Raw genomic sequence first — 144179 nt, 5'->3', positions numbered from 1 at the left:
ATTCATCTTTCAAATATCAAAATGGAAAGACTCTTGTGAGTTGCCTCAAGAAAGTGGCCTTAATGTAAGGCTCATAGTGCTGCCAATCAACCTTCTATTTCTTGTGCCACTATTCTCCAACATTTGGTATGCCGGTTACTAATGAGACAGTTTCAGGTGTCAGTGTGAAGGTGACACCGACCAAGATAGAGTGATCTCCATGTAGGTGAAGCACAAAAAGACGGGCCAACTCATGATGAACTCGAACATTAGCCACTCTTTGAAAAAAGTCAAAACATGATAGATGCTGGAAACATGACATAGCAAGAGGGCATGCCTGCAATTCTGTTAGGGTGGTTGGATCATCCCTAACATGTTTTCCACTTTTATGATGTCTGCAGGGATCTTGTTCTTCTGAGGATGAATCACTTTGAGTTTCCACCTCGTACTCCGATGAATTCTCAGATGCCATGACTGCTGTATATGGACTGTACTTACACTTCCCTTTGATGATCGTAGTGAAACTATGTGTTGTTATGAACTCTGCCACCAAGGGGAACAATGCAAAAAGGGAATGTTAGGAAGGGGATTAATATGATGCGATTAGGGATTATGGGGAGAAGTTTTGTTTTAGGGACATGTAGGAGGGTTTTGGGATTTTATAAGGAAGGGTTTTGGGGTTTTATATTGACAAATGAGTGGAGGGATAGGGAATATGGATTTAGTAATGTTTTAGGGTAGGGAAAATAGGGAAAAATGGGATAGGGGGAAGGGAACAATGGAAAGGAGTGAAAAAATGAGAGGTGAAAGAGGAATCTTGGCATCAACACAACAAGTCTTCAACCCTAGAGCAATAGCTTTGGTGATTCCAAGTGGTAGGGTTTAGGTGTTTTTTTTTTATTGCAATTATAAATGGCCATAACCATCATCCTATCCACAAAATTGGATGAGCAAGCCAAGAGATAGACCCTACCTGGCAATTGGAAGGAATTCCAAAAGATTTGATGCAATTGGGAACAATTTCGGGCCTCTGTGGGTGTGCACCGCGTAGCAAACCCAGTGTGCTGCGCTCAGTATATGCGTCGTGCCCTTGTTAACTTTAAACTCCAGGGTCGCGCTCTATGCACCATGCTCTTTATACGCGTCGCGCCCCTCTGTGTGTGCACCGCGCTCCTGAAAACGACTCCAAACTCACTCCAAATGCGTGCTTGCACTATCACACTCACTTTGCAATGTTTCTCTCTTCCTTGGTGTTCACAATGACTTTGTTTCTTGTGGGAATCCTTTATAAAGGCATTGGGAGTCATGGGTTTTATTTTTTTCTCTTCAAAACCCATTTTGCTAATGTTTTGTTTTGACACTTTTCACTGTTTAAAGCAACACTGAATTTCACTTTTCCCTTTGAATTTTTAGCTAAAATGATGAAATTTTTTGGCACTTTTGCAGGGGTTGTTGACATGGCATTTGGCCAAGGAAACCATGACTGCACCTGAAGAAATCAACTGGAGACTTTTTTGAAAATTATCACAAATGACACACTATTTGACTTTTCTTCAAAACAAAGTTTTGAAGAACAGTCGTAATCTGTCAACATGACGATGAAAATCTCTGAATCATAAATTTTTAAGGGCCTCCCTCTGGCCTGCATGGCTTTATTGGACATGTTTGAAGACCAATTTATCTGATCCCTAGACCTAATGAGTGAAAATGACTCTCGTCCATTAAAAGATCAAACATTGACTGTCATGGACTTTAGTGAACATTGATGAAAAAGATCTAAGCCAACAGGTGCCAGACATGACCTTTACGACAGATTATGGCTTGCCCCTAGCGAAATGCAGCTGAGTGAATGGAGCAAGACACCTAAAAATGAAATGCAGAAAGAGTTTTGATCTCTGACGGAGGACTGACAAGAGCGACTCTAACAGATGGAATTAGAAGCACATTGGGGTGTGCCCTGGAACAGTGAGCTGGTAGCTGTTCACTAAAGGAACATGTAGCATAGGATTGTAATGCTAGACATTGAATGTAGGTTTGACTTTGGTTGTGGATTCTGGACTTCCTGGGAAGGAGGTGAATCCGAGTACTTCTTTTGAGGGTGGAGGTGTGAGCCTCTAGATTCCCTTGTTGATGATTCAACAACCATATCCTTTCATTTTTTGGTTAGAGAAAATGTGCATATGTGTATATATCTACATTATTGTAAATATTGTATCCAGATGTGTTTATAAAGCTCCATAGGTAATATGGTTATTTTCTGGTTGAACCAAATGTGCATGAGTGTATATGTGGTTGTTATTGTAAATAATGTAATGAGTTGTGTTATAAAGATCTAGTAAGGTGTATGTTTGTCATGTTTTCAGCAGGATGTCATTGTAAATACTACATCGAGTTATGTTATAAAGCTCCTTGAATAGTACATTTTTTTCAACAGCTTGCTAGTTTATAGGTGTCATTGAACACTGATGCTGGTGTTCCCCCAACGTGGATGGTTTTTAATAACCACTGGTTAAAAATTGATCAAAAAAAAATGCAATACAAAGGTAATGGGACATGTATTCCAAGCTAAATAGTGGGAAAAGCATCCTAGTGGGTGTCACTTTTGGTTAATTAATGGCTATGGAACTTGGAAAAGGAAAAGAGGCGTTAATTGACATTTATTTATGAAAATAAAGAAAAATGGGAGAAAAGGAAGATGAAAGGTCACAAATTTTCATGAGGTGGAAATTGAAGGAAAAATGAAGGGAAATGAAGAAAATAGAGGCCTCGATGATAAAAAGGATTCTGAGGATTAGTTCATGGCTTTTGTTAGTTGAGTCTTTTGTGAGATCAATTTTGGAGCTCTCTCTCTTTATTCTCTTGGAGAACTTTGGCATACAATGGATTTGGAGAAAAAGGTAAAGGAAAGAAGGAAATTTCAAGGAAATAGTTGGATCAACAACTATAGCTAGATTTCTTTGTAGGTATTGAGTTGCATGTATGATTTCCTTACTAGTTTTCACATCCATGGTATATGCATGTGGTTTCTTAGTTATGTGTTATCATTGGCATGAAGAGTTTTCTAGATTGGTAATGGTTTTAGCCTTGCCTTGCCATTTCTTGATAGGCATGGTGTTGTGGATTTTTCTAGTTGATTTTTATTTTTATTTTTATTTTTATTTTTTATTTTTTTATTTTTTTTTTTATTTTTTATTTTTTATTTTTTTATTTTTTTTTTTATTTTATTTTATTTTATTTATTTATTTATTTATTTATTTATTTTATTTTATTTTATTTATTTTTTCTGATTAGTTCTCATATTATTTATGGTTGTGGGTTGTGTTACTAGTTCATGGAGCCTTGGTTGGACAAAAGCTCTGGAAGCCCTAGAACAACTTGGGTTGAGTTACTGGTACTGGAAGCCTTGGATGGAAAAACACTTTGGAGCCCTTGTTGTTTTGAGTTACTACCCTTGGAGCCTTGGTTGGAGAAACACTCAAGAGCCCTGCAACAGTTGTGGGTTGAGTTACTAGTCCTAGATCTGGGTTGGAGCAAATGCTTTGGAGCCATGGAAAACTTGACTAGAGACAAATATGGTTGGTGTTAGTGATGTCCGAACATGAGGTTGAACCACTGGTTGATGGTTGAGGTGGTTTGGCCTCTGGAAACCCTAGTTTGGTTTTGGTTTGTTTATTCCATGAGATCCCACATTCACACTTGGAATATGGCACGAGGGTAATTGGTTGAAATAAAAAATTGGTTCAGCCCAATCTATGATCAAAAGGTATGCAGATGTCCCTGACTTGGTTGTATTTTTCATATGTTAATAAGACCTCTTTTCCTATTGTATTTCCATGATTAATCGTACTTGTTATTATGTGGCTTTGATGGTTGTTTTATAATGGTGTATATGTTGTTCATTTGTTGGTTATATGTCAGTTATATGATGTATAGTGGTTATGGCTCTTGATGTGTTTTTATTTGTTGATGAATGGTTAACGAATGCATGAACTAATAGATATTATTGCAACTATTATGATAGGGCATTAGACCTTCTTGATGATTATCATATAAGTGTAAGACCCTACGTTTAACTATGCATTCATGACCTGTAGAGTACATGTTATCCATATGCTTGACAGAAGATTGTCATGGCTAGGCCTGTTTAGGTCAAGTCCTTGATTAAGTTTTGTAATAATGGTTTTATGTTAATGTTGTTTATAATTTTGGAAAGTCTCATTAAGTTATGGGGAGTGTTCTAGAGACAAGCCCTAAAAAAGTGGCTCAAATTCTGGGGTTGCATGCTTAGAATTGGGAAATATAGATTGCATTCACTGGGAGGAAGGGTCATCCATGCACCTAGAGGGTTATAGTCATTATCTTTCCTTATTATGGAAGCAAATGGGGGATTTGATCACTGAAAGGGAAAGCTACCTTAGGTTTTGGGAACTTGGAGTGGTTGGTTAGCTCTTGTGGGTCTTGTATCTCCTAAGGGAGGTTGATAAGGTTTAATATTGTCGACTCCGTTTCCTTAATATGACGTAGGAGGTTGATTCATGTCATAGTAGCTCCTCCTCTCATGTTTAGCATGGCATGTCGATTAAACTGGGTAAATGCAAGAGGGGTGGTTACAACCTCCCTGAGCATGTTTTATTTCCTCATCTTCTACTTTTTTTTGCATTCCCTATCTCTTTATGAAGCATGCTACATTCTATCTCCTTCGTTTTACTTTTTGTCTTATTTCTAGCACTTAGACCTTCACCTCCAACAATCCTCCTATGAAAATGTTTTATGGTTTTTTAATTCATACCCTTTGTAAACTCATGGCCCATTATAAGGTGTCTTATATGCCATGGCTATGTAACTCTTATAAATTTTGTATAATACAAAAATTTTGAACTTACAAAAACAATATTGACATATATTTAAAATTATATTAAGAGAAGAAAAACATTTTAATATGGACAATGTATTCCTTAAATAAAACATTATAATTTCCATATTAAGTAAAATATTTCAATGTCATTTATGTTATATGTGATAAAAAAGTGAAAAAAAAATATATTCTTATGGTTAAAACATTATAAGCATTCCAAGTATTACCATTTTACATGTTACTAATATTTCAAGTATATTGAAAGGTCAATTTAGTCTAAAATATAACAAAGATTTGTTGAAATTGAAAATTTAAGTTGCATAGTCTACATAATCCAACTATCCATATAGACTTTCAAGGTATTATATCAATTTATGCATGCAAAAAATGTAATTTAAACAATACAAATTACACATGGAATATATATATCCATCTTAACCACTAGAGGGATTAAATATCTTGAGGTGCAAACTTTTTTCAAAATTTTCACTATAAAATAAAATGGTAGATAAGTGGTTAAGGTGGATCTATACTGGTGATATTGCAACCCAACACAATGTGGTAAAAATATTTTGTTCACTGTCATTCATAAATAAAATATTTGGATGTCCACATGACATGAAATAATTTCATATCAAATTTTAATAGAGATAAAGTAGCTAGAAGTAAAAGAAAAGTGAGTAAGATGCTTAAACCTTATACTTTTCAAAAAGATTTCAAAACAAGATTTAAATAAATTATTTGAAGATATATTTGAATATTTAAATAAAATATCAAGTGCTTCCTAATAAGAATAATAAGTGGGAAATCTGTAATTAATTCAATTCTTAATATAAAATTAACATGTGACGTTTAAAAATATTCATAATAATTAAATATTTTAATGCAAATTATCAATAAAATATTTTAATATGTAGGAATAAGCAATACTGACGTGGATAATTTAGTCCATCGATAAAATCTCCGAGTGTACATGTTATGTAAAATATTTTAATGTCAATTATAATATAAAATATGTATATTTGATATAAAGAAATTGAAAAAAATATGTTTTTATAGTTAAATTGTTTGAAGCAGTCCCTTATTTTACATTTCGGTCATTTTTTAGGTATTTATTTTTGCAAATTTTCTCTGAAATCCAACAAAGGTTTTTTGCACTTACAATTTTAAGTTGTGTACTCTATATAGAATTGAAAAATACAATTTAAACAATGAAAAATTAATATATATATATATATATATATATATATATATATATAGAGAGAGAGAGAGAGAGAGAGAGAGAGAGAGAGAGAGAGAGTATAAATTCAAGGGATGAGAGGGATGCAATTTTCATAAACATCATTTCAATTAAATACCATTTTAATCCCTTTAACATGGGAAATGAGAAAAAAAATGAGAAGATATGGTTTTATGATATCATAACATTTATTTTGTGATGTTAACCAAAAACTAATTATGTGATTCACAAAAGTACATTTGGGCGCATATATTTATTAGAGCTCAAAAAAATAATCAAATTAACAATATAAAATATCATTTATGTAATTTATTAATATGTGTATATCATATTTCAATAATAACTGAGCAATTTTGTTATGAGGGTTAACTCAAGTGGTCATGAGCCAGATGTGAGTCCTCTTATCTCTTCTCAAAGTTGGGGAGGTTATGGATTCAATGGGTTCAACTCTCTTTATTCCCTTAGGGTTAAGCTCCCTATTTAGCACCAACAATTTACCTCATTTACCATTCTTGGATCATGGGGAAGTACTTAAAAGGTTTTCTACCAGAGTTTCCTTGGAACACACACACACACACATGACCAATTTATCATCATTGTATCCACTCATAAACTCCATAAACATTAATAATGATCCAAAAAAAAGTACAAGACATATATAATATTCACTTTATTTTCTTTATGAGGGAAAATTCCCCATGTGACTAATTGTGAGGTCCTTCTAGATGGAATGATCACTTATACTCACTGGAAAAATGGATTAAAATAATAAATAAGAGAGTAAAAATCTATTTAAGCAGACATAAATTACCTCCATAATCACATGAACAAAACCCAAAAGATTCCCCTCTTAAAAATCCCTCAAATCTAAAATTTTAAGATGGGGAACCATGCTATAAGAGTTATCTACACAGTTGATGGAGGAAATGAGTATATTCCCCAATGTATATGTCATTATGCCTTAAAGAAGGTGTATACCTTTGTTTTAGGAGATTTGTTTTGTTAAAGAGTGCACAAACAATCACGTAGGTCCTAATGAAGGTCAACATCTTCAGTTAGGTTTCAAAACAATTAGAAAATTAGGTTCTAAACTCTATTCTAGTGCTATAATTCTTCTATGCGAGTTTCAATAAAACAATTCCTTAAATATAAACAAAACCCTAAGATAATATATAATTACAATTTATTTTGCTACAAATTGAGCTTTCCGTAAGTCCTCACCTTTTCTTAATGGTTATAGAAGATCCACCCTTAATTATTCTTTAATTCCAAGTTTGTTCCCAATATTAGCTCCAAGTATTAGCATGAGAAGAGTACAAGAGATAGCATGTAGAATATGTGACTCCTCTAGACAATCAAGGTCCTCACCTCATTGATACTAACACATTCTTGAGACAAAATTGGACACCGGGTCACCAAAAATGAAATTGAGTATTAAAACACTCATCTAGCATTAGGGTGAAAAATGTCAACTCCCAAACCCAATCCTCCTTTCTTATGTATACTTTGAAAATCATACCATTTTTCCATCTCATGTAAAATACTAATTATTCTAATTACTTATTGTATATTATTCACACACCCATTTGTCACTCTATGCAATTGTTTTAATTAAAATGTAAAATAGAGATTGTTCATCACATTTGAACATATTTTCTTATTTTTACTCTTAGATGTTCCCTAGATCCTTTTTCTATTTTTTCATTAGGTGGATGCAAATTTAATTTTTATTTTCTATTTAATTAAAGTTATGTTTCTTTCATGAGCACATCTCGTTATGATGGTGAAGATGTCTTGAATTTTTCCATCTTTAGCACAAATTCCCTCGACTCATTGCTAATCATAATTTTGCATCTTCCCCCTACTTGTAATAGCCTTGGTAAAAATTCCATGTAATAAAAGTTAAAAACAATAACCACAGTCGATGGGACACTTATTCCAAGTTGAATGTTGGGAAAGACATATTAGGGGGTGTTCATTTGGTTTTTTATGGCTAAGTCTTTGGAAAGGAAAAATGGAATTTTTGGTAAATTTATTTATGAAAATAATGAGGATCAGTTGGTAACCTTTTACCAATTGAGTTTTGGATCTCTCTCATTATTCTCTCTCTCTCATACTCTTGGACGCAAAGTTTCTTGGAGCACTTTGGCATTGGAGCAAGAAAGGCAAAGAAGACAAGATGAAGAAAAGATCAAGCATAGAAATATAGAATCAAGCAACTACAACAGGATTCATTGCAGGTATCAACTTGCATGTGTATTTTCCTTGTTAGATTTGGAATGCATGGGATTGCATGTGTTTTTTTTCTACCATGGAATGTGTTTTGCTAGGTGTGATAGTATTTTCAACCTAGCCTTGCCATTTCCTGATAGATTTGATAAGATGGGTTCTCTCATATGGTTTATGTGGGATGGTCAGAATGGATTCGAATTTGGGTCGGGTGGATCTATGAATTGACAAACACATGGTCTAGTGGTCCCTAAACTAGACCAAGGATCATAGAGCCACTCGCCTAGTAACCCATGAAATAGACTATGGGTTGTGGTAAAGATAGACTATGTGTCTCGGTGGGCCTAGAAATACTTTCCGGTTAATGGAGGGATATACGGTAAATCCAAGAGGTGGATTTTCTCTTCGTTGGGCCTAGTGGTCTCAGGATAGGATGCACGGTAAAAACTAGAGAGTATGTCTTGGTGTAGGGCCTAGTGATCCTTGGATCAGACTGTCCCTGCAAGAATCCTAAGAGACTATGAGGCACTAAGATTGCTCACGGTGTAGCTGGATAACTCTGGTGGCATCCATGTTGATTGGTGTTTTCTGTGTGTTCTATGAGTCCCACATTCATGCTTAGAATATTGCATGGGGGTGATTAGCTGAAGAGAGACTTGGATCAACCAATCTATGGTTGGGTGGAACATGGTAGTCGCATCTCCAATTGGTTCATTCCATTCATTAATGAGAAATTCATTCCCTTGATTTTCATGTGTAAATGTATTGATGTATTTGTGGATTTTGATGGATGATATGTTTATGGTATTTTTGTTCCTATTATGCTGGTTATATGCATATTTTATGAAAGAAGCTATGTATGGATTTCAACAGTTTTTAACTTGTATATGAATGGATAATGTGTCTATGATCTAATAGATGATAATGCAACAAATGACATGAGGTAACAATGGTTCCTATCGATTCTCAAATAAGTATGAGATTCCTACACTTAATTTGTTGTTTACACACGTAGGTTACATGTTGATGATATGTTTGATGAAATGCCTGTCATGGCTAGTAGGGGTCTCGTTATGGTCTTGTTCAACTTATTTCTTTTGCATCATTGTTTCCTTGAACTTTTACTGATTTTAAGCTATCACTCCATTTTGGGGAGTGGCCTGGGCTCTGGGCCTGAAAAAGTGGCTTAAATCCTGGGGTCACTGGCAGAAAACTAAAAATTTTGGTCTCTCGTCATTGGCAGGAAAGTCTATGAGAGCAGCTTTAGGTTGTTGTTCAATCCCTTTCCCATAGCATGAGAGCGACTATGGCCTAAGAGATCCAAAACAACAATGGGACCCAGGGACATGTTGTCTGAGTGGATTACTTATCTCTTGAGTGTTTTGTTGATGATGTTGGATGATTGTGTTTGATTTTCCATTGATTCCACTTCCTTAAGGTCACATAGGAGGTTGAATCTAATCATAGTAACCTCTTGTCTCATGTTTACCCCAGTTGGCATAGTAACTTGGGTGGATGTGGGAGGAGGGTGTTAGAGAGTGGTCTTAGAGCTAGGTTCAACTCTCAGACTAGATGGTTGGTATGTGTTGGTCATACATTCATGTCAATTGCATGTGTGTATATTACACTTGCATTTCATGTGCTTGTCGCATTGGTTTGATGATTGATTATGGTTGTAGTATGGTTATCATGGAGAATTTGGTATTTATTTCGTGAAATGTATTTGTCATGAGTATGTGACTAGTTTCATATGGATTATATGTCGCTTACATGTCGATTTTATGTCACCTACTTACATCCTTGTATGTTAGGTTACATTCTTGAATATGTTGACTACATGTATCATTCTTATAAGTTGATTACAATAATTGATCACTTATGTTCGACTACATGTGTTTATGCATATATGTAGTTGCCTAGGAATTTCTTATGCATGTTGTTGGCTACATGTGAAAATGTGTACAATGGAGTAATGGTTTTTTTCATGCATGAGGTCATAGCATGCATTGTTGATATTGCCTTGCATTGATGACTAGACCCTAGCTAGAGTTATGTTTATGTGTTGAGATATTTATTTTCATATGTCTATATGATGTTATGATTATGTTATACATGTATCACGTTGATTTTATGATCTTGCAAATAAGGTATCCTCCTTGAGCTATACTAAGGTATGTTGCTTCAATGTGATTTGGTTTATCTGACATATTATGCATTGCAGGAAGAAATATCAAATGGCTAGAAAGATGGTTGACTACAAAGACTCTCCCTATGAATCTAAAGAGTAGTATGGTGTTGGAAATCCTTCCGATTTGGAAGTTACATTGAGGATCTTAAAGGAAGAGATAAGGAGTTGTAAGGAAGATAATGACCAGATCATACAAGCACAAGAGAAGAAAGTGGAGGTTAATTCTATACTTCTTCAGAATTTGTCGAAATTGTAGTGACAAGGGCCGCTTCGGATCAGCCATGGAAATGAGGATAGAACTAATGGGGCATATGGTAGTAGGTCTCCTGGTAGACATGGGTCATATAGATTTGAAATAGTAAGATATGGCAGGGTGTTGGAAACTCTGAATAGGAGGGGAGATGAGTATAGGTACTATTCTTGTTCTGGTTCTCATAGACATCATGATTGTCATTTCCATCATCCTTATAGGAAGAATTATAGGAGATACTTTCCTCATGAATTTGAGAAAGAAAAATAACCTACGCTTGATGGAATGTGAAGAAGCTGGAAGATGAAGAGGCTTGGATACTTGGGATGAACAAATAGTTTGAGTTTCATGAGTACATAGATAACATGAAGGTCATAATAGATATCTTCAGCTTGAAAGGTAAAGAAAACATCTGGTGGGAATATGTTAAGTGTGTTAGAGATATCAGGACAGATGACTTGAGTTGGTGGGAGTTCAAGAGGATTTTTAGGAAAGAATACTTGTCAGAAAGGTACTACGCTAGTAAGGCTAAAGAATTCTATGAGCTAAAAATGGGATCAATGAGAAATGAAGAGTACATGACCAAGTTTCTGAAGCTACTGAGGTATGTACCATATCTCATAGATGAGAAGGATAAAGTTAAAAGATTTTTCAATGGTTTTCCATTAGCATTTAGAGATTGGATTGAGTATGATGAGCCTTAATCACTTGAGGAAGTTATTGGGAAATTGAAGCATTTATATAAATAGTCAAAACATAAGAATGAATCTCAGCATGGATGGAAGGGAAAAGACAAATGTAGAGGTAAATGGAAGCCTAAGAGAGAAAGGCCTAAACATGCAGATGGGAAAGAAAAAGTGGCACCACAAAAGAGATTTAATGCAACTAGACAGGGGATTGGGTCACAGCAGTAACAACAACAACATAGAGGTGAGGGCACTGGTCAATTGGAGTGTTGGACACCTTAGAAGAGATTGTCCACAACATCAGGATGGAAGGCCTAAGATATACAATGCACAATAGGAACACACTATTGGGGATGTTGGTCAGAGTATTCCGCGTATCTAAGAAAGGGTGGTTAATAGGCAAGTAGAAAACTAGACATCTATCATTGAGATGGACGGTAAGCTTTGTGATCAACTTATTCCTATTTTTATTGACCCTGGATCTAATTATAGCTATGTTAGTCCTGAATTGGTGGATAAGTGTGGTTTGAGTAAGGAATTGCATGCAGAGTCTTGGTTAGTGCAGTTGGGTATAGGTACAAAGAAGTGAGTTCATCATTGGGAAAGATCTTGCGCATTTGACTTTTATGGTATGCCTACCATAACACATCTAAATGTACTACCACTGGGATGATACAATATGTTGTTGGGAATGGATTGGTTGTATCTTCATAGAACCAAGGTAGACTGCTATGATAAAGCTATTGAATGTGTTGATGACAATGGGTAATAAAAAGTCTTGTAGGGTAAGAAGAAAGCCATGTCAGTTAGGATGGTGATAGTTATGCAAGAAAAGTGTAGTCGCAGGAAAGGATGTATGTTATTTGTAGTTGACATTTCTAGTGATAAGGATAAGGAGGTTGTGGATGCTGATGTGTTGAACATGTACCCAGTTTTGTAGCAGTTTTAGGATGTATTCCCTAAGGACATTACAAAGTTTCCACCCCATAGGGAGGTAGAAGTTTCTATTTATTTAGTGTTAGGGGCAGCTCGAACATCAAAAGCACCTTACAGCATGAGCACACCTGAGTTGGTTGAGTTGAAGTTGTAGTTAAAGGAAATTCTGGACAAGGGATACATTAGGCCAAGTCTATCACCTTAGGGTGCATCGATCTTGTTTTTGAAGAAGAAAGATGGTACTCTCAGATTATGCATTGATTATAGGCAGGTGAGCAAAGTGACTATCAAGAACAGGTACCCTTTTCCAATGATTGATAACTTATTCGATTATCTGAAGGGAGCGACAATTTTCTTGAAAATCTACTTGAGATATGGATACCATCAAGTTAGCATCAAAGAGGAGGACATTTACAAGACTGCGTTCAGGACCAGGTATGGAATTATGAGTTTGTTGTTGTTCCATTTGGATTAATCAATGCTCCATCTACATTCATGTGCTTGATGAATAATGTTTTGCGTCCATATTTGGATAAGTTTTTTGTTATGTTTATTGATGATATACTAGTATATTCTAAAAATGAGGAACAACATGTCGAGAACTTAGCAACAATGTTGAGGTTGTTAAGAGAGCATTAGTTGTATGCTAAGCTCAACAAGTATAGTTTCTTTCAGACTGAGGTAAATCACTTGGGACATGTTGTCTCCAAGGAGGGAATTGCAGTAGATCTAGAGAAGATAAGAGCCATCATGGAGTAGGCAGCTCATAAGAATCTGGATGAGGTGAGATCTTTCATGGGTTTGGAAGGCTATTATAGGAGATTCATTAGGAACTTCTCACAAATTTCTTATCCTATCACATCATTGTAGAGGAAAGGTAAGAAGTTTGAATAGATAGAGGAATGTGAGGCTAGTTTTGAGCATATTAAGTAGTTGTTGACACATGCACCAATGTTATAGATTGCAGATCCAGACAAAGAGTTTCTGGCATGCACATATGATTGCAAGAGAGGTATTGGTGGAGTCCTTATGTAGGATGGACAGGTAGTATTTTATATGAGTCCCGGGAACTGAATGAGCATGAACATAACTATGCCACAAATGATCTCGAGTTAGTTGTGATCATACATGCATTGAAGATGTGGAGACACTATATTATTGGTAGGAGGTTTGGCCTTATGAATGATTATATGGGTTGAGGTATTTGTTTGACTAGCCAAATTCGAACGCCAATCAGGCTAGATGGTTGGACGCAATCAATGAGTTAGATTTCAAGATCAGGTACATAAAAGGTAAAGAGAATAGGGTGGAAGATGCTCTTAGTAGATGGGTATAGGTACATCACTTGGCAGCTATGAGCTCCTATGTGACATACTTACAGGATAGTGGTGAGCACCACTATTACAACAATAATGCTGTGACTCCTAGGCTGCCTACTTTACTCTTATCAACCCGGTAGTTCGTAACAAACTTGGAAGCGATGGTGTTGTATGCACAAGTACTAGTTCTCACTGCAGGTTGTCACTTGGTCAGCCGACGCAATATCACTAGGAGGCCAAGCCAACTTCTATGGATTCCAGAAGAAGCTCTACATGTGATGAAAGGAAAAAGATATTACTCTGTTGATGCTATTATACTTGCAGAAAGGAAGATTGAAATGTAAAGCAAACCAAGGAAATCCTAGTTAACCACTAATCCTACTTTTGCAGAAAACACTATGAAAACCATGAAAAGAATGCCATTATCTACTCAAGGAAGTAAAAAACATCTACCTAAGCTATTTCTAAAAGTAAATCAGCAAAAAAAATATTTTGGATTTTTATGTATTTTCATGTGAATTTGTCATGCATGTAATTTATTTGTTTGTGAATGTGGCAGCGAATAGGTGGCGATGGAGGGTGGTTTTGGGACTTGAGAGGATGTAGGATGGTGTGGATGGGTCCTAGGAGGTCTCAGGTGGCCTTCTGGAGGCTTTTCCAAAACCGGCCTTCAAAAGAAAGCCTACAAGAAAATCTACAGGAGGACACAGGAAAGCTACAGGAGGAAAAACAACGTTCTACAAGAGGCCTACAAGAGGAGGCCGAGAGCAATTTTCACTTTTTTGAAGGTGTGAGAGTGGGTGGAGAAGGTAGATGAAGGTTTGTATGAAGTGTTAGGGAACCTAGGGTCTACCAAGAATCATTAGGAGATAGAAATATGATCGGATTTGCTCGAGGAGAGAGAGGAACGTCTATGGAAAATGCAGGAAACTAAGGCAGAATTGAGGGGAGACTTGGCGAACTATAGGGCATGGATCAAATGGAGGATGGAATGGCTGATAGGCTGACCTACTACTAGAAGATATCTACTGCATAAACAACTAACGTTCAACCAATGAGAATAAGCAAGCAAGGAAATAAGTGCATAAAAAAAAACAGATTTTTTGCATCAATGTAAACTATGATCTATGAAAGGAAATTCTGATAACCATTGCATGAAAGAAGAGCATGATGAAGACATTCTGAAGCAAAGCAAACTAGAATATCAACCAACTATAAACCTGCAAACACTAGAAGTCCTATGAAGGAGGAAAATCTGTATTTTTGGGGCAGCAAGATGGTCTTTGCTTCAAATCATTGTCCCAAAGGGAGGAAGAGAGGCCAAGGCACTATTGCTAGCCTTTTGAACCTTTTCTTTATCACTACTTAACCCACTATAGAAAGCACAAATGGAATCAAACTACTGAATCATCAAAAGCAACCTATTCTTAACCATAAAAGAAATACATCTAACAACAACCTGATCTACAAACTGAAATGAAACATACAAATACAAGTAAAGAGGAGGCTGGCTACTTGGATTGGGCTCTAACCCAAGAGCTTCAGCCCTATGAGGTAACTCAGTGCTAAGTCAAAAAGTATTCCATCTTTATTCTCAAAACAATAACAAGATTACAAGAACTGTCACAAGATAATAAGCTCGAAGTTGAGCAGAGTTTACAAAAGCAATGCTGCAAAATTCAACAAAAATTCGACCAACTCCCTAGTGAGGCCCTAGGCCTCTCTACTTATATAAATGAATCTTCCAATAGCTTCCACAAAATCAGGGAGGCTTGGCTCCCAAAACTTGAGATAAACATTAGTTATCCTCCACTTTGCTCGACTGCCTGCTAATGCATGACTTGGCTGCTTGTACTCCAAGCTGAATGAAGGGAAATTCAAAGTGAGGAGTAATAAATAAGGGGGATTCCCTCCTAAATTCCTCTCCTTTGTCCACTTCAAGTTATTGCTGCCATTTGTCCACTGGATCCTTGAATTTGAAGACAAAAATCATCAATAATCTGCATTAAACACATATTAGACCTCATGGTATCATAACTAACTCAACTTACTCTATAAGCATAAATATAATCAGAAAATCATGCAATAAGCTAAGAGAATGGTTGATTTGACTAGGTTAGGAGGTAAAATGAGCCCATATAATTACCCATTTATGAGGCTCATCATCACCCCCCTACTGAAAGTGTTGCTCATACTCTGAGCAACTTATTCCATCTCTTCATCTTTGATGGCCCTGGTGGCCTCCCTAGCATCCCATGCTTCTGATGTGGTCTCCTCCTCTTTGTCATAGAATCTTGCCTTTCTGTCTACCTCTTCCCAATGTTGTTTCTCTTCTTCTTCTTTTATGCCTTTTAGAATTCCTAGCAGCAGTGGGTTACTCAATTTGAGGCCAATTCAATTGACCTGCAGCCTCTGCATGGAGCGCTTGTACATTGACACTCTCCTTAATGACTCTTTCATCCTCATTGGGGAGTGATACACCCTGATCTACAAACTGTGTGGTAAGGTGTTCCATCTCCTCATACAAGCATGCACACAGTCATCCCCAAGTAATCTTTCCATATCCTCAAAATGTGCAATGGCTTGAGCCTGATCACTGATATATCTAGGTGCAATCTGAGGATTATGTGCATGAAGGTTATGTGTGTTGATGAGTTCCATGGGGTCTGATGGCTTAACTCTGATCATTAAGGTCTCATTCTTCTCCTTTATCATCAACTTTCTTATTTCTGCTGCCCTTAACTCTTCATGGTTCATCCATGAGGCCATGGCCATTAGTTGCAAGTCCTCTAGCCTAGCATTGGGGTCCCACACATTCATGTCCATGAGGGCCATGTTATGCAGATAGAATTTTGCCATCTTTGCCTTATCTTCTGATGTGATTTGGTCACACAGGTCCATAAACTGTCTGTAATCTTGGAAAGGAATTGTGCCTCTTTGTGCCAAAGTCTTGATATGAAATTGCATCCATTGGTCCTTGAGATACAGGCCATAGGATTTTTCTGGTGTCCTACATTACAATGCCTCCATGGACCAGTTGGCCATGCATGCTAGTTGGGTCTCTTTCTCTTGCAGCTATCTTCTTAGCAATTCATTTTTAGTTTCCAAGTGACTTCTTGTGATTGCTTCTCTGTGTCTGACAGCGCTTAATTCTCTGCCCATTTCTCTGAGTTTGTTCTCCATGTGGCCAATATCCTCAACTCCCTTGGATTTGGATATTTGCATCCACCTATGGGTCCTTATTCTTTCTTTCTCCAACTCAAAGAATAGTGGAATTGCAAATTTTTGTGGAATGATTCTCCCTCCTTCAAGAAGATTGTAGTAAGAGCCAAGACTAGGGTGGGGGTCAGGTTCTTGTGCCTCTGTTGCTTCCTCCTTTCCCTATGGCTATCCTTCTACCCTTTTTTCAAGTTTTTTGATCTCCTGTAGTTCTGACAAGGTCTCCTGTAGAACAGTCTGTGCCTCCTGCAAAACTGTTTTTGAGTCTTGTAGTTCTACTTTTTCTTTCCATGTGGGAGACCTAGGAGTCCCCCTTTCATAAGTGATAGGTGTCTTGGAAGGGGATTCTTTTTCTTGGGCAGAGGGTGAATCTTCAATAACAATTGGCACTTTGGAAGAAGGTTGGGGTTTCCCTATTTTGATCCTTGTGCTCTTCCTAGCCCTGAAGTACATTGAGGTTTGTCTCTTCCTCTTTTGTTTTCATTTAATTGGTGTGATGAGGGCAGTGAGAGCAGTTGTTGCCTCTCTTTCTAGGGTCTCAGGAGACACTTCTGTCTTTTCTACCCCTTTTTCTCCTCCTTCTATCTCTTTCTTTGTCTCTGTTTGCTATGTTTCTTCAGCTTTCTCCTCCTCTCTTTTGGTTCCTTCCTTCTTCCCTTCCTATCCCTCTAAATCACCAGTTTCTCCACCTTCTCCCTCTTGCTTCTCTTCCTCCTCACTACCAGTGGGGCTAATATCATTGGTTAAGGCCTTTATGTCATATTCAGTAGTCATGTTTCACAAAATTTCCCATGCTATGGTGATTGTAAATGTATGGAAGGCTTCTTCGACTAAAATTTTGATTAACCCATGGTGAGCTAGCTGGTTTGGATTCCTTGCTTTTACTTTAGTATTGGAGTCAATGAGGGACTGCAGGAGGAAGTAAGGGATGTTGAGCTTCTGAGGGGCTGGAGTGTCCATGCCATACCTTAATTCATGCATGATTCTAAAGTGGTAACCATAGACAATGCTATACCTCCCCTCACAGGAAATATACTTGATTATTTGATAGCTAACTTCATCCCAAGGGTATGGTATGCTAGCCCTTCTTATGCCATTCTTATCTTCTACAGGGTTTCATTATTTTGGAAGAAGTTTTTCTTGGTAGCCTGGCCAATTGGTTTTTCATCCTTACTCCAAGGCAACCCAAGAGGAAGGGTAGTGACCCTATTGATAAATTCAAGGGTTATCTCCATGAAAAGGCCCCTAAAGGTGATAGTGGAATGTGTTCTAGAGTGGGGGACCAAAGCGTGGGAAAATTCCTGAGCAATTTCCTCATCAAACCCTTGGAATTTCTCAAAAAAGTTCATCCAATTGGCTCTTGTGAATATGTGCACTAGGGGGTGTGCATGGAGCCTCAAGGAGTTGGTTGCCTCCTTCCCCATGAAGCCTCATGTCATTTTGTTTATGCTTCCTTGGAAAACCAACTATGGAAATGGAGAGAACAATTTTTTTGAAGAAAATAGAGAGACGGATAGACCGTGTGTGTTTTTTTTTAAGAAATAAGAAACAATTTTTTTATGAATTTCCTCCACCCAAAAGTTCTATTTTCCCCTCAAAAGTAAACCACTGCTTGCATATTTTGATATTCAATGGAGTTATGCCAAGAACCTACCTCTTCATCCCGATAATTGTGCTAAAAACTATGTTTTCTCTCTCCAAAACAGCTTACTAGCCCTCCTATAGAACACTGCCAACCCTCCTATAGGATTCCTGTAGGTTCTCCTGTATAACATGTAAGTGCTCTTGTAGAACGTCGAGAGCAGAGATATTGGAGAGATCAGTGGAGAACAATGGGTACGAGGTTTGTGGGGGCACGAGAAGGTAGCAGGAGTGGAGTTTCGAGGAGAGAATGAAGGAGAAAGGTGGTGAGAGTGCTTCACCGAGGAGTACTTATGGCTTTTTATGGATATTTCCAGTGATGGAGGGTGAGCTAGCCTAGTGTATGTTGGCCCCATTCATATCGTTGGTCCCCACCTATCTTTTCATCATTTCCCTTTCCTTGTAATCACCCCTCATGATTGCATCGAAGTTCCCACCGCCTCCATTACCTATCCTTGACATCTCTCTTGAGTTTGACTAAGCGCACGTGTGGTGACATCTTCAGATGAGTGAAGTCAACTGGATAAAGGTGGTCAAGCTAACTGGCCACCTCAACCCCAACCATCCTCAACCATCTCATTGTTGTTGCATGCTCTCTAATTATACAAATGTAAACAGAGGACCGGGTTAGTCACTTACCTGAGATCCGAATGTGTTTGATGTGAGGTGCTATGGCCTTTCCTTCTGCTGCATGCCTTTATTTCTTTTGATGCATGCTTTTCTGCTTGCTGAGATGTGGCTGTGTTATGTACAGGTTCCTTTCAGGTTGGATCTGATCTTCAGGTGTCTGCTTCAACCTTCATATTTTCACCCTCATGTTGCTGATGCTAGATTTTAATGGGATCAGCTGCTACAGGAATTCCTATAGGAGCTCCTGTAGCTGCTTCTCCCTTTGAAATTTTTAGCTTTTTCTATGCTTGGAGCTGTGAGGATGATGCCAAAAATGTAGATAGAGATGGAGAGGTAATGGTTAGGCTTCAGGTGAGGTGAATGGTGCTATTCGTTTCTCTTATTTTTTTGTTTTTCTAAAAAGCTGTTTTTTTTTTATGTGTTTTTTCTGGGCAGGGAGAAGAATGGTGCTTGGGATATGATGCAGGTCTAGAAATGATGGAAGAGAGGTTTGAAGACTGCAGGAGGATTTATAAATCCTTTATGAAGCTTCCCTGTTCCTCAAACTGCCTTTAAAATCCATTTCTGGCTCTCTGTAATTTCTACAGGAGCCTCCTGTAGAAAACACAGGGCCTCCTATAGAAAACAGAGTTTTTCGAAAAAGAAGCATAGTGGGGTGAGGTGAAAAGAATGTCAAGAATGATGGAGAAAGGTGTGGGAAGGTAGGATAGGTGTTGTTATTGGTTTCATAGCTCCCTTGGCACCTGTTACTATTTCCTGTAGTCCTCCTGCAAACCTGCAATACAACTAGAAATTCATTTTTCTTTTTCTTTTTCTTCATTTTTTTTTTGAAAACAACTAGGGCACCTCAGGGAGGTTTTCACCCTAATTGCCTACCCTGGGTGCCTGCAAGGGAGGTTTTCACCTAGGGATATTTTTATCTATTTTTTCTTCTTTCCAACCCATTAACTGCCTCATGGAGGTTTTCAGTCAATGAGCTAATCTGAGGCTCCTCCAAGGAGGTTTTCACCTTAGATTTTTATTTTTTTCTCTTATTTTTCATCTTTTTTATTTATTTTTTACCCTACTCTTCTTGAAAAACAAAATTAGTTTCAAGTATAAGAATACTTCCAATGGAGCCATGTGCACATCAAGATGATAGACGGAATGATGTGGAGGCTTGAAATGTATGCTTTGACATGTACCCAAATTTCAGAGACCAAATGATTTGACTTTGAAGGGATCAAGAATAGTTGAGGAAGAGAGTGATGCTACAACTTAGTGACTGTCTGGAACCATATTTCAATATAGTTGTGATGTCATTGGTCCTTTTTTGATCTGGATCATTCTTCATGTCTTCTTCTACCATGACCTTCATATCTTCCTCTTTTTGTTGGTTTTCCTCTTGAATACATGGAGGATTTGTTGGTAACCATGAGGGAGCTCTCTCGATCTCTGATTTTGATGTCTTCTCTTCATCAAGTGCAACCCATGGTTCTTTGATCTTCTCTTTTGAATCTTCTTCTTCTAGATGTGGTCCTTCAATGATATCACTATAATCTCTTTTTTGCAATACTCTTCCTGAGCTATGGTGAATACCATTGAGCTCAAGAGGAGTTGTTTGGAAGTGTTGTACCTCAGCATTGTAAATGGGTTGAGCTACTTCAATGTGTGGGTTTGGAAATGGTGGTATAGGTAGTTGAGTGGGAGTGTATATTTGAGATGGATGTGGATTTGGTTGTGGTTAGGTAGGTGGTGGAGGCAGAAGAGCGGGAAGGGATTTGTATTGGGGCCTCCACCCCTGATGAGATGCACTCCACTGAGGTTGCAGCTAAGCATAGGATTGAAATGAATGAGTGGCTGGTTGGTCATGGTATTGAGATGTGAAGGACCAAGGAGGAGGCGTGGACCAGGAAGGATGAGTAGGAGGGCCCCAAGAAGGTATGGAGGTTACTTGGTTGGGGTTGTAGTATTCCTAAGATGTCCCTTGCATCCCCTGCTGGTATGGTCTAGGTCCATGTGGCCCCCTTTGGTTTATTTAATAGATCTGTTCAGTGACTCCTGTGGCCACTTGGTATACAGCTTTAAGTCTGGTCAAGGAAGGGAACTTATTTATAGAATGATCTTCTTCACAAACTGAACAAACCTATATATATTTCAATGGGCATTCATTCCTAGGATGCCTCTTGGTGCATCTGGGGAAAAAAATGGCCAAATCCCTCTCTACTTCCTCTTATTTTCTTTTGATATGTAAGGTATCCATTTGCATGGCAAGAATCTACAACATCTCACTCTTGAGGTCTTCCAACATGTTTCCAATTTCACCTTTAATGGATGAATTGGAAGAAGAGGTACTGCCCCTAGCATTTCTATTTTCAACCATTGGCTCCAGAGGAATGTTTTTCTTCTTCTTCTTCCCCTATAGGTTCTTCAAATATTTCTGGCAATTCAACTAAGGGTTCTTCTTGATCACAACCACCAAAGAAGAGAGAAGCTTGGCTGTGTGAAGCAATGGGGGCATTGGGCAAAATTTTTCCTGAATTATCTCTATTCCTACAATGCATGAAAGGAAATCCTTTTGTTTTGTTTTTGTTTCTTTTTCCCCACACTAATAGTACCAGCAAAATTGAAATTGATTAAACAAACGAATTGCAACTAACTGAAATGAACTTGCTGAAATAATTTTTATTTTTTCTCAATCGGTCTACTCCTATTATTTATACAAAAAGTGTTAAAGCAAGGTAGCTGCCTTGAAAATTCTTGCCCTGAAGTTGGCATTTTACAAAAAAATTCTTGACCTCTATCCGCAGAAGACCTACAACAGTGCTTTTAACTTCCATAAAACTCCAAAATTGACACACAACTATCCATCACTAAACATAAACAAAACATTAACTGATAGAGACCTGAAACATACATGAACACAAAGACTCAAAAGGGAGGCAAACTCCTTCTTCATATGCAGCACAAAAATGGAGGCACGGGCTGGTTCATTCGTCATCTGAGGTATACGGCTATTCCTCAATGACCCAACACCCAAATTGAGCTGAGTCATCAGAGTCGGACGAATGAACCTCTGAGCCTGTAGGCTCTCCTCTTGCTGGCACGCTCAAACCTGCGTTGGCTTCAGAATTCACCACAGAAAGGGCTCCCATGACTTAGTGCTGGTTAACATTTGGATTTTCCGTCCTCTGATTTGTAGGAACCCCAGGATGAGCCGCTCCCGAACCCCTAGCATTCTCACACTTTTCAATCATAACCGAGACTATGAAGGAGGAGTTTTCCAGGGAACACGGAATGTGGAAATGGGTAGTGGGATGTGCATTATGCTCACAGTCATCGATCCTAACTCGCCCTCTTCCCCTGCCTCTGCCACTTTTGGTGGCTGGATAATTGAAGCGACCGAACTCTAACACATCCGAGGATGGGTCCGAGGTAGGGGTGGATAGCTGATGGGTGGCGCGACCGCGGGAACTGCCTCACCTACTCCCCATTCTGGGCCTTTCTCGTGGCATTTTGATATACTGAGGCTTGACAGAGGAGCGAATGCACAGAGGGGGATGATAAAGAAACGAGTGCTCAAAGAGAAGCGGAGATGGAGCCCAGACAAATCTGTGAGCCCCTAGAGCCAGAGCCGAGCGAAAGATGAGGATGGAGAAAGCTCTTGAGCCGAGCGAAAGACTGATGAACAGAAACAAACTAACAGAGTGGCTCAGGGAAACACTCAGAGTAGCGACCTTTATGGAGTCAAAGGTCTGCAACGAACCGCAAGAGTGACGAACAGCCTGAGAGCCATTGCGCAATTAACCAGGAAACTGAAGGACAACATTAATGCTGCCATTAATAGAGGTGTGCGAGACCAGCGCGCCATCCCATAACCATTACCCGTGGTGCCATTGGGCTAACACCTGCCCACTCGACACGCCTCCAACGTACCCTTTAGCCTGTCAATCACCCGCATCTGGGAGCGAGTAGTCCTGTTGCACCAGAGAAGTGCATTCATGTTTGAGTTGTTCATCATCTGAGTCGCCGAGAGGTCCTGAGAAATATGGGATCTGCTGGTTTACCCCTTGATTGGCCAGTCTATCTGCTACTTTGTTGGCAGTGCGTCTTACATGCTTGAAGGTGATGCTTTGGGGATTCCGGAGCCTTTCCTCCAAAAGTTCCAGTCTGCTGAGCAGCCTCCAGCTAGAAGCTATCTTGGCTGCCGAGGTACCTGCTTGAATCCTGGTGGCTGCTGTTATTAGGATAAGGGAATCTCCCTCGACCTCTAATGGGAAGAAGTTTTTTTGATCTGCAATGCAAATCCCTTTCCACAGTCCTTCCAATTCAATAGTGTTTTTGGTGTCTTTGCCAATGGTTCCATAGTAGATATGCAATACTACACCCACATTGTTTCTGAAGACCCCCCCAAATCCCGTCAACCCAGGATTTCCCTTGGCTACCCCATAAAAATTCAATTTGTATGAGTTGATTGCAGGAGGAGACCAAGTGAGAGGAGAGGCAGAATTGGTTGGTGGACGAGCTTTGACATGGGCCAAAAAGGACAGGTCCAGATTCCAGGCGTTCATGATGAGACGTTCCTGAGGTGATTCTGGTAGATCCATGTCTTGCCAGTGTCTGATAGCTAGAGTTTCTTGGAGATTTTGTTTCAGAAGAAGCCACAGAGTGTCAATTGGCATGCTGATATTGTTAAAAATTATGTTGTTCCTTTCCTTCCAGAGTATCCAATAGAGAAATCTTGGGATTCGATTCCACAGAGAGTTTAGAAGAGGGCTTTGAAAAGGGTGCTTTGGCCATTTTCTGATGGTTTCTGTTGTATCTCCCATCCGTTCTCCCGATATTCTATTGCATTGTTCAATTTTCTCCCATAACTGAGTAGCTAGAGGACAAGTCTCCATGAGATGCATAATGGATTCAGAGTTGAGATTGCAATTGGGATATCTCGATGGGCCAATTGAATCCTCTTTTTTGCAGATTGTCCCAAGTGAGGATACGCCTCTTCCTTAAGAGCCATAGAAAGGTGGAGACCTTAGGCCATATTCCTGGTTGCCAGACTCATTCCCATATCTGATCCTTGTCTGTCTGAGTGGCTGAGTAGCGAAGCTGGTAAGCTTCCTTAGTGGTAAACATTCCCCTTGGCGTATGTCCCCAACGTAGTTTGTCCTGCTGATTTGAATATTTGATTCTTCTGTGATTTAACTCCTGATCAATCTCGATATAGGTTTCCCCTTGCCAATTGGCCTGCCAGGTGCTAGCGGGTTTCCATAGTTGAAAATCTTGGAGCGTTTGCTGCTGCCAGAATTGATGAACATGGGTGAGATTTGCTTGCTGCATAGAAACCTACCAGATTGGCTTGTGGAACAGAGTGGCTAGTTTTGGGGGATGTTGCCAAGAGTCCTCCCGGAACCTAGCTATGGTACCTGAATGAATTTCCCAGAAGCTATGCTCTTGAATGAAGGCCCTATGAAGCTTTGCAGCATTCCAAATCAAAGAGCCTGGGGTTGTAGTGCTAATTCTTATGAGGTCGCTCCATTGACTTCCTGGGGCATATTTTGCTTGCCATAGCCGCACCCAGGGTATTTGTGGTTTGGAGATCCAATTCCACCATATACGAGCTCCCATTGTGTTGTTGCTTTGGAGAGGATCCCTTAATCCGAGCCCACCCTCTGATTTTGGCTGGCAGACCTCCTTCCAATTGACAAGAGCCCATTTCCTATTGAGACCAGAATATCCCCACAGAAAGTTTCTCTAAAGATTTCGGATTGCTTCGAGGACCCATTTTGGCGCTGCCAGGATAGAAAAAAGATACAGTGGCATGGCCTAGAGAACAGATTTGATCAAGATGAGTCTACCGGCCATATTGAGAGAGCAGAAAGTCCAGGATGAGAGCCTTGAATCCAATTTGTTGAGAAGAGTCCTCTAGGAGGTGTGCTTTATGGCTGAGTCCAACAAAGGATCCCCCAGGTATTTAGATGGAAGCACTGCTGTAGAGAATCCCAGAATACGAGCGATGTTCCTTTGAGTGGTAGCAGGGGTATTAAAAAAGAAGAGTTGGGATTTGGAGGCATTGATAGAGGTACCAGAGGCTTCAGAGAAGAGAGAGAGCAGATTTTTGAAGGCTTTAGCCTCTTGAGAGGAGGGGTGGCCAAATAGCATAGTATCATCTACAAACTGTTGGTGGGATACGTGATGAAGACCATGGAGATAAATGCCTTTTAGAGCTTGAGAGGAAATGATAGAGTGAAGCAAATGACTAAGCCCTTCTGCCATGAGGACAAAAAGGAAGGGGGATAGGGGATCCCCTTGACGAATACCATGTGAGGGGAAGAAGGGCGATGAGGGGGAGCCATTGAGCAAGACTGAGAAGCAGGGAGAGGAGATGACATTCATGATCCATCTTGTCCAAGTGGTATTAAAGCCAAATGCCAATAACATCTGATGAATATAGTTCCAGCTAAGTTTGTCAAAAGCTTTAGAGAGATCAAGCTTTAGAATCATACCTGGCTTTTTCAGAAGCTTCAGAGAGTGGATTACTTCATTTGAAAGAATGATGCCGTCCATTATCTAATGCCCTTTTATGTATCCAGTCTGCTTCGGCGAGATGAGAAGAGGGAGGAGAGGTTTGAGTCTGATCGCCAGTACTTTGGAGATGAGCTTGTAGATGACGTTGCATAATGCAATCGGCCTGTATTTGTCAGGCATATTTGGTTCATCCCATTTAGGTACTAGAGATAAGAAAGTGGCATTTAGGGAGGGGAGAATCCAGTGCATAGATCTTGATTCCTCCACTAATTCCAATACCTCTGTTTTGATGAGCTCCCAAAACTTGTGAAAGAAATTGGCGGTGAAACCATCAGGACTAGGTGCCTTGCCATCCTTGAGTTGGGCCATCGCAGCTTCTACTTCCTACAGTGAAATAGATTGGAGCAGTTTATTGTTATGGTCCTCCGTTATGATTTTAGGAATGTGCTACATGATGGTTCTAATGGCTTGATCTCTGCTTCCTGGAGGCTCCCTGAGAATCTCCTGAAAGTAATCTTTAAATTCCTTTTCCATGTCTTCGTGCACTTCTAATCTTTCCCCTTGTTGATTGTTGATTAATGCAATATTTTTGTGCATTCTTCTTTGGATGGCGGATCTATGGAAGAATTTTTTATTCTTCTCCCCTTCCTTGAGCCACCAGATTCTGGACTTTTGTCGCCACAGTATTTCTTCTTGCTGCCTGCAAGCCTCAATTTTAGTCCAACGGGTCTGCTCCTGATGCACCTGCTCTTCTGTCCTACCCTCCAAAATGATAGTCTGTTGAAGTGAGCTCATTTGCTGTTCCAACTTTTTTCGATTCTCAAAAATGTTTCCAAACTGAGTGCATTCCAAACTTTGACAACTTGTTTCAGGTTTTTTAGTTTTTGTTGGAATTGGAACATTTTGGCTCCTTCAGGTGGGATAAAGGATTGCCAAGCCTCACTAACCACTGCTTTGAAGTTAGGATTTGAGAACCAGAAGGCTTCAAATCAAAAAGGTTTGTTGCATCTTGTACCTGGCCGTGACCATTGTAACATAATGGGCCAGTGATCTGATCCTCCTTGGGGAAATATGGAAGCATGAAAGTCCCCTCCCAGGTGTATGGCATTGTCCGAGATGAGGAACCGATCTAGCCTGGAAGCTATATGCTAAGTACCCGTACGCTTATTGGTCCAGGTATATACTCCATTGGAAGTCTGAATATCCATTAATTGATTACTTTGAATAAATTCTTTGAAGCCGCTACTAACACCTTCTAACCTTGTTCTGCCGCCTTGTTTCTCCTCCAGCATCGTTATGATGTTGAAATCGACGCCACCAATCTAGAGGGGGAACTTCCTATTAGAATTGAGAATGGTGAGAGTATCCAATAGTTCCAGTTTTTGCTATAAATTTTACGGAAAATATACATTTGAGAGGTGTCCGTGAATGTTTGTTCCGATGAGATGGAAGGATGCTTGGATGAGGAAATGGGTAGCATGAAAGTATTGAAGAGTGAGAACTTGCGGGTTCCACATAATTACCAATCCTCCGGAAGCCCCATAGGCATCTACTGAAACTGAGCAGCTGCCTGACCAGACCTTATTGAGGATTCTTTCTATAGCAGTGTTATTACTTTTCGTTTCTTGAAGAAAAACTAATGATGGTTTTTCTTGCTGGATCAAGTTTTTTAACATTCTGTGTTTTGAGGGGCTATTGAGCCCTCTCACATTCCAAGAGATGAGCTTCATGAGGAACAGTGGGGTTTGGGTTTGTAGAACTTTGTCAACTTAGGGAATCGCCCGGATTCCATAAGTATTTCTCCTACGATAATAGTCCTTTGCAAATCTGTTTTGCGCCCTCTTTTCTTTATTTCTTTTAGAATTTTTTTTCCATCCTAGGGGCTTCCTGCTTGTATGCCTAGACATTTATTGTGCTGAACTTTGGTGAGAACTCCTTCCAGCCTGTCGATTTGCCATGGGGGTATTGAATTGTATTCTTTTTGCTTGCATGTTGTTTCTAATTTGAGGATATCCAGACCATCCAAACTAACATTCTCTAGATCCTCATCCATTATTGTGGGGGTATTCTGATCTTCCATGGATGCGTTGTCATGTAGACTAAGGGCTAAAGCAGCATCTAGCTCCATTGCAGAAGACTACTGGCCTGACTCTGGAATAGTTTTCTCCGAGGTAGAGGGATTTAGGCCAGTGTCTGGAAAAGGTTTCTTTGAGTCAGAGGATATTAGTAGGCTGGATGGATCGGAGGCGGAGGATGGCCAAGAAGCTTTGATAATCTAGGAGGATGAGGGTGGGGAGGGGATCGCCTGAGGATCGGAGCTTTGACTCTCTGAGGGATCTTGAGAGGAGAGTAAAATGAATCTGTTCTGGAAATCAGGTTTTTTGAGGCTTTCTAGGGCTGCAGGATTTTTCTTTGCATGCATCCAGCGATTAGGGACTTTAATGAATCCTTCAGAGTCTTTGCTAGATTCATTAGTAGAAGTTTTGGGTTGGGAATTCAAAGGACAATCTCGGAAGAGATGGCCATGTTCATGGCATTTCCGACAACGAAAAGGGATATGCTCGTAGTCTAATGGTTGGATCCATTCAAAATCATCATGAAAGAGACTTACCGAGTCTGCAAGAGCTTTGGTCAAGTGCATCTGGACACAGATCCTGGCATATGAGGTGTATCTACGGGTTTTGGTTTCCTCAGCAACTTTGATGAAAACCCCCAATCTGTTATCGATGTCCACTAGCGTTTCTGCTTTCCAGTATTCCACAGGAAGGGAGTACATACATATCCATACTGGAGCCCAACTAAAATCTTCCTTATCTGGGTTAAACCTAGCTTTCCTGTCACAAAGGTATAGACCTGAGGAGTTAAAGAAGTATGGGCCGCCTTCAAATATCGAGATTTGTCCTCCACGCAGTGGAAAATGGCCATGAAGAAGCATTTGGGGCCAAGCTGTAGAGTGACTTGTCCTTTGGGATTCCATTTTGAAGCGATCCAGCCCTGTAGAGCCTTTTCAGTTGGCCAAAATCCTAGGAATTTTCATATGAGCATGTGGTCCTGCATAAATTGGATTTCGCTGTTGATTTGATGACTGGGGAGGTCGACTTTGATTCGTTCTGCAGCTTTCGGGATGCATGTTGCCGAGGTCGCCTTTGGCTGTGACGTTGGAGACTTTTGGTTCACGCCTTTGTCTTTGTCATCCGTTTCACGTGCTGCTAAGGGGTCAGCTTCATTATTGACTAGTTTGGATCCCTGATCTATTTTTGAGAAACCACCAGGAAGGGACAGAGGTACTGCAGGCTTGGAAATGTTAGAGGCTGAAGCATTGAAAGGAGGGGGGGAGGATCCCACCCCTCCCGAAGGCGCATCCATGGGAAGGTGGTCAGTAGGTGTGCTGTGGCGTGAGCTTTGAAAACCAGGAGTATGCAGGGATTAGGGTTATCTCGTACTAAGCAGAGCGAGGCATTCGCAGAGCTCAAAACTCAATCCTTTTCCAACCTTGCTGAAATAAAATTGTAGAATTGAAGAGGAAAGAAAAATAAATGCAAAACTAAAAGAAAGGAAATGACTAATCTACATTTGGTGAAATGAAATTGCAGAATTGAAGAGGAAAGCAAAAGAAATGCAGAACTAAAAGCAAGGAAATGACTAATCTACTTTTGCTAAAATAAACTATTAGTAGGATGTTGCAATAGAAAATAGAAGAATGTAGTAAACAGAGAATACTCTGATGCTTCGCTAGAAACAGCGCCAAAAAGTAGTGAGCATCAGTATTGCAGCAATAATGTTGTGAATCCTGGGCTACCTACTTTACTCTTATCAACCCGGTAGTTCGTAACAAACTTGGAAGCGACGATGTTGTATGCACAAGTACTAGCTCTTACTGCAGGTTGTCACTTGGTCAGCCAGTGCAAGATCACTAGGAGCCCAAGCCAACTTCTATGGATTTCAGAAGAAGCACTATATGTGATGAAAGGAAAAAGAGATTACTCTGCTAATGCTATTCTACTTGCAGAAAGGAAGATTGAAATGTAAATCAAACCAAGGAAATCCTAGTTAACCACTAATCCTACTTTTCCAGAAAGCACTATCAAAACCATGAAAAGAATTCCATTATCTACTCAAGAAAGTAAACAAAATATACCTAAGCTATTTCTGAAAGTAAATGAGAAAAAAAACATCTTTTTTGATTTTTATGTATTTCCATGTGAATTTGTCATGCATGTAATTTATTTGTTTGTGAATGTGGCAGCGAATAGGTGGCGATGAAGGGCGGTTTTGGGACTTGAGAGGATGTAGGATGGTGTGGATGGGTCCTAGGAGGTCTTAGGTGGCCTTCTGGAGGATTTTCCCAAGCTCGGCCTTCAAAAGAAAGCCTACAATAAAACCTACAGGAGGACACAGGAAATCTACAGGAGGAAAAACAATGTTCTACAGGAGGCCTACAGTAGGAGGCCGAAAGCAATTTTCACTATTTTGAAGGTGTGAGAGTGGGTGGAGAAGGTAGATGAAGGTTGGGATGAAGCGTTAGGCACCTAGGGTCTACCAAGAATTATTATGAGAGAGAAATATGATTGGATTTGCTTGAGGAGAGAGAGGAAAGTCTATGGAAAATGCAGGAAACTAAGGCAGAATTGAGGGGAGACTTGGCGACCTGTAGGGCATGGATCAGATGGAGGATGGCATGGCTGATAGGCTGACCTACTACTAGAAAATATCTGCTGCATAAACAACTAACATTCAACCAATGAGACTAAGCAAGCAAGGAAATAAGTTCATAAAAAAAACAAAGGTTTTGCATCAAAGTAAACTTTGATCTATGAAAGGAAATGCTGATAACCATTGCATGAAAGAAAAGCATGATGAAGAAGTTTTGAAGCAAAGAAAACTAGACTATGAACCAAATAGAAAGCTACAAACACTAGAAGTCCTATGAAGGAGGAAAATCTGTGTTTTTGGGGCAGCAAGAGGGTCTTTGCCTCAAATCATTGTCCCAAAGGGAGGAAGAGAGGCCAAGGCACTATTTCTAGCCCTTCAGAAATTTTCTTTATCACTGCTTAACCTACTATAGAAAGCACAAATGGAGGAAAACTACTAAATCATCAAAGGCAACCTATTCTTAACCATAAAAGAAATACATCTAACAACAACCTAATCTAGAAACTGAAATGAAACATACAAAGTCAAGTAAAGAGTAGCTTAGCTACTTGGATCGGGCCCTAACCCAAGATCTTCAGCCCTCTGAGGTAACTCAGTGCTAACTCAGAAATGATTCCATCTTTATTCTCAAAACAATAACAAGATTACATGAAATGTCACAAGATAATAAGCTCGAAGTTGAGCAGAGTTTACATAAGCAATGCTGCAGCAAAAATTCAAAAAAAATTCGACCAACTCCCGAATGAGGCCCTAGGCCTCTCGACTTATACAAATGAAGCTCCCAATAGCTTCCTCAAAATAAGGGAGGCTTGGCTTCCAAAACTTGAGATAAACATCAGTTATCCTCCACTTTGCTCAGCTACCTGCTAATGCATGACTTGGCTGCTTGTACTCCAAGCTGAATGAAGGGAAATTTGAAGTGAGGAGTAATAAATGAGGGGGATTCCCTCCTATAAGTCCTCTCCTTTTTTCATTTCAATTTATTACTGCCATTTGTCCACTAGATCCTTGACTTTGACCACAAAAATCATCAATAGTCTGCATTAAACACATATTAGACCTCATGGCATCATAACTAACTCAACTCACTCTATAAGCATAAATATAATTAGAAAATCATGCAATAAGATAAGAGAATGGTTGATTTGACTAGGTTAGGAAGTAAAATGAGCCCATATAATTACACATTTATGAGGCTCATCAAATAGGATCTTGCAAGCAGGTTAGAAATATGTAAGCTATATGGAGATTCTGCACAGGTTACAACAGGATGATGGTAGAGGTGCACGTGCAATGGGTATGGATTATTGTATGACAATAGATGCATTGGCTAGGTTCCGATATAGGATATATGTGTCATAAAATAGTGAGTTCAAGAAGGTGATCTTGAGGGAGTTTCATGCGAAAGCATATTCGGGTCACCCAGGTTATCAGAAGACAATGACAACAGTGAATAAATTCTAGTATTAGCCGAATTTGAAGAGGGATGTAGCAGTGTTTGTGGTGAGGTGTTTTGAATGTAAGTGAGTAAAGGCAAAGTGTAAATGATCAAAATTCCAAAGTGGAAATGGGAGGTCATTTCCATGGATTTTATCATAGGGTTGCCGAAGACAGTGAAACAACTAGATTACATTATGGTTATTGTAGAAATATTAACAAAGGTAGCACACTTCGTTCTAGTGAAGTCTACATTCTCAGATAGTGATGTGGCATAGGTATTCATCAGAGATGTGGTTAGATTGCATGGTATTCTGAACAAGATTGTGTCAGATAGGGATGCAAAGTTCACTTCCAAGTTTTGGAAGTAGTTATTTGTAAGTTTGGGCATAGAGTTGGCCTTCAGGACAACTTATCATCCACAGATAGATGGACAGACAAAGAGGGTCAATAGGATATTAGAGGAAATGTTGAGGATGTATGTGATGCATGAGCAGAGGAAGTGGGAAGAGTATCTCCCTTTGGTAGATTTTTCATACAACAACAGTTATCAAGAGTCACTGAGGATGAGTCCTTTTGAGGCATTTCATGGGCGGAGTTGTAACACTCCCATCAGCTGGAGTGATCGAGTTATCATGGTATTGATTGGACCATATATGTTGGCATACATGGAACAAGAAATACAGGTGATCAAGAAGAATCTAAAGGCATGACAAGATAGGAAAAAGTGTTATGCAGATAGGAACGGTTATTCAAGGAATTCTAGGTTGGGGGACATGTGTACTTGCACATCAAACTGAAGAAGAGATCCTTACGAATTGGATCATGTGCCAAGCTAGCACCATGGTTTTGTGTACCCTTAGGTATCATTAAGAGGATTGGTTCAGTAGCCTATTGACTCACACCGCCTCTGACAGTGAAAGTCCATGATGTTTTCCATGTATCTTTGCTTAATAAGCATGTTAAGGATGCTAATCATGTAATTGACTAGTCTATATTGTAGGTGTGTTGTGAAGGTAAAACCCCTCTGTGGACAAAGGCAATCCCTCTAGCCCAATGAGTGGTTCTAGAAACAAACTAAACTAACTAACATACACTTCCTAACTTATGTTTGACAAAGGTAGAGAGGAGGAGAAACCTACCTCGCTGTGATGATAATCACTCAATCCTTTAGAGATGACTTTGAATCTTTCACTCTAGGCCTTTCTCCTTACTTGTTCTTCACATTTGAGTACCTGCAAGGAAGATCAAATAGTTATGCAAGATACAAGAGCATATATGGCATACATTAAACATAAACTGCTTAATAGATCGAGGAGTATTAAGCTAAAAGTATAAAGATTTACACAATTATGGAAAGTGAACATCAGATGTATATATTATTAAGATAAAAGGGGAAGAATACAACCTATGGCTTGATGTTAGAGACCTCCTTTTGGTGGATGTCCAAGTCCAAGCAAAGAATCTTCAACCACTCGTTCTCCAAGCTAGAATAGGTAACATGTAAGAAAAATCTTAGCATAGGGATGTAATAATCAATGACCAACCATTTGGGGATGGAAGGGAGTGAATTTATAGGAAGGGAGAGGGAGTTGGAGATCCATAAAAGAGGGAGGAAGGTCCACATATTAAGGGTAAATCCCATGATGATAAGATGAAGAGGTCCAAATGGGAGAGGTTGACCATATCAACAACAACGAATATCTATCTCATTGTTCTCAAAGGTTCTAGTGTACAGAAATTCTCAAGTTTGGGGAAACCTGGCAGAAGAGGTTCAGTGTGGGTTTTCCTATAGAAACCCATGTTGGTGGTGCTAGTGTATAACTGTACAACCTGCCATAAGCATGGGAAGGTAGTGGAGCAAAGCGCGCTGATGCTAAAACTTAGTTTCTTAGATAACCTTGTTCAGAATGAATTCCCGATAGTTTTCCTTTGATTCTTCAGGGATATTTTGGTCTATATATCATGATGGATATTCTCCATGGTAGTCAATGTTTTTTCACTTTGGGATATGGAATGGGAAGTGAACATGAGGTATGACAAAATACTATTTAACTGATTACCCATTAAGCATGAAGGCAGAATAGAGAGTTATGGTTGAGATGCTTTATAAGTCACTGCAAGGACAAGAACAACATTGTCAGGAGACCTCCAAATCAAGCATATACATATACATATACATATCTTACATCTCTGTTGATCATGGCTAGTAATACATGGACATGCATCTAATAATACATGAATCCACGATATGGACACAACCATACAAATAGAATGGATCATCGCAAAGATCCTTGGTATGGTCACAACCATCCAAATAGAAAGGATCATGAATATGGACCCACGGTATGGTTGCAGCCATATGTCCAAAGGAAACATGTGTACAATCATGAATAACTCATAAATCCATGCAATCTATACTTTATCAGACAAAATCCAGGGTCTTGCACTCCGTCTTGACCCGATCAATGTAAAAATTCTAATATGTGAATAGATGTGTCAAAGTCAAACATGATTGAAAACTACCTGATTACTGGTCAATGATGTAAATAGTTAATGGGCACGAGAGAAACCAACAATGATGACAATGGTGCTCAAGGTACAATTAGCATAATCCACGATGGTGAATAGTGAAGCTGAAGTCATACACTCGTGGAATCATCTGACCGAAGGTCAATGATCTAAATATGTCTTCAAATGCAAAGAACTTGCCATTGAGGCATGTAAGCTCTAATGTATTGGAAGTGATTTTCCAAATCATCTTCTCAGATAATGAGCCGAAGTCTAAAGGAAGTGATTCATCGAAGGAGGGCCATAATGAATCCCACATCATTGACATGAAACAAAAGGATGTAGTAGAGTATATACGTGTGATGTAAGACTTTGGTAGTAAGTCAGACAATGTATAAGAAGTAAAGAAATATAGATAGGAGTTCTCTTGAACATATTGGTGACATGACTCCAGAGTTTGGCAGCATTTGACTCAACATAAGATCAGAGGTCATAATGACGAAATGGTATAAACAGAAGAGAGCAAAAATAGATTTCCCAATCCCAGGAAAGCATGTCCCAAACCTAACACGAGTAATAGATGAGTTTCATGTTCAAGAGCGACATTCTACCTTTACAAAAATACAAGAGATAATCACTTTCACTTTTTCCCCCAACATTTTTGGTGAGTACCCCATATATTTTTTATCGCAAGCTTGAAGGGGATAGCATATGCTTGCCATATAAGTTCACGCTTCGGATGAATCCATCCTAGTAAGTTTTATGATCCCTAGGAAGGAGAAACTCGATCTCATCAAGGTGAAAATTCCTATATCATTTACCTTTTTCGAGTCCGACGAAGGTGAAACTCAACATATTTTTCATGTTTACAGAGTTTAAAAAAGAAATGGAAAAGAAAACTCCAAAGGTCCCTTTTCGTAAATCATCTATTAAACTTGAAAAGGCAGAAAACAATATCCAAGAGAGCCTCTTAGTCATGTTCGACTATGGTATTACTCTTTCGTACAATATTCTACCTTAGTCCAGAAAAGGGTTAAACATATACTAAATAGACATCATTTAATTTACTTTAACGAGTTCAAAATGACAAGTACTTGGAAATCTTTTCATTTTTTGAGATTCAAAAAAGAGCTTAAAGAGGACTCCAAGGGGTCATTTTTTTGTTTATTTTTTACAAGTCCGAAAAAGTGATAAAATAAAACTCGTTGAATCAGTTAAGATAAATCACTGTCACCAAGAATATATGAACTATCACTACACAAGGAGATGCACATTATCGGTTTCAAGGAAAAATATTAAAAAATTAGTGAAAGATGCCCTAATTTGGTAAAAATATTATTTAAAACTTATAAATAGGGAAAAATTAAGTCATTTTTACCATTTACCAATTTGAAATTGTGAGAGCATTTTTACCTCATTTTACCTCAATTTTCAGGCAAGGAGAACAATCAATATCAGACACCATTCTTCTAGCCACTTGTTGTAGGTAAGAGATCTATCCCTTTCCTTAATTCTGGTAGTCATTTCATGCATTTTAATCCATATGGTAGGATGCAAGGAGGACTTGCAAAAATTTTACATCGTGGATGACAAACGTAGGTTTCACTGATCAGATTCACAGTACTCACCCTGTGGCCAGTTAGGCCCTTGCACTGGCAATGCAAGAAAATTCATAAACATACGAACTGGCATCGAAGTTAAATTTTTAAATTGAAATCCTCCATCTAAAATAGTTTATCTTAGATTTTGTCTCCATGGAAGCTCATTTAATGTTGGTTTATTAATTTTCCATAAGATAATTAGTCCAAAATGGTGATTGAATGGAAGGAAAGGGGGCATGAAGTTGAATACCATCACGCAATGGAGGATCAAGATTATGTTGATGCCCTACAAGCATGTTATGGAAGTTTAGAAAACCCTCATTCTTTTCCATTATACATTCCAGATAAACTTTTGAGTAGAGAAATAACCTATCAAAATATTAGACATGGTATTTCTAAAGTTCTGACAGAATCAAGTAAAAATATGTGGCCTATCGTTCCAACTAAGTTTGGTATATTCTCTTTAGCTAATAATAAGCATGCAAAGAAGGAAATTTAGGCTATTCAAACCCTTAGTATTCCTGATGTACCAAATAGACAATATGACCCTAGTTTTGTAGTTAAGAGTTTCACAACTTCACAAAATATCAAGCAATTCATGCATGAGTCTGACAGATTGGATGATTTATTTGAGAAGTCTTCTTCTTATTCACTGTTGTTAAAAAGAGCAGAGGAGGAATTGATTCCTAACCAAAATACTCATTCTACACAATACAGATCCTTTAAGATATCTCGTCTTCCTATGGATTTATTGAAGGTACATGAAGTGAAAGTTGTAAGCAATGATGTTCAGTTTATAGGTTCTTCACTGTCAACTGATCTTCCCCAACATAAAGGAATAGTGGCTTCTTCTTCTTCTTAGGCATAAGGGTTTGTGACTGATCCTAAATTGGATGAAATTTGGAAAGAGTTTAGCCAAACTCTAAACTCCAAGAAAAATGAGCCTTAAACTAATAAAATTTCATAGCGAATGAATGTTCAGGACACTCCAAAGAATCCTGAAAAAAGTTCCAAAGTATTGAAGATTACTAGACAATATCTTTCTGAAAATGATGTTGAGGTTATCCCTACATTTCCTTCCTTTGAAATTGTTTTGAATATTGAGGAGATTCCTCCATTAGATATTTTCCACATTTATCACTACAAGGCTATAGTGAAAAGAGGAAGAAAGAAGAGAAAACTTGATCATTGACAAGAATTAGTATCTGGTAATATACCCCCCTTTCAAGTTTTATGGAAAGGATCTACAACAAAGCCAACAGAGGAATTGGGTAGACTCTCTCAGTTTATTGGTGCCTATGCCTTAATGACAATTGATAAAGTTGTAGAAGTGAAACAATTTCTAAAGGAAAAAGAGGAGAAAATTTCCCTATTGGAGCATAAACTTGAAGATGAAAAGAAGAAGATCATTGAACATTGACAGTCGCAGGTAACATAACTTCAACAAAAGTTTGACTCCCTCCAGGTCAAATGTGATACAAATTTACAAACCAGAAATGAACAAATTCAAGAAATGCAAAAAAGGATTGAATAAATGCATATTAATCCTAAATTAACAGAGTTCAAGAGGGAGACCAAAGAGTTAAATTCCCTTTTTTCACATAAATAAATAACCTTTTTCCACAAATTGGCAATAATTCAATACCAATGTAAGAGTGTTGATTATCTATTTGATGAATTGTTAAAAATGAAGAACTATTTTGAAGATATGGATGAAAATATCCCAGGTTTATTAACTTGGGAAGATAGTGAAGAGATTAGATCTGCTAATCTACCCAAAATTGAAGAGGCTCAAAAAATTGTTGTGTTTAGAGAATGGGAAATCCAGATGAAACATGCTGAAGAAAATATATATGGGTCTTGAGATCTTGCTAGCAACATCATTTATCATTCAATGATAATATACTACAACCCAATCTTATTTCGAGTTGTCCCAAGAGTATCTTACCTGACATCAAATTGTTGAAAAGGTCATGGTCGAAACGCTCCAGCAAAATCACCAAAATGGTTGATTAGTTGACTAAAGTTACTCTTGATCATCACTCGTAGTTCTTAGTGAAGCCTCATAGTCAATGGTTGCTACTCCAATTATTTTCAAATGTCACCATACATATGCTTCTAACTTTGAGGAATGTTACCTTTATAGGTTAAATGTGGATCAAGCCAAAGTACCTACCCAAACTCAATTATTTAATCAATATCTTCAACCTACAACAAAAAAATGTTAGACAATATTCCTCCTAAGCATAGAAAGTTTTAACTATTTCCAAAATTTCCCCTTATTGTTACTTCTGTTCAAGAGTTGTTAGATATTTCTATCTTTATCTTTTATTGAAAACCTATAAATTCCCTCTCTAAGATAGAGACAGGTTTTTGAATTTTTGTAAGGAAAATTAAGTTGCACTATTATAATTAAGCTTTTCTTAATATCAAATTTGTACTACTTTCTTTTATATTATGAGCATATTTATGGTGTATCAGGTACTACTATCCTTTATCTATATATTTTCTTATAATAGAATGGTATTATGTTTTTGTTCACATTATCTGTGTGCTAATAGACCTTTCAATATCACTATTATTATATTGATTGAAATATAATTCATATTTGTGAACAACAAGATCTCAGTATATTTGATGTTTTAACAAATTAATTTAATTAACTATTTAATTAAATTAATTCTCTTTCATTGAGCTAACTTCATAATTGCAGGATGATCTACATTATTATGTCAATTGTGATATCATTGTAACACATATATTATTAGCTTACTCAAGTTTAGTATTGGTTTATATTAGTTCTTATTTCATCTTCTTAGTTCACATTAGAATACTTTAATCACATCTATTATATTCCATATAGTTTTATTTGAAGCAAAACTTGTCCCAAAATTCTAGTCAGAGCCATCATTCCAAACGTAAAAGGATATGACTTAAGGTCCTGATTGGGTGGTTTCCCCAATGTTGATGCGGTCATTTAGGACCATTAACATTTTTGGTACTAGAAATAGATCCAATCGAATATGAATGGCAAGAAATTCTCATCCCAAATCTAAAAGTCATTTAAGAGTCACTTAGCCTCAAAGTCTCCTCCAACTTCCATATCACATTCTAAATCTCTTGATTCTAAATATGAAGTTTCTCAATCCTCATATCCTGGCATGGCTATGAAAGCAGTTGGTGAATCTTCCACTCCTCTTCCAGATCAACCCGTTGAAGCTCTTGAATTTAATTCGAAAATTGTAATGGATCTCCATTCTAAGATAAAACACAACTCAAACATGACTTTAAAATGATAGTATCACTTCATCAGTAAGGTCTTCTATAATTCTTAAAAAATCACAAAGTGACAAGCTCATGATTCAACATTTTGAATTTCCTTTACCAACCCATAAGAAAAATAAACATACTTTTGGTATTGAGTCTTCAGCTAGTGATATTGTTTCATATTCTCCGCCTCATACTCCTTCTGTTCAACCCACTTCTTCTCAACCTACTTTTCCTTCTTCCTATCACTCTTTATCATCAAATTCCACCCATATTCCTCTTCCACAATCAACTAGTGCTATTGTTAGTAGTAGTACTACAGGGGTAGCTTATCCAACTGTAAGTACTTCCACAACCCCTTCATCAAGCACAAATACTTCTAGACTTGACAATAATCCAAGAATGGTAAACAGATCATGGAATAACCGAGGAGCCATTGTAGTGACACCCCCTTGCATCCACTTCCTAAACATCTAGAGAGATGGTTTCCAAAGTATAATCTCGATGATGGTTTATCTATAGAATAACATATTCACAATTTCATGCTGACAATCAATCTCAATAGGGTATCAAAAGAGGATGTGGTTTGAGACTATTTCCTTATACATTTAAAGGAGTAATTCTCCCTCCCAGTTAGATCTATTTCATATTGGGACACATTCAAGTTACAATTTATTAAGAAATTTGGTGATGACAGAACCACTACTACCTTGATTAATGATTTATCAAATCTTAAAGCTACTCCAAATGAGAAAATAAAATATTTTAATTCAAGGTTTAACAAATTATTGAATAAAATCCCAACTGTTTCTAGATCAGCCATTGACATTAGAATGAATGGTACATCAGTGCATTACCTTGAAATATTTTGATGTTTGTAGATAAAGCTCAAAAAATCGTACTTACTAATAATATGAAAGAAGATCTTGCTATCAAGAAAAGAGTACTTTCCCTTGAAAATAAATCTACTGTAGAAGAAAGAAAACAAGAAAAAAAGATAACTTTCAAAGAAGAACCTAAGAACAAAGATTCCAAATATCCTTTTGATGTCAAAGTTTAGAAAAATGTGCTTAAAACTATGTCTAAGGATATGGTAGAGCTTAAGAAGTAGGTTGTCAAATCTTCAAGGAGATCTTATAGACCATTTAAGAAGAATCAACCTCCTCAACTAGCTGCTCAAATTTCAAATTCATATTATGATGATGAAGAAGAGGAAGATGAATAAACTGCATCTGAGGAAGAAACATAAGAAGAAGAAATAGTAGAAGATCATGGCTTGTGGGATTATATGCTTACTGCTTCGGGAATGAAATGGAAGAAAAATCTCTTCCAATTAGTACCTAAAGTAAAGGACACATGGATACTACACAAACAAGCAAAACTCATAAGAACTCTAATAACATTGCCAAGGAGAAAGGTGCATCTAAGAAAAGTTATAATCGGTCCATTGATCCAACTCCGAGTACTTTGAAAGCACCTTCTTCTTCTGCTTCATCATCAAAGACTTTAATATTTTCTGATGGCAATGAATATAACATAACAGAGGACATGAAAACGACCAAAGAAAATATTTTTATATATGAGGTTAGTAAATTGAAACAACAACAAACATTATTACTAAATGAGTTAAATTCCATACTTGCATTGCCATTACCCTCAACTGTTGCTTCTTCTAAAGTCTCAAAATAGAAAAATAAACCACCTGATGCCCTCTCAGATAAATTAGAATTTTCTGATGCAATCTTAATTGGAGAAATATCTAATTCTCATACTCCTTTTCTTTTGACTTTTGAAATTTTTAACAAAAATGTTCATAATTATCTAGTAGATTTAGGTGTTTCTTCTAACATCATTCCTTATTCGGTGTACCATAAATTGAATGTAACACCTCAAAAATGTTTTATGCAAATTGTTCAATTAGACAAAACAAAAGTCAAATTTTTAGGAGAAATGAATGGTGTATTAATTAGACTATCTTCTAATTAAAAGGTATTTCAAATAATTGATATCTTGGTAGACAACATCCATGAATTTTATGGTATCATATTAATCATGGAATGGTCCTAAAAATTACACAGTTATTTTACAATAGATTAGTCATACCTTTGGATCCCTTTCAATGGTAAACCAAATCAAATCAAAGTTGAAAGGAAGAATCATATGAAGTATTCTGTGACTGATTTAGATGGTGAAAGAAAACCTGTAGGTTTTAACAATAACATTTTGAGAAATTATTCTTTAGAATTTTTTTTTGGTAGTTTTCCCGCCCAAAGATCTCCTATTCCTGGTGATTCTGTGTTATCACAAATAGAAAAAATTTTGCAAAAAGATTCATCAAGGTGTATTAATATTGTATAAAATCATGTAAATAAGCTTGATGATTGATTTTGGACACTCTATTTTGATGGACCGAAGTCCAGTGATGATGCAGGAGCTGGTTGTATTCTAATTAATCCAAATGGAGAGAAAACCATGCTTTCCTGCAGGTTAGAGTTTGAATGCACTAATAACGTAGTTGAATACAAAGCGTTGGTTCAAGGTTTGCAGAAAGATATTAGCCTTGATGTCAGATATATTAAAGTTTTTTATTATTCCAAAATAATTATTAAACAGGTAAGGAATACAATTCATTGTGTTTCTAATCACCTTAAACATTATCGGTCCTTAATTCAAGATTTGATTATACATTTCATGGCATTCAATATAACTCCAATTCCTTGAATTTAGAATTCTAGTGCATATATTTGGCTAGTGTTTCTTCAAAACTCATACCTCTAGAAGACTTTAGTCTAGATAGATTTTCAATAGAATTGATTTTTCCCCTTTTATCCCTAAAAATGTTACAAATTGGGAAGTGTTTAATGATGATAATGATGTTCTAACTTTCTTGACTTCTGAAGCTTCTTATACAGATCGAATAATTGATGAAGATGAACATCATAAGAACCTCAATAAATATTCCGATGAAAATTCTTTACCAAAACCTGTAGTAAATTTAGAATATTTATATGATATGAAAGATTGATTCAAGAAACCCACCAACTATAAGCTCCATAGTAGTACCTTAAGGTTTGAATTTGTTAATTTAGGGTCTGAGGGAAAACCTCAAAATATTAATTTAGAACTTGGACTCTCCCTTGATGAAAGGCTTTCTTTCATATAATTATTGAGATATAAAGATATTTTTTCCTTGAGTTATAATGATCTGAAAACATTTGACACCTCTATAATCCAACGTACCATTCCCATGCTTCCCTATGTAAAGCCAGTTCAATAAAAACTTAGAAAAAATCACCCAAATCTTGAAACACAAATAAATTTCAAGCTAAATAAATTTCTTAAAGATAAAATCATTTTTCCATTCAAACATTCCAAGTGGGTGTCAAACCTCGTCCCTGTCAGAAAGAAGAATGGTGACATTAGAATTTGTATTGATTTTAGGAATTTGAATAGAGCATCTGATTATGAAAATTTTCCTCTCCCTAGGATGGAAGAAATCTTACAGTTTGTTGTAAGATCCAAACTTATGACATTTTTAGATGGTTTTTCAGGTTATAACCATATCTTCACTTTGAAGATAGATTACATACCACATTTCAAACCAAATGTGGAACCTATGGTTATCAAAAAATTCCTTTTGGTTTAATTAATGTTGGAGCTACATTAGAAACAATTATGGATATTGCCTCAAAAGGTTGGATTAAAAAATTAATTATTGTTTACTCAGATGACATTACAATATATTCAAAGAAAAGGAGTACTCATCTAAATGACTTAAAAAAATCTTTAAAAGATGCAGGAGATTTGATATTTCTTTAAATCCTAAAACATATTTATTTTCTCTTAGTGAAGGAAATATTTTAGGTTTTATTGTTAAAGAAGGAATTAGTATATACCTAGAGAGAGTCAAGGCTATATTAGAAATTCCATTGCTTCATAAGAATAAGTCTATGCAGTATTTCCTTGGACAAATCAATTTCGTCAAATGATTTGTTCCCGATTTTTGACAGATTGTCATGCCTTTACAGAATATGATAAAAAATAAAGCAATATACAAGTGGGTACAAGCTGAAAGAACATCTTTTGAGTCAATTAAGTAAGCCATTATAGATGCGCCTTCATTATTATCTCCCGATTATTCCAAGGAATTTTCCCTATATACCTTTGCCTCTAATCATTCTTATGCAATAGTTTTAACTACCCAGAATAAAGAACAATTTCAAGCTCCTATTTCTTTTTATAGTTCTACTTTACAAGGAGAAGAATTAAATTATTCTGAAGTTGAAAAATAAGCTTTCACAGTCTATAAATCAATAAAGCATTTCCGACATTTTCTCTTAAAATCACACATAAAAGTAATTGTACCTTTCCTGGCAGTAAGGAAATTACTTATACAAAAGGAATTAGGAGAAAAGAGAGCTAACTAGGTTACAACTTTACAGGAATATGACCTTGAAATCAAACTAGCTAAGATTGTTAGAGGTCAAGGTTTTTGTAGATTAGTGACCGATGCATCTGACAATACATTGGAAGCTGATTTAGGTAAACACATTCAAGTTTCAGAGCCATGTCCTGTTGATACTCAATCTCAATATGTTGATTTTATTTTCTACTTAAAAAATGGCTATGCACCTATTTAATTGGATTCCAAAAATAAAAGAGCATTGATATTGAAAGCCAATAAATATCAACTCATTAATGACATTTTGTTCAGAAAAAAATATGATTATATTTTGCTTAGATGCTTAGAGAAGCTCGAAGTTGAAAAGGTGTTTCAGGAGTTACTGATGAGCCCCATAAATGGGTAACTATATGGGCTCATTTTTCCTCCTAACACAGTTAAATCAACCATTCTCTTAGCTTATTGTATGTTTTTTATTATATTTATGCATATGGAGTGAGTTGGGTTAGTTATGATGCCATGAGGTCTAATATGCGCTTAATGCAAATTTTTGTTGAATTTTGAGCACAAAGTCAAAGATTCAATGGACAATTGGCAGAAATAATTTGAAGTAGAAAAAGGAGAGGATTTATAGCATGGAATCCCCCTCATTTATTACTCCCCACTTCGAATTCTCCCTCATGCAGCTCGGAGCACAAACAGCCAAAGCAATGCACTAGGAGGCAACCGAGCAAGTGGAGGATAACGTATGTTTATCTCGAGTTTTGGGAGCCATGCCTCCCTGATTTTAAGGAATTTCTTGGGAGCTTCAATTGGATAAGTAGAGATGACTAGGGCCTCACTAGGGTCAAATTTTTGTTGTAGTTTTGCTCTGCTCAACTTCGAGCTTACTTTTGGTGACAATTCCATGTAATCCTATTACTATTTTGATAATAAAGATGATATTATTATTGAGCTAGCATTGAGTTACCTCATAGGGCTAAAGCTCTTGGGTTAGGGCCCAATCCAAGAAACCAATCTCCTCTTGTTTGTATTTATGTGCTTTGTTTCAGTTTATGGTTTAGTTGTTGTTAGATGAATTTCTTTCTTGGTTAAGAATAGGTTGCTTTTGGTGATTTAGAAGGTTGTTTCCATTTATGTTTTCTATAGTAGGATAAATAGTGATAGAAAGAAGATATAAAGGGCCAACCATAGTGCCTTGGCCTCCTTTCCTCCCTTTGGGACAATGAACTGAGGCCAAGACCCTCTTGCTGCCACAAAAAACACAGATTTTCCTTCTCCATAGGATTTCTAGTGTTGCAGTTTGTTAGAAGGTTAATGATTTGCTTTAGATCTCTTCCACCATGCTCATTTCTGCCTTTGCAATAATTCTTCTTCCATGCTTTCTCTCATTATAGCATTTCTCAGCATTTGTTCCCATAGCTCATAGTTTAGATTAGCTTGATGCAAAATTCTGTTTTTTTGATGTACTTAATTTCCTTGCTTGCTTGGTTTCATTGTTTGACTGTCAAATATTTTGCAGCAGATTTCTCCCCATAGTAGGTCAGCTCATCAACCATCACATTCCCTCCCCGATCTATGCGCTATAGGTCACCCAAAGTTCACCTCAAATCTGCCTTAGTTTTCTGCATTTTTCCATAAGACTTCTTCCTCTCTCCCAACCATCTTTCCCTCTCATAGTAATCCTTGGTGAACCCTAGGCACCCTAACACATCATCCCAACCTTCATCTACCATTTACACCCACTCTCACACCTTTAAAACCTTCAAAAATTCTCTTGGCATCCTCCTGTAGACCTCCTGTAGATCCCCTGTGTCCTCCTGTAGATTTTCCTGTAGACTTCCTTTTGAAGGTAGATTGTAGGAAAAACCTCTAGAAGGCCACTTGAGACCTCCTAGGACCCATCCACACCATCCTACATCCTCTCAAGTCCCAAAACTACCCTCCATCACCACCTATTCACTGCCACATTCACAAACAAATAAATTACATGCATGAAAAATTCACATAAAATTACATAAAAATCCAAAAGGATGTTTTTTCCTCATTTCCTTCTAGAAATTGCTTGAGTAGATGTTGTTTACTTCACTGAGTAGGTAATGGCATTCATTTCATGGTTTTCATATGTCTTTTTGAAAAAGTAGGATTAGGTTGTTAAATAGGGTTTGCTAGGTTTACTTTAAATTTCAGCCTTTCTCCTTTTTGCAAGTAGAGTAGCCTTTGTAGAGTAAGTTTTCCTTTCTTTCATCACATATAGAGCTTCTTCTGGAATCCACAGAAGTTCGCTTGAGCTCATAGTGATCTTACGTCAGCTGACTAAGTGACAGCCTGCAGTAAGAACTAGTACTTATGCATATAGCATCATCGCTTCCAAGTTTGTTATGAACTACCGGGTTGATAAGAGTAAAGTAGGCAGCCCAAGAGTTGCAACATTATTGTTGCAGTACTGGTGCTCACCACTTTTTTGCACCATTGCCGAGGAAGCGTCAGAGTATTTTGTGATTACTGCTTTCTTCTATTTTCTATCGCAACATTCTGCTAAGTAGTTTATTTCAGCAAAAGTACAATAGTTGTTTCTTTCAGTTTCTGCATTTCCTTGCTTTCCTTTTCAATTCTGCAAATTTCATTTCAGCAAAAGTAGACTAGTTGTTTCTTTCAGTTTCTTTATTTCCTTTCTTTCCTTTTCAATTCTGAAAATTTCATTTCAGCGAAAGTAGACTAGTTGTTTCTTTCAGTTTCTGCATTTCCTTGCTTTCCTTTTCAATTCTTCAAATTTCATTTCAGCAAAGTACATTTCAGTTAGTTGCAATTTGTGTTATTCAATCCATTTCAATTTTGTAGGTACAATCAGTGAAGAAAAACAAAAACCAACCAAAAATATTTCCTTTCATGCCTCATAGGAATAGAGATAATTTAGGAAAATTCTTGCCCAACACCCCCACTACATCACATAGCCAACCTTCTCTCTTCTTCAGTAGCAGTGATCAAGAAGAACCTTTAGGTGAAAAATCAGAGATATTTGAAGAACCTATAAGGGAAGAAGAAGACGAAAACATCCCTCCTGAGCCAATGGCTGTAAACAAAAATGCTAGGGGAAATGGAGAAAGAATAGAGGGTACCTTTCCCATTTGGGAGACCAATGGGGACACAAAAATGAAGAATATAAGTCCTTCAGCCCTACCTCACTTCCATGGTTTGATGATAGAGGATCCTGACACCTTCTTGTTTGAGTTTGTTGTCATCTGTTGAACCTATGACTATGCAAAAGATGAGAAAAAGTTGAAACTATTCCCTTTTACTCTCAAGGATGTAGCATTGCGCTGGTTCATGGGGTTACCTGGAAATAACATCACACCTTGGGCTCAAATGCAGTAGCCTTTTAATAAAAAATACTGAGACTACTGTAGGTCAAAAGATACCAAAGAAGAAATCTTCTGAATGACCATGGGAAGTGATGAATCCTTGGAAGATTATGAAGAGAGGTTTCAGCTTAGTTACAAAAGGGCTAGGTGCACACTTGACCCTAAATCTCTGAAGTTGGTTCTACTCAGGGTAATCCTGGAAGACCTTCTAGACACCCTCCATCTACTGGCTAGGGGAGACATCTACCAACTATCTTATGAGGACATAAATATTGTCTTTAGAAACCATTCTAGAGTAGCCAGAAAGAGAGGTAGGGGGATTCAAGGCCAACACCTCCTCTTCCAATTCATCCATCAAAGGTGAACTCGGAAACATGCTGGAAGACTTCAAAAGTGAGATGTTGCAGACTCTTTCCATGCAAATGGATACCTTTCTTATCAAAAGGAAACAAGAGGAAGCAGAGAGGGCTTTGGCCATATTTTGTCCTAGATGCACTAGGATGCATCCTAGGAAGGAATTTCCATTGAAATCTATAGAGGTTTGTTTAGTCTGTGAAGAATATCATTCTACAGATAAGTGCCCTTCCTTGCCCAAACTTAAAGCTGTATACAAGGGGGCCAAAGCAGCCACTGAACCACTCTATTTCATGAACCAAAGGAGACTGCATGGACCTAGACCATACCAGTAGAGGATGCAAGGGACATCTTAGGCATACTACAATCCCTACTAAGTCACTTACATACCTTCTTGGGGACCCCCTGCTCATCCTTCCTAGTCCACGCCTCCTCCTTGGTCCTTTCCATCTCAATATCATGCCCAACCAGCCGCTCATTCATTTCAATCCTATTCTCAGCCGCAACCTTAGTGGAATGCATCTCATCAGGGGTGGAGGCCCCAATAGAACTCTCCTCCTACTCTTTTGCCTCCACCACCTGCTCAACCACAACCATTACCTCCTGCTCCACAAAGGCAACCCCAAATGCCTGCCCAACCGAACCTGAACCCGAACAACAGAGAGGCTCAGCAAGTATATAGTGGGGAACCATCATGCCCAATGTATGCTGTGGAGATTCAAGAGATTAACTTGCAATCTAGGAAGGTTCTCCTAGATAGCCAGCCTCCACCTAGGGAGGTTGAGGAAGATAAAGAGGAAAGTGCACCTAAATCAATTCCACCCTTTCGTGAGAGACTATCCGGGACAACACAGCCTACCCCAGAAGAAACTAAACTTCTGGGAGAATTGAAGCAGTTATATGTGAAGATACCACTTCTCCAAGCCATAAAAGATGTGCCTATATACAATAGGTTGATCAAAGAGAAGTGATTTAGGTATCCATGAAGGCGCAAGAGAGATGCCCGGACCATCAATGTCATAGGACAACTGTCAGACCTGATGTTGGGGCAGGTAATCTATCTGAAATATATGGACCCTGGAAGCCCAGTATTCAATGTCCACATCAATGGCACCCTAATCCCACATGCCTTGATTGATCTGGGAGCTGCCATTAATGTGATGACAAAGGAAACAATGCTCAAACTTAACCTCCAGGGCTCCTTGAGGAAGACCACTCCACCGTGACCCCTGAAGGGATTGTGGAAGATGTGATGGTCTCCATTGATTCTTGGGAGTACCCTGCTGATTTCTTAGTTCTCCAGCCGAAGGAAAAGATCACTGGGTATCTTCTCATCCTGGGAAGACCCTGGTTGGCTACTGTCGATGCCTACATCAGCTGTCGGTCTGGGAACATGACCATCAAGAATGAGCATATGTCCAAACAATTAATCCTATACCCTCCTGCCCAATCCTTACTAGAACATGATCTACCCCTTTGGTTGGAGGAGGAGGATGAGGATGAATTCTATTCTGCACCACTTTGTGCATTAGAAATCACCATGGGGGGGAAACTGCAAGATGAGGATGATATCATTGAAAATGTAATTCAGAATCCACCCCCAGTATCTTACCATTAGAGGACATAGTGAAAGAAACCCAAACAACCCCTTAATTGATCTCTGTGTGGCCGACTCGAACTCTCTCCATGTTAAGAATATAGAGTTCGACCCAGGAAGAACCTTGAAAATCAATCCATCCTTATCCACTTCCCAAGAGAAGGACCTGTGCAGCTTATTGAGAAAACATTTAGATGCCTCCGCTTGGAGTTATAAGGAGATGAAGGGAGTGCACCCTTTAGTATGTACTCATCATATATACATTAAGGAATATCGCAAACCAGTCAAGCAACCTCAAAGGAGGATGAATCTAGCACTTAAAGACATTGTTAAGGAAGAGTTGAAAAAATTACTTGACGCAGGATTCATCTACCCCATCTTTGACAGTGAATGGGTCTCTCCTTTGGTGCTAGTGCCAAATAAAAATGGCAAGTGGATAATCTGTGTCGACTATCGGGAATTGAACAAAGCCACTAAAAAGGACCATTTTCTTTTGCCTTTCATAGATCAAGTGTTAGATGGTCTGGCAAGGAAAAAGTTTTTCTCCTTCCTAGATGGGTTAAGTGGGTATAATCAGATTCAAATCAGCCCGGAAGACCAAGATAAGACCACTTTCACATGTCCTTGGGGTACCTTTGCATACCGGGTCCTACCTTTTGGTTTGTGCAACGCTCCAGCCACTTTCCAGAGAGTGGTATTGAGTATATTTTATGAACTGGTTCATGATGCAGTGGAAATATATATGGCTGATTTTAATCCTTATGGTTTTGACTTTTAGGAAGCTTTATCTAACCTAGGAAAAGTCTTGGAAAAGTGTATTGAGATGAACTTATCACTCAATCCAAAAAAATGTGAATTTTTGATGACTAAAGGGACCGTGCTAGGTCATGTAATATCTCATCAAGGATTGCAAGTGGACCCCAACAAAATTACCATCATCCAAAGGGTCCCACCTCCTCAAAAGGTGAGAGATGTCAGAAGTTTCCTAGGCTTAGCTAGGTATTACCGAAGATTCATTAAAGATTTCAGTAAGCTAGCATCTCCATTGTTTGGTATTTTAGGCAAAGATGTTGAATTTGTATGGTCGGAAAATTTTCAAGAAGCCTTAGATATCTTGAAGAGTAAACTTGTGACTACCCTAATTTTGAGAGGCCCAAACTGGGCCCTACCTTTCCACATTCACATAGATGCCTCAAACAAGGCAATAGGAGCAGCCTTAGGACAAATTGATGAAAAGTTACCTTATGCCATATACTTTATAAGCCAAAATTTGTCAAAGGTAGAGTTAAATTACACAGTGACCGAAAAGGAACTCCTAGCTATTGTGCATTCTTTAAACAAATTCATACATTATTTCACAGGCTATCAAAACTTCGTGCACACTGATCATGCAGCAATTAGATATTTAATGAACAAACCGGATGTAAATGCTCACATTATTAGATGGTTTCTTTACTGCAACAGTTTGATTTCACCATTGTTGATAAGCCTGGTAAAGAAAATGTTGTTGCTAACTTTTTGTCTAGAGTAAATTTTCCTACAAGTGAAGAAGGAATGGTGGATGATCAAATGCTAGATGAACACCTGTTTTCTATCTTAGTACTCTCTCCATGGTTTGCTGATATAGTGAACTACTTGGTTTTAGCACAGTTTCCATCAAACCTATCCTCGAAGGAGAAGAGCAAGATAGTAATGAAAATCACCCCTTTCACTTGGATTGGGGGTAATCTCTTCAAACTTGGCCTAGATCAAATCTTGAGAAGATGTGTCAGGGAGGTGGAAGTTTTTGACATCCTCCTAACCTGTCATGACGGGCCTTGTGGAGGTCATTTTGCAGCAAGGAGAACTTCCTTCAAAATCTTGCAAGTAGGCTACTATTGGCCCACTCTTCATCAAGATGTGAGGAGATACACCAGCCAATGTGATCAGTGTCAAAGGATGGGGAAACCTACTCCAAAGGATGAGATGCCCATGCAGCTTCAAGTGACCTTTGAGCCATTTGAGAAGTGGGGCATGGACTTTGTGGGTCCTATCAACCCTCCTTCAAAATAGAAGCAATACATCATTGTGTGAACTGATTACCTAACAAAGTGGGCAGAAAAAAAAGAAATCAAAGCAACAACAGAGGAAAATCTAGTTGAGTTTTTGAGAGAAAACATATTCTATAAGTTTGGGTATCCAAGATAATTGGTCACAGATCAAGGCAGTCAGTTCACTTCCAATTTGATTGAAGACTTGCTCACACAACATAAAATCAAGCACAAGAATTCCACCCCTTACCATCCACAAGCCAATGCACAGGTGGAAGTCACTAATAGAGCTTTGGAAGGAATTTTGACCAAGGTAGTGAGCAACAAAAAAAAGATTGGGCGGACAGATTAGTTGAGGCCACGTGGGCCTACAACACAACATGGAAGACCACCACAGGGTTCACACCCTGTGAACTGGTCTATGGGAAGAAGGATTTGTTGTCAATAGAATTTGAATTCAACACACTAAGGATGGTAGCTCAATTGGACCTAGACCTCAGCCATGCACAGAAGGAAAGACTACTCCAGCTCAATGGATTGGATGAACAAAGGTTGCAGGCCCTTCTCCACACAGAGGTAGTTCAGCTTCAGAGGAAGATATGACATGAAAAAATTATCAAGGAGAAGCAATTCCAAGAGGTAGATTGGGCACTGCTCTATGACTCAAGGTATAAATACCTTAAATGCAAGCTAAGGACAAGATGGCTGGGGCCTTACACTGTGGAAAAATGCAATGACAATGGTTCATTTCTAATCAGAACCATTGATGAGGAAGCCATCCCCATGCTTGTCAATGGACATAGGTTGAAAATTTACAAGAAGCCCCTCTCCAAGTGAGATTTCATTGAAGATCTGAATAAGACAATGATGGTAGTGGAGCATGTCTTAGCCTCCACTTCACCCACTCACTGAAGAAACAGAAAGAGAAATAAAAAATAAGGACTCAATTGAAAACCTCCATGAGGCGCTTGAGTCCCATAATTGAGTTGAAAACCTCTTCTGAGGTGGCTCACTGATGCCAAAAACATAGAAAAAAAAAGAAAAATAAAAAGAGAATAAGATCCCTAGGTGAAAATCTCCCTTGGAGGCACCCAGGGTAGGCAATTAGGGTGAAAACCTCCTTGAGGCACCCTAGTTGTTTTCAAAAAAAAAGAGAAAAGGAAGAAAAGGAAAATTAAATTTTAAGTTGTATTTCAGGTTGCAGGAGGACCATGGGGAGCAAGAGAAGATGCCAAAGAGCCTATTTCACCTCCTCCACACTCTTCTCCATCATTTCTGACCTTTCTTCCACCCCACTGTGTTTTTCTTCCAGAAATTGTGTGTTCTACAAGAGGCCTTGTGTTTTCTATAGGAGGCTCCTATAGGAATCACAGAGATGCAGAAATGGTTCCAAAAAGCAATTTGAGGAGCTGGGAAGCATTACGAAGAACATGTAAACCCTCCTGCAGCCATCAACCCTCCTTTCCATCCATTACCACACCTGCATCACATCATCATCATCATTTTTTTCCCTTCCTCGCACAGAAAAACACAGAAAAACATAGAAAAACACAGAAAACCAATTTTTTAGAAAAAAACGACAAAAAAAATAAAGGAAGCAGCACCTCAAATCTCACCTGTAGCTTACCTAGTACCTCTCCATCTCCATCATCATCTGTGGCATCACCTCATAGCTTCCATTACAGAAATAAGCTAAAATTTTAAAGGGAGAAGCAGCGATAGGAGCTCCTGTAGGAATTCTTGTAGCAGCTGATCCCATTAAAATCAATCTACAACAGCAAAAGAAGTGCAATCATGGGATTGAAGGAGACATCTGAAGCTTAGATTTAGCCAGAGAATACATGCACAAGACAAACAACCACACATCAAAAAGCAAAGATCATGCAGCAAATGAAATACAAGCATGCAGCAGTAAAAGGAGCCAAAATACCTCACAACACATACATTCGACTCAAAGGTAAGTGACTAACTCGCTGCTTTATTGCATTTGTGTAGTTGAAAAATATGCATAAGAGAATGAGATGGTTGGGGTTGAATGAGAAAAGGTGGCCAGTTAACTTGGCCACCTTCATCTAGTTGACTGTACTCATCTGAAGATGTCACCACACATGTGCATAGTCAACTCAGAGAAAGATCCCAAGGATAGGTAGTGGAGGGTTTGCAAACTCCGATGCAATGATGAGAGGTGATTGCAGGAAGAAACCATGATGACAAGGCAGATGGGGACCAACGGTCAAAATATGGCTAACATACCTATTTTCCAACTCACCCCATCACTGGAAATATCTAAAAGAAGGAATAAGTACTCCTCCTCGAAACACTCTCCCCACCTTTTCTTTCATTCTATCCTTGTCCACTTAGCTGCAACAAGCTCCTTGTCACCCCACAGCCTCGAAACCATCGTTCTCCATCGCTCTCATCCATCCTCCTACTATCGGCGTTCTACAGGAGCACTTACAGGTTCTACAGGAGCACCTACAGGTAGTTCTACAGGAGGGACAGTGGGTTGTTTTTAAGGAGAAAACACAGGTTTTTTTCTCGATTTCTAGCTTGAGGAGGTAGGTTCCATGCATACCCACCTTGATTATCAATATGTGAAAGGAGCGATATCATTTGAAGGAGGAATTGAGTCCATAGAAGAAGAGGAATTACATAAAATATTTCTACTTGTTTAAAAAAAAAAAAAAAAAACATAGTTTTCCTCTGTTTTCCTGTTTTCTTCAAAATTCTTGTCTCCATCTCTACATTTGGTGTTCAAAAGGGGTATAAGCACAATAACAGGAGGATTCACGAGGAAGGAGCCTACTAATTCAACCAGGCTCCATGAACATCCCCAAGTAGTAGCCATATTCACCAGGGAAAATTGGATGACATTTTTTGAGAAATTTCGAGGGTTTAATGAGGAAGTTGCTCAGGAATTTTCCCTTTCTTTAGTCCCTCAATCAAGAACCCATGCCACTGTTACTTTTAGAGGTCTTTCCATGGAATTAACCCTAGAATTTTTCAGTAGGGTCACTACCCTTCCTCTTGGATTACCTTGGAGAAGATGAAAAACCAATTGGACAGGCTGCCAAGAAAAACTTCTTCCAAAACAATGAACATCCTGTAGAAGATAAAAATGGCATTAGAAGGACAAGAATACCCTACCCTTGGGATGAGGTCAGTTACCAAATCATCAAATATGTTTCATGTGAAGGGAGGTATAGCATAGTCTATGGCTACCATTTTAGAATCCTTCATGAGCTGAGATATGATATGGACACTCCAACACCCTAGAAACTCAGCATCCCCTATTTCCTCCTGCAGTCCCTCATAGACTCCAGCATTAAGTTCAAGGCAAGGAGTCTAGATCAGCTAGCTCACCATGGGTTAATTAAAATTTTAGTGGAAGAAGCCCTCCATACATTCACAATCCCCATAGCATGGGAAATTTTCCGAAACATGATAGCAGAAGATGACATAAAGGCCCTCACCTATGATATCATTCCTTCTGATAGTGAGGAGGAGGAACAGCAAGGGGGAGAAGGGGAAGAAATTGAGGAACAAGAAGGGAAGAAGGAAGAAACCAAAATAGAGAAGGAAGAAACCAAAACAGAGAAGGAAGAAACAAAACAAACAGAGACAGAGAAAAGGATGGAAGGAGGAGAAAAAAGGGCGAAAAAGACAAAAATGTCTCCTGAGACCCTAGAAAGAGAGGCAACAACTACTCTCACTACCCTTAGCACCCCAATTAAGCCAAAAAAATAGAGGAAGAGGCAGACCTCAATGTATTTCAGGGCTAGGAAGAGCACAAGGATCAAAATAGGGAAACCCCAGCCTTCTTCTAAAGTGCCTATTGTTATTGAAGATTCATCCTCTTCCCAAGGGAAGGAATCCCCTTCCAAGGCACCTATCACTTATGAAAGGGGGGCTCCTAGATCTCCCACATGGAAGAAAAAAATAGAACTACAAGACTCAAAACCAGTTCTACAGGAGGCACAAACTATTCTACAGGAGACCCTGTCAAGACTACAGGAGACCGAAAAACTTGGAAAAAGGATAGAAGGACAGCCACAGGGGAAGGAGGAAGTAATAGAGGCACAAGAACCTAACCCCCAGCCTAGTCTTGGCTCTTACTACAATCTTCTTGAGGGGGGAAGAATCATTCCATAACAATTTGCAATCCCACTATTCTTTGAGTTGGAGAAAGAAGGAATAAGGACCATAAGTGGATGCAAATCACCAAATCCAAGGGGGTTGAGGATATTGGCCATATAGAGAATCAAATTAGAGAAATGGGTAGAGAACTAAGTACTATTAGACATAGAGAAGCAATCACAAGAAATCACCTTGAAATAGAAAATGAATTGCTAAGAAGACAACTGCAAGAGAAGGAGACACAACTGGAATGCATGGCCAGCTAGTCCATGGAGGCACTGCAATGTAGAACCCCAGCAAAATCCTATGGATTATACCTCAAGGACCAATGACTACAATTTTAGATAAAGACTTTGTCACAAAGAGGCACAATGCCTTTTCAAGTTTACAGACAATTTATGGACCTGTGTACCCAAAGCTCATCAGAAGACAAGGAAAAAATAGCAGAATTCCATCTTCATAACATGACCCTCACAGACATGAATGTGTGGGACCCCAATGCTAGGCTAGGGGACCTGGAACTAATGGCCATGGCATCATGGATGAATCATGAGGAGTTAAGGGCAACAAAAATAAGAAAGTTGATGATAAAGGAGCAGAATGAGCCCTTAATGATCAGAGCTGAGCCATCAGATCCCATGGCTCTTATCAGGACACACCACCTACTTGTAAATAATCCTCAAATTGCCTCTAGATATATAAGTGATTAAGCACAGGCCATTGCACATTTTGAGGACATGGAAAGGTTACCTGGGGATGACTGTGTGCATGCTTATATGAGGAGGTGGAACACCTTACCACACAGTTTGTAGATTAGGGAGTATCACTCCCCAACAAGGATGAAAGAGGCATTAAGGAGAGTGCCAGCGTACAAGCGCTCCATGCAGAGTTTGAAGGTCAATTGGATTGGCCTCAAATTGAGTCCCCCACTACTGCTAGGCATGCTAGAAGGCAGAAAAGAGGAAGAAGAGCAAAAACAGTGGGAAGAGGCAGACAGAAAGGCATGATTCCATGGCAAAGAAGAGGAGATCACATTAGAAGCATAGGATGTTAGGGAGGCCACTAGGGCCATCAAAGATGAGGAGATGGACTATGTTGCTCAGAGGATGAGCAACACCTTCAGTAGGGGGGTGATGATGAGCCCCATAAATGGGTAATTATATGGGATCATTTTTCCTCCTAACATAGTTAAATCAACCATTCTCTTAGCTTATTACATGTTTTTTGATTATATTTATGCTTATGGAGTGAGTTGGGTTAGTTATGATGCCATGAGTTTTAATATGTGTTTAATGCAGATTTTTGTTGAATTTTGAGGACAAAGTAAAATATTCAATGGAAAATTGGCAAAAATAATTTGAAGTGGACAAAGGAGAGGATTTATAGGAGGGAATCCCCCTCATTTATTACTCCCTACTTCGAATTCTCCTTCATGCAACTTGGAGCACAAACAGCCAAATCAATGCACTAGGAGGCAGCCGAGCAAGTGGAGGATAACTTGTGTTTATCTCGAGCTTTGGGAGCCAAGCCTCCCTGATTTTAAGGAAGCTATTGGGAGATTCAGTTGTATAAGTAGAGAGGCCTAGGGCCTCACTAGGGTCGAATTTTTGTTGCAGTTTTTCTCTGCTCAACTTCAAGCTTACTTTTGGTTACAATTTCATGTAATCCTATTACTATTTTGATAATAAAGATGAGATTCTTCTTGAGATAGCATTGAGTTATCTCAGAGGGCTGAAGCTCTTGGGTTAGGGCACAATCCAAGGAGCCAAGCTCCTCTTGTTTGTATTTATATGCTTTGTTTTACTTTATGGATTAGTTGTTGTTAGATGAATTTCTTTCTTGGTTAAGAATAGGTTGCTTTTGGTGATTTAGAAGGTTGTTTCCATTTCTGTTTTCTATAGCAGGATAAACAGTGATAAAAATAAGATACAAAAGTCCATCCGTATTACCTTGGCCTCCTTTCCTCCCTTTGGGATGATGAACTGAGGCCAAGACCCTCTTGCTACCACAAAAAACATAGATTTTCCTTATCCATGGGATTTCTAGTGTTGTAGTTTGTTAGAAGGTTAATGATTTGCTTTAGATCTCTTTCACCATGCTCATTTCTATCTTTGCAATAAGTCTTCTTCCATGATTTCTCTCATTATAGCATTTTTCAGCATTTCTTCCCATAGCTCATACTTTAGATTAGCTTGATGCAAAATTATGTTTTTTGATGTACTTAATTTCCTTGCTTGCTTGGTTTCATTGTTTGACTGTCAGATATCTTGCAGCAGATTTCTCCTCATAGCAAGTCAACCCATCAGCCATCACATTCTCTCCCTGATCTATGCCCTACAGGTCGCCCAAATTTCACCTCAAATTTGTCTTATTTTTCTACATTTTTCCATAAGACTTCTTCCTCTCTCCCGACCATCTTTCCCTCCTAGTGATCCTTGGTGAACCCTAGGCACCCTAACACATTATCCTAGCCTTCATCTACCCTTTCCACCCACTCTCACACCTTTAAAACCTTCAAAACTGCTCTCGGCATCCTCCTATAGGCTTCCTGTATACCTTCTATGTCCTCCTGTAGATTTTCGTGTAGGCTTCCTTTTGAAGGCCGACTGTAGGAAAAGCCTCCAAAAGGAAACCTGAGACCTCCTAGGACCCATCCACACCATCCTACATCCTCTCAAGTCCCAAAAGCTCCCTCCATTGCCACCTATTCGCTGCCACATTCACAAACAAATAAATTACAGGCATGAAAAATTCAAATAAAAATACATAAAAATCCAAAAAGATGTGTTTTCCTCATTTCCTTCTAGAAATAGCTTGAGTAGATGTTGTTTACTTCCTTGAGTAGGTAATGGCATTCATTTCATGGTTTTCATATGTCTTTCTGCAAAAGTAGGATTAGTTGGTTAAGTAGGGTTTGCTAGGTTTACTTTACATTTCAGTCCTTTTCCTTTCTGCAAGTAGAGTAGCCTCTGTAGAGTAAGTTTTTCTTTCTTTCATCACATATAGAGCTTCTTCTAAAATCCATAGAAGTTGGCTTGAACTCCTAGTGATTTTGCGCAAGCTGACCAAGTGACAACCTGCAGTAAGAACTAGTACTTGTGCGTACAACATCGTCGCTTCCATGTTTGTTAAGAACTACCAGGTTGATAAGAGTAAAGTAGGCAGCCCAAGAGTTGCAGCATTATTGCTGCAATACTGGTGCTCACTAGTTACATCATGGACCAATTGGTAGAGATTATAGTGAGATACTACTCCCCACAAAATCTTATTTGTTGGATATTATTAGCCCATCTTGTTCAAGGATACTCATGCTAATGTGAGAAAATGAAAATTATGTCAGACCACTTGAGGAAAAGAGAAGAAAGCAGCCTTGCCTTTACAAATAGCTAATATCGAGCATCCCTTGAAATAATGGGGGCTAGATATTATAGGTGATATTTTTCCACATTCTTCTAAGCAACACAAATATATTCTCACTACTACTAATTATTTCACTAAATGGGTGGAGGCAGTGCCCTTAATGCTGGTCAATTATGAAATTGTTATTGATTTTATTGATCAACATATAATGACCAAGTTTCGGCTTCCTAATGCTCTCATGTTTGATAATTTTTCATACTTGTATGGAAATCTAATTACTGAATTTACATTAAAAAGAGATTTTAAAGTTAAGTATTTTGAAAATTATTATCCCCAAGGAAATGGTTTGGCACAATCCATTAACAAAAGTATATTAAGAATCATAAAACTAACCATAGATGAAAATTAGAAGAATTGGCATAAATATTTAATTTTTTCTTTATGGGCAGACATAATTACTCACAAAGCTTCTTTAGGAGCTTCACCTTATTATCTAGTTTATGGAAAAGAAGCAATGTTTCCTCCTAATGTAACTTTACATTCATTAGCCCTATTGCAATCAATTGAAGACCAACCATGCTCCTCTCTCCAGTTAATATTATATCAAATTATAAGAAGGGAGAGAAAAGGAAAAGAAAATTCATGCCAAACATCAAAACATTAATAAGTCATGGTTGATGCAAGTACAGTAGGGAACAAAATTTTTGAAATTAGTGACCTTTTTTTCCAAAATGGGATAAAGCCCATGAAGAGGAAGGAAAACATACAAAGTTTTAGAAACATTAGCTTGAGAATATTGGCCCATTTACTTTTATTCTTCAAGACTTACAAGGTAGGAAGGAATCCCTCCCCGTAAATGGGCTAATCTTGAAAAAGAAATTTTCTTGAATACTCATGCTTTGTTGTAAATATGTAAATAATCATATATAAATATTTGAGTGCCTATAATATAGTTTTTTCTATGATACTTTATTGACTTTGTACTTGGGTTATTATATTTATTCTCTTATCATTCTCATGAAATTCATATGTAAAAAGAAAAATTCCCAAGAAAATTATTATTATGCTAAAGTTCAGTCTTTCGTAAATATTATAATATATGACTTATCTTCATCATTTAGTGAACATTTGTAGGCTGAATCATTAACAAGACAATTTTGCCTTATGAACAGTCATATTTTAGAGAAGTTATTAAAATAAATAAGAATATAAAAGCTTTTAGTATATTTTGATTCTCATTGTCATCCACGACTCTTAAGGAGAAGGTCTACCTCCCCATCCACTAATTTATCATTTTTAGAGTGTAATTCAAAAATTATTAAGCATGAAAGGCAAGAGGTTTAATTACGAGTCGACTTGTTCAATATCATTAATACCTGTGAATGGCATTGTCAATAGCTGATCACCAAGCCAAGACAATGGATTTAAATCAAAAGAAAAAATTAAGCAAGTATGAACTAAAATCCTCTAAATTTTTTTCTAGTGGATGCGATACTAGTATTTCTTGGTTAAATGGTAACCCTATTGAGGCTATTGATGCTTGATGGTAGCAGTGACACTACCAGTGACAAATGAGTCTATCTTAATGCTAAACTTTAATTAGATATTTATTTCATCATTACAACTAATATTAAAAAATGGCAGTGAGAGACAAATAGAGTCTTTTATAAATAACAAGATATGAGGTTTACAACTAATTACTTTCATTTTATTCAAAGAAATTTTAATAAAAAAGTCGAAATATGACATTAAAATCTTTTCAAATTTTTATTATTCCTTTATATTTTAAAGTTTCATTTATTTAACAGAGATAATTATTTCATCGAGTGCATCGCCATTTATTGTAGCAAAACAACAACCCCATTTTTAATTTAGTTTGTAATCAATAATGAGGACTCTTAATCTTTTATACTTATTTTCTTTAAATAAAATGCTTTGTTTTATTAATAAAGGGTATAAAATGAATTAATCACAAGCCTTTTTATTACAATAACTTTGTTAAAACTTAAAGTTTCTCCCTTTATTGTAGCTCTTCATATCAAAGTTTTGATTTAAGAACGTTATGAAATATCAAAGCTCTAATGGGCTTACTCCCGAGTTTCTCATTAATATCAGAGTCTCTTTGGGATCAACCCTTCCCATTTCGTAAAGTCTTAATGGGCTTACTCCCGAGTTTCTCCAATGTTCGATCCCAGATGTCTTTATTAAATGTTTATAAAAGACTCTATTTCAGAGCACTTATTGTAAGATGTAATATTGTAGCTCTTTCGATATTCAAACTCCAAAAAATTAATATTAAAGTAATCACATCAAATTTTATAATATCAGAGATTAATTTTAATTTCATCCTTCATAATTGGCTCCTATGATATTCTTCAAAGTCCTTGAGATACCTTTATTAAAGTTACGATATATATTATCTCCGATATATGATTTTTAATAAAACTTTTGATTGCAAACAATGTTCTATCAGAATATTATATTAAGTCACCTTATGATAATAATTATCCCAATAATCCTTGCATACCACCCATCGGAACTCATATTTCCAAATGCTTTTCATGATCATTATATGATCGGAAGCTTTTCATTTCAGAAGGCCAGCACAACGTAACTTTATTTTAAATCACCCTCCAAAATCTCACCTTTGATACTCTGACATGGCTTATCACATGGCTTCTCACTTGTGTATTTGGTGGATTTTAATGATCTTAAAAACATAAAACTCTTCATTTAATTCACTTCGATATCATAAGATTTGTTCACAAAAAGGGATTTATTATTGCAAAGTGTATTGACTATTAGAACTGAGTTCTGTTCAAGTAAGTTTTTCAGCTTATAGGCAAGCTCTGATTCCCATTATTGTGAATATATGTTGAAGACAAGTAAAACCAAGAAAAAAGCTTCATCACAGCAACAATCTTCTAGTGTTTTTATATAAGATATTGATGAAAATATTTGTACATCGAAACTATTCTAAGATATAGTCTATGTTATAGATGTTGGTCAGTCTTCCTGGGAACCAATTTATAGGTAGCTTGAAGATGAAAATCCCAAAATTACTCAGAGGATAGTAATTGATGATGATAGCACGCCAGTTTTGGAAAATACTTTCAGTGATGCTGCTAATTTGTTTCTGCATAGAATACCATCCAAGTTGTGACTTCTTCCTTATAATGATAAGGTTCGGTGGTTGTGGAGAAATTTAGTATTTCTGACAAGAAAATTCATACCAAAAAGGGCACACTCATTGGGTCCTTTAAAAGCAAGGGCTTACAACGCATGTACCACCTGCCCAATCCTCAATAAATACAACAAGGAATATATTGAGGCATTTTTAAAGGAACATGGTCACCCATCGGAGCAAATTAAACAATGGAGAAAAGATTCAAGTAAACATAAAGTGGAAGAAAGTGGTAAGTATGTTATTGACACTCTTGCGAGCGCTTATTTCCAAATTACTGCTATGATGTGTAGGTTGCATGTGCTATGATTTTTGATAATCTAGTTGCTCACATTTTAGCTTTTAGCAGTGGACATAGTATCTCTGAAAGCAAAATCCAACTTTTCTATATGTCTTCCTACATTATGGATACTCTGTGTTTTTCAATGGGATTTTATTCTACGGGATGGAAATGAACTCTCAAAGATCCAATACCCATCCATGTTTATCATAATATCTTATGGGAGTCAAAGTATCAACAACATTTATATCGAATCTACCACAAAGTTATTACCAATTTATCAAGTTATTTTTGGTACAAAAGAACCTTGAATGTCCTCGGAGGCTAAAGTTGATCTTCGGTGAGTTGAAAATTGGTTTGTTGAGCAATATTTTACATATATCAAAGTTTATGACAGTTTATAAAGCCCTCATGGTTTTCATTATACATTCCATAAAAGCTCTCGAGTAGAGAAATAACCTATCAAACTGTTGGACATGGTATTTCTAGAGTTCTGGGAGACTGAAATAAACATTTGTGGACTACCTTTCTAGCTATGTTTGGTATATTCTCTTTGGATAATTATAAGAATGCAAAGAAGAAAATTCAGGCTATTCAAACCCTTAGTCTTCCTACTATACCCAATAGGTAGTATGAACTCAGTACTATGGTTAAGAGTTTCACAACTTCACAAAATATCAGACAATTCATGCATGAGACTAACAGATTGGATGATTTTTTGAGAAGTCTTCTTCTTATTTGCTAGTTTTAAAAAGAGTAGAGGAGAAATTCACTCCTAAATAGAGATTCATTTTTCATAATACAGAGCCCTAGGATAGCTTATCTTCCTATGCAATTATTTCAGGTACGTCAAGTGAAACTTTTAAGCAATGATTTTCAATTTACTGGTTCTTCACAGTCACTCTTCCCCAACCTAAAGGATTTGTGGCTTCTTATTCTTCTCAGGTAGAATGTTTTGTGACTAATCCTAAATTGGATGAGATTTGGAAATAGTTACACCAAAATCTAAACTCTAAGAACAATGAGCCTCAAACTACTAAAATTTCACAGCAAATGAATGTTCACGATGCTCCAAAAAATCTTGAACAAAGTTACAAAGCAAAGAAGAATACTGGAAAATATATTGTTAAAAAGGATGTTTAGGTTATCCCTACATTTCCTTCCTCCAAAATTATTTTAAATGTTGAAGGACTTCCTCCATTAGATATTTTCTAGAGTCCTCAACACAACATTGTATTGAAAAGAGGAAGAAAGAAGAGAAAACTTTATCAATCACATGCATTAGTATTTGGTAATGTATCCCCCTTTGAAGTTTTATGGAAATGCTCTACATGAAAGGAAACAAAGGAATTGGGTAGACTCACTCAGTTTACTGGTGCCTATAGCTCATCCACAATTAATAAAGTTGTAGGAGTGAAGCAATTACTAAAGGAAAAAGAGGAGAAAATTTCCCTATTGGAGAAGAACCTTGAAGATGAAAAGAAAAAGATCACTAAACACTAGTAGTCACATGTAACAAAATTTCAACAAATGTTTGACTCCCTCAAGGTCCAGTATGGTACATATTTAGAGACCAGGAATGAACAAATTCAAGAAACGAAAAAAAGGATTGAAAAACTACATATTATTCCTGAATTAAGAGAGTTCAAGAGGTAGGACAAAGAGTTAAATGCCCTTCTTCCGCAACAAAAAATAGTATTTTTCCCTAAATTAACAATAATTCAAGGCCAATGCAAGACGGTTGATTCCCTGGGTTATCAATTATCATAAATGAAGAACTATTTTGAAGCGGTGGGTGAAAGTATATCAGTTTTATTAACTTGGCAAGATAGTGAAGAGGGTAGATCTTCTAATCTACCCAAAATTGAAGAGGATCATAAAATTATTGTATTTATAGAATTGGAAATCCTGATGAAATAGGTTGAAGAATATATATATGAGGCTTGAGATCTTGTGAGTGACATCATTGAATCAATCAATGAAAATATACTGCAATCCAATATTATTTCGAGTTTTCTCGAAACTACCCTACTTGACATCAAATTGTTGATAAAGGCGTGACAAGAACACTCCAGAAAAATTGAAGAAATGGTTGATTAGTTGAACAAAGTTACTCTTGAGCATCATTGGCAGCTCTTAGTGAAGCCTCACAGTCAATAGTTGTTATTTTGATTCCTTTCAAGTGTCACGATATAAGTGATCCAAGCTTTGAGGAATGCCATCTTTACAGGTCAAATGCAGATCAAGACAAAGTGTCCACCCAAACTCAAGGATTTGATCAATATGTTCAATCTACAACAACAACTGTTAGACAATCTTCCTCCTAAGTATATAAAGTTGTTGTAACTATTTCCATGTTTTCCACTTATTGTTACTTCTGTTCAAGAGTTGTTGAAGAGTTTTTAGATCTTTATTTTATTGAAAAAGTATAGATTCCCTCTCTAAGATAGATACGATGTTTTGAAGTTTTGTAAGAAGGAGACTTAAGTTGCAGTATTGTAATTAATTTTTTCTTAATATCAAATATGAACCACTTTCTTTTCTACGATGAGAAGATCTATGGTGTATGGGACACTACTATCCTTTATTTATATATTTTCTTGGAATAAAATGGTATTATGTTTTTGTTCATATTATCTATGTTTTAATCAATCTTGTATTATCACTACTGGTATGTTTGATTGAAATCTAAACAATATTTTTGAACAACAACATCTAAATATATGTGATGTCCTAACAAATTAATTTAATTAACTATTAAATTAAATTAATTTTATTTCATTGAGTTAACTTCATAATTGCATGATGATCTAAATTATTATGTCAATTGTGATATCATTGTAACACGTATACTATCAGCTTGCTCATGTTTAGTATTAGTCTATATTAGTTCTTATTTCAGCTTCTTAGTTGACATTAGAAAAATTTAATCACATCCATTATATTCCATATAGTTTTATTTGAGGGGACACTAGTCCCAAAATTACAATTAGAGCCATCACTCCAATTGGAAAAGGATCTAACTTAAGGTCCCAATCAGGTGGTTTCCCCAATGTTGATGCAGTCATTTAGGACCACGAACAAGAGGCTACTCAAAGAATGAGATCAACCAATGTTGGTTGAATTAGGGATCCCAAAGGACCAATAGCCCTACACCCTCAATCTTATGCAAGAGTGTCTAGATATTGTTGTCTCCACCCTTATCCAAGTACTAGGGACTGTAAAGGATTCACCTCTACCCTGGATTCTTATAAAGATAATGGTTCCACCCAAAAAATAAATCCAAATCTCATTACTAAACTTAGGAAAACAAGCAAAGGATCCTTTGAAATTCCCTTTCCCAGGAATCCAATTAATGATCTCCACCCTAGTTGTCAAGGGAACCAGACATCCTTGTCCTCACCTAGGGTGAAATCAATTAGTGCTCCTATTTCTCAATCAAATTGCTTCCCTCCTCTGCGATGAAAAGGTCAACTCCTTTTGTCCATTGACCACCTATTACGCTTACACATTTGCACATATCTCTTCAAGAATAACATGATGGATTCTTAGCATAGTAAGATGGCTCACCTTCTGTGTAAATATTTTGATCTCCTCAGTAGCTATAAAATGAATTCTTAGTAACAACATGATGCTCACTTTAGTGCAGAGGTCCCATTTTTCTTCAGCAATCATATGAAGAATCCCAACATCAACATGATGTTCATTTCAACACAAAGGTCTAGTTTCTCCTCCACGATTATAAGATGATTCCCAACAACGATATGATTTTTGATTGATAGAGGAAGATGCACATATTTATATGTTATAGTCAACATTTTGGAACCTCCAGTTGGGTCAATTTTCAGGACTTTATAGAGTGAGAAGATAAAAAGCAATAATAAATATATGAAAGGTATCTCATTAAAACCCTAAATGGTTGACAGGAACAAAATAAATTAATAATTTAATATATAATAATATTTATTAGATGTATCCCTGATCGAAGTGCGTACTAGATCCTTAATGCAATCACCTCGGTTAAATGTTGGGTACCTTGAAGGACAAACCTACCACCTTCCACATGTGTAGAAAGGATGGCAGGTTTGCCTCATGCATGAGGGGATGTAATAATAAGAAGGTTGGCAGCAAGGGGAGCCATTGAAGGTGTAGGTATCTGGTTGATTGCATGTAGTGGTGTGGAGGCAGGTCGTTGGCTCAAAGAAAGTTAGCGAACGAAGTTGGCTACTATGGAGAAATCCTAGCACTGGCATGCGTTTAGCCTTCACTAGCGCTGGTTATTTGGTATGTAGGCAGTTTCCTTTCCTTTTTCTCCATGAAGAAAGTCTTCTAGGTAAAAGAATTGGGTCAGTATAGTTTGAAGTCATGGGAATTATAGGGTTTGTGCCCTGTCTTGATAATACAAGAATAGCTTCTCTCATTGAATTCTGGTAATTGGATTAGGTATAACCCCGTGCCTATTATTAGGTCTGGTTCGGCCAGGTCTAAAGTCATGGGGAGTAGAGGGCCTGAGTCCTGTCTAGAAAATGCATGCATTGGTTCGAAGGGTCAAGTATGGTAATTGGAATGGGAATAATCTTGTGTTTATTATGTTTGGCATCTACCTGCCCCCAAAGAGGGTTAATTTAGGGCCTTCTCATGGTAATAGAACCCATGGCTCCGTATCTTTACAGGGTTGACCTAACGGGGCTCTCAGGTAGTATAGTGAAGTCTCAGGGCTCTGGCTACCACAATTCTAAGTCGAGTCAGGATGAGTGGGTGCTGGGTAAACTAGTGAGGGGAGGCTGTGTTGTCATAGAGAATCCCTCATTGCCAAGTGGGAGCAAACCATTGGGACATTACCAAGAGAATTGGTCTATGTTGATTCTGCCCCTTAAAGCTGACGGTAATACTAGTTTTCAGGTTAGGTTGTGGTCTAATTACTAGTCTCAGTGTAAGGGGATGGATCCCATGCATGTTTCGGGGAACACTGTGAATATTTGTTGTGAATATCCGTTCATAAATGCTAGATTGGCAGTAGATTTTCAAAGATCTCGTTCTTAAATTCAGCCTTAAATTCTTCCCCCGCACTCCTCTTAACCATTTTTCTCATTGTCAAATCATGAACAGTGATGGTAAAAACCACTTTCTGTCTACACTACCTGGTCTCTCTTCCAATAGCGTAGCTCCCTTCGTACGTCTGCCGATATTGTGACACTCGTCTATCCCACACATGCCCCTCACTACGCAGCTCTACAACCCGGGTAGTGTAGTTTATAGTCCGACACCTCCTTGTAGTTGCCTGGAGCGCTATGACTTTAATACCATCATATAGTCATCTGGCCAGATCCTCGGTGTATGGCTTCAATCGACTGCCAATTACCTTTCCAGGAAATGGATCTCCATTCAACTTCACAAGTTGAACTGCTCCACCATCGGTAATCTCCTTGATCACATATGGCCCCAACCAATGCATTCGAAATTTTCCTGGAAATTTATCAAACTTGTTGTCATATAATAAAACTAAATCGTTTACCTTGAAGGTGTGTAGTGTGATGTGCTGATTGTGCCATGCATTTTCGCACTCCTTTTGAACTTGTTGATGAAATCCAGCTAAGAATCTATCTTCCTCTAACTCTGTCAGCTACATGAGCCTTGCTTCTAAGGCTCCACGGTCCGCCATTCGTGCGAATGTCGCTATCCATAGACTAGGCACGATGTACTCCATCAGCATCATAACTTCTATGCCATAAACTAGTCGAAAAGGTGTCTGTCTAGTCAGCTTCTTACAAGTAGTTCTATAATCCAATAACACTGCTGGTACGCACACGTCCCAATCATTCCTCTGCACATTGAAAACATTTGTTAGTGCATTCTCCAATATCTTATTAAATGCTTCCACCATCCTATTAGCCTGAGGATCATATGACATTCTCTTCTTATGATAAACTTGGAATTCTTCCATCAACATGTTGATCGTTTCATTAAGGAAGTGCATACCGCAATCACTCATCAAATTTTCGAGCAATCATTCTTGGTCAGCACATATTCAAAGAGGAAATTTTATTTTGTTGCCCCTATACAATCCTTTAAAGGCTGCAACCTACCCATCTGGTCAAAACTCAGTTGTGGTGATGATATACCACGCTCCCATCTTCTTTCCTGGAGGTTGGATCGGTTACAAAATTAATTGCCCACTTTTCAAATGGCTACAAGGACACTTATGGATTCATAGGTGACTCATCCTTTTGAAATAGCCTGGCCATCCTCTAACATGTATTGCATGCCCTACAATATGCTTTGGAATTCTTATGCCATGTCGGCCACCACAACCTAGCATGTAAAATCTTATGTGTTGCTACTTTTCCTGCATAATGGCCTCCTGAAGCCCCTCCATGAGCTTCAGCTAGGATATTGCTTCATTCAAAATTAGGCACATAGCATTGCAATATCTCATTCGCTCCCATCTTATACAAGTGACATGCAAGAAGAGAAAAATATGTCTCACACACCACAAATTCCTTCTTATGTTGACTTGTGTATCCCTTTGGAGCCATTCCCATAGTTAGGATGTGGATGATGTCTGAAAAATTATTGTCTGCCACGCACACCGCAAAGAGATATGTGTTAGTCAATCCTTCCTCAAAATTATTGGGCTCCTCACCTATTTCAATGCACGAAAGATGATCCTATCCTGCATTCAATCACCCTGGCTTCACAATGAATTTGAAATCATATTCCTAAAACAACAACAAACATCTGCATATTACCCCCCCCCCCCAACACATGATTTTTGATTAGGTAATTTAATGCAGAATGGTCTATATACATCTTAAAGTGTGCCTAGCAAGTAATGATTGAACTTTTGGAGTGTGTACACCATAGCCAACTGTTCGCGCTCCATCATCAAATAGTTGTTTTTAGCCTTCAACAACTTCTTTCTTGCAAATTCTATTGGGTGATCCAGTTCTCCTTCTCTGGCCTGGGTCAGTACTGCTCCTAACACAATACATGATGTGTCCACATGCACATGAAATTCCTTCTTCAAATCTGGGAAGACTAGGATTGACGTGGTGGCCATCTTTTCTTTTAACAAATCGAGGATCTGCTGACATTCCTCATTCCAATAGAATGTAGCATCCTTTTGCAACAGTTTCTCCATTGGCGCGATAATATGGGCATAATGCTTGATGAACTTTCAGTAATAACCAGTATGACCCAGTGTTGTGCGTAACTGTTTAACACTTTTTGGTGCCTCCAAATTGATTATAATTGTGATATTAGCTAGATCCACCATTAATCCTTGTTTGTACACTACATGACCCGACAAGATTCTAAAAGGGATGCAAAATAAGCACTTTTTCAAGTTTAACGTGATCTGATACCTCCGACACGTATCTAGCATCAAGCGCAAACTAGTGACATGGAATTTGACCAATCCAAACACTGTCCAATCATAAAAGTATACCTCTAAAGACTTGTGTATGGACTCTTTGAACGCTGCAATGACTACGCGCGAAAATATTTCTGGCACATTTTTCAGTCCAAAAGGCATTACAGTATACTGAAAGCATCCTCACTCAGTCGTGAAGGTAGTCTTACTACTGTCTTTTAGCACGATCTTGATCTAATGGTACCCCGAGAACCCATCAATGAATGAGTATGCTTCATGTCCTCCTACATTATCCAACACTTCATCGGTGAATGGAGTTGGAAAGGGATGTAGTATACCTAGGGGGAATAATATGGGGTACAGAGGGACGTACCCAAGGGAATAATGTAATAATGGGATGGGCCATAGTAATAAATAAGGTGCTTAACCCGTATCATGTAAGGGACCACAAGTAGTTAGCAATAATGTAATAAGCCTATGGTATTAGATAGATGGTATTGAGGGAACCATGGTAATGACCCATGGTATTGTATGTATGAGGCCCATATAGAGGCTAGAGACTCCCCATTGAGAGATGTCAAGGATTATTGTATGAATAGGCATATGGCTTGTGGAGTGTTCTCCTTCCTTAAGGAGTGAATGTATGGTGTTGCCCTACCTTAAGGGTTTGATCAATAAAGAAACATTTCTTTCTATATTCAGATCTTGTTATTTCTTGGGTTTCTTTCTATTATCATATATTTCTAGGTTAGATCTATAACAAGTGGTATTAGAGCTATAACAAAGGATCATGTACGCAAGCATCATTCAACTTCCTGAGATCTACACATATCCTTATTTCATCCTTCTGCTTCTTTTCCTGAACGACCATTGGACTTACCCAATCGAACTCCTCCACTGGTTCAATGATTCTTGCTGGTAACATTTTTTCCAACTCTAAGTGAACCCTTTCCTTATACTTAGGATTAAGGTGATATGGTCGCTGCTTCATAGGCTTTGCGTCTGGTTTCAACATTATCTTCATTACTCCTAAATTTCCTATTATCCTCTTCAGGTTTGAAAACTTTGTAGGGAACAAATCCTGGTACTTGTGGAGCAACTCAGTGACCTTATCCACCATAGCATCATCCCAGTAGTCCCCTGTCATCGCAAACTTCGACTCTGCTTCTATTCCAATGTTCACTTGTCTCGTTTTTAGTGGCGTAGTGATATAAGGATTCTCTATCTGTAGCCCCTCAACTTCGCAGTGACCATCTCTCTCTGGGATAGTAATTTTCCTCATATTTTCCTCTTCTTATTCAAAAGTCATATTGTAGCACTCTAGTGCATGGCGCAACTAGGTGGTCCAATCTAGTTGAATCAAATTCAAGGGATCTTGAGGGATTCTGAAGATTGTTGCTTTAACCTCCTGCAACACTTCATCAATGTACTCGAATCAATCCTCAAAGATGAATTTCAATAGGAATCCATGCCTCAAAATATCCCACTCATCTGTGTTGTGGTGGAGCTCTGTCTCCAAGTATCAATCCATTGGTATTACATCCAAGGCCTGACAAAACAGATGCACCCACTCCGATTGCAGTTCTGCTCCATAAGCATTGGTCCATTTTTTTAAGTGATCGCACGGATCACTCCTTCCATCATATTTCTCTACCAATCATACCTTTGGGAAAAAAAACCATACCATCATCAGTCTTTTGTATTCATGAAATCCATCAAAATTTTCTTTATGCGTACCCCACCATCTTGAAGGTGTAGCACACAGTGCCAAGTCCAAGGATTGGAAGCAATGCTTCTCTAGCACTTCCCTTTCAAATGTATCCAGAAATTTATCAACATCCATTAAATCATCATATAAGGCGGACTTCTTACCTTCGATGATATGCAGCGCAATGATTTGGTCATCATGTTACAACGTAGCGTAGACACTTCGTGGAATATATTTTGCTAGTGTTCCAATTCCTCATCTGAATCCAATGTGCAAGAGATTTCGCGGTCCCATGCAATACGTCCATCTACTGTCGTATTAAACCAATATTGGTCTTGCACCGTTATCTTATAATTTTTCTCCAAATCATCGTCACTTTCATAATCGTGGACTGGTTCAATATAGTGCGGTCCTTCTGCAGGGTCCAAGGGTACTACTACATGGAGTGATTTTCTTTCAAATGACATCATCCGCTTCTTCAAGTTGATCACCCATTCATGTCGATAGCCCGGTCAATACTAAGGAGTGTAGGGTAGGGATTCTTGTGTTAAAATTGGAAACCAGGGCAAAACTTCATGTGGGTCATCTTATTCATGGCTAATAATATTTTTATTAGATTCCTCTCGTCAAGAGGTGTAGGATTGATATAAAGATCATCCAATTCCGATAAGTATTCATGGAGATATGAATTTATTTTGATTATGGAATTATTATCAAGCCGACCTACAACTCATGTAGGCTCAGAAGCCCAACAGTCGCATCTATTCACCCACCAACGTTGTGTATAAATATAAGAGGACTTTTCCTCATTTGGACTCACTCATCTCATCACATCTCTCTCTCTCTACTGCGCAGATATGAGTCTCTTCTCTACTGCGTTGAAATGGGTCTCTCTCTCTCACACATGTGAAGCCGGAAGCTGTTGAATTTGAAGCTGCAACTGCAGAAGTAAAGATTGACTTGCGTGGCCTAGAAGATAGAAGATCTCCTCTTTGGAACTACACTGTAGGTTCATCTGAACCTCCTTTGAAAGTCGCAACGTTTGGTGGTGGAATGAAGTCAATCCGACGAATGGTTTGCAAGATATCGACTGCCCTAGTTTGAAGCCGGAAACTGTTGAAACTAAAGCTGCAACTGCAGAAGTAAAGATTGACTTGCGTGGCCTAGAATATCTCCTCATATGAACTGCGCTGTAGGTTCATCTGAACCTCCTCTGGAAGCCGAAACTTTTGGTGGTGGAATGAAGTCAATCCAACGGTCAGTTTGTGAGATATCGTCTGCCCTAGTTTGATAATGAAGCCGCTAATGCTGATGCTGCTGATCTAGGGTTTGCTACTACTGATATGAATCAGATTTATTGTACTATTTCTCTCTGTTGAATTATTGAAGATAAAAGAAGATTTGATCAAAGGGTTTCCACACACATTGTGGGGTTTGTCCCTGGCTAGCCGCCACATCTTGTGTCTTTTGTCTTGGCTTGTTTTCTGTCGATCGTTTAATGTTCTATCTACACTTTACTTTATGTACATGTGATTGCTAATCGGTGGAATATAATAAGAAAAAGAAGTAAACTTTTATAAGCATAGAACATACCATAATTTAACATGGTATCAGAGCTGAGGTGAAGACAAAGCCGGAGCAAGAGCAAGAGCAATCATTGAAGAGAAGATTGGCAAGGCTATCCTAAAAGAACTATGGGGTCCTCAACACTCTTTCCTGCCGAAGACAAGCTCCATGAGAAAGCTGACTATCACGGATGGAAGATGTCTATCGATCTAACCCTTGAAGATCAAGGAGTGCTGGACCATGTAAGAGGCAATATTGTTGAGCCTTCATCAAATGCATCTGCTACTGCCTGGAACAAATGGAAAAATGGAGAAGTCAAAACAAAGAAGATCATCTGGGACTCTATCGACAAGCGCTTGGTGGCCTACATCTCTGATCTAGACACCTCCAAGGAAATCTACGACAGACTGGTGAGTTTATTTAAAGTTAATGATGCAAATCAAGTTTTGTTTCTTAGAAATAAGTTGAGGGAAATCAAGAATGGTAAAGATGAAAGTATGCAAGCATACTTCTTAAGAATCACCGAGGTCAAGAACGATCTCCTATCTATTGGGGAAACCATTACTGACAGAGAAATGGCACTCACAACTCTCGGAGGATTACCATCTGAATGGTATGTGTTCAGGACTACTCTTCTGAACAATAATGTAATTCCTAGTTTCGAGGAATTAATGGCTAGATGCATTCAAGAACAAACAAGGGTAGAAGAGCAGGAAATGCCCTTGCCTAAAGGTCCTCCTGCTGCTTTTTCTTCTCATGCTAAGAAAAGAAATAATTCTGGGTCTAAATCAAAAGGAAAGGCTGGACCTAAGGGTGGAAGAAAAGGATGATGTTACATCTGCGATAAAGCAGGTCACTATGCAAGGGAGTGTCCTGATAGAAAGGAATCACACCGGGACAATGATCAAAATCCCTCTGATGGCAAATCAAAGGAATGACAAATTCAATAGCAAAGGTAAGAGGAGAGCTGGGGATCGAGGAAGAGGACAACCATTCAAGAAGGCTAGAAAGTCCAGGATGTATTAAATGCACCTGACCTAAAAAAGAACCTAGTGTCCATCTCGGCAATGGAAGACAAAGGCTACAAGGTAACCTTAAGCAATGGTAAGGTATGTATATGGAAATGCCTTTACTCTTGGGTTTAGTGTTGATTCATCATATCAGGTCGATGGAAGTCTGCCAGGTGTCATGTCTTGTGACACAACTCTTCAGTCCGAACTTTGGCATCAGAGGTTTGCCCACCTTCATTACAAAGCTCTACTTGGTGTAAAACAAATGGTGACAGGGATGCCCGAATTCCAAGTAGAGAAAGAAGGTGTATTTCCGAGATGTGTCGAAGGAAAGCTCAAAAGGGGACCGTTCCCCTCAAGCCAAAGCAAGACCTCTGATGTATTACAGTTGGTTCACTCAGGCATATTTGAGGCTGGCATTAAGAGGGAGACTACTACACCACATACTCTTGAGCAGAATGGTGTGGCAGGAAGGAAGAACCACACGATGATGGAAGTTGTCCGGGCCATGCTACATGATCAAAGACTTACAAAGTTTCTATGGGCTGAAACTACAATCACCGTCGTATATGTACAAAATTGATGCCCTCATCAAGCATTGGGTTCCTAAACTCCTGAAGAAATGTTCACCACCGGTCAAAGGGAAGTCGTGATTAGTCATGATGTTACCTTTGACAAAGATATGGCTCTCAGCAAGGTGGACAATCTGCTGACTTTGAGTAGCTCTTAAGAAGCTGACACCAGGGAACCGAAAGAAAACGATGATGAATCAATGCCTAATGTAGAAGAACCCATGGATCCAATTGATCCTCATTCACATGAGCCTTCCTCTTCTAGGAAGAGGCCTTCATGGCTTAGGGGGATACTTGATGATGCTGAAGGACATGCTGCACCCTGAGGAACCTTCCATCAAAATAAGAAACTTAACAGGTATCAGGGATACCTGACCATCATGAGCACGATCATACAAAATGAACCTTCATCATTCTCAGATGTCATCAAGCATTAACTATGGAAGGATGCTATGACCATAGAATATGAGTCTATTATGGAGAATGATGTCTGGGAAGTAGTTCCCAGACCCTGGACAAGACAATTGTTACTTCAAAATGGCTTTACAAGATAAAGCATGTAGCAAATAGAAGTATGAAAAAGTATAAGGTTCATTTTGTTGCTCGTGGTTTATCCCAGAAGGGAGGTATAGACTATGATATTTGCACCTGTTGCCAAATATACGACCATGCACTTGATCTTAGCCCATGTGGCTTCACAAGGATGGAACCTACATCAGATGGATGTTAAGACTGAGTTCTTGCATGGTTCTATCAAAGAAGAGGTCTATGTGGAGAAACCTGAAGGATTTGAGATTTATTATTGAAAATCTCATGTATGCAGGTTGAAGAAGGCTCTCTATGGGCTGAAGCAAGCACCCCGAGCATGGTATGAGAGGATCGATAGCTACTTGATGAAGCTGGGATTCACTAGGAGTGAAGCTGATCCTAACCTTTACTTTAAGGTTGAAGATGACAAGCCTCTCATACTGGTGTTGTATGTGGATGACCTCATTCTAACAGGTGCAGACCCTCTCATTCACAAATGTAAGAGGGAGATGGCCTCTGAATTTGAAATGAACGACCTAGGACTGATGCACTACTTCCTAGGACTTGAAGTGTGGCAAAAGCCAGGAGAAATTTTCCTATCTCAAGGAAAATATGTGGTGAAGATATTGGAAAGATTCGGAATGGTGGACTGCAAGCCTGTAACTACTCCGATGGAGCTTGACTTCAAGAAGTTAAGCGGTGGTGCTGCTGGACCTGTTTTACGAAATGCTACCGAGTATCGGCAACTCGTCGGAGCATTAATGTTCTTAGTGAACTCCCGTCCAGATATATGCTTTGCAGTCAACACGTTGAGCCAGCATATGGTTGAACCCAACCACATACACTGGATTGGTGCCAAGAATCTGCTGAGATATCTTCGTGGCACTATCACTTATGGGTTAAGATACATTGCCAGAGATGTGAGACTATTTGGATACAAAGATGCTGACTGGGCAGGCAATGTGGAGGACCGTAAGAGCACTTCCTGGTGTTGTTTCTCCTTGGGATCTGCTTCGATATCCTGGATGAGCAGGAAACAAAAGTCAGTGGCTTTGAGCACCGCCGAAGCAGAGTATATTGCTGCTAGCATGGCTTCTTGTGAGGCAGTTTGGTTGCGAAAGCTCTTCAGTGAGTTGTTTGGATTCACATTGGATACCACTGTGATCCTTTGTGACAACCAAAGTGGGATTCGTTTGTCAGAGAATCCCGTATTCCATGATCGCTCCAAGCATATTGATATTAGATGCCATTATATTCGAGATATGGTGCAACAGGGAGCTATAAGGCTCCATCATATCGGTACAGATGAACAGGTCACCAACATTCTGACAAAACCCCTTGGGAAAGTAAAATTTCTGACTTTCCGTGAACAACTTGGAGTTGTTCAAAGACCCTCCAATGAGGGTCACGTATGATGCATTGAGCTCTGAGAGCTCCAGGGGGTTGCGTGGTGCTTCTTGGAGCAGCATATGACCACAGGATTATTCACTATCCCCTGGTGGTATACATGTACACCTTGTGGCGACATTGTAGCAGGATTGATGTGTTCTCCTGTGAGGCCTGGATTGATGTGTTCTCCATGGCAGCCTGGATTGATGTGTTCTCCATGGAAATTGTAGCAGGATTGATGTGTTCTCCTGTGAGGCCTGGATTGATGTGTTCTCCATGGAAATTGTAGCAGGATTGATGTGTTCTCCTGTGAGGCCTGGATTGATGTGTTCTCCATGGCAATTGTAGCAGGATTGATGTGTTCTCCTGTGAGGACAGGATTGATTAGTTCTCCTGTCGAGGCATCCTACCCATGCAGTCTGGGACTCATGGGAAGTACCTCTCATCTGATCAATGAGCAGGGAAATGAAGTTAGGGACCATAGTAGTACCGATGGACGCATCGTTGTAACTATCGTACTCCCTATGCTAGGATGACCTCCATTGATCTGGGATCAATGATACTGGTCTGGGACCAGTGGTAGGAGTTGTACCATACTATGACGCTGACTTCGGGTCGGTTGAGACTAGTTTGGGATCAGTGGTACATACTCTGAGACTGACTTTGAGTCAGTGGAGGATTATATTGGTCTGGCACCATTGGAGTTGTACTCACTATGACGCTGACTTTGGGTTGGTTGAGACTGGTCTGGGACCAGTAGTACATACTCTGAGACTGACTTTGAGTCAGTATGATACATCCTCGATCATTTCTTCTTCTTCATAATTCAGACAAAAGCAGAGTAGAACAGAACAATGCAAGAGCAGAGCAGAACAGAACAAAATAGTACAGATCAGTGCAGGGCAAAACAAGACAAAGTAGAACAGGAAAAATAGAGCAGAGCAGGGCAAGGGTCAGGCTGTACAGGGCAGTGCATTTGATGGATGAATAGTAACGACCGATAGACAGATTGCAGATGAAGTTCTCCATGGTTGAGAGGGAGTGTTAAAATTGGCAACCAGGGCAAAACTACATGTGGGTCATCTTATTCATGGCTAATAATATTTTTATTAGATTCCTCTCATCGAGAGGTGTAGGATTGATATAAAGATCATCCAATTACGATAATTATTCATGGAGATATGAATTTATTTTGATTATGGAATTATTATCAAGCCGACCTACAACTCATGTAGGCTCAGAAGCCCAACAGTCGCATCTATTCACCCACCAACGTTGTGTATAAATATAAGAGGAATTTTCCTCATTTGGACTCACTCATCTCATCACATCTCTCTCTCTCTCTGCTGCACAGATATGAGTCTCTTCTCTACTGCGCTGAAATGGGTCTCTCTCTCCCTCACACATGTGAAGCCGGAAGTTGTTGAATTTGAAGCTGCAATTGCAGAAGTAAAGATTGACTTGCGTGGCCTAGAATATCTCCTCTTTGGAACTGCACTGTAGGTTCATCTGAACCTCCTTTGAAAGCCACAACTTTTGGTGGTGGAATGAAGTCAATCCGACGAACGGTTTGCAAGATATCGACTGCCCTAGTCTGAAGCCGGAAACTGCTAAAACTGAAGCTGCAACTGCAGAAGTAAAGATTGACTTGCGTGGCCTAGAAGATCTCCTCATATGAACTGCGCTGTAGGTTCATCTGAACCTCCTCTGGAAGCCGAAACTTTTGGTGGTGGAATGAAGTCAATCCAACGGTCAGTTTGTGAGATATCGTCTACCCTAGTTTGATAATGAAGCCGCTAATGCTTATGTTGCTGATCTAGGGTCTGCTACTGCTGATATGAATCAGATTTATTGTACTATTTCTCTCTGCTGAATTATTGAAGATAAAAGAAGATTTGATCAAAGGGTTTCCCCACACATTGTGGGGTTTGTCCCTCGCTAGCCGCCACATCTTGTGTCTCTTTTCTTGGCTTGTTTTCTGTCGATCGTTTAATGTTCTATCTGCACTTTACTTTATATACATGTGATTGCTAATCGGTGGAATATAATAAGAAAAAGAAGTAAATTGTTATAAGCATAGAACATACCATAATTTAACATCTTGTCATCGACAATCTCTATTACTTTGAAATCCGCCAATGTGCTCGCGCCTTCAATACTGACTGTCACTCCCTGCAATCTTCCCATGGGGATAATCTTTTGTTGATTTGCCATCCTCAATTGAATAGGAGACCACTACAACGTAGGTCTCCCCATTCTCTCCCATGTTTGTTTCGGAAAAACATTTGCATCTGACCCATGATCCAAAATAAATTGGTCAATTTCATACTCTCCTATTTGCACGGTGAGCCTCATCTCATGCCCTGTTCTTGCCTTATTCTTACCAGTTTTCCTGACCACACGCGGTCCCTTAGGAGCATTACCAAGATATTTATTGATCAACTCCTGTAATCCCTTTATGGCCTTTCTGTCACGTAGCAGCTTCATACAGGTCTCCAAAATGGTAGTAAGCATGGATGGGTCCATTTGTTCAGCCTACTTATCCTAACTTCCTGAAGTAGAAGCTTCAGCAAAGCTTTTCTTCGCTTCCATGAAGGTTTCCTTCATGTGTTCCAAATCAAAGCCGACCTCCTTTTATCGAGCTTTTCAAACCCATTCACTTTCTTCTAAGCTTTTCCTTATCTTCACCAGTCATCATTCCACTTCGCAATAAAATATTCACATTGGGATCCTCTTCATGAGGTTCAACCCTCATCATCTGCAGGTTCTGTGTAGGCTGCTCAGGCTATGTCCCCTTTTCACACCTCTTAGTTATTAATACAGGGAAATCTTCTGTTGCACAGTCAAATTGAGTACAGAATCGACATGACAGGTGCATTGTGTTCATACATTCTCGTGTGTAATGTCCTGGCCCTCCATAATTGTAGCAAATAACTTTCCCCTGACCTCTTGCAGGTCCTCCTCCACCTCAGCCTCATCTGCGCCCCTGATATCCTTTGTGTGCTCCCATAGCACCTTGACCCAGAGGCCAAGTTTCTATCTGCATTTGATATGTGGGGATTCTCTCCATCATTAACTCGTAACTATGACAATTGTTCTCCTCGTGACCTACTAATTTTCAGAAGTTGCAGTAGAGTTGTTGCGGTGTCTGTATAAATCTGCAACAAGTTGAAATTATCTGTTGCATGTTTTCCAACTACCTGACAGATGGAACACCATAGTGCAGGCCTTGCACTTGGCCCTACTTGAGCTTCCATCCTCAGAGGCATCGACCCTCCTCCTACAACATAATTCGCGAAGACAGGGCAATGATGTTTATCATGCCCTTGACTCTTACATTTCAAACACCAAACCTCTTCACGCACCTCTAGCCAAGCCGCTTTATCCTTCTTCAGACTTTGGAACTCTAGGCAAAGGTTTTGCAACTCCACGTGAATCTACTACACTCCTAAAGCAACATCTTGAATTGGTATCTCATGCAATCTCATCATAATTTCCAGGACCTTCACCTGGGTCCCAATCTTTTGTTGTGATAAAGCAACCCTAGATGAGGAAAGAGCAAAGCCACAAACCATTCATGTGTTGCCCATCTGTAAGATTCATGTTATCTTTGCGGATATTGCAATTTAATCTCTTATCGAGCTCCTAGGGAGTCTCACCAGGCTTCATCATGATCTCCTTCAATCCAACGATTGATTGCATTTCAGACTTGGGCCTACTAAATTTGTTATTCATTATATTCTGAATGTCTACCAACGCATCCGTCAGGTTATCAATACAGTACTTAATGTACCATGTCAATGCACGTTCCTCCAAAGTAGTAACCAACGTTGCTTTCTTCATTTGATAATCTGTAATGCCCTAGGTTTCCCACATAACCTTCACAACAAACCAAAACTAGTCTAGATCCTCATTCCCCAAGCCCTTAAAAACAAGAAATTTTACTAAATTCGCCATATTGAATGGTGGTGGAGGTGAAGATGGAGGTTGTGTGGGTGGATGTGGTATTTGTGGGAACCCTTGCCTTATTAACTGGAAAACACTCTACGAAGAAGACTACTGCTTCTTCGTCGTCACTCAGAGGAGGCTTGATCATCAAGCTATATTTAGGTCATGTTCTCCTTCTATCCCTGAATAACATTCCACTTCAAGTAGCCTCCAAACATAAAGGTAATTTCATAACCTTCTTTTCACACCAGAGCATTTTAATCCAAGTATTCAAAGATCTTAAATACTTGCATCTTGGTCCTTTGAAGAAGCATCACTATGCTTCGTTGTAGCTGACCGAGGTATCGACCGCAAACTCTTTCACAAACCCTCCAAGGATGCAATCAAGCCAATGATCGACATTGCATGCAATCTTATCTTTAGAGGCTTCCAATCTTTGCACTAACTCTGAGGCTTGAACTATTGGACTATCAAGCCTCCACCTTCCCTAGTCGTCTTCCCATTTAGTGATCCACTCGTATAATTCGAACGTGAAAGAACAAAAGAAAATTTAGTGTATCTCTGTGTACAGATACATGTCCAACCACTGTTCTTTCGTCAATCATATGTTCCTGTTATATTGCATCATGAATTCATGGATCTTTCTATCCAACCAATCCTCAATTTCCTTTTTAGTTGGATTGCAATGATGCGACATCACACATCTCTTTATGCAAATCTTGGTCACGACAATGGAACCATTTGTTGGCTTAGTGGGTCCTGACCCAGGTTCAAAGTTATTTTTTCCAAAAAAATCCCTACATTGCTGGCCCTTTCAGCATCAATCCGCAAAGCGCGTAATGAAGTCTCACCCGAAGCAGTATGGGGGGATGTTGGAACCAAGTTTCTACACCCAGAGATGGTTATGATGTCGTTTTATACCCTTTATATGCCTTCATGCAGATTGACATAAATTTCATTTAACAACCTCTAGACCTTCACGAAGGCCTACAACTGTCTTTCGCAGACCTTAAACAGGTGAATCAATGACTTACACACCTTTGTAATAACTCCTAAATCTGTTATTAGCTAGACCTGATTATGTGTCTGATATCTTTAGCATGCACTAAGATATTCTTCACGTAAACATATATTATTACTTGCGTTCATACAAAAATGTAAACCATGTAGAATCGCGCATCAATATAGTATTAAATCATAAACCCCATATGCATCATAGAAAAAACACATTAATTCATAACAGAAGTAAATAGATAAAACACAGATATTTCCATAATAGTCTCTTTATTGATACTTCAAATTTGCTTACAGACTCAAGACTACCTTGCACACTCAGCTGCAGGAATCCATGCACTCAGCTGTAGACTCTACTCTTGGCCTCTGCGCACATAGCTACAAAGCCTCTCTTCTACATTATTCTAATGACCCATTACATCAACTACGAACTTTCTATCTATGTCTTAGACTCTCTAAGACTCTCCCTTTTATACAATGCCATGGTCCGCAAATCCATGGGTAGGTCTATACAAGCTGACACAACTTACATAAAAGAAGGGAAAATCCCTTTTTGACACTTATTATCTACACACTCTGCGATCATAACCTGCAGATACTTTACACTTTACATCACAAAACTTGGGCTTTCAGCCCCAAAACATGGGCTTTTGCCCCAAATTGACCTTAGGGGACCTAGTCCCAACAATATTAGATGTAAGGTAGATTTATATATTGTAGATTTTAATGTAATTTTTTATCTATAGAACTAAATTATATATATATATATATATATATATATATATATATATAACTTTAGTTAAGATATGGTAGTTATTAATATTACTATTTCTAATGTAACTAGATTAGTAAGATTTTTATTTATATTAATATTAATAAGAGTCTAAATTGTATTAATAGTTTTATAATGTAACTATACATTAAATTGTAATATTATTATGCATTATATATTATATGATAATGTTTATATAAATTAATAATATAATATATAGTTTAAAAGATAGCTATATTAATTATGCTTTTAATATATTAATTTGTATTATTATCGTTTATGTTTAGGAGGGGCCACCAATTTTTATTGAATTTTATGCCATTGTCTCTATTAATATTATTATCAAATCTTTAATGGTTTACATTGACCACTTTCAATTTAAATTTGTTTAAAAGATTGAATTTTCATGTGGTAAGTGCTATATCGAAGAAGCTTAACGTACCTTCAAATAAAGAATCAAAGAGAATAGTACAGACACAAGACATGAAAGAACACAAAACTCAGCTATTGTAGAACATACTAATAACACCAAACATCATGTTTGCATAGAGAATCCAAAAATCCTTGCTAAAGAAAGCCTCTGTAATGGACAAAAGATAAGAGAGGCTCTCAAGATTTAAAAAACCCTAATAATATTAATAGAGACAGTGGCATAGAAATCAATAAAATTGGTGATCCCTCCTAAACAAATATGATAATAATAAAAAATAATATATTAAGAACATAACTAATATAGCTAGCTTTTAAACTATATATTATATTATCAATCTATATAAGTATTATCATATAAATGATGATGATGATGATGGTTAAAGTCCACTGAGACCAAATTGGTTTATCGGACCTATAATTTTCTTAGTTCTTAATTGTCTGGCTCCTCGTCTTTCTTGGCGAGATTGGTGTTGTATCTTTCTTCTTTTTCTCTACGGTCTTCCAACTTTCTTTATCTTGCATCTCCTTCATCTCTTCTGGTTCTTGGGACATTGGTGTCTTAGGTTCGTCCTTTTGAAGATAGTCGGAGAAGAAGTTTGGTCTAGGAGATCTACTTTGCTATTAAATGAAGATGTATTTTGTGCAGTATTCGAATCCTCATAATTGTCAAGTTCACTCTTTTGTTGTTGGGCAGGGCTTTCCCCCTGCTTGTCTTGAGAGTTGTTTCTTTCTTGCCCAATTTCTTGTGGTTCAGAGTTTTCTCGAGAGTGTTCTTGTTTGATGACAGTGTAGTGTTCTTTTTGTGCTCCTTCCCACCATGTAGATCTGTGGTGATTTTTTCTAGCAGAATTTTTCTCGGAGGCTTTTGGGCAATTTTTGGCTAGGTGACCTGTCTCAAAGCAGGATCGACATCTGAAGAGGACACTTTCATAATCGAGTTTCTGGTTCCACACATAGTCTTTGCTTGTTAGGTGTATTTCAGCTGGGAAGCCAACGCTGAAGTCCATTTCCACACAGATGCGTGCATAGGTGGTTCTGACATATTCCTCTATTTCTGGGCACCTACAGTAAAATTTCCCAATTGCATTTCCAATGGCTTTTAACGAAGGGAAATTCCAAAGATGCAAGGGTAAGTTTGGCAATCTCACCCAAAATGGCACTGAGGTTATGGTTGTTGTTGAGGGATCGAATGATGGGTTCCATGGCTTCATGAATAGCCCTGAGTTTTCCCAAAACCAAGGGCCAGAATCTAGAATACATTGTCTTCTTTCAGTGTTTTCAAAATCTACTATAAAGAAATCCCTAGCACAGGGGTAAATATTAATTGCATCAGGAATTATAGATTTCCATACCTCCGAGATCCAATTGTGGAGAGCTGTCAGCCGCGGCCAGAAACCATTGAATCAGAAGATTAGAGCACTTTCAGAGAATTTCAAAGCCTCATCGAGTGAATCCTGGACCATTTGGATAGTGGGAGCTGGGGCTTCACTGACGATATGGGCAGGAGTTTGCCCCCCAGAGGCAGAGGGAACTAAGCGAGCAGCTATTTTCATGAAGCTGGGAGCCATCTAGAGAATGGTCTCTTGCTGAGTATAAAAAGTTTCTGAAAAAAAGAAGAAGCCCCACAGGCCTTTCGGATCTGTGTCTCAAATCTGTAATATCCAGCCATAGCACAGACACAATTGGGCACAAGCTGCCTAGATAGCCCTAAAATAAGCCTAGATCTGGGCTTTATAAAAAGAATCGTTAAAATCCCCACAAATACCATGGTATACCTTAGGCGGATGATTGCAACAACAACTATCAAGGACTCAAACCGAGCAGACACACTAGCAAGGCCACAGATTTGGAAGCTACAGAAGATTGTTGCAGAGGGCCTCCTAGAAGCGCATATGACAGTGGAGGGCCGCAGATCGAGAAGCTGTAGAGGGTCGCAGATGGGTACTACTTATTCACCGCAGAGGGCACAGATCGAAAACCCCAATCTATCCACAACGCTTGAACTTTCTGCATAAACTGTTAATGTAGATGCTACGAGAGTCACCTTGCTCGGTAGTTTGCAAAAAGGTATCTCTCGCGCATTTACTATATAGCTCCAGCGCTCAGAAGAGTCCCGTTCAATTTGGAAACTGAGCCAGGCTGTAGATTGCAGAAGACCCTAGATGATCGCAGATCGCAGAATATTGTTGCAGATCCGAGATCCCGATCGTAGAAGATTACCGCAGATCGCAAAAGATCGGGCGATATATAAAGCATAAAATATTATACTTTAATATATAGTTCCATTATATAATTACTAATATAATTTAAACTCTAATTAATATTAATATAAATAAAACTCTTATTAATAAAGTTACATTAGAAATATTAATATTAATAACTACTATAGTTTAGCTAAAGTTATATATATATATATATATATATAACTTCTATACATAAAACATTACATTAAAATCTATAATATATAAATCTACTTCACATCTAATATATATTAAATTATTAATTTATTTTGGCTTTGTTAGCCATTTAAGGTTTGAATGACATATTCTTCATATATTTATTATTGTTCTTTCTCTTCTTACCTAAATAAGTCCTGAGAATGGACCCGATTGGAGGTTACAAAATGTTGGCTATAACACCTAAGTTTCTGGATCTTCCTGTATTAATCAACAATCCAAACTACATAAGTCTCAAAACAATAATGATATGACTTATTGATGTTTCTGTTCCTATGTTCTTTATTTCTTTTCCTGTAATTGCTTTCATATTACACTAGTTCTCTCCTATACATTGTATCAATTCCCTTTCTTTCTTCCTCTCCCCTGCATTAATTCATTGCGACAAGATATATACAAGGACAAGAATTAAAGTCAACTACTCCACAACATAGTGAGATCACTCCATCTTGTGTTTCTGCATCACCCTTTAGTGATGACCCCCCTATCCTTTCCCCATCTAAATTTGGTTCCTCAGTGGTTATTTCCCTAGCCAACTCCATATCCTTTGGATCAATCAACCTTAATCTATTTGTCCCCTCAAGCTCCATTTTTCTTTTATTAGTTGGCATAGACATCCCTTGGTCGGTTTTATGCCTTCCTACCAAATATTGTGGGCAAATCATCTTAACTCCATGTAATCTCCTACTTATTACCTACTATTTGTCCCAAGCAGCATGTACTCCTCATCCCAAAAAGTTTTCGTCGCTTGACTTAGTCCCCTTTTTATTTAATTTAATTTAAAATTTTTATAATAAATGGGAAATATAGCTAAGGTTGTCACAAACCCCTTGCCCTTGGGGGAACGCCATCCTCATTGTTTAATGACGAGATATAGTATAAGAAAATAAATGCTTAAAATACCAAATACAACTAATATGGAGCCTTATATATATACAACTCTTTTCATATTATTACAATACCACTTATATGCATAGTGGCTTACCCAACCACTCGGCAAAAATTAATTTTTTAATTCATCCATCTTCCAATGGAACTTTTTGCATTATTTTGGTTCTCTGATGTATTTCATTTAAATTTTATATGTTTCCTTTCTCTGGAGTTCTTCCTACATCTAATATTAGGCACTACTATCCTTGTGCATATTGTTCCTTTAGCGAACAATTCCTAGCTCATTGTTTCCATGCACACGTCCAATCAACTTTTGATTCCAATCACCTATGCTCGTGACCAAAAAATAAATAAAAAATTATGGCCTTCCGTTCTCTGTTTCTGAATCTGTTAGGAAATATTTTCACCCACCTTCTGTGTAGTTACTCACCTTCCAAGTTTAGACATCCCCTTCTATGTAGTCACCCACCTTCCAAGTTTAGACATCTCCTTCTATGCTTCCTAGACCCTCACGCAATCCATTCTTTGGAAAGGCTTCCTTGCATCAGAAAGGTATGAAAACTAGGGCATAGCCCTACCTAAATATTATCAAACTAGTTATATCATGCTTATGGAAACTCGTTGGCATCATCGTTGCTAGTGTCCTACATTGGCCTTATTCCCAATGTCTTTTCTTTTGCCCAATGTTTGTATTATTTGTAGCCCTCTTTTATAATTGGAACTGAGCAGTCTCATGTTTATACCTACATCATAGACACACAGACTCCATGAAACTCATCATAGAGAAAAATGTAATGAATGTAGATTATATCTTATTTATAGTTTGTCCTTGTAGTGAACTTGGAATTTTCCATAATTTCTATAACAAACTAGGTTAGTGCATAATCAAATCATAATAAGCTAAAAATATCATTAGATTAGCTCAAGAATCCAAGTTATCATAAATCTTTCTCATAATTGAAAGACTTAGAAGATCAATAAATAATTGTTTCTTATCTTGATTTAATGGATTCCTATTTTCTCGTACACACATGCAGTCAATTTACTATCCTAGCAATCACTTGCATAATTGCATGTCCTTCATCGCCATAGTGTCAACCCAAAGTGGCTACTCCAAGGCTCTAGGTATGCTCCAAACTATTTGTCAAGGCACCAACTCAAAAATCATTCTTCTCCAAGGATCCATGTACCTTTCACCGTGAATGATCAAGGGAATCTAGAGATTTATACCTCCACCCAATTATGATTATATATATAAGACCATTTGTGACTATGAGAACTATAATACTAGGTAGTTACTACAAAACGAGGTAGTTCTTTTTCAATAGAAATATTGGCAATTCGGAGACACATAGGCCCAGAGAGTCCCAAACATGCATGTCCCATTCAAGTTACACAACATAACATGCACATAACATATATACATAGAAAAATACATGTACATATGGAACATTATGACATATGCATAACACATTCCATAAAAAATGACTCCACACATTGTAACATGGAATTCATAGACCAGACCATATCTATTTATGTGAACCATGCCATACTTCCCCCTTTTTTTTTTCCACATTCACAGTCCTTGCATGCAAAAAAATGTGAGAGACATTTTCTCATGATATTAGAATCACAATTATGTAGGAGTTCCCTTTTTTTAATAGATGTTGTCCATGAGCAAGAATCTTTCCATTCGAACGGCCCCTCACAAACCTAATAGAAAAAATGATAATTTCATATCTATATGAAATAGAATTATCATATATTCAATACATAAGCATATGTAAAATAAATTTAGGGTTAAGGGAACTCCTTTTCTTATTTGGAATATCTGAGTTACTGACATTAACCAAGATCTTTTCTTTGGATGATTTTAGCAAAATTTCATGGAAAAGAGCATGAAAAACGACATGTTAAACCACTCTAAGAAAAAGAAACATAAAGGAGATCATAAGACAATGCACACAACAATTTGATAATGGAGTTCGTGCAATGTGGACTACATCTCTAGGCCCTACTTCAATAGTTCTGCTTCATTCATCTCATTAAAAATAAATGAAAGTACATGGTAAAATACATTACTATGCCTCCATTCTTGGGATTTACTTGAAATTCGACTACTAAAATCATAGCAATCACAACACCATTTGATATTTCTCATCCTCTTGAGACTTTTGACTACAAACATGACCTACTTTTGATAGGTGCATTGTTTTCTCAATCTTCATGCCCAACAATAAATGATGAAGGTAGGTTTCTGCCATGACTCTTGAATTATGCTTCCCAAATGTAAAAACAGACTACACCATTGCAATCCTCGCGAAATTATGGTTAAAATGAATATAAAGTTGGCTACAATTTTCCACTTGCAAATCTAGCCCCATAAGGAATCTTTTAGATTCCTCAAATATTGTACATCAGAAACACGCTCTCTTGAAAGAGGTGCATGGGCAAGGTTCCACCCTCTTGGTTCTAGCCTCATCAGGATTTCATCGTCATAGTCCCTCATCCTCGACTATTTTTGTTGGCTCATCATTCTGCAACCGACCCTCACTTCTGGTCCAATGACAAAATAAAAGGTTAAGTAATATTTGTGTGAGTGATAATATCAATGACTCACTTTAGCATGGTTTGTTGGCGACCACTGTGAAAAACCTTAGTGACCCATGGGTCATGGGTTTGATCCAAAGATCCAACCACCTTTGTCTATTTTAAACATATAAATAAAATGTCTTTTGTTTTAAAATCATCGATTCTGACATTGACACCCAACCCATTGATTGGTCACACATTATTTTAAAATATAATGTTGACAAAAAATGTGGCCAATCTGTTGACTATTTTTTTTTAATTAATACCACCCAAGAACTATTGAATGGTAATTGTGTTAACTATTGGTTGGACCACTAGATCTTGGGGTGTCTTTGGTTGGAGTCGTCGATCTAATTGATTCATTTTGTTGGAACCATGGTCAGCTAGACTTTGATCGACAAACCTGCCATATATATAAACTTCGCTGGTGTTATTCAAGCTTCGGTAGTTTGAAACAGTTCTGATAAACCAATTTTTCATTGTTTCCCATCAAATATTAACGTCGACCCCTAAATTTGATGTTATATGTAACCATCAGCTGTATAGTTGTAACCATTGAACCATTTGAAATGTTCCCATTGAACTGTAGCAATCTTAGGATTGTTTATATGCCATGGGTTTGGCTGTTTGGGTTGGCGCTATGTTTGGCACTCCTCCAAACCAAATTTAATCACCCATAAACCATATGTTATGACCAACCCATCATGTTGTTGACTGACACCAAATTTGGCATGTCCACCGAACAACTAGTCATTAACTTTGGTTGGATTGTTGATCTCAATATCAGTTGGAAACAAAATGTAACCAATACAAACCACCAAATAAAAATTATAACCATCAGTGTTTTGGTTAGGATGAATTTTTGGAATTTATGGCAAAATTATCTTTATAACTTCTCGTTCTTGGTTGGGTTTGGTGGGTGCACTAGGTTTGGTGGCTTACCAACTGTTGAACCTTTCAAAATTCTAAATTTAAACGACTTGGAATTTAATCTATGCAATCGCCAATAAAAAAAAACTACTACCAAGTTTGTTTGGGTCTGTTACAGATCCATTTGGGCACATCAAACCCAACCTACAGATTAATACTATTAAGGCCCATCAAAACCTAATTCAGCTGCTACATGCCCTAAAGAAGTCATCCATCAGAATGCCTAGCTTCCCAAGAAGTTTCATGACCAAAATCATCCAAAAACTTCCTCTAAGAATATCAGCGCAGGTAGGCCTTCATTAGGGTGTGCTGCAATGCAAACCATACACTAACAGGGTGTTATGCAATGCACTTGGTCCCTCTTTGGCCTATGCTGGGCGAATTTGAGCAAATTTCCATTGGGTTTTGAAAGATTCCTTATCCATTGGATGCATCTAGAAGTTTCTCAAACCTATCTACTCCTTTGAGCTCGTATTTGGATGAGGAAGGGATTTAAGGAACATTAATCCCTTATCCCTTCCTCCATGGAACTAAATTCTAAGTTTGGGAGGGCATTCATTATCACCATTTACGGCATAACTTCCTTCATTCACCTATAAAAAGACCACTCATTCAACTGATCAGGGGATGGAAATTATTCAATTATAGGGAGATGATGTTAGTATGAGACTTGAGTTGATTTCAAGTATTGTAATGATGTCAAAATGTCTTGTTTGTTATGAGGAGAGGATGGGACTGAACTGGAAGGAGTGATGATGAATTGAGCAATGGGTTGTAACTCTTCCTTTTACTAATAAAGTATTCAAATATTTTTCCATATGCTTGTGTTATTCATTTATGCTTTCATATATATATCATGTTCTTGATTCCATGCTATGTTTAATCAATAGATCATTATCATATGCTTTGATTGGTTTTTGTCTTCTGTCTATGTGCAGGTAATCTTCAAGCAGATTAAGTACAGAGAGGAGCAACAGAATTGGTCAAGGGAGATAAGGAGAAAGTGAAGGCTGCAGGTAGGCTTCTTTACCTCTTATTTAATCTATTGATCATAGGAAAAGTAGAGAACTCTTTAAACTGTTGTTCTAGACTTAGCTACTAGTCTAGGGGTTTAAGTGTTTATCCGTAGACACCAAAACTTCCCAAAACAAATTGGCTACTCCGCTGGGGACCAATCATCCATCCTAGTAGCTTATCAGCCTCTTAAGACATTTCTACATACTGTACTTGTGGTCATTCATTGAATTTTAGTCTTTTTTCATTGAAAATTGAGCCAAAACTGTGAGAAATTGTCCTCAAATTTGCTTACTGTCACCAGCATAGTCCAATGAAGGAAACAGTGCACTACAATGCACTTCTCGCATAGACCCAATGCTCTTCAGTGCACTGTCTCTCACTTTTGCCTACGTTGATCCCTTAAGGTCAGTTTCCCATCTAGGAGCTGAATTTTTTGAGCCAATTTTCTCTTGTTTGAATGATTTCTGAATGTAAATGATGTTTTGTTTCTAAAAGTAGTGTTTTCATATCCTTACCTAGCCCTACTTAGACTAGGACTGATAAATTTTTCTTATGTATTCACTTTATCATTTTCAATCTATAGTCAAAAGTTAGTTTTTGATCGATTGATCTTTAGCGAAAGAAAGTGTCGTAAAATCGTCTTTTCCTTTGAAATTGAATTTTCATAAAATCTTCATTCATGAAAGATAGATTGATTGATGTGTGCAAATGATTAGTATTTTCGTTTAAAGTGTTGTAATTCCTCATTTCTTTGAAAACAAAAGTGTCGTAAAATCTTCCTTTCCTTGAAAAGAAATTGTCCCAAAATCATCCTTTTTATAAAAGAGATTTTTGATCGATTGTGCATATTTCCTTTTTGTTCATTCACATTAATGGAAATTGAAAAGAAATACATGCATGTTGCATTAAAAATTTTGTGTTTGTTGATAAGGAATAGTGTAAGGAATTTTCATTTAGATTGTGCTCTTTCCTCTTTGATCAATAAGAAATATGATTGCTCTATCCCTAAGTAGCTAGGATTTTCATCATTAAATTGAATGGAAAGAATGCTTATCATGATAGTTGCATTCCTAGGAATTTTAGAATATATCATGTGGTGAACTTGGAAGGAAAATTCCTAAGCAAGATCAACTTAAAATAAACATTAATTTACCTAATGGAGCATTGTCATTAACGCAAACATTTAGTGGTTCTAGGCTAGAGATGTGTTCAGGCATTGTAAAAAAAAGCAGTTGCCTCTAACTTGTATGCAATACATCCCGATTTTGATACCTCATTCCACGTATGTGAGTATATCATAGCTCATCCTTGTACCTTTGGGTATATAGGGTAGTGTTACAGTATGTAAAGTATATGAGAATGCTCTCACTGTGCAATTTTGCATTAGACAACACTTATACGGACTGGGCCTCCATGTACCTTCGGGTATATATGGGAGGACAACTCTAGGTTGCTATCCATCCTTAAGTAACTAATTCAGCCGCCTTGAAAATGTGATACACCAAACACAACATTAAGGGAGATTGCCTGCTCATACTTCTTGGTTCGCCAGGAGGTATTCTGCATTTCACAGTTGCCTGGTAAACCTTTTGCCTAGTTACCCCTTTTTGTTTATTTATTTTTTGATAATAAAATTAATTAGAAATCGTGGAGGATCATCAACACCTACCCCGTCATTCATGAAGAACAGCGATCACACTGCCTTTGCCTCCCAAAGTGACACCAATTCAGACAAAGCAGTCTCGCTTAACTGAGTCTAGTACATCAAGAACTCCTAGTTCTTCATCTAAGTTACCTGAATCATCTATTTCGGTAAGTACAAATACTCCAGTTACTCCAACTATTTCTGGTACATATGTTCTTAATGAAGAAGTTTCACAATTACCTGAGAACATTAGCACTAATCCTAGTGAAACTGTAACTGAAGTTGTTCAACCACAAGTTGATACTCAACTTCAGATTGCTCAATAAGAAAGTACTTCTAAATTTGAATCAGTTCAACCAGAAGTTAATCCAGAAACAATCCCAGTTCCAACAAAAGTTACATCTGAACTTGAAGTTGTTTAGGAACCTCTCACTAAAATTGTTTTTCATTTACTAGAACATCTGGACTTCGAAGTTGAACACTCGAAAGTTATTACTTTACCGGTTAACCCTCAGACATCAGTAACTATTGAAACTCCAACTTCACCAACACCAGAAATCTTTTATGGACCTGACGGTGAAGTTCTTCCACTAGGTTTGATTGCCATAGATGAGGAATTGGAAGAATATTCCACACCTAGAACCTCATTTCCTTTTGGAGCTGGGCTTTATCTTTACCCAAGTACTCCTAATTTCTTTGCTTCATTTGATCCTACTTCTTTTTAAGTACCCGTAGAATCTTTAGGACAACTTTTGGGTCAGTTAACTATGGCTCAACAATCATTAACATCTCATACTGTATCATCTAATGCAATTGTAGCATATTCATCTGTTGTCACTTCTTCGATGTTTTCTACCACACCTAAGTCGCACTTGTATGGTGAATCTTCCATCCCGATTGGTTACCAATCATTATCTGGAACCCACTCAGGGGTTGCTTCTTGTTATAGACATATTTGGGCACTGCAACCCCAATCATATATGTCGATAAACCAAGGGTTCTTAAACCCCTAAAAGTGTTGTTCCACACCCTAAAAGATCAATGAAAAACCACTCAGAACTAGTCAAAACTGGACCATACGGACTGCTCAGTGCTAACGGTGCAATGCATACTGACTATAACACTGGATAATTGCGATGCATACTGAAAGAGCCTTCTGCAGGGTGTGATGGGCGAGAGTAGACAAATGGAAAAGACAGTTTGCTAAGTGGAAACCCAGATAATTTTCTAGAAACTTCTCATATGACACTTGCCTCTCTGAATTCGCCCAGGGATGAGTAAGAGATCATGAAATCTCCAAGTGGAACCAAGAACTATCAGTGAAATGACACTAATCAAAAACCTAGAAGATGACTCACCCCTCTGCAAATATCTATAAATGGATCCCTCATCCCAGATATCCAGAGGCTGGAATTTTGTAATTTGTGAGGAAGTGTTGTTGGTTTCTCTTTGAGACATTGTATTATTGGGTGATCTTGCTTTTCATGAGGTGAAGAGGGCTTTCATACTGGGAGGATGATGCTGGATCAAATATCTGGGTTGTAATCCTCTCTTCTACTTCTACTATCAATAAATTTATTTGAGTTTTCCTCCATATAATTGTGTACTTGTGAATCTTGTATTTGTGTATGCAATTGTATGGTTAATGTACTTCTGATTCTGCATTGTTTATGGTATCATAGATCTCTATGCTTTTATGGTGTTTTGTTGCTTTGCCTCTACAGGTGTTCTTTGAAGTAGTACAAGTGAGAAAGGAGTGGCAAGCTCTATCAAAGGAGAGAGGAAACAAGCAAGGAGCCAAGTGAAAGATCAAGGTTGGTGCTCTATGCTTCTCTCTTATCTATCATACATAAAGGAAAACACAAGTTACTTTGAATTGTTTGTTTCTAAGATAGCTACCCGTCTTAGTGGGACTAGAAGATCAAATAGACACTAGTTTTCCCAGAAACAAAATGGCGACTCCGCTGGGGAGTGAATAGTTTGTTTGTTTGTTACTATTGTTTGCTTTATAAACTACAGATGAAGCCTGAAGTTAAGCCAGCTAACCTTTGAACTTCCTTTGCTATGCAACTGAAAATTAGATCAATGCTACTTCAATCAATCTCCAGGTTAGTTTATGAACTGAACATCTTACTTGCAAACATCCTAAGTGCCTTGGTGGTAGCTCAATAACCTCATAAGATCATACCCCTAGACTTTGTGTTTACTGTCTATCATAGCTCGGCCTAAATCACTAAACTTAGCTGCAAATTTTGAGCAAAAACCAAGCTCAGTTTCATTCCCTGGTCCATCGCATTGTCTCTCATTGGCAGTCTGGATGCATCGCACCTCCCATGTGTTGTAGGTGAGATGCATCCCTGTTTCCCTTAAGGACAGGTGCGATGATTGAATGAGGCTGTTTCCCTCTCTGGAATTTGTTTTTTTCTTCATTGTTTTCAGCTCTATTTAGTAGTTTTGCTACTTATGATTAGTATATCATTGTTGAAATCTTCTTCCTTTACATTATTCAGCCTCCATTGATCAGGAATTGTTAATGTTTTTTATGTATTTTTCATCATTTATAGTCCTCCTTTGTCAAGAGTAGCTTAATCTACCTGTCATCTTTTGATTCAAAAATGTCGTAACTGTCATTTTGAGTCAAGAAAAAGAGTGTCATAAAGTCTTCCTCTTTTAGATAGTTGATTGTACTTTTGTCATTGTATTTGATTTCAATTGTCAAAATTTAAAGTGTCGAAAGCAGTTTTCCATTCGAAACTGAAAGTGTCGTCTTAGTCTTCCTTTCATTTTGAAAAGAAATTGTTAAAGTGTCGCTTTGAAGAAAATAGTTCAGATCTGTACTTAGTTTTCCTTTTTTGCATTCTCACATTAAGGAAGTGGAAAAACAAATACATGCATGTGCATTTGCATTTAGACTGCATGCAGAAAATGATTTAGGAAAAGTGCATTTAGTGTGTTCTCTCTTCTCTCTATTGAAAGAATCATACTTTTCTTTCCTTAGTAGCTAGGATTTTCATTGCTAAAAGAAGAACAAACGACTGTTTATCATTTTAGATTGCATATTTAGGAATTTTGCATCTACATCACATGGTGAACCTTGAAAGGAAAACTTCTTAAAAAAGATCAACTATAAAATAAACCTCAATGAACATAAAAACGCTTTGGAACCTAATGCACAACATCTAGAAGTCTAGGCTAGAGACGCATTCCGGCATCGTAAAGCCTGGTAACTATCGTTTTCATCGAAGATGGGTGATTCCTCCTCTTTGATATGACAAGTGCCAATACGGACTTGTGCTCCCCGTACTATCAAGTATATATTGGGAGACCACAATAGGTTGATATCCTTTATCCTTAGGAAGCCGTGTTTGCCGCCCTATCGATAGAAATGCACTGTACACAACATTCGGGAAGATTGACTGCCATACGTAAAGAACTTGGTCATTTCTCTTTAATTTACCACGAAGGTGTATATTGCAGTTTTGTGATTGGTTTGGTAATCCCTCTGTCTAGACTTCCAGAGTAGTCACTTTTGTTCCTTTCCTACTCCTTAAAAGAAAAGGTCCATCTGAGCACTTGTCACTTCAGGCTCATTAAAAATCGAAGGCGACTAGAGTCACCTTTAGCTTTTTCTCGACTCTTAAAAATTGAAAAAGCAAGTTGTGTCAAAGCATCATAAAATTCATTTAATTTGGAATAACATCCCTATTCCTTCATTGATCTTAGGTTGAGGTAATGGAGTCCACCAATCAAGGATTTCCCCTTGGGGGAAATCCTAGTCCTTTCTCTTCTTAGGGAGATATTGGTGCTCCTTATATGGCTACATTGTCCCTTCCAGGAATCACAATTGGTCTGCCAGTATGGCTATTCTCAACCTCTATCATTCAAAACACTGTAATTCCTCAGCAGTTGAATCAGCAACCATATGATACTAGAGTTTCTCCCCCACCTTTTACTTCGTTTGTTTCTCCCTCTCCTTCTTCCTCTTCACTTGGCAAAACTAGTGATACTGAAAACCAAGTAACTGAGAAGAAGAAGAAAGGGAAGGAGAAGAAGAAGAAGAAGCCAGTCACGCAAGGGGACAACCATGTGTCGTCTAGCGAAAACCCACACACCGCACCTTCCAAACCCAAATCTCCATGCGTAATTTGCAAAGGAGACCACTATCATCGAGATTGTCCTTGCATCCCGCGGATCTTGAGAGACTGGTCTCCCTGCTTGCACCATCCAGTGTCATCAACCTCTATCGATCATGTTGAGAGTACACCATCGATTAGTGAAAATGAAGTCAATGGACAAAAAGGAAGATCTAGATTTCCTTGTAGGTTGTGTGAGGGAAATCATGCCCTCCACTGTTGTCCTTTTCTGGACGAAGCTAAAAGTGTCTTGGATAATCGTCCTACTTCACCACAGCGACTTCCACCTGGATACAAGAAACTCTTGCCAAGTCCATCACTAGTTGAAAATCCAACTGACATACCTATGTTGTTGGTAAAAACACCTATTATTGAAGATAAACCCTTTGAGTCCACACCGGACCATATTCAACAAGTCGAGATGGCAGTCGACCCAGTCTTGCCTTCAGAAGGTCCACCTTCAGATGATACAGTCTCCAAAGAGAATGAGAACAACACCATTCAAATTCTTTTTGTTAACACAAAGTCTGATGAACATGGGGGCAATCTACCCATTCCTTTACCACAGGAAGGAAGTTCCCCATTTCAAGAGATTCATCTGGCCGTTTATTTGGTCCCTCCTCCAAGCAATCTAGTTGTTTCCTTTGATTGGAATCTACTAGCGGGACCCCGCCTTCCATCTAATGTACCATTCCGAATCATAGTACAAGTTTACAGAATGATCATGGCTGGCACTATCATAGATGAAGGGGCTTCTATGAGTATCCTTTCCTCAACTGCTTGGAAAGCACTTGGTTCGCCACCGCTTCTGCCTGGAAATCGAAATTTGTCAGGCTTCAATAAAGGAACCATTTAACCGTTAGGGATCCTTCCAAATTTGCCTATAACTTTGAGAAGGAAAAATGTTCATTTGAACATGATGGTAGTCCTAGGTCCATTAGATTACAATCTACTCCTTGGGCATGACTACATTTACAACATGGGAGCTATTGTTTCCTCACTCTTTCAGGTGATGTGTTTCTTGTATGAAGACAGAATGGTACAACTTGTTGACCATCTTTCATTTCCTGGTTCAAACATGGCTATGAGTCAAACACCATCCCTAAATGGTCTCTTTGCACAAGGAATGTATCTTCAACCTTTGGTTCATCCACCTAGTTACCGCGAGTAATTCGGTGAATGTAACGAAACCAGGGGGCATGCACCCTAGTCTGCTTCGGCAGGCGAACCCAGATGAAATGATAGATTTCCTCATAGGATATATGACCAGTCTAACACACCTGTCCATGAAGGATATGGGATCAGTCTGGAAAAGGATCTCCTCGTCATAGGTTATATGATTGGTCTGTAACACCCATCCGTGTAAGATATGGGATCAATCCAAAATAGGATCTCCTCGAAGGTTATGTGATTAGTGTGCCGATCCACACCATTCACCTTTGTCTATTTCAATGGAAAAAGCCAAGGAAGTGTTTCATCTACTCTTCAGATGAAACAATCTTGCTTAAATGCAAGGACTTCCATATGATAACCTGGAAACTCTACTTTTCTTTGTACCTGGGGGCATGCAAACCTTTTTTATGCAAGTGAAAAGCGACCAGCGTAACTCTAACCTCGTAGTATTTTAGTCTAACTTTTAGTTCAAACTTCTTAGGTTAGGTGATTGGTCTAATCCACCATTCACATTTGTCGGCAACCCCGGCAAAGTAAAGGAAACGTTTTGTAGGAAACTATCCTACCTAACCTTAGTAGTTCATTAACTCTTCGTATCGTAGTTGGTCGTTTCTAGCTTGCATAAAAAAGGCAGCTGAGCAAATTTTCGCATGGGACAAGCTCATTAAAAAATGAACCTACTAATAAGAGACATCTTTAAAGAAGACTTAAGTGAGCAATGTTTCCGCAAACTTCAAGCTTGTTAAAAAATAAACCGAGCAGCGAGCAATGTTTCCTCAAAGTTCAAGCTCGTTAAAAAATAAACCCAGCAACGAGCAATGTTTCCGCAAAGTTCAAGCTCATTAAAAAATAAACCTAGCACTGAGCATAGTTTCTAAAGATTCAAGCTCATTAAAAAATGAATCCACCCTCGGTAAATAACCTTTTTGGTTGCATTTCTATCAGCCTTTTGAGCCTTGGTCATGTTCTTACTGTCACCTCCACTCTTTTAGCCAATCATATGCTTCCACTTGATTTTTTACCCTTTTGAGGAACAGCTGCGACGAATGATTCTGTTAGACACCCTCTTTACACTAACATGCTTGAGAAGTTCCAAACTTACCTGGAACCAGTTGCTACCTGAAAGCATCACTTGTTCCTTAAAATGAGTCTCTTTTAAGCTCTTTTTAGACTCATAAAATATGAAAAGATTGTCGATCTACTGACCTTTCGAGCTCATTGAAGTAAAGGGATGTGTCATCCCTCCTCTATGTTTTAATAATTTTCGACCCAAGGGATCATTCCACAAAAAGATTGAGCGCTTGTCTTTTTCAGCTCGCTAAAACTATCGAAAAGTCATCCCTTTCATATTATTTTATACTTTTTCGGACTTAAGGGATTATACCATGAAAAAGGACTGCTGGAGTTTCCTTTTCGTCCCTTTTCAAACTCTCTAAACATGAAAAGGATTGAGTTATCTTTGTCGTTAAACTCGTTAAAACAATAGCGACAAACTTGTCCATCCGGACAAGAGCGAGTTTCATTGTCACTAGGCTTGCTAAAATATAGCAATAGGTTTGCCTAAAGGGAAAATTGTAGAACAAGCATATGTTATCCTCCTTAAGCTTGAAAAAAATAAAGAGGTACTGGTCAGTAATGACTAGGGAAAAAGGGAAGAAAACTTGAAGAACTTCATTGGTAGCAGGTCGCTCTTGAACCTGACACTTTTATTCCATCCCCATGATTGAGTTGGGTTGGGTTATTTTATTCACTGGTCACATCACCATTGGTCCTCCGTACCATCCATTTTTGGGGTTAACTCTACCAATCCATTTCAATGTCGCCGATATGTTCAAGAGAAGTCGCTCAGAGAATTCACCAACCTAGCTAACACCTCATCCACTACAATACCTTCACTCTCCATTTTTCATGACCGCCATTTATGAACCTTGTATCATCAGATCGTTTTCACCTCCAAAAAATCATTTGATTCGTTTCGTGTCGTAGATGTGGGATTCATTAAGGCCCTCATACGATGGGTCACTTCTTGTCAACATCAGCTCATTATCCAAGAAGTTGACTTAGGAACAACCCTTTCATTACTTTGAAGCTTGCATGCCTCAATGGCAATTTTCTCACTTCCAGTGATAGGTTTACATTAATGGCCTTCGACTGAAAGATTTTGTGTGGTGTTCGACATCGATTCATATATTCACACCACATGAATTGTACTGTAGTACCTTGAGGGTCATTATCATTATCGTTGATTCCTGTCGCACCTGTTAACAACTTACATTATTGGCTGGTAATTAGGCGATGTCTTTCCATGTTCGACTTTAGAACATCTTTTCACATGGATCGACTCGTACATCAGGCAAAGATTGAACGAGTTTGAAGAACTCGGATCTAGTTTCATCCATCCGAGCTGCGATATATTCAGGAAAATAAAGACATCAAGTGTACAACATAGCTGCATAGATGATCATCCGAGCTAAGGGATGATGCCTCTACAAGAATCACCAGTCTGCAACACAAACGGTTGTCTGTCCTATGTACATGAAAATGAATTTATAAAGCTAGGCATGGGAATGCCCGCCTTAGCTAGATCATGAAAATAATGTGAAGATAATGTATTGTATTGTATTTTATACAAGTCACCTTCCAGTTCACCCGACATCAGAAGATTTACGACCTCATGCATTAGGGGGAAACTGTTATAGAAATATTTGGGCACTGCAACCCCAATCATATATGTTGATAAACCAAGGGTTCTTAAACCCCTAAAAGTGTTGTTCCACACCCTAAAATATCAAGGTCAACTGATTACATCTTTCCTAGAAGTTCTCCCTGAAAAACCACTCAGAACTGGTCAAAATTGGACCATACAGACTGCTCAGTGCTAAGGGTGCGATGCATACTGACCATAACACTGGCCAAGTGCAATGCATACTGAAAGAGCCTTCTATAGGGTGTGATGGGCGAGAGTATACAAATGGCAGAGACAATTTGCTAAGTGGAAACCCAGAGAATCTTTTAGAAACTTCTCATATGACACTTGCCTCTCTGAATTCACCCAGGGATGAGTAAGAGATCATGAAATCTCCAAGTGGAACCAAGAACTATCAGTGAAATGACACTAATCAAAAACCCAGAAGCTGACTCACCCCTCTACAAATATCTATAAATGGATCCCTCATCCCAGAGATCCAGAGGCTGGAATTTTGTAATTTGTAAAGAAGTGTTGTTCGTTTCTCTTTGAGACATTATATTTTTGGTGATCTTGCTTTTCATGAGGTGAAGAGGGCTTTCATGTTGGGAGGATGATGCTGAATCAGACAGCTAGGTTGTAATCCTCTCTTCTACTTCTACTATCAATAAAGTTATTTGAGTTTTCCTCCATATACTTGTGTACTTGTGAATCTTGTATTTGTGTATGCAATTGTATGGTTAATGTACTTATGATTCTGCATTGTTTATGGTATCATAGATTTCTATGCTTTGATGGTGTTTTGTTGCTTTGCCTCTACAGGTGTTCTTTGAAGTAGGACAAGTAAGAAAGGAGTGGCAAGCTCTATCAAAGGGAAGAGGAAACAAGAAAGGAGCCAAGTGAAAGATCAAGTTTGGTGCTCTCTGCTTCTCTTTTATCTATCATACATAGAGGAAAACACAAGTTACTTTGAATTGTTTGTTTCTAAGATAGCTACCCATCTTAGTGGGACTTGCAGATCAAATAGACACTAGTTTTCCTAGAAACACTTCTACACCATGGTCATCACCCATGTCCTCAACCGGAATTTTACCTGGTTCTTCTCTAATGGGAACTCAATAGTTTTATCATGCATATCAGTATCAAGTTGGGAAATCTGGTCAACAAAGACCTATGTATCCATCAAATATTATATTGCCACCATATGGAGAGCAATATGCTTATTCACCATATCCTCCTTATTCTGGGGGACTGCCATATGGTAATATCCCATAGTATTCAAGTCAACCTGGAATTAGAGTTTGTCAATGGCAACTAACAATGCCAGTTCAACCAAGGCTTTTGTATCCAACACAACCAATGCAAACCATGTCACCTATTCATACTACAGTTATTGTTACTACTGTACCACAATCACAAGTTCAAACTGTTGTATCTCAACCCGTTCAAACTTATCCTTCTACCTTGCAATCACAAGTTTCAAGTGAAGAAGTTCAAATTCCTCAAGTTGTTGTACAACAACCACTTGTTTCTAGAGTCCAACAACAACCTCAGGTTAGTGTACCCTTATCTGGAGTGACCCAGGCTTACACTAGTATAGTTTACTCACAACCTAGCCAAACTCTCATTATTGGGCAGCAACAACCATTGAATCCACAACAATTATATCAATAAAAACAACAATTGATTCAACAACCGTGGCATCCTCAATTTCAACAACCCCAATTCCAGTAGTAGAACCCTCAGTTTGGACCTGTTTCACAGGCTTGACCTAGTTCTGGTCAATCACAAGCTTACCAAGGTCAAGTTCAACAAGGCTTTGCAGGTTATGGACAACCACTTATTCAATCTGGTTATCAACAACCATCTTACATTGGTTTTGTTCAACAACCATACCAAGGCTATCAAATGCAGATGCCTTATGCTAGTATGCAAAGACCTATTGCCTAAGAAATTCCATCATATCTTGGGTATGCTCAACCTGACTTGAATCGACAGTTTCCATTTGTAGCAACTTTAGAATTATCAGATTTAAATTGGCTCATATATGATCCAATATTAGATGAACCTTGGTGGCTGGTAATTTTGAATAAGTTACCTTCTAACATTCTGAAGTTTAACGAAAATCCTGGAGAAGACCCGTCAAATCATGTTATGACCTTTCATTTGTGGTGTTCATCTAACTCCTTAAATGACGATTCAGATAGACTTCATCTTTTCCAAATAACACTTACTGGTCCAGCTACTAAATGGTACATTGAGTTACCAAGAGCTTCGTTCGATAACTTCACCACTTTAGCCACTACTTTTTTGACCCACTTCTAGTTACCTATCAGATAGAAGACTGTAATGGAACTTCAAACCAACTTTAAATAGACTACTGCTACTCATATATCATATCACATTCATGAGTGGTGGCGTCATCATCGAATGGTTAAGACATATGTTCGCGATCAACTTTGAGTTGAGTGGTTCATAAAATCCTTGTTGCCATCAATCACCAAGGATGTGGAAAAAGGTGGAGTCTGCATAGAAGAGCAAGTCATTTCTCATGCCCAATACTTGGATTTAATTTACACACAATCCAACACGCTTTATGATAAAATTCCCAATGCACCTTGACTAGCTTTCACTGTTCCACCTCCTCCACAATCGAGTAAGGACTCTCATGCCGGCGACAGTGTGATCGGTTCTTCAAGCACACAATCAACAGGAAGACCATCTGGTCAAACTCTTGTTGTTTCCAATCAAACTACCAATGCATCAGAAAATACTCTTGCCTCTGAGATTAATGTTGTGTCATCTGACAAAGGCAAAAATCCAAAGCAACCAGCAAGCAAGAAAAAGGGGCAGAACAAAAAGAAAAAAGAAAATTCCCCTCCAGAGAAATCATCTGATTCCTCTACTGCAGCAAGGAAACCTTGTTATCCATGTCTGATATTTAATGACGAGCATTATACAAGAGATTGTCCACATCGCTTTGAGGTCTCTAAACTTTTAAAGACTTCAAACACATCGGCAGTGTTGAGAGATCCGTTTCCAACCCCAAAAACACATTTGATTGTAATAGACCATGCTTCCACATCCCAAGTACACATGTTATCCATTGAAAAACCATAAAATGATGTTTTGGTGTCAACAAGAAACAAATATTATGGAAATCTATTGTCATCGAATAATCAAGCCACTGATCAACCTAATCCTTTGACCTCGACTTCATCTGAAGTTGTTCCACCTATTGTACCTAAATTGACTATAAAATCACCAGAGGGAGTTGTGCACAAATCGAAATTCAACCCTCAAGATCAAGCAGCTCAATACTACAACATAGTAAAAGATATTTCTCAATCACCTTCACCTATGTCAACCCTTGAGGTGTTGCAAAATTGTCCCTCCTAGAAACAGGCTTTACTGTCAGCAATAGGTGGAATAGAACCTACGGATTCAAATCTTGTAGTCTTTAACCATGTTTGATATTAACCACAGTTACCAGTGCAATTAGATTTCTTAATCCAAGTAAAAGCTCTCAATAAGAATGTTCACTGAACTATTATTGATAAGGGGACATCTACTTGCATTATGTCCATGAGTTGCTGGAAAACACTTGGTTCACCGCCATTGTCACGATCACCAACCACATTGAAATATTTTGATGGAAGAAGTGGCAAGAGTAGAAACCTGCAACATGATTTCCTCCACCTCATCTAATTTAAGGAGGATTTCCAACCAATTTGAAGTTGACGGTAATCATGAGGTATTGCCGTTAAGCCCCATTGAATTATCATAGCAATCAATCTTTCGAGCTTGTGCGGAAAACCCAAATCCGCACTCAACTTTTGTATGGGTAGATAGATCGTTAGAATATGATACCTCTTTGGATCCTTTTTCATGTATACATTCTACAGATGAAGGAATCGTCCAATCAATGATGATAGGAGAGTAACTGTGGGGAGATTATCATTATTGTTCCCACGTTCCAGATGACAATGAAGATTATTCAAATGAACTAAACCACCATCAATCGTTGATTTCTTGTCATATTCTATTAGAGTAGAAACTGTAGATTCTGATTGTAATTTGTCAAACATAGAAGAAACAATTTCTATAAACATTTCAACCAAGCCTAATATTGTAAAGAACATTCATGTCGGAAAATCCTATTCTCAATTAGAACTTGATAATTACCGTGCTCTGTTTCGTGAATTTAGAGATATTTTTGCATGGTCTTATGACGAGATGCCAGGAATTGACTCCAGTATTGTTGAACATGAGATTAAAATGTACCCTGATGTCAAACCAATACGACAACAGCTTCGACCTGTTCATCCTAAGAAAGTCGTTGCCATTAAAGCAGAGGTTGAAAAACTTTTGTGTGATGGTTTCATTTTTCCTGTACCTCTTACTGACTGGGTATCAAACATTGTTCCAGTGATGAAAAGACAAGGGACAATTCGAGTGTTCGTCGATTATAGGGATGTAAATCAAGCATGTCCAAAAGAAAATTATCCTACACCATTTATTGACCAGATTATTGAAGAATGTGCCGGATGTGAAATCTTTTCATTCATGGATGGATTCTCTGGCTATAATAAAATCAATATCTGCCCACAGGACAAATCTAAAACAGATTTTATATGTCCTTGGGGCACATTCGCCTATCGAAAGTTACCTTTGGTTTGAAGAATGAAGGAGCTCCATTTCAAAGGGCAATGAATTATGCCTTCCATGACATTAGGCACATTGTTCAACCTTATCTTGATGATTTACCTGCTCATTCACGAAAGCAGTGTGATCACTCACAACATTTGAGAGCAATATTTTTACGATGTCAAGACTACAAGATAAGACTCAATCCACAAACGTGTGTGTTTTGTGTTGGCTCTGGTCAATTGCTTGGATTCATAGTCTCAAAAGATGGTATTCGACTTGATCCAATTAAGGTTCAGGCAATCCTTGACTTTCCTCCACCTTCAAATTTGTTACAGTTACAGAGACTTCAAGGGAAGGCAAACTTTCTAAGGAGGTTCATTCCAAACTATGCTGAGTTGGCTAAAGGTTTTACGCGTCTATTGCAGAAGTAGGTACCCTTCCATTGGGATCAGGTTGTGCAAGCTTCCTTTGATGCTCTCAAAGATTCCCTGATTGCAACATCATTAATGTATGCCCCCAAACTATCAAAAATACTATTACCTGTATATCGTCACTGAAGATACAACCATTGGTATGGTTTTAATCCAAGAAGAAAGTGGAATTGAACATCCTATTTATTACTTGAGTCGTAATCTTAATGATATAGAAAGTAAGTATTCCTACGTCAAAAGGTTAGCTTTAGCAGTCGTTCAAGATGTACAGATATTTCGTCATTATATCCTCCTTCATAAAACTACCATTATATCGGATTGCAACCCTATGACATACATTTTGTCACGTCAATTGTTGGGGGGAAAATATTCAAAATGGATAGTAATTTTGCAAGACTTTGATTTAGAATTCATCAAGTCTAAATCAAAGAAATCTCTTGTCTTTGCCGAGTTACTTTGCAATCTTCCCGCATCCTCCAATGGTTTAACATCAGAAGCGTCAATCTTGGATGAGTCTCTATTTCTTATCTCGTCAAGTGATCCATGGTATGGAGATATACTGGTCTATCTCCAGACCCAAGATTTTCGGCCTAATACCTCTCGCTCTGAACAACGATGTATTCAATACCAAGCCAAAGATTATCTGATCATTGGTGATACACTTTACTGTCATGGTATCGGTACGATTTTACGTAGGTGCCTCACTCATGAGGAAGCCAAAAAAGCTTTGAATGAGTGTCATTCAAGTTCTTGTGGGGGGAATTTATCTAGTTACACTACCGCACAGAGAATTCTCCATGTTGGTTACTTCTGGCCAACTATATTCAAAGATTGCATTATTGTTGTAAGAAGTTTCCTTGCTTGCTAGATATTTGACTGAAAAACCAGAGTACCACCTGCACCACTACATCTAGTCATTGTTGTTGGCCCATTCGCCAAATGGGGCATTGAATTTATGACATGTAACCCCACCTCGGTTGAGGGGCATGGGTTTATTATAGTCTTCGTTGACTATTTTACCAAATGGGCCGAGGAGATGCCAACATTCAACAACAGTGGTGAAACAGCTGCTTTATTTTTCTTCAACCATGTAGTTTCCAGGTTTGGTGTACCATGAGCCATAGTTACAGATCATGGATCGTATTTTCGCAATCACATGATGGTTGAGTTGACTGCCAAGTTAGGACTGTCACATGATATTTCTACTCCATACTACCCACAAGCTAATGGACAAGTTGAGGCTATCAACAAAGTCTTTAAGCATATGTTGCAAAGAATGATTGGAGTTCATAAACGAAGTTGGCATTTAATCTTGTACTCGGCTCTGTGGGCATGTCAAAACTCAGTGAGGAATGCAACCAGATTTACACCCTTTCAATTGGTGTATGGTTTGGAAGTAGTCTTACCAATCCAATGTGAAATCTCGTCTCTCAAACTCGTGATTGACCTACTACCTGACACTTCTGAAGAAGAAGCACATTTCTTAGAGTTAATCCATCTGGATGAAACCCATCGTGATGCCATGTTAGCTAACAAAGCGCACAAGAAATGTATTAAGGCACAATATGATAAAAATTTCAAGCCTTGTGTCTTCTCAGAAGGTGACCTGGTCTTGATTTACGACCAGGAGTCTGATAAACTTGGTGTAGGAAAATTTGAACTGCTTTGGATGGGCCCTTACATTGTTAAGCGCGTTTTGATGAAAGGTGCCTAAGAGTTAGTAGACTATGATAGGATTCCATTGTCACAGCCTCAAAATGGGATGTACCTTAAACATTATTATGCTTAGTTAAGTGTAGTAAAAACCCATTGTATATATGCTTTGATTGTATGTGTGTGTGTGTTTCTTTTATTCTTATTTGGTTAAGTAATCCACTTTTCATTTGGTGCAGATGTCTAACTTTTCGGAACCATTTTTTGGTTACGCCGATGGGGCTAGTCATAGTACACAGAATATATCCTTTGCAGCATGGGCTATTTTCGCTCCAAGCGACGAGTTAGTGAGTTTTATAGGGATATGTATTGGATGATCGACGGACAACATTGCTAAGTATAGTGCGTTGATTGAACTCCTTTCTGATACCATTTCACTTGGCGTACGCCGAATCATCAGTAGGCTAGACTCACAACTAGTTATACTACAACTTACTGGCTTTTATACCATCTGAAACCCAACAATTCATCGCATGTTCCTTAGAGTTCATATTTTGGACATCTGGAATGCCTAGGGTCAAACCCTCTATGTGATCTTGTAGCTCAGCCAATGTCTCGGCTAAGTCTAAGTCTTGGAGAACTGATCTCCCAACAGGTCTTTGTACTAGCCCACCTGCCTCTCATTGGTGTCCCACAGGTCGAACATGTCCAACAAATGCATACATTAAAAAAAATGTGTTTTGTTTAGTCTTGGAAATAATCAAAAAACACAAAAAAATATAGAAACTTTAAAATCAAAAACACTTTGGTCAAACAATTTACCTATAGTACTCCACTGTGCCCCAACTAGTAGCATCAAATCCAGATCACCACTGAAATCCTTTCCTGAATATGGATATTTTGTGAAGGCCATATCCTATCGATCAAACCATTCAAAGAATGCAGGGGTAAATGAGATCAATGACTAACCAACATGTTTAGCCATAAGATCTACCCATATCTGCATCTATGGATCTCTAGGTCATATTACTCCTAGTGAAATGAGTTGTGGTTGCATAAGTGGTATTTTCTCCAGGGAAAAAGAAATCAAGATCGACCCATAGCCAAAACTTTTTGTCTTTCCATTCTTTACCTTGGTCAGTTGTTCTTTCATGGATGAAAGAACTGACTCACACCAGTTGAACACTTTTGGCTCTAAACACTCTAATGAATATTGCATATATGATCTGTTTGCCAAATGTAATGTCGTACTGCCATCCAGTTTGGTAAGGGTAAAGAGGATCATTCTCAATGATAAATTACTAACATCCCTGATGTTAATCTTTCCGTCTCTGCTAGGTTGAGCTCCTTCCTGGCAGAATTGTCGTATATAGTCTCTCACTGATTCACCTCCTTTGGTAAATCCTGATAGTGAGATGGGGGCACCTTGCCTCGACAATCCAGTCAGAAAGTATATATCATCGATGGTAAAAGGGATCACTTTGTCCCTAATGTGAAAGGCCTGATCGGTAGGACCCCAATAACGAACAAGGAACTGTAAAAGATCAATTCGTTGTGACATGATAGATAATCAAAAATACTTGAGTAACCCACATTTCCTTAGGGCCTCAACTGTACCCTGATTATTTAGGGAAATCATATCTTGTTCTTCATGCTCTCATTCTCTCCATATAATCACCATTTTGATCTGATGAATGTCTGCAATGCAACCATTAGACAAATTAGGATCCATTTTTTGCAAAAATCAGCGGTAAATTTGGGAGAAAATAGTTGTGTAAATTTGGTTTTTGCGCCTAGCGCACCCCTCCCTTAGAGACAGTACACTCCAATGCATACAACCTTCTGGGTGTGTGCAATGTAGCGCACCTTTTGATATTGAAAGGGTGTGTTGATCCAGAGTTTGAAAAATGAAACCCCAGGGGCCTCAAAAACTCAAAATTTTGCTTAAAACTGAAAATAAATGGAATGAAATGAAGGAGAACAGAGATAGCTCCTGCCTAATCTAGACAGCACGAGGAATGGTCCACTGAATCCTCCGCAATCAACTAGTGAACTTTGAGGTAAAAGCTCCTCCAGAGCACCAAAATCAAAGGGTAAAAGTGAAATGTAAACATGAATGGTAAAACTTGTTTTTATGTTTTTTTCTTGCACATTAAGCAAGTAAACATTAGTTTTATTTGTTTTTATCCATGGAACATGTATTTTTAATCTATTTTGATGGTTTCTTTTAGCAGGTTTAACAACTGAAATGTAGAATATTACGTGCTCAAATGTAAATTGAACATCTTTGACCACAAAGCAAACTTTTATCTCTTTTTTGAGCTTTGTTAAAAACGAAAAAGGAACACCTTGGGGTCCTCTTTAAGCTCTTTTCAGACTCTCTAAATATGAAAAGATTGCCGAGTGCTTGTCTTTTCCAGCTCATTAAAAGATTGGAAACGATATCTCTCTTGTATTATTTTATGCTTTTTTGGACTTGAGAGATTAACTTACGAAAAATAAATTTTGGAGTTTCTTTTTTTTCCTTTTCAAACTCCCTAAACATGAAAAGGACCGAGTTACCTTTATCATTAAGCTCGTTAGAAACATCAAATAGTGACAAACTTATACATCTAGACAATACCGAGTTTCACCTTCACTAGACTCGTTAAAACATCAAATAGCGATAGATTCGCCCAAAGGGTGAAATTATACAACAAGCATATGTTATCCTCCTAAAGCTTGATAAAAAATAAATATTTACTAGTTAGCAATGACTGGGGAAAATGGGAAAAAGCTAAAAACACTTTACGGTAGCAAGTTGCTCTTGAACATGACACTTCCACCTCATCACAGTGACTATGTGGGTTGGGTCATTCAGCTTGATGGTTATCACATCGTTGGTATATCATACCATCCATTACTTTGTTTTGGGTCAATGCTACCAACTCATCTTAGTGTCGCCGACATGTTCCAGAGAAGTCATTCAGTTCAAACTTCATCCTTTGCAATACCGTAAACCTTCATTTTCATGACTGCCATTCCTAAACCTTGTGTCGTTAGTTGATTTTTCATCTCCAAAATAATTTACCTCATTTTGTGTTGTTGATGTGGGATACATCAAGGCCATCCTCTGATGAATCGCTTCTTGTTGACATCAACACATTATCCAAGAAGTTGACTTAGAAACACCCCTTCAGTACCTTGAGGCTTGCATGCATCAATGGTAGGTTTCTCGCTTTCGGCGATAGGTTGACATCACTGGCCTTCGACTGAAAGACTTTGTATGGTGTTCGAAATCAAATAATTTATTCACACCATGCGAGATGTACTATAGTACCTTGAGGTTCATTATCATTACCGGTGATTCCTCACGCGTTTGCTAATGGCTTACATCATTGGCTGGTAATGAGACGATGTCTTCCCATGTTCAACTTCAGAACATCTATTGACATGGTTAGACTTGTACTTGAACGAAATATTGGACAAGATTGAAAACCCTGGATCTAGTTTCATCCATCCAGGCTGCGATATATTCAGGAGTACCATATCAAATGTACAATGGCCTTACATTCATGGTCATCCATACATGGGTCTATATCTGTAGACAACTATATTTTTACATGTAATGAAATTCTATAAGCTGAGCATGGGTATGCCTTCCTGTTGTGGCCAGCAACAACCCCACTTTTTATTTAGTTTTATCACTAATACTAAATAAGTGGGGACCCTTATTCAAAAAATTAAAAAAATAAATTAGTGCTTGTATTCCCTTTTTGAATAAAAATTACTATCATAAACTTAGGAGAATACCCGAAAAATCTAAAAAGACTTAAGTTTTATGATAAAGTTTGAATAAAACCACTCTCTCATAAAGAGCGTTGCATCGCAAAAAGGTAATGGATGCCTTCCTACAAGCGGAATCCTAAGATTACGAAATTGCGATGTGAATCATGCACTAAAAGACACTCATCACATTGCATGCCCAAAATATCACTTAAGGAGAAAAGCCTCAAACCACCGAAATGCGATGGTGCATCTCGCAAATTGCATTTCGCAGAAAACACATTGTAATGGATGATTACCACACGCAACGGATTAGTGATATTGCGATCTGCAATATTGCGATCTGTGATATTGCGAAGAAAATCGAAAAATCGCCTTATCGCAGATCTACAGGGCTCGTCATTCGAAATTTTTTTCCGTAAAATGATGCCTAGTTATGCACGTTAATGTTAATTAATGATTTAGTTGGTAATCATTAATGAAATATGGTTTTGATCTTATCGAAGAGCCATTTCACGTAGGGTGATATATTTGATATGTTTTCAGCATTTAAAGCTTTCCCATCACCTTTTTCTTATCATTACTCTTGCCTCATTTGAAAACTATAGGAGCGAAGAGCAGAGAAGTATACATATCAGTGTTTAGAATATTATGGGAAAGAAGGGTAAAGCTCCAAGTTCTGAAGATAAAGAAATGACACCCTTGTACATAGACACTACCTATAACAGAGATGTTGGTGTTACTACTTGGGAAAGCATGCACAGCCTACTCGAGGAAGAAAATCCTAGAGTAATGGAGGTTACAGCGACTGCAGATTCACACAGGTCGTCTGAGGCGTCTATTACATAACTATCATGTTCATTCTTGCACCGAATAGCAGTGAGGCCCAAGATTCTTCCATACACGGACATGGTCAAATGGGTACTGGATAGTGTTGATATCAAAAACAGACAATTTAAGACTCAGGGTCAAGGACTCATTGGCTCATTCACTCCAAAAGATTTGAGGCTCATGTATCATCTACTAGAGCCATAGAATACTTATAACAAACAGTTCATGGAGAAGTTCGCTAAAGAAAATGAAGATTTGGTAGAATGCACCAAGGATTGGTCAAGAAGGGATGAACCACTAAAAAAATATAAGCACGGTATGTATAGTATTGGTTCTCTCACCTCCCTGTATTACTTTGCTGCTGTTATGCTCTGTAGACTTTTTGGAAAGCCAGACGTTAACAAATTTTCATCTGAATGGCTACCACTATTGGATGCCACCACTAATGATACTATTGTGGATTGGGTTAAGATATTGTCCGAAAATTTAGCCACAGCCATTTGAATTACTGGTCCAAAAGAACTACTACTCAAAGGATTTATCCCCCTTTCTACTTATCTGCTTATCTGATGGATGCAAACTGTTATATTTTCAAGTTTCCTCTAATGGGTTGGAAATGGACTACTCAGGACCCCTTACCCATTCATATTTATCATAAAGAAGTATGGGATTCCAAGTTCATTCTGTATTTCTACAAGATTTGTCATGGAATCATGTTACCTCTGTACAAAATGTTGTATGATAAAGACGCTCCAAGTTTTTCTCTCGAAGTGGAGGTCGATATGCTCCTTGCCACGAGATGCTTCGGAGAAGAACTTTTCACATATGTTAGAGTATTCGGAAGTCTCACTTCCCCTCATGTCTTACCTTTATATGTCACTGATAAACTACTGGCATGAGAGATTGCCTATCAGACCTGCAGAGTGGGAGGTATGAGTAAAGAGCCGAAGGACAAGAAGAAGGCCATTTGGTCGTAATTTCCTATGGCCTATGGGGCCTTTTCACTATTTGATTTAGGCCATGCATTCAAAGAAGTAGACAACATGTTATGTCTGTGATTGTTCAAATTTCTAGGAAGACCATTCGACCCTTCTAATATCATTAAGAATTTCACTACTGCAGTCAAAATAAAAGTGTTTTCTAAAGAGATGATCTTTTTGATGATATGTTTCAACAGAAAAATACGCTTAAAGAAGTTCTGCATTCGACCCAAATTCGATTTCCTCCAGTAGAATTTCAAGAGTTAAAAATGTACAGAGAAAGGAGGTTAGCTAATATCCCTTTGGATAAATTACACTTGGAACCAGTAAGGGAACCAACTCCTAGTATCAATCTCAGTGGAAGTTCAGGCACAGATAGGTCTAAATCTAAGTCTGGGAGAGAAACATCAGAACATTCCAAGAGGTCCGAGAGTGACCATAATAAAAGCAAAGGTTCAGTAAGGGATACTGCCCAGTCTAAGGAGCGCCCAGAACAAGAGGTTTTGACCTCTCCATAGGTAAATCTTCCCCCTCTCATCGTCCAGCCACCACCAGTCAGAACTAAGCTGGATAAAGAATGGGAGACATTCAATGATTTAATCAATACTGAAGGACAGAGCACAAAGACACCTGAAAGTAATGTACAGACAATGGATGATATAGTCATACGGACAATCAGCAATGTCCCAAAATTGGAACATATTCACATTACCCCATCTTCTGAACTTATGCTCAAAATAAAGGAAATTCCTCCTCTTGATGTATTTTATAGTTTTCAGCATAAGGCGATGGTGAGAAGACAAAGAAAGAAAATGAAATTGGAAAGCATGCTCTCTCATGATGCAGAGAAATTAGACATCCTTTGGCAAGATCCTACCACTGATCCCACTGAAAATCTCACCAAATTATCTCAGATCGCAGGAGCATATGCTTCTGCGACCATTGATAAAGCATCTAAGGTACAACAATTACTGAAAGAAAAAGAAACAGCTTGAAAGAATACAGCATGACTTTCAACAAATGCAACTAGGATACCAGAAAATTTTGGCCGAAAGAGAAAAACAGTTATAGGTTATGCCAGAGATGCATAAGGATGATCCTAAGCTTACATAATTCATCACATAATCCATTTCCTAAAATGATCAACTCCTACAGCAGTAAGAAACATTGTGCCAAAGAATATCACAATGGAGCTCTTATTGTGAAATAAGCAATAGAATTACTAATCAAGTTGTGGACTTGCGACATGATTACAATTTAATTGATAAAAGAGTTACTGAATATTTGGCTTGGCAGGAATCAAAAGAAGGGAAAAAGGCAGGCGCACCCATAATCAATGAAACCCACAAAGAAATTCTCTTTAACAAGTGGGATGCACAGATCACGAAAGCAGAACAAGTGGCAAAAGAGGCAGCCACAGCAGTAAATAATGTCATTGACTGCATCAATGAAAAATTACATAAGGAAAATCTAATATTAGAGACCACTCCAGGATATTTACCAAATGTACAACATTTACAGACAAGCTGGAGACAGAAGGCTCAAGAAAGAGCAGAGTCCATCAAAAGGTTAACCAAGTTGAATTGGGATTCTTATTGGACGTACTTGGTAAAACCACACATCCAATGCATGACTCTCAAATGTATCATTAATTCTGCCAAGAAGATAGCGCCAACACTTGGCGATTCCGTTTTCGCAGGATAGCTAAAGTCGGAAGTCGGCCAGCCAACTCTCCTTAAGAAAATGCTAAATGCTTGTGACTACAAGGAATAGATACATAGATAGTTAATTGTCAGTTTTAGTTTTAGTTTTAAATTCAGTTTTAGTTTTAGTTTTTCTTTATTTTTTCCTGAAATGAGGACGGTCATTTAAACCGTTCCCTACATTTTTGTAATAAACTATTTTTAGATTTAGCTAGTAGTATTTAAACGCTTCTCATGCATTTAGAGAAGGGTCCTAAAATTTGTCAAAAACTTGTCCTCAGAAATTGCACTTTTGCACCCTCTGAGGAGGTTTTGATGAATGAATGGAACATGATTTATTGATATCTACATTTAATATCTACTACTAATATTGCACTTTTGTACTCTTAGTAGATGTTGGATTAAGAAGAGATAAATCATTATTGTTGAAGCTCATGAGTAGAACTAGTTATAAATAGTACTTTTATCTCTTAACGATTTCTGCTTATGTGTTAAGGTGATATTCATGTTCAGTTATTTATATATGAATGCTTGAATGCTTGAGTTATCATTTGGCACTTCTGTACGGTGATAGCAATTTATTTATGCTTAATATATGAGTGACTTATTATGTGATATGTTTTTCACAATTGTTTCGTCTAACTTTTTATACGAAACAGTTTATCTCTATTGAATTCGTTTCTCATAGCAATTGAATGATCTTTATTTCCAATTGCCATTAGAAATTATTTTAGATCGCATTACTGAAAGATTAAATCCTGGGTTAGTTTTAGAATTAGATATTTCTATTCATTAAAATACAATTGCATGTTGTTAAATTAGATTTAGAATAAAGCATTTTAATTAGAAATTATTAGAAATGATTAGAAAGGAAATATCAATTCTCAAAACACACACACATAAATTGGGAAAATGGTCTCATATCCCCAGTCGGACCCACTATACCAAACAGAAAAAGAGATGCTAACCAAGGTCCGGACCGGGTGGGTATCCCCCTTGTTGTAGACCCAATTTTCAGGGCTTCAACATATTTGGCGCTAGAAGGAGGGCCCCGAACTGTGAATGGAAAGTAAATCTAAATCTAAATACCATTCTGAGAGTAAATCACCCTCACCATCTCCCCCGACTTCTCCATCACATTTAGAATCTTTAAATCTTGAGCAAGAAGTCGATAAAACAACAACCACTGCCACAAACCCAAACATTTCAGAGAAATCTACTATTGAACCTCCTGAAGTTGAATCTTTGATTCATAAACTTCAACGATTTTCTATATCACCCCAAAAATCTGAAAAATATCAAGGTAGTGTGACTTCACAATATAACCCTTCTCATCCTCTTACCAAATTGAAGAGTGAAAAGTTTGGTATTGAACAAACTAAGTTACCTCTACCTACAAGGAAGAGAGCAAGGAAATCACCTAAAGGGTCTGATAGTGAGACTCTTCATCATCATCATCCATCTCAACCTCTCCACCGCAAAGTCAACCATCCACCCCTCCACTTCAAATTATTGTCCACCAAACCACTGGAACTTCAACATCTCCTTCTCAATCATCTGGAACTATAATATCTTCATCTTCCCAACCACAGGGATCATCTTCTACGCTTTCCTCTGTTAGTAGTTCAAAAATGGCCCAAACTCCATGGAATAACCCAGGGGAAGTCTTAATGCCTACGCCCTTGAGTCAAATACCAGCCCATCCTGAAAAATGGCTGCTTAAGTTTAATCCTGAAGCAGGCATGCTAGCAGAAGAACATATAAAAAACTTTATGTTATCTATAAATCTCAATGGGGTTACTAGTGAAGATGTTGTTGTCCGGCTTTTTCCTTACACTTTGCAAGGAGTAGCTGGATCATGGTATTTCTCATTACTATTCGGATCTATCACTACTTGGGATATTTTCCAAGAACAATTCTTGACTAAGTTCAGTGATGATAGGTCTACTACGACACTAATCAATGACTTGTCTAATCTTAGGGCTGAGTCAAGGGAACCTATCAAAGTTTTTAACTCATGTTTCAATAAACTGTTGAACAAAATTCCTACCACTTCCAAGCCTAGTGAAGAAGTTCGAAGTGAACGGTACATATCTGCTCTACCATCAAACGTAGAAATATTCGTTGATAGGGCTAACAAAACAATTCTAGCTGACAATATGAAGGAAGCAATAGCAGTAGAGAAACGTATCATAGCCCTAGAAAAGGAAAATGTTGTTGATGAGAGAAAATCTAAGAAGGTTACTTTTAAAGAAGATCCTAAGAAAAGAAAATCGAAAGACCCATTTGATTTAGAAGGATTGCAGAAAGTTTTGAAAACCATGTCTAACGAAATGGTTGACATTAAGAAACAAGTAGCAGAGACTTCTTCTAAAAAGCCTTACAAGCCTTATAGAAGAAATCCTTCAACTGATTCAAAGCCTCCCAATGCTATCACAAACACTGAATCAGAAGAAGAAGAAGAGGAAGTTTCCAACGAGGACCCTACTGATGAAGAAGAAGTTGTAGAAGTACAGGGAATGTGGGATTTCATCCTCCCAGATGAAGAGGATCAAGAGGCATTGCCAGTTAGTACTAGAAGTAGAAATCAACTTGATCCTCCACAACCTACCCCTAAGCCAAAGAGCGCAAGCTCAATGACTAAGGATAAAGTCACAGGAAAGAAAATGTCACCCAAAGCGACTCAAACAAGCCCAGTCCAAACAGATTCACCAACTCCATCTAAAACATTGATTGTTTCTGATGAGATGGAGTATAATATCATAGAAGACATGAAGAAGACTAGGGCTAACATTACTTTTTATGAATTGAGCAAGTTAAAACATCAAAAAAAGATACTTTTGAAAGAGCTACACGCAATACCAGTTGCACCTTTGCATACCGCTGTAATCTCACAAGCTTCTCATGAGATGGGAAGACCTCCAACTAATATGACTAATAAAGTTGATCCAAACGATATCGCTTTAATTGGAGGAAGATAAAGATCTCATACTCCCCCATTTATTCTTACTTATGAAGTTTTCAACAAAAATTTGCATAATTGTTTAGTAGATTTAGGAGCTTCATCTAATATCTTACCTAAATCGATATGTGCAAAGTTGAACGTCCAACCTCAAAAATCTGTTGTACGCATAGTTCAGCTGGACCGGTCGCAGGTTGAAGTGATCGGTGAACTAAATCAGGTTACCATAAGGCTGTCATCTAACCCAAAGGTATGTCAAGTTATCGATATTTTAGTTGCAGACATTCCAGAATTTTATGGCCTAATTCTTAGCAGAGATTGGTCTGAAAAGCTTCATGGATATTTTGCAACTGACTGGTCGCATATGTGGCTCCCTTACAATGGTAAACCAAATCAGATAAAGGTTGAGCGAGAAAGACATCAAAAATACATAGTAACAGAATTGGAAGGAGAAAACGAACCTGTAGCATACAACAACAATATAATTGGCAACTATTCTGTTGACTCTTTCTTAGGAAATTTTAATGCTCATACTTCGCCTTACTTAGAACATTTTGTTTTATCTCAAGTAGAAATTTTTTCTCAAACAGATAGTTCTAAATGTGTTAATTTCGTAGATAGTCCTGTAAATAAATCTTTATTTTGGAAGTTATTTTTTGACGGTTCTAAGTCTAACGAAGGAGCAGGAGAAGGATGCCTATTAATCAGTCCAGAGGGAAACAAAACTATGCTAACTTGTAGACTCGAGTTCAATTGCACCAATAATACTACAGAATACAAGGCTTTGGTCCAAGGATTATACAAAGAAATCGAATTAGATATCAAATATCTACAAGTCTTCGGAGATTCTGAAATTGTAATTAGACAGGTATGAAATACTATACATTGTTTATCAGGTCATTTAAAGAATTATCAATCTTTAGTACAAGATCTCACTGAACATTTTATAACATTCAATATTTCATCAATTCCTAGACTCCAACATGCTAGTGCTGACCTCTTGGCAAATGTAGCTTCCAAGCACATTCCCCTTAGAAGACTATAGCCCAGACAGATTCTCAATCAAATTAATCTTTAGACCCTCGATTCCTGATAAAATTACCAATTGGAGAATTTTCAATGATGATCCTGATATAATTTGTAAGCTTCCTCACATCAGAGGGATCTTACACTAATCAGATAATTAATGAGGACTAGCATGACAAACAATTGCAACAAGACAACACTAATAATGCTATGCCAAAATCAGTAGTCAAATTGGAAGACCTATATGATTTGAAAGACCGATTCAAAAGATCTACCAATTCAAAACTTCAAAGTTCAACTCTGAACTATGAATTAGTAAATCTAAGAACTGATACCAAGCCGTAGAATATCAATCTAGGTCTTGGCCTAGCCCCTGAAGAAAGGTTAGCGTATGTTCGTCTCCTAAAACCATACAAAAGTGTCTTTTCTTGGAAGTACGATGAACTTAAGACTTACGACACTTCTATCATCCAACATACTATCCCAATGATAAACGATGAAAAACCTATCCAACAAAAGCTGAGAAAGATCCATCCTAATCTGGAAAATTAGATTAAGTCTAAACTCAATAAATTATCAAAAGCCAAAATCATTTTTCCCATTCGACATTCTAAATGGGTTTCCAATATGGTTCCCGTTAGAAAAAAAAACAGAGACATTAGAATTTTCATTGACTTTTGAAATCTTAACAAAGCCTGCCAAAAAGATAATTTTCCTTTGCCTCCAATGGAGAAAATATTACAAGCAGTTGCAGGATCAAAATTAATGTCCTTCTTGGATGGTTTCTATAGCTACAACCAACTTTTGTTCCATCCCGATGATCAATTAAATATTACATTCAGAACCAAATGGGGTACTTATGCATATCAAAATATGCCTTTCGGTCTGATCAACGTTGGCGCCACATTTCAAAGGGCCATGGACATCTCATTTAAGGGATTAGTAAGCAAATTAGTAGTAATCTACTTGGACGATATAACTGTATATTCTAAAAAATGAGGTAATCATCTCAGAGATTTAAAACAAATTGTCCAACGTTGCCAAAGGTATGGAATTTCACTTAATGCAAAAAAGTCCTTTTTTGCATTAAGTGAAGGAAAACTTCTTGGTTTTATAGTGTCAAAATCTAAAATCCATATTGATCCCGACAAAATCAAGGAGATTTTAGAAATACCCTTGCCTCACAACAAGAAAGCTATGCAATCCTTCCTTGGCCAGATTAATTTTTTTAAGAGATTTGTTCTAGATTTTTCAAGGATCGTATCTCCCTTACAAGCAATGATTAAAAAGAATTCAATCTTCAAAGGGGGCCAAGACGAATATCAAGGCTTCAATCTGATTAAGCAAACGATTGTTAATGCTCCATCTTTAGCAACTCTAAATTTTTCCGATCCTTTAATTTTATATACATTTGCCTCTGATGGATCATATGCTGCAATACTCACTCAATAAAATCAAAGACAAGGCAGAAGTCCCAATTGCCTTTTTCAGTTCAAATCTACAAGGGGCTAAATCAAATTATTCAAACGTCGAGAAACAAGCTTATGCTGTTTTCAAAGCGATCAAACATTTCAGACCCTTTCTGCTTAAAACCCATACAAAAATCATAGTACCATTTCTAGCGGTAAGAAATATTTTAGTGCAGAAAGACGTGGGTGAGAAAAGAGCCAATTGGATTTTATGTGCTGTAGCATCAGTAACCAGCAAATATTGTAAAAGGTCAAGGCTTTTGGAAAATGTTGGCTGGAGCATCGCTTATTTCCAAAATACCATCTGCAGAAATACAAATGTATGAGGTAAGCCTAAATGATATTGAATCATTATACGTTGATATCATATTTTATCTAAAGAACGGATATGCTCCTTCAAACCTCGATTATACAAAGAAAAGAGCCCTAAGGTTGAAGGTTAAGCAATATCAACTCGTGAATGATGTACTTTTTAGGATGAATTATGATTCTGTCCTCCTTAGAGGTCTTGAGAAATCTGAAGCTGAAAAGGTGTTGCAGGAACTCCATGATGGACCAATAGGTGGACATTATGCTAGAGATGCTACAGCACATAAAATCCTACGCACAAGCTATTATTGGCCTACACTATTCAAAGACACACATAGCTACGTAAAAAAATGTCAAGTTTGTCAAACTGCTGCTGGGAGACAAAAGAAACCATCATTGCCTTTGCAACCAATTAATATTGAGCAACCTTTTGATCAATGGGGATTGGATATAATAGGTGAGATAATTCCTCACTCTTCTAAACAGCATAGGTATATTCTTACAGCCACAGATTATTTTACTAAATGGGTAGAAGCAGTTCCTCTCAAGAAAACTAATGCCGAACACATCATTGATTTCATAGATCAGTTTCTAATCACCAGGTTTGGTTTACCCTCTACTTTAATGTTTGATAATGCATCATATTTCTCTGGTAATGCTATGAATGAATTTGCACTCAAAAGAGGTTTTAAGCTTAAATACTCTGCCAATTATTACCCACAAGGGAACGGGTTAGCTGAATCAATGAATAAAAACTTAATTAGAATCATTAAACACTCCATCGATCAAAATCATAAAAATTGGCACAAATCTTTAATATATTCTCTATGGGCAAACCGAATAATACAGAAAGCCTCCATTGGCACTTCTCCCTTTAATTTAGTTTATGGGAAAGAAGTGGTCCTTCCAACTCATCTAGCGATTCCTTCTTTGGCCTTAGTTCAATTTATTGATGAAACACCAACTTCTTCCTTACAATTAAGGCAGCTGCAAATCCTTAAGCTAGAAGAGCAACGAGAACAGGCTAAAATAACTCATGCTCATCACCAAGCATTAGTAAAAGATTCTTTTGATTCAAACATGATATCCAGAAAGGACTTTTAGATTGGAGATCTAGTTTTAAAATGGGATAAGGCTCATGAGGAAAAGGGAAAACATACGAAATTTCAATGAATATGGCTTGGCCCTTTCCAAATTGCAGAAATCATAGGTCCATCTACTTTTATGTTACAAGATTTAATGGGAAAAAGAGAATCTTTACCTGTTAACAAGCAAAGCCTCAAAAAATACTTTCTATAGGAGATCATTCATCTATTTTTGTAAATTAGTTTTTCCTTTATTTTGATAATAAAACCAGTTGTTAATGATTACATTTGGAATTCACGAAAAAGACAAGTATTTCTTTTAGATTTTGTTTTTTTGCTTGTATAAATATAACTGATTTAGAAAATTGGTCATTATTATTGAAAGATACAGTCGAAGGCTATAAACCTAAAAATGATACTAGTTTCAACCTTTTAAATTTTGATAAAAAGCGACCTTTAGTGGGAATTTGTTTTATATCAGTCAAATGAAAAGTATCAATAACAAAACAAAGATTCTTTGTAGAAAAGCTCTCTCCAAAAACTCTACAATTGTCGTCCAGAGCTATTCTTAAAGAAACAATGACTTCCTCCCCACCTAGGGAATTACGAGCTTCAAGGAATAATCCAGCGATACACTTTAACTTAAAGAATAAGAGGTCTCATCACGAACCAACTTATCATGATCATAGATATTATAGCTTACTGACTTTGCCAAAACTGCATACCACAACAGGGCAATGACTCGAGATTGTTGCAATCAAAAGACAAGGGGTCTTATCACGAGCCAACTTATTTAGCAAAGTTATAAATCAAGTGAGTGGCACTATCATAATTTGGCTACCAAACCAAGGCATTGTTCTTTAAGGATTAAAATAAAATAAAAGCAATAAGTGTGGATATGGATTTCCCTTTGAAAATCGTATATTTCCCCAAGTAGGATACAGGATCATTGTTGGGTAATAGGTAACCCTGTTGAGGCTATAAACGCCTACTGGAAGTAGAGGCTCTACCTACGACAAATGAGTATATTTAAAAATAATTTACAGAGAAGGATTTGTTTTTATCTTTATAAACCAAGTAGTGACTGATGTAAATACAATGACTAGCTCTAGAAAGTAAATAAACAAAGTTAACATAGAAGAAACAAACTATCCTCAACAGCTGAAAGCATGGTGTACTTTATCTTTCTATAATAAAGTTTGATTTTCTGGAAAAAAAATTTGTTTTGGAAGTTTAGAAAACTCAAAAGAAAAGCAGAGATAACTGGTTCTTCCAAGTGAATCGCCAATTGTTGTGGCCAGCAACAACCCCCATTTTTATTTAGTTATATCACTAATACTAAATAAGTGGGGACCCTTATTCAAAAAATTTAAAAGATAAATTAGTGCTTGTATTCCCTTTTTGAATAAAACTTACTATCATAAACTTAGGAGAATACCCAAAAAATCTAAAAAGACTTAAGTTTTATGATAAAGTTCGAATAAAACCACTCTCTCAATAAAGAGTGTTGCATCGCAAAAAGGTAATGGATGCCTTCCTACAAGAAGAATCCTAAAATTGTGAAATTGTGATGCAAAATCACACACTAAAAGGCACTCATCACATCACATGCCCCAAATATCACTTAAGGAGAAAAGCCTCAAACCGCCGATATGCGATGGTGCATCTCGCAAATCACATTTCACAGAAAACACATTGTAATGGATGATTACCACATGCAACGTATTAGCGATATTGTGATCCGTGATATTGCAATCTGCGATATTGCGAAGCAAATCACAAAATCTCCTTATCGCAGATCTACAGGGCTTTTCATTCGAAAAAGTTTTTCCATAAAACGATGCCCAGTTATGCCCGTTAATGTTAATTAATGAGTTAGTTGGTAATCATTAATGAAATATGGTTTTGATCTGATTGAAGAGCCATTTCACGTAGGGTGATATATTTTATATGTTTTCATCATTTAAAGCTTTCCCGTCACCTTTCTCTTATCATTACTCTTCCCTCATTTTCAAACTGCAGGAGCGAAGAGCAGAGAAGTATACATAGTAGTGTTTAGAATATTATGGGAAAGAAGGGTAAAACTCCGAGTTTTGAAGATAAAGAAATCATTCCCTTATACACAGACACCACCTGTAATATAGATGCTGGTGTTACTACTTCGGAAAGCATGCACAACCTACTCGAGGAAGAAAATCCCAGAGCAATGGAGGTTACAGCGACTGCAGATTCACGCGAGTCGTCTGAGGCATCTATTACAGAACTATCATGTTTTTTCTGTTAGAGTTGTTCTTGTTAGTCCTCTGTCAGAGATCAAAACTCTTTCTTTCATTTCATTTTTAGGTGTCTCACTATATTCACTCAGCTGTATTCCACTAGGGGCATGCCATAATTTGACAGAAAAGGTCTTGTTAGTCAGTTCCCCTCATGTCTGGCACCTGCTGGCATAGGTCTTTTGTCAATGTTCACTAAAGTCCATGACAGTCAATGTTCAATATTTTAATGGACAAGAGTCATTTTCAATCATTAGGTCTAGGGATTAGTCAATTTGGTATTCAACCATGTCCAATAAAGCCATGCAGGCCAGAGGGAGGCCCTTACAAAGTTATGATTCAAAGAGTTTCATCATCATGTTGACAGATTACGATTGTTCTTCAAAACTCTGTTTTGAAGAAAAGTCAAACAATGTGTCATTTGTGATAATTTTCAAAAAAGTCTCTAGTTTATTTCTTCAGGTGTAGTCATGGTCTCCTTGGCCAAGCGCCATGTCATGCGACCCCTGCAAAAGTGCCAAAACATTTTCATCATTTTAGCTAAAAATTCAAAGGCAAAAGTGAAATTCAGTGTTGCATTAAATCAATGAAAAGGGTCAAAATGAGACATTATCAAAGTGGGTTTTGAAGAAGCAAAAATTAAACCCATGACTCCAAGGTCTTTATATACAAGTTTCCACAAGCAACCAAGTCATTGTGCACACCAAGGTCATAGAGAAGCATAGCAAAGTGATTGAGAGTGCAAGCACACGTTTGGAGTGAGTTTGGATTCGTTTTTAGGAGCGCAACACACACACAGAGGGGCGCGGCACATATAAAGAGCGCGACGCACAGAGCACGACCCCGTAGTGTAAATTTAACACGGGCATGATGCATATACCGAGTGCGGCGCACTGGGTTTGTTGCGTGGTGCACACCCACAAAGGCCTCGATTTGTGCCAAACTTGCAACAAATCTTTTTGAAACCCTTCAAATCGACAAGTAGGGTCTATATCTTGGCTTTCTCATCACATTTTGTGAACATATGGTGGTTCATGGCTATGTATAATTGCAATAAAAAAACGCCTAAACCCTACCTCTTGAAAGCATCAAAGCCATTTCTCTAGGGTTGAAAACTTGTTGTGTTGATGCCAAGGCTCCTCTTTCACCTCTCATTTTTTTTCACTCCTTTCCATTGTTCCCTTCCCCCTTATCCCATTTTTCCCTATTTTTCCTACCCTAAAACATTACTAAACCCCTATTCCCTATCCCTCCACACATTTGTCAACTATAAAACGCCAAAACCCTACCCTATAAAATTCCCACAACCCTCCTACATATCCCTAAACAAAATTTCCCCCCATAACCCCTATTCCCATCATATTATTCCCCTTCCTAACACTCCCTTTTTGCATTGTTCCCCTTGGTGGCAGATCTCACAATAGCACCTAGTTTCACTACCATCATCAAAGGACAGTCCAAGCACAGTACACATACAGTAGTCATGGCATCTGAGCATTCATCCGAGTATGAGATGGAAACACAAAGTGATTCATCCTCGAAAGAATAGGCTCCCCGGAGACATCATAAAAGTGGCAAACATGTTAGGGATAAGCCAACCACCCTCACAGAATTGCAGGCCTGCCCTCTTGCTATGTCATGTTTCCAGCATCTATCATGTTTTGAGTTTTGTCAAAGAGTGGCTAATGTTCGAGTTCATCATGAATTGGCTCGTCTTTTTGTGCTTCACCTACATGGAGATCACTCTATCTTGGCCAGTGTCACCTTCACACTGACACTTGAAACTATCTCATTAGCAACCGGCATACCGAATGTTGGAGAACCATGGCACAAGAAACAGAAGGTTGATCGGTAGCATTATGAGCCTTACATTAAGGCTAGTTGCTTGAGGCAGCTCACAAGAGTCTTTCCATTCCAATATTTGAAAGATGAATATGCTCCACTCATGAAGTTGATCATGAAGTACTTCAGCTGTGAGGGAAGGTTCTATCGTCTATATTCCTATCACATTAGGTTGCTCATGCACTTTATCAAGGTATGGATTATGAACATCCCATATTTCATTTGCAGGAACATAGAGAGGATGAACACCTTCATGCAGCACAAGACCCCTCAGCAGCAACTTAACAACGTTTATCACTTTGCTCTTATTAAGATTTTGGTGGTTCATCAGCTGGGATTGTAGGGCATTACTTGGGATGATTTCATCTTCCGTGACCTCTTCAGCACTTCACAGGTATTATCAGAGGTTAAGCATGAGGGTGATCCTTCTTGTCGATATGAGCACCATGAGACTGCTAGTGTGCCAGTTTTCATCACATATCAGAAAGGCACCAGACGTTTGTTTGCAGCGGCAAAGCAAGTGTTATCTCCACCCAGGGTGGAAGGGGTCTCGCTTCCTCCATCAGCATCACAGGAACAGGACAAATGCAAGGAGCCAATGCAGGATGAGGGGCCTTCAGATGAGCCATCAGGTGAACAAGAGACCAAATTCGTTTTCCTTCATGATGATGATACATATATAGAACCGACAAGTGCACAGCTTAAAGAGATCATCCAGGAGCAGCGAGAAGAAATTCAAGCCATGTCCCTTGATTTGGAAAGAGTCAAATGGAACATAAAATATCTGGAGCAGAGGAACAAACAACTGGAGGACCAGAAAGCGATTATGGAGCTACAAAACATTTGTGAGCATCACCAAGCTGCACAAAGGAGAAGGGTGGAGCTCACGTCATTGGAGCAAGAGATCAATGAGGATCGGGAGGCCAATCTCAAGAGAGTTAACATGAACTTGGAGAGGTTTCTTGACAAGGCTGACAAGGACCATGCATTGCTGAGACACATGGCGTGAAACAAAGTGTGCAAGGCCCGAATCAGGAATTTTAAGGCGAAATTGAGGAAGGCGATCAAGAAGAAAAAGAGGCAAAGGGAGATCGATCAACTTCAGATATTGGCCGAAGCCTCTTTGGCCTAGCATAACACTTGATAAGGAAGCTCCATCTCAAATTTCAAGAAATTTGGGACAATTTTGGTCACATGACAAATTTTTGGGCACCCCTATTTTGACACACAGGAAGCAGTCTTGGGAGAATGAAGTTTTGGAGGGGCAAATGAGCACCAAATTCAGAAATTCTACTTGGGTTGGAGAGTAGACAGGTAGGGATTTCCAACAAGCACACTCGGGCACAATTTGGACTCTAGCGGGTACCTCAAAATCACCTCCAAAGTGGCGCGACGCGTATATATTTGGGCACGACGCATATAGAGAAAAAGGTCAAAATCACTTTCGCTTCACGACATTTCGATTCAAGAATTTCTCCAAGTGGGCCCGCTCATCTACACTACACTTTTTTGGCACCGAAGGCAAAATTTAAAGTATTTCCACTAAAGTTTGGCTTCTATCCAAGTGGCCAAGGAAGGCGAGCAGTCACCCAAGCCATTTGTCATTTTTGTAACGCTGCACCTGTAACTAATGGTTGGCTTTCCACTTCCACTTTGTAATGATTCAAAAAACTCTCCAACTCTTGGTCGTTCTATTTCGTCATGAAATATTCTATTTATTGTATGCAAACCATTTGCAAAGGGTTGGTTGGCATTTCTGGGAACTGTGGGAGAGAAACTCAGTGACTCACTGTACATTTTGACAGAGAATTAATGAAAGATTGCAGCGTTGGTTCATGAGATTCATGTGGCGTGAGTTTAGCAAATGTGTTTTCGTTATGTTTCATATTTTCATTCACATTCATTTCCAGTGAAACCTTTCTAAGTAAAAAAGGTAGAATTCAGTGCACTGCTCTGCCTTGGGATAGTTTTCATGTTCTATGTTTTCTTCTGTTGAAAAGGATTCACGTATTTATGCCCTTTTCACACTCTCAAATTATCTCTCCACCTCACATTTTTTTCAAATCTAATTGCTAGACTTTCCGCCTATCTTGCCTCACGAAATAACCTGCGTCTTTGAGTTAAATTCTCTACTCATGTTGTTCCTTGACCCCACACATCCCAGAAAACTCAGTTATTCTTCAAACATCTCCATCATATTTATTTACCTAGCCTAAAATCAGTATCCCTTTTTGGGTCATCTCAGACCCTATTGTTTATTTTCCTGAGTGTGACCCGGAGAGAGCCCTCTCCTGTTCTAGTAGGGCTAGCTACCAAACTGAGCATGGTTTGTGGTTACCCTGAATTTTTCCTTTCTTCAGCCTAAGGAAAATTTAGGTGCTAACATAGTGGCGACCATACTGGGGACGAAATTCTTTGTTTGTTAATCTTCTCCGTTGCATAAATGACAAGCTTAACCTACGAACACCCCATACTTCTGATAATTCTAAGCTTCCGGATGATAAGTTTAGGATTTGATAGGCTAAGTAAGTTGTTCATGTCTTGACTTTTTCGAAAATAGCACACTAGCTTCGAGACGATATACCAGAGCCAATCCAGATCTGGGTCCTCCTCATATCTATGAAAACCCCAACTTGATTCCAAGACTCCTTCGTCAAGAGAGCTCTATAACTCCCGTGTTCAAATCCTATTCATGTCCTGACATTTTTGAGTATCTTGAAGAGCTTGAGTTTGATGAGCGGTTTGAAATATCATTGTTTGAGACCAAATCCGAAAGGGTTGTTGACTATACTATCCCCAATCCACAATTTCTTGTAGACCTAGAAACTAAAAGGGCTAACCGGTCAATTGATAATTATATTGTGACATAGCTTCAAACTCAAATTGTTAATTCCCTACAAACTACACACACTCATCCAACACCTCCAAGACCAAATCCACCAAGAGTGATGACTGCCCATTTTTCACCTCTTGTGTTGCCTCAAGTTCTAGATGATATGCCTGCAGATTATCAAAGCAAAATCCCTTTGTTTGACGGTGCCCCTCACAGCATTACCACTCAGCAACATGTGGACAGAATGGCAGATTTCTATGACCTTCATGAGATCGATGCAGAAAATGTAGCAATGAGACTCTTTGTTTAGACATTTGCAGGTGAAGTTAGGAAATGGTTCAGAGGTTTTCCGGTTGCACGTATCGCCACCTTGGCCGAACTGCAAAGACAATTTTTAGACCACTGGGAAGTGAAAAAGAATCCTCTTCAAATTCTTGCTGAGTATGAGCAGATCAAACGAAACGCTGGTGAGTCGGTCCAAGACTACTGCATTAGATTCAATTCCGTTTATAATGAAATTCCTGATCATCTAAGGCCACCTGTGGGACTAGCCATGATGAAATTTCCAGATGGTTTTGATGCTGACATGGCTTATCAACTGAGAGAGAGAGAGCCGGCCATAATGGAAGACATGCAGAAAATCGCGGTCAGCGTTGAAGCAAATCTGCTATCCAAAAGAGCTAGAGCGAAAGCAGAAAAGAAGGTCACAGTCAAGGAAGAGTCTTCCTTGATGGATCAATTACTCAAGAAGGTAGAGCAGATGCTTGAAAGGGTGAAACTCGACAAACCTGAGCCACAAGTTAGAAATCGTAACTTCCGTGGCCAGCAGCAGCCACAATAGAGGATAAGGCAGAGAGATCAATGAGCCCAAGATAAAACAGCACAGCAGCCAGTACAGACACCTCTTCAGCAAAATTTTGTGAATGGACTGGACTTTGATGAGGAAGGGAAGGTAATAGGGGAAGAGAACCACTTCTTTACTCTGGATGATTTGCCTACTTACATTACTAAAGAGGAGGAGTATGCGGAAAGTTCAGCTGCACACAAATACGCAGATTTCATCCTAGCAAGTGACACAGTTTTGGAAGAAGAATCAGAGGAGTATCAAAGAGGCTATATGAATGCTCTGTCCGCTCAGCAGCGGTAATATTCACTTAGAAATAGGGATGTGCCAGTTAACCCAATTTAGAAGAGGAAGGAAGTTTTGGCATCAAAGAATGATTTGTCAGTTGCACAAAAGAAAGGCAAAGAGGCACATGGACCTGACAGCAGTAATTCACCATCAGTAGAAAAATCAAATCAGCAAATTGTATCGAGAGAAAAGGAAAAGAAAGAAGCCCCAGTCAAAGAGGTAGAAAAGACTTCCGCTTTTAGTTTAGAAAATGAAATTTCTAAATTGAAGGTATCCATTCCCTTGACTGAAATAATGAATAATAGCAGTTATAGAGTGCAATTTTCTAAAATTTTGAACTGTGATCCAATGTCTGATATGGTGAATGTCGAAGATGATCAACCCGAAATGATCTTTGGACCATCATTGAATGGTGAGTCTCCAAACAATGATGTGCCACCTTTTTATATCAGTTTAAGATTGCATGATTTTGTGTTACACAATGCCATGTTCGATTCCAGAGCTTCTCACAATCTCATGCCCAAGGCTATCATGGATAAGTTGGGTTTGGACGTCACCCGAAAATACCATGATCTCTATTCATTTGATTCCAGTAGAGTAAGATGTATCGGGCTCATCAAAGACTTGGTTGTAAGTCTAGATAAAATCCCAGTGAAGAATGTTTTGATGGATATTGTGGTAGCGGATATTCCTCCTAGGTTCAGTATGCTTCTTTCCAGGTCTTGGGCAGCAAAATTAAAAGGGACACTACAACTAGATTTCTCCTATGCAATGATTCCGGTGTTTGGCCAGATGAGAAAATTGTATCGGGAACAAAAAATGAAATACATGATTACAAGCAAGGAGAAACCCATTAATCATCCAATTAATTATGTACCTACATATCTAGAGTCTTTTGTTTTGTATTCAGATAGTTTTAATGATGTAGATAGTTAGTTAGTTGAAGCAGAAAGTATTCCAGAAATAGTAGAAACTTTCAGAGAAGTTTTTAAGAAAGAAGGACGAGAACAGCAAAACACCATTGAGAAATCAGCTGAAGGTAATGGATAAGCAGGAAAAACAGAGCCAGCAGAATTTTGGCACTTAGAAGAAGAGGAAGAAATTTTTTGGACCATGGATTTCGACGGTGCAGTGGGAAATGATGGTGCTGGAATTGGTATTTGGGTACGCAGTCCTTTCTCCGCCCCAAACAAGGTGCCTAGTAATGTGGGGGTATGCTCTTACAAATTAGCTTTTGATTGTTCAAACAATGAAGCTAAGTATGAAGCTCTGATCGCTGGTCTAAAGATTCTAAGAAAGCTGAACGCTAAGAGGATTGCAGTATATGGCGACTCCGAGTTGGTGATTAAGCAGGTCAGAGGTGAATATCAAGCAAAGCATCCTCAAATGCGGGCTTACCGGAATGCAGTCCTAGACATCCTGAAATTATTTTTGGAATATACCTTGACATGTGTGCCTCCTGTTCAAAACAGCATTGCTGATGCTCTTGCTAAGGCAGCCAGCAGTTTGAAGATTCCAATGAACTCCAGTAATAAATTCGAAATCCATGTCAAGCATCATTTTACTGTCCCCGACAATCAAAGGTATTGGCAAGTCTTCCAAGATGATGAGGAGATTGATGATTTTCTGCAAAACAAATGTAAGTTCAAAGAGACCTCAATTAATGAAGAAAATGATGATGGCAAAGATGAGGTGCAGATCAATCAAATGGACGTATTGTAGTTGAAGGATAAAATCATTCCTAAAGGCTTGATACCTTTAGAAGAACTCTTTGATCAAGATGACGTAGCCCACAAACCAACATTGCAACCAACAAAGAAGGGTGTTGAAGAGGTCAATATCGGAACAACTATCTAAAGCATTGCCACAAAAGATGAAAGCCAAATATATCAGTTTGTTGTCTTCATTTGATGACGTGTTTTCTTGGGATTATTCTGACTTGAATACATATGATACTAATATCATTCAGCACATTATAACCATTAAGCCTAATCAGAAACCTTTTAGACAGAAGTTGAGAAGACTAAATCCAAAACTGCTGCCATCAATTGAAAAGGAGATAAACAGGTTGTACAAATCAGGAATCATCGTTCCCATCATATTTTCGGATTGGATCTCCAATTTGGTGCCCATGTGGAAGAAGACAGGTGAGATTCACTTGTGCATTGATTTTAGGAATCTAAATAAAGTTTCATTGAAAGATAACTACCCACTGCCCAAAATGGATCATATACTTTAGCGAGTAGTTGGAGCATCTCGTATGTCACTGCTTGATGGTTATTCTGAATATAACCAAACTTCAGTCCATGAAGATGACCAAAACAAGACAACATTCACTACTCCATGGGGAACTTTTCATTATGCTAAAATGCCTTTTGGTTTGAAGAACGCAGGTGCCACCTTTCAGCGGGCAATGGACTTGGCTTTCACAAATGAGAAGGATGTCTTTTTGGTTGTATACCTTGATGATCTGATGGTGTTTTCCAAATATGATGAAGAACACATGTATCATTTGAAAACTATCTTTCAAAAGTGTAGAAAATATGGTCTATCGCTGAATCCGAAAAAGAGCTTGTTTGCCATGGAGGAGGGCAAACTACTTGGGCACATTATCTCAAAAGATGGCATTCGTATCGATCCTGCACGTGTACAAGCTATTCAGCAAATCGATCTGCCCCAGAATAAGAAGGAGATTCAGTATTTAAATGGTAAAATGATTTTTTTACGCCTCTTTGTACCTAATCTTGCTAAGAACCTTAGAGAGATCACAAACATGATTAAGAAGGACAGCCAAGTGAAGTGGACGGAAGAGGCTGTAAAATCTTTCAATTTAGTCAAATTGGCTCTTTCCTCAGCTCCAGTTCTAATCAGCCCAGAATACACTCAGAATTTTATATGGTTTTCATTTGCTTCGGAGCATACTATGGCAGCGGTGTTGATGTAGAAAAGATATGATCATGAAAGACCAATTGCTTTCTTCAGCCAGACTATAAGAGATGCAACCTTAAAGTACAATATCATTGAGAAGCAAGCTCTCACACTTGTGAAAGCATTGAAATATTTTCGGGTATACATTCTGCATTCTCATATTTTGGCTTATGTTCCTAACGCTACTGTCAAATATGTTTTAGTGCAGACCGATCCGGAAGGAAGACAAGGCAAGTGGATTGCAGCTTTGTTAGAATATGATGTGGAGATAAAGCCCACAAATCTGGTTAAAGGACAGGGATTGGAAAAGTTAATGGCCGAATCAAACTTACACGCCTTAGACATAAATCTGATCGTTGCTATGTCCGATGAGAATGATGAAGGTTCGTCAATTCAGGTATCTGAAATGTTTGCTATTTCTCCGTGGTATTCAGACATCATATATGTGCTGAAAAATTTGTCACCACGACCCAGCATGACTAGAAACAAAGCTAGAACTCTCAAATTAAAGGCTACCAAGTTTTGCATTCTAAATTCTGCACTTTATTGGAAAGATCCCGGTGGTGTTCTTTTGAATTGTTTGGTGGAAGAAGAAGCAAAGCAGGTCATGGAGGATTTCCATGAAGGGGATTGTGGTGGTCACCTTTTTTGGAAAACAACAACAAATAAAGTTTTGAAAGCAGGAAAATATTGGCCAACATTGTTTGCTGATGTATATAAGGTTGTCAAGAGCTGTCATAAATGCCAGATTTTTGAAGGAAGGCAGAAATTACAACCTTTGCCGCTTAAGCCCATTGAGGTGAGTGCCCCTTTTCAGCAATGGGGGTTGGATTTCATTGGTGAAATTCATCCCGCTTCTTTCGGTCAGCATCGATGGATTCTCACGACAACAGATTACTTCACGAAATGGATCGAAGCAATTCCCACTAGACAAGCTACGTATACGGTAATTATTTCATTCCTTGAAAATAACATCTTGTCTCGCTTTGGTTGCCCGAATAAGTTAATCATTGATAATGCAACAGCTTTCAAATCAAAAAAGATGGTAGAGTTTTGTCATAAATATCACATCATTTTGGGTCACTCAACTGCCTTTCATCCGCAAGGCAATGGATTGGCGGAGTCCTCTAACAAATCTTTGGTCAATATCATCAAGAAGCTGCTGGAAATCAACAAGAAGAGCTGCATAAGAAGTTGGTAAATGCACTTTGGGTAGATCGGGTCAATCAGAAAAATCCATTGGTATGTCCCCCTTTGAGCTTGTGTATGGAGTTGATGCCTTGTTTCCTACCTCTCTTGCAGCCTCGGTAGTCAAACTCCTACAGGAAGCCGACAGTGAAGATGATCCTATGCAAAGAAGATTGAATCAGATGATCCATTTGCAACAGACCAGAGAAGAAGTCTTCCAAAACACATCCAGGCTACAAGAGAAAATTAAGAAAATTTATGACAGAAAAGCCAAGGCAGACAAATTTTAGCTGGAAGATGTAGTACTGAAGTGGGATGCCAGGAATGAGGAAAAGGGTAAGCACGGTAAGTTCAAGAACCTCTGGAAAGGCCCCTTCAAAATTGCAGCATATCGGGGTCAGAATGCCTTTCTTCTAAAGGTAATGAATGGGGAAGATTGTTCAGGAGGGTCGATTAATGGTTGGCTTCTCAAGAGGTACCACTTCTGAGTTGTTTCTATTATTTCCACTGTCACTGTAAATACCATTTTATTTTAGTTTTGGTTTGAGTTTGTTTAGTCAGTTTTTGAGTCATTTTAAGTCCATATCTGAGTCAAGTTTCAGTCAATAAATGAGTCAAGAGTTGCATGTTGTTTTTCGAAATAATGACTCCATAGCCCAATGGACGAAGCCACTGTCTAGCTCTTCCAGAGATCTACTATTCTTGGCACCTCCAAGGAGCTACCATCCCCCATTGGAGCCAATGTTAGAGTTGGTCTTGTCAGTCCTCCGTTAGAGATCAAAACTCTTTCTTGCATTTCATTTTAAGGTGTCTCACTCCATTCACTCAACTGCATTCCGCTAGGGGTATGCCATAATCTGACGGAAGAGGTCTTGTTAGTCAGTTCCCCTCATGTCTGGCACCTGCTGGCGTAGGTCTTTTGTCAATGTTCACTAAAGTCCATGACAGTCAATGTTCGATATTTTAATGGAAAAGAGTCATTTTCTATCATTAGGTCTAGGGATTAGTCAATTTGGTCTTCAACCATGTCCAATAAAGCCATGCAGGCCAAAGGGAGGCCCTTACAAAGTTATGATTCAAAGAGTTTCATCGTCATGTTGACAGATTACGACTGTTCTTCAAAACCCTGTTTTGAAGAAAAGTCAAATAGTGTGTCATTTGTATAATTTTCAAAAAAGTCTCTAGTTGATTTCTTCAGGTGCAGTCATGGTCTCCTTGGCCAAGTGCAATGTCATGCAACCCCTGCAAAAGTGCCAAAAATTTTTCATCATTTTAGCTAAAAATTCAAAGGGAAAAGTGAAATTCAGTGTTGCATTAAATCAGTGAAAAGGGTCAAAATGAAACATATCAAAGTGGGTTTTGAAGAAGCAAAAATTAAACCCATGACTCCAAGGTATTTATATACAAGTTTCCACAAGCAACCAAGTCATTGTGCACACCAAGGTCATAGAGAAACATAGCAAAGTGATTGAGAGTGCAAGCACACATTTGGAGTGAGTTTGGAGTCGTTTTCAGGAGCACGGCACACACACAGAGGGGCGCGGCGCATATAAAGAGCACAGTGCACAAAGCGCGATCCCGCAGTGTAAAGTTAACACGGGCGCGACGCATATACCGAGCATGGCACATTGGGTTTGCTGCGTGGCGCACACCCACAAAGGCCCTGATTTGTGCCAAACTTGCAACAAATCTCTTTGAAACCCTTCAAATCGACAAGTAGGGTCTATCTCTTGGCTTGCTCATCAAATTTTGTGAACATATGGTGGTTCATGGCTATGTATAATTGCAATAAAAAAAACTCCTAAACCCTACCTCTTGAAAGCATCAAAGCCATTGCTCTAGGGTTGAAAACTTGTTGTGTTGATGCCAAGGCTCCTCTTTCACCTCTCATTTTTTTTCACTCCTTTCCATTGTTCCCTTCCCCCTTATCCCATTTTTCCCTATTTTCCCTACCCTAAAACATTACTAAACACCTATTCCCTATCCCTCCACACATTTGTCAACTATAAAATGCCAAAACCCTACCCTATAAAATTCCCACAACCCTCCTACATATCCCTAAACAAAATTTCCCCCCATAACCCCTATTCCCATCATATTATTCCCCTTCCTAACACTCCCTTTTTGCATTGTTCCCCTTGGTGGCAGATCTCACAACAGCACCCAGTTTCACTACCATCATCAAAGGACAGTCCAAGCACAGTACACATACAGCAGTCATGGCATCTGAGCATTCATCCGAGTATGAGATGGAAACACAAAGTGATTCATCCTCGGAAGAACAGGCTCCCTGGAGACATCATAAAAGTGGCAAACATGTTAGGGATGAGCCAACCACCCTCACAAAATTGCAGGCATGCCCTCTTGCTATGTCATGTTTCCAGCATCTATCATGTTTTGAGTTTTGTCAAAGAGTGGCTAATGTCCTAGTTCATCATGAGTTGGCCCGTCTTTTTGTGCTTCACCTACATGGAGATCACTCTATCTTGGCCGGTGTCACCTTCACACTAACACCTGAAACTGTCTCATTAGCAACTAGCATACCGAATGTTGGAGAACCTTGGCACAAGAAACATAAGGTTGATCGGTAGAATTATGAGCCTTACATTAAGGCCAGTTGCTTGAGGCAGCTCACAAGAGTCTTTCCATTCCAATATTTGAAAGATGAATATGCTCCACTCATGAAGTTGATCATGAAGTACTTCAGCTGTGAGGGGAGGTTCTCTTGTCTATATGCCTATCACATCAGGTTTCTCATGCACTTTACCAGGGTACGGATGATGAACATCCCATATTTCATTTGCAGGAACATAGAGAGGATGAACACCTTCATGTTGGAAATAATACTGAGAGGGGGGGGGGTGAATCAGTATTATCAAATTCTTTTCAATCTATCTTCCTTATTATACTTTGAATAATTCTTCAAATATTGATCATTACTTTGTATGTCAGTATCATAAAATAATGAGCAGGAACAAGAAAAGCAAATAGTCACACAAAAGAACACTAGATATAAGGTGGAAACCCAATGTGGGTGAAAACCACCTGCTGCAATATGTCTCTATCTTCTTTCAATTAGAAACTCCTTTTACAATGATTTTGTACTGGTGCAGTCCTTTACCAGTACGCAGGCTACAACCTGTAGAGAGCTACAACCGTCTCTCGTTCTCCAGCTTCTCCTGGAAGGGAGATACAACCCCCTTAGCTCTTGTACTAGCCAAGATACTAGTACGTAGGTACTGGCCTACTGAAGGCTACAACCTTCTCTTTCTTCCAGGGACCACGTTTCATAAATTTTCAGACTGGATCCATGAACATCAATCAATCATCAAGTATATCTGCATCAAACAATCTCCTTTTCCCAATTAGCACTGAATCAAGTAAACACTTCTCTGACAGCTATACCCAGAACACAGTAACAGTAACCACACACCAAATTCTGAACCCAGAATACTGCAGCAATAGACAGAGGCAGCTAGATCATAATTTAAAGATATACGCTACTTCAACAACCTGAAACCTGCGTGCAGATCTATAAAGGATAATTCCTTCTTTCAAATATTCAGACACTAATTAACCCAGATTGTTAGATGTATAGATCAAGCATGCACCTCATATAACAGATCAAAATCATGCAAAGATACTATTATTCAAGCATAAAGATTATGACCCATCAATAGAACTTATCCTTCTTTATGCGCTAAGGTTCCTCCTTCATTCAGATCCAGATCTGCACCATAACCCAATCACAAATATTTTAGATCTAGCACTTATTAGATATTCAATTCATTCGATGATGCTTTGCCAAATGATCTTCTTCCTCTTATATAGTCTTAGGCCTTCCACAATACCACGATCCAAAACCATAGGATCAAAAAAACTGTTGGACTAATACCATGAACCAACCATGAAAGTGCGTGAGATCAACACTTTTGGATGCAATACCACGAACCAAAACCATAGGATCAAAAACTATCAGACTAATACCATGAACCAACCATGAAAGTGCGTGAGATCAACACTTTTGGATGCAATACCACGGACCAAAACCATAGCATCAAAAACTGTCGGACTAATACCATGAGCCAACCATGAAAGTGCGTGAACTTTTCTCTTCATGAAAGGAACTTTTCTCTGCATGAAAGTGCGTGAACTTTTCTCTACATGAAATAAACTTTTCTCTGCATAAAAGTGCGTGAACTTTTCTCTACATGAAATAAACATTTCTCTGCATAAAAGTGCGTGAAATTTTCTCTACATGAAATAAACTTTTCTCTGCATAAAAGTGCGTGAAATTTTCTCTACATGAAATAAACTTTTCTCTGCATAAAAGTGCGTGAACTTTTCTCTACATGAAATAAACTTTTCTCTACATAAAAGTGCGTGAACTTTGCTGCACTATAATTTATCATCTGAGATGAGTGGGTTGTCATCAAGTACAACATATGTATCATAATGCCAACAATCTCCCCCTTTGGACTTGATGGCAACAACAACCAATCACTCTCCCCCTTTGACATCAAGGGCAAAGGGCAAACCAAGATAATCTCTTTCCTAGAGAAACATTCTGCTGCCCATACTCCCCCTGAGTATCTGCTGAAATCTCTGAAAGAGCTCCCCCTTTGTATATGCCAAGGTGTACCACTCTGTCCATGCTTCCTCTGAGTACATGCTGAAGTCTCTGCTCTACTGAAGTGTGTTGTTCATGCTCCCCCTGACTATAAGCAAGGTCAATAACTGATAGCAGCAGCATCTGACAATCACCATAAATGACCATGAAAGAGATAGAGACATATTGCAGCAATATTCCTTCTATCCTTCCTCCATAATGCCAACAATGCATTATATGCTCCCCCTGAACTTGTGCCATTCGATCTTTGACCAATCCACAACTCAGCAAATGTACGCATATACCCCAGATGAACCTTGCGTACAACCAACAATCAGAAGAGATTCAACAACAAGATGATGCATCAACAACCCCCAGCTTTTTCCTGAGGTATTCAAAGGTCTCCCTAGGCAATGGTTTGGTGAGTATATCAACAACCTATTCCTTAGAAGGAACATACTCCAACTTGACCTTTTGTTCAAGCACTTGTTCCTGGAGAAAGTGATACTTGATTGGTATGTGCTTTGTTTTTGAATGCATGACTGGGTTCTTTGAAATGCTGATTGCACTTGTATTATCACATAAGATGGAGATGGGTGGTGTACAAGTGATTTGAAAATCCTGCAAGGTCTGCATCATCCAAAGGAGTTGAGTGCAGCAAGATGCAGTAGCAACATATTCTGCTTCAGCTGTAGACAAGGCAATCGAACTTTGTTTCTTGCTGAACCAAGATACTAATCTAGAACCCATAAAGAATGCACCACCACTTGTGCTCTTCCTGTCATCCACGCTTCCGGCCCAATCTGCATCAGTATAAGCATGAAGTGTGAGATCTGTATCTGTAGTATACCATAAGCCATAATTTTGAGTCCCTTGAAGATATTTGAAGATTCTCTTTACTGCCTGAAGATGAGTTTCCTTTGGATTTGCCTGAAATCTTCCAACTATTCCCACTGCATGCATGATTTCTGGTCGGGTACCTGTCAAATAAAGTAGACTTCCAATCATAGATCTGTAGGTTGGTTGATGTATTGCTACTGATTCATCATTTGCACTGAGGCTACATCCTGCGACCATGGGTGTACATACTAGTTTTGCATCTTCCATGCCATATTTCTTCAAAATCTGCTTGAGATACTTGGTTTGAGACAAGAAGATCCCTCCTTCCTTTTGTTGGATTTGCAGGCCAAGAAAATATGTCAATTCTCCAAGCAAGGACATTTCAAATTCTTTCTACATCACCAAGGCAAAGCTTTGACTCATAGATTCTTCATTGCTGCCAAAGATAATGTCATCTACATACACAACAAGTATTAGCAATTTGTCATTTTCAATTTTTATATAAAGATTGCTATCTGCTGATCCTTTTGAAAAACCTTGTTGATGAAGATATTTGTCCAAACGATAGTACCAAGACCTTAGAGCTTGTTTAAGACCATAAAGAGCCTTTTTTAGTCTGCATACAAGATTTGGATCATTTCCAAGAATAAAACCATCTGGCTGCTCAATGTATACTTCTTCTTTTAAGTCTCCATTCAGAAAGGCTGATTTCACGTCCATTTGAAATACTTTGAACTTTTGAAAGCTTGAGAGAGCAAGGAACATTCGGATGGCCTCAAGTCTTGCAACAGGAGCAAAAGTTTCCTCAAAATCTATTCCTTCTTGCTGCGCATACCCTTTACAAACATGTCTTGCCTTGTTTCTAATTACTTCCCCATTTTCATTCAACTTATTTTTGAAGACCCATTTTGTCCCTATAACATTCTTATCCTTTGGTCTAGGAACCAGCTCCCAAGTGTTGTTCTTTTCGATCTGCTCAAGTTCTTCATCCATTGCTTTGACCCAACATTCATCTTTGCATGCCTCTTTTACATTTTGTGGTTCAGTGGAGGAGAGTAATGCCAAATAGCTTGAAGCTTCTGCAATTGTTCTTCTTGTTTGTACACCTGCTTCTTTCTGCCCCAAAATCTGAGATTCTGGATGATTCTTCTGAACGTACCGGGATGGAGTCTTCTCTTCTATCCTTATCTGTTCCTCTGGTGCTTCTTGAGGTTCTTCTTCTTCATCATTCTGTCTTTGAGGGTAGTCTTCATCTTCTTCGATATTTTCATGATTTACTTGCCTAGGAATGTATCCCTTTTCATCAACCACTACATCAATGCTGTCAACAATTCTTCCAAGTCTTTTATTGTAGCACTTATATGCTTTGATGTGTGGAGAATAACCAAGAAGAATGCCTTCATCTGCTCTAGGTTCAAGTTTTCCAAGTTGCTCATCAGTATTCTTAATATAGCATTCGCTCCCAAAGATTTTGAAGTGCTTTACCGAAGGAGTCTCACCATACCAGAGCTCATGAGGAGTTTGAGTGCTGTTCACTCGGACATTTGTTTTGTTGAGAATAACAATCGCAGCATATGCGGCTTCACCCCAGAAAGTTGTGGGAGTTCTAGACTCATCCAGCATAGCACGAGCCATTTGTTGGACTGTTATGTTCATCCTTTCCACCACTCCATTTTGCTGAGGAGTTCTAGCTGTAGACAATTCTCTTCTTATCCCATGTTCTTCACAGAAATCAAAAAATTCATTTGAGGTAAACTCCCCACCTCTGTTAGACCTGAGGCACTTAATTTTGTAACCTGATTCATTTTCAACCAAGGCTTTGAAGGATTTGAATTTCTCGAATGCTTCATCTTTGTGCTTCATAAGTCCTAACCAAACAAACCTGGAGAAATTGTCAATGAATAATATCAAGTATTCTTCTCCTCGAGGTGTCCTTTTCCTAAATGGACCACATACATCTGTATGGACTAGCTCAAGAGGCATGCTAGCTGATCCTTCCTTCTCTGGAAAGTTAGTTCTGGTTTGCTTTCCAAACTGACATGATTTGCATATGGTGTTATCTGGAATTTTGATATCTGGAAGACCAAGAACTGCCTGATATTTGCATGCTTTCCTTATTTGTGAAAAACTTAGATGCCCCAACCTCTGGTGCCATAACCAGTGTTCATCATCTTTGCTCAAATAGCATTGTTGTTGTCCTTCTTCAAATATGTATAGATTATTTGGAGTTCTTCTACCTTTGATCATTGTTTCACCTGTATCAAGATCACGAACACGACATCCGTTTGATCTAAATATCACCTCGGTTCCTTGATCACACATCTGGCTGACACTTAGAAGATTATGCTTCAATCCATCAACATACAAAACATTTCCAGCTTTGACCTTTTCTTTTAACTGAGCAGTGCCTTTTCCTTTTATAGCTGCAGGAGTATCATTTCCAAAAGAGACTTTCTTTCCCTTTTCTAAAGCAGAATATGATTCAAGTTTTTCTTTATCACCTGTCATATGTTTCGAACATCCTTTGTCAATGTACCATAGATTTTCTTGTCCTTCTGCATAAAATGCTATCCCACATCTTTCTGTTTGTGGTTCCTTTATTCTCCATGTTCTGGTGCTTGAGGCTTGTTCCTTTGTCTGCTGAAACCTGCTCCTGCATTCAGAATCTTTATGACCAAAGTTATTGCAAATAGACCATTCAACTTCATTTTCAAGAGCCGAAACATTTTTATAGGTCCTTTTTGTAATCCCAATCATACTTCTTTGTTTTTGAGCTTCTCTAGTCATGATTGTTTTATATGCAACACATTGAGCTGCTTTGTGACCAAAGTTATGGCAAGAGAAACATTTCCCATTGAAGAAACTTCTGCGATTATCAAATCTACCGGCCAAATGATTGTAATTTCTATTGTCATCCATTCTTGAAGTAAATTTAGAATATTTTACCTGTGGCTGGTTGTAGCTTTTTTTCATCCTTAAGACAGATTTCCCCTGGTTTACCTGATAGTCTTTGTTCGTTCTTGATGTAATTCGTCCCTGCTTTACCTGGTGATCTCCATTGTGCTTTTGCTCATTCCTTCTTGCTGCATCAAGATAACTCTTTGAGGTGGATGCTTGAGATGTTTCTCCATTATACCCCAGACCTGTCTTGTTTAGCGGAGAACGCTGTACATTGATGATCTCATCCAGAGTTTCAGATCCTTTGACAAACTTAAGATTAATAGCCTTTGTTTTCTCAATTTCTTTTCTAAGGCCAACAATTTCACCTTCTAACTTTTCAAGATATTTTTCTTTTTCATCAATTTGAAATTGTAGAGTATCAATGATCATATTATTTTCTTCTATACATGTCTTAAGTCTATAAATCTCTTCATAAAAACTATCCACATCTATAGCATCCATGTAATCATCATCTTCAAATGCCATTAAAAGTTTATAGTCATTACCTCGTTCATCTTCATCACTATTTGATAGACCATCACTATCTTCATGAGTGTAGTAGCTTTTCTTATTTGCATTCTGTTTCTTGTTCCATCTGGCAGGTTCCTTTCCTTTGTCAATCTTATCCTTATGAGGACATTTTGCAGCATAATGACCTACTCTTCCACAAGCAAAGCATTTAAAAAGTAGCTTACCTCTGAACCTTCCAGTACCCCATTGAAGATTTCTGACAAAATTTGATTCTTCTTCTTCTTCTGGCACGTGACTTGATTCATAGTAGTCTCCTTTGCCTGAAGCCTTAAAAGCAGCTTCTCTCCTGTCTGATGGACCTCCTTTTCTCATTTCATAAGCAGTTAGAATTCCGTGTAGCTGAGACATAGTAAGAGTTCGTAGATTTTCCTTTTCTTCTATTGCAGACACTTTAGATTCAAACTTGGGGGACAATGATCTTAGGACTTTTTCAACCACAACATCCTCTTTTATTTCTTCACCCAAGTTTTTCATACAATTAACAATCTCATCTACCCGAAGGAAATAGTTAGCCACACTTTCATCATTATACATTCTGAGATTCTCATACTGAATCCTGAGGGTTTGAAGTTTTGCACGTTTTACCTGTTCATCTCCTTCGTAGCTCAAAACAATCTTGTCCCATATTTCTTTTGCGGATTTATATTGCATAACCTTCACGAATTCAGATTGAGATAGACATCCTAGAAGAGTATTAACCGCCTTTGCATTTGTTTCATATTTCTTCTTCTCAGCTGAATCTGTAGGAGTAGCTGATGGAAAAGTATACCCTGTTTCTATAATGTCCCATACTTCTGTACCCAAAGATTGAAGATAGGCAGTAACTCTTACCTTCCAATATACGAAGTTTGTTCCATCAAAAATCGGTGGCCTGATTGATGCTTCCCTCTAGTAGTTGCTCATGATGTTAGATCTTCCTTCAAGCGATCAAGCTTCTTCAGAAGGACCTGCTCCGATACCAATTGTTGGAAATAATACTGAGAGGGGGGGTGAATTAGTATTACCAAATTCTTTTCAATCTATCTTCCTTATTATACTTTGAATAATTCTTCAAATATTGATCATTACTTTGTATGTCAGTATCATAAAATAATGAGCAGGAACAAGAAAAGCAAATAGTCACACAAAAGAACACCAGATATAAGGTGGAAACCCAATGTGGGTGAAAACCACCTACTGCAATATGTCTCTATCTTCTTTCAATTAGAAACTCCTTTTACAATGATTTTGTACTGGTGCAGTCCTTTACCAGTATGCAGGCTACAACCTGCAGAGAGCTACAACCCTCTCTCGTTCTCCAGCTTCTCCTGGAAGGGAGCTACAACCCCCTTAGCTCTTGTACTAGCCAAGATACTAGTACGTAGGTGCTGGCCTACTGAAGGCTACAACCTTCTCTTTCTTCCAGGGACCACGTTTCATAAATTTTCAGACTGGATCCATGAACATCAATCAATCATCAAGTATATCTGCATCAAACAATCTCCTTTTCCCAATTATCATTGAATCAAGTAAACACTTCTCTGACAGCTGTACCTAGAACACAGTAACAGTAACCACACACCAAATTCTGAACCCAGAATACTGCAGCAATAGACAGAGGCAACTAGATCATAATTTAAAGATATACGCTACTTCAACAACCTGAAACCTGTGTGCAGATCTAAAAAGGATAATTCCTTCTTTCAAATATTCAGACACTAATTAACCCAGATTGTCAGATGTATAGATCAAGCATGCGCCTCATATAACAAATCAAAATCATGCAAAGATACTATTATTCAAGCATAAATATTATGACCCATCAATATAACTTATCCTTCTTTATGCGCTAAGGTTCCTCCTTCATTCAGATCCAGATCTGCACCATAACCCAATCACAAATATTTCAGATCTAGCACTTATTAGATATTCAATTCATTCGATGATGCTTTGCCAAATGATCTTCTTCCTATTATATAGTCTTAGGCCTTCCACAATACCACGGTCCAAAACCATAGGATCAAAAAAACTGTTGGACTAATACCATGAACCAACCATGAAAGTGCGTGAGATCAACACTTTTGGATGCAATACCATGAACCAAAACCATAGGATCAAAAACTATCGGACTAATACCATGAACCAACCATGAAAGTGCGTGAGATCAACACTTTTGGATGCAATACCAGGGACGAAAACCATAGCATCAAAAACTGTTGGACTAATACCATGAGCCAACCATGAAAGTGCGTGAACTTTTCTCTTCATGAAAGGAACTTTTCTCTGCATGAAAGTGCGTGAACTTTTCTCTACATGAAATAAACTTTTCTCTGCATAAAAGTGCATGAACTTTTCTCTACATGAAATAAAATTTTCTCTGCATAAAAGTGCATGAAATTTTCTCTACATGAAATAAACTTTTCTCTGCATAAAAGTGCGTGAACGTTTCTCTACATGAAATAAACGTTTCTCTGCATAAAAGTGTGTGAACTTTTCTCTACATGAAATAAACTTTTCTCTGCATAAAAGTGCGTG

The sequence above is a fragment of the Pinus tabuliformis genome, chromosome 1_2 (genome assembly GCF_031772625.1).
Source record: "Pinus tabuliformis cultivar Carrire ecotype Pingquan chromosome 1_2, CPIR1, whole genome shotgun sequence".
Lineage (NCBI taxonomy): Eukaryota > Viridiplantae > Streptophyta > Pinopsida > Pinales > Pinaceae > Pinus > Pinus tabuliformis.
The sequence above is the reverse complement of the archived record's forward strand: the minus strand, read 5'-3'. Positions refer to the sequence as shown.